General features: G+C 46.4%; 6 protein-coding genes across 9 annotated transcripts; 2 read left to right on the forward strand and 4 right to left on the reverse strand.

The window, feature by feature from the left end:
• Window positions 1-354: 354 nt before the first annotated feature.
• On the reverse strand, window positions 355-27,036 carry POLA2 (DNA polymerase alpha 2, accessory subunit). The gene is made up of 18 exons (XM_043927122.1): window positions 26,581-27,036; window positions 23,452-23,576; window positions 22,866-22,966; window positions 22,427-22,484; window positions 19,023-19,129; window positions 16,389-16,582; window positions 15,660-15,748; window positions 14,077-14,232; window positions 13,501-13,563; window positions 12,513-12,555; window positions 9,113-9,237; window positions 8,272-8,310; window positions 7,137-7,210; window positions 3,576-3,684; window positions 3,215-3,321; window positions 2,342-2,401; window positions 1,583-1,709; window positions 355-832 (listed from the first exon to the last, which is right to left on the reverse strand). The coding sequence occupies exons 1-18, from the start codon at window positions 26,657-26,659 to the stop codon at window positions 683-685; spliced, it is 1,806 nt and encodes a 601-aa protein (XP_043783057.1). The 5' UTR covers window positions 26,660-27,036; the 3' UTR covers window positions 355-682.
• A 20,539-nt stretch (window positions 27,037-47,575) lies between these two features.
• Window positions 47,576-47,927, forward strand: LOC122709728 (40S ribosomal protein S28-like). Its single transcript, XM_043927123.1, has one exon. It carries the CDS (start codon window positions 47,611-47,613, stop codon window positions 47,818-47,820), a length of 210 nt encoding a protein of 69 aa, XP_043783058.1. The 5' UTR covers window positions 47,576-47,610; the 3' UTR covers window positions 47,821-47,927.
• Window positions 47,928-52,254: 4,327 nt separating this feature from the next.
• LOC122704646 (solute carrier family 22 member 20-like) lies at window positions 52,255-72,297 on the reverse strand. The gene is made up of 10 exons (XM_043919511.1): window positions 71,923-72,297; window positions 71,739-71,842; window positions 70,057-70,211; window positions 66,813-66,981; window positions 65,254-65,377; window positions 64,159-64,274; window positions 59,679-59,893; window positions 57,509-57,617; window positions 57,102-57,305; window positions 52,255-52,907 (listed from the first exon to the last, which is right to left on the reverse strand). The coding sequence occupies exons 1-10, from the start codon at window positions 72,295-72,297 to the stop codon at window positions 52,811-52,813; spliced, it is 1,668 nt and encodes a 555-aa protein (XP_043775446.1). The 3' UTR covers window positions 52,255-52,810.
• Window positions 72,298-73,754: 1,457 nt separating this feature from the next.
• Window positions 73,755-102,351, reverse strand: CAPN1 (calpain 1). 4 transcript variants are annotated; one of them, XM_043927124.1, is made up of 22 exons: window positions 102,198-102,351; window positions 100,648-100,915; window positions 100,424-100,493; window positions 100,047-100,165; window positions 98,305-98,438; window positions 98,049-98,217; window positions 97,150-97,233; window positions 96,716-96,801; window positions 96,277-96,351; window positions 95,986-96,146; window positions 82,414-82,595; window positions 81,551-81,562; window positions 78,624-78,835; window positions 78,483-78,522; window positions 77,860-77,925; window positions 77,723-77,780; window positions 76,690-76,754; window positions 76,226-76,294; window positions 75,915-75,993; window positions 75,217-75,333; window positions 74,901-74,959; window positions 73,755-74,509 (listed from the first exon to the last, which is right to left on the reverse strand). In XM_043927124.1, the coding sequence occupies exons 2-22, from the start codon at window positions 100,912-100,914 to the stop codon at window positions 74,483-74,485; spliced, it is 2,151 nt and encodes a 716-aa protein (XP_043783059.1). In that variant the 5' UTR covers window position 100,915; window positions 102,198-102,351; the 3' UTR covers window positions 73,755-74,482. The 4 variants fall into 4 exon arrangements, with proteins under 4 accessions (XP_043783059.1, XP_043783062.1, XP_043783061.1 ...); XM_043927127.1 differs by lacking the exon at window positions 102,198-102,351 and adding an exon at window positions 101,823-101,973; XM_043927126.1 differs by lacking the exon at window positions 102,198-102,351 and adding an exon at window positions 101,630-101,792.
• Window positions 102,352-114,531: 12,180 nt separating this feature from the next.
• On the reverse strand, window positions 114,532-116,443 carry SPDYC (speedy/RINGO cell cycle regulator family member C). Its single transcript, XM_043919512.1, has 6 exons — window positions 116,294-116,443; window positions 115,958-116,016; window positions 115,614-115,699; window positions 115,336-115,507; window positions 114,921-115,242; window positions 114,532-114,731 (listed from the first exon to the last, which is right to left on the reverse strand). Exons 1-6 carry the CDS (start codon window positions 116,433-116,435, stop codon window positions 114,697-114,699), a joined length of 816 nt encoding a protein of 271 aa, XP_043775447.1. The 5' UTR covers window positions 116,436-116,443; the 3' UTR covers window positions 114,532-114,696.
• Window positions 116,444-130,317: 13,874 nt separating this feature from the next.
• LOC122704667 (60S ribosomal protein L7a-like) lies at window positions 130,318-131,205 on the forward strand. Its single transcript, XM_043919521.1, has one exon. It carries the CDS (start codon window positions 130,340-130,342, stop codon window positions 131,138-131,140), a length of 801 nt encoding a protein of 266 aa, XP_043775456.1. The 5' UTR covers window positions 130,318-130,339; the 3' UTR covers window positions 131,141-131,205.
• Window positions 131,206-142,169: the final 10,964 nt, after the last annotated feature.

The raw sequence follows: 142,169 nt of genomic DNA on the forward strand, positions 1-142,169 counted from the left end.
GCCTGGCCTTGTCTGAGCATTCTGGGCTGGAGGCGAGACCCGGGCGGCGGTGCAACTCGGCCGAGCCAGCGCAAGGGGATCTGGCTCTGGCGCAGCTCTGGGAGGCCCCCCTCCAGATGCAGGGGTCGGGCCGGGACTGAGAGGACCGCGCCTGGCGGGCCCGGCATGCAGCCAGCTGCACGCTCCTCAGCTGAGCCCAGCGCCTCCTCAGCACAGAGGCCACGGGGGCCTCAGAGGGTCAGAGCTGGGGCTGGGTGGAAACCCAGCGTGACAGATGCTCTGCTTCTCTGGACAGAGGTCAAGGAGGCAACATTCTTTGTTCACTACCAGGAAAAAGAAGGAGCGGAAGACAGATTCAACGCAGAAGTTACAGAATTTATTTTATTTCTCCCAAAGTTGTTTTTCTGTCTGACTCATATAAGAAATCGTAAAGCCTTGACCTTCCTGAGCATGCTGCACCCACGGCCAGTTCTCTCTGGACTCCGAGTGTCCAGGAAGAAACAACTGCTTTCTTCCAGAGAAGCTGGACTCAGGGCTGGGGACCAGCTGCTCGAGGCCTTCCCGCAGGGCACCCTGCCCTCAGCTTGCTCCCCCGCTTCCACGGGTGGGATCTCATCAGAGGGCTGCTCCCAGTCCCGACGTCTGTGAGGCCCGCGCGACAGGGGTGACGAAGGACAACAGCTCAGATCCTGACCACCTGGGCAGCAGCACACGGGCTCCGCCTCCCCTCGCCGCCGGCGGTCTGCCTCCTGAGATAGAGACGGCCGAAGGTGCCCCCCACCTGCCCTTTGGTGAGGCGCCCCGGGTTCACACAGATGCAGCCGAGGATGTCCTGGGGGGGAGGAAAGAGTGACTATGGGTCTGGAAAGGCTGAAACCTTCCAGGTTGAAGGCTGAAAGGCTGAAATCCGTGGGCACGGATGTGAAGAAGCTGGACTCATCTCAGGGTTCAGCCCCAGAGGATGTTATAGAAACTGGAAACAAAGGCAAATGAAAACCATCTTCGGTCCAATATGTTAATTTATTACTAGAAAACTCTGAGTCTCTCTTGTGTCTCCAAAACAAAATAAAGAAGGTGAGTCAGCCAATTCCCAAACGTGGAAACACACTTGCTCTATTTGTTTCACAGTGTGAAAGAAGGTTTACCTCTGGAGGTTGCACTGGCTCTGGTTTGGCAAGAGGAGGTTGACGGGGTAGATTCCCTGCGAGGGCCCGAATCTGAACGTGCCCAAGAGCTGCTGGGAGCTCATCTCAGAGTTTGGGGAGGGGACAGGCAAGCCCAGGTCACCTGAGGTGGCCATGGGTGAGAACTGTGGTTCGAGGGCCTTCCTAGCTGCCTCTTGGGCTCCCAGGCTGGGCTGCCTGAGTACCATGCTGGGGGTAGGATGGGGTGGTGATGGTAGGCAGCAAGGGCACATCACTTACTTAAGCATTATACTAACAGATTTGTTTTCTACTCCTGCCCCCTCCCCCAAAAGAACGAGGCCACTGTCCCCACCAGCAGACCTGAGAAGAGTAAGTGCCGGGGGTCCAGAAAGGAGCTGGTTCTGGCGTTTCTGGGGAACAGCGGAATTCAAACCCACCTTCACAAAGTATCTCAGCTCTGATGGGGCTATGAAGACGTCAGGGGTGACGGGCAGCTGAGCATAGAGGCGGAAGTTCTCATAGTCGATGGCCACGTCCTCCTGGGGTGGGTACAGCGGGTAGTAACTGCAGAGAAGAGAGAGAGTCAGCAGCAGCGGCCTCGGGAGCCCTCCCGACGGACTCCTCCGCCGCTGCTGGTTTCTATGCTGTCACACACTGCCTCTCCCTTCCCTCTGTGTTTGGGGGACAGAACAGGCCTGTCATGCCAGGAGGGAGCTCCCTGGTAGTGGCCTGGGGAAGGCTGTTGTTCAGTCACTAAGTCGTGTCTGACTCTGTGACCCCACAGACTGCAGCAGGCCAGGCTTCCCTGTCCTTAACCATCTCCAGGAGTTTGGTCAAACTCATGTCAACTGAGTTGGTGACGCCATCCAACCCTCTTATTCTCTATTGCCCCTTCTCCTTCTGCCCTCAATCTTTCCCAGCATCAGGGTCTTTTTCAGTGTGTTGTCTCTTTGCATCAGGTGGCCAAAGGATTGGAGCTTCAGCTTCAGCATTAGTCTTTCCAATTAATATTCAAGGTTGATTTCCTCTAGGATTGACTAGTTTGATCTCCTTGCCGTCCATGAGGTTGCAAAGAGTTGGACATGACTGAGCAACTTTCACTTCCACTGGGGAAGGTTCTCGAAGTCAAATCTGTCCGAGCTCTGTGACTCCAAAGCACTCCCAGCACAGGCAGACGCCCCACAGGGCGGGCTCACCTCCGCTGGGTCAGGATGTGCTTAAGGATTCGGCTGAACCGGTCTGAAGTTCCAGAAGAACTGCAGAAGGAAGAAAAGCAAGAAATGGAATGTGGAAACTTGTTTCTCGGCGCCTGTTTCTCTTCGGGGAGGATTTCTTAAACTAGAGAGAAGCGATGTGGCCAAGGTGTGTGACAGGAAGTTGCCTCTGGGGAAGTTTAAAGACGTGTCTGTAATCAGCTCGGTCTGCTGAGCAGGACACTGGGTTGAGAAGGGGAGAAGCAGGAACCCTTGTGATCAGGGCCCAGGAGGGCCGTCATCAGCTCCACACCATGTGAGAGCACGTGGGGTCTGCTCCTCGAGGGGCCAGCTGTAGCCAGGTGACCCTTGCACCTCCAACCAGAGCCAACCTGCACACACCCATCTCGCCTAACACACGAATGGCTCCATGCTCCTTCCCGTGATGGGAGAACTGAACCACCGAGCCTCGGGGACCCGGTAGCGTCTGATCCCCTGCAGAGTAGCATCCTGTTCTGCGAGGGGGAATACCCTCCAGAGTAAATACAGTCACCCCACGTGCAGGGACAGCTTGTTTAGGTCACACATATGGCAAAGGAAGCAAAGTAGATGAATGTCTATGACTAGAAATTAAGGGCAAAGACAGGATGGAAGGGGCCCTGCAGGGCCTCAAACACTGTTGACAGTGGTAACAGACACATGTGCGTCCTGCCACCCCCTTTGGGTGCAGAGAAACTCAGTGGCCAAAGGGTTTGGCAGAAAGTGCTGCTCTAGGGACTGCCCGTTCAAGACTCTGCCCAGCAGGCCTTTGGCCAAGGACAGGACCAGGGTCCAGAAGGCCGGAAACTGCCCGTGGGACTGGAACCCCCTTCTCACCTACTGATCTCCTCGGCCCCCATGTGGAACAGCAGGTCGGTGGACGTCAAGCCAAAGATCACTCCGTTTATGGAGAGGGTGCAGGGCTCGGACACGAGCTGCACTCGCTGGAACGAGAAGGGTGGGGCAGGCGTTAGCACGCTGAAGTTAGAAACTTCTCCTCTGGCAAAGTAGGGGGTCCACAACGGCTGGGGAGACCACTGAAAGTTCAACACACAGTACATAACACATGTGCTTGTGATAAAGAGAAGCTGAGAATCAGGCCCTTCATCTCCCCACCCTGCACTTCCAGATGGAGCTGGGTGGTCGCCGCCGACACGTTGCATTTGGCTGCCTGCTGTTAAGGAGGGGACGTGTGTACCTTTTTGTCCTCTCGAAGCAGGTCGGAGTAGCTGAAGGGAGGCTGTGGGTACACGGGCTCGTGGTGCACGTCTCTCAGTGACGGGACGAAGATGAGGTGGGAGCCGGAGCTGGTTTGCAAAAAAAAAAAAAACATGTCAGAAGAGGAAGGAAAATGAACACAGCTCGTAGCCGGGTGACAGATTCCAAGTGTCAGGGCCTCAGACAAGAGCCGGCTTCCGAGGGGAATGCTCAGAACGGAGCTCTTCCACGAGGAGGGGGTGCTGTTCCCCACGGGACACTGGGTGTGAGAGATGTCTGTTCTATCACACGACCACCTCGAGGGCTGAGGACATGCTTGCTCCCGGCTCCGTGTCATGTTCTACTGAGAGAGGAAGAGGATGACCAGCAGAAAAAGGGAAGATGAGACAGAGCTCTAGAAAATCAGGAAAGACAAGGATGTGACTAGAAATCCTCAGAGCCTAGACGGCGCAGTAGTAAAGAATCTGCCTGTGATGCAGGAGACATGGGTTCGATCCCTGGGTTGGGAAGATCTCTTGGAGAAGGGAATGGCAACCCACTCCAGTATTCTTGTCTGGAGAATTCCATGGACAGAGGAGCCTGAGGGGCTGAAGTCCATGGGTTTGCCGAGTCGGACACGGCTGAGAGACGATACACCTTCACTTTCCTCAGAGCCAGAGCTGAAGCCGAAGTTCTGACTCTTCACACTGGGTGAACAGATGTGGCTTTTAGGTGTCCTGTTGCCTCCCTAACTGGGGGCTCTTCCCTTGGGAGGGACCAGGCAGGCAGAGTGGATCCGGGAGGGGGAGACACGGTGGGTTCTCCCAGAGCCCACGCCCCTCCCCTGCTCCAGCCCCTCCACCTCACACAGGGAATCAGTGCTGGTTTTTATTCCTCAGCCGACTGTCTGACAAACGTGAAAGAAATCTCTGACAGCAACGGTAAAAGCAGAGATGACAGATCTTTCCTCTGGTGGAGGGTTATAACACAGAAGTGAGGAAAAACCCTGTAACTCTAGGGGCCATCGCTTTATCCTCTCTAGCCACACAAGAGAAGAAAAGGGAAAAAAGCCATCTCCTTGATTCCCTCACTGTCCTTGGCAGAGGGGCCTATGGTGGAAGGTGTTATTTTGGAGGCATGTCTAACATCCACTGGGCTTCTCTGGTGCTCAGTGGTAGAAGAATCCACTTGCCAAGCAGGAGATTCGGGTCCGATCCCTGTGCATGCTCAGTCGTGTCTGACTCTTTGTGCCCCCATGGACTGTAGCCCGCCAGTTTCCTCTGTCTATGGGATTTCCCAGGCAAGAATACTAGAGCGGGTTGCCATTTCCTATTCCAGGGGATCTTCCCCACCCAGGGACTGAACCTGTTTCTCTTGCGTCTCCAGTATTCTTGCCTGGGGAATCCCATGGACAGAGGAGCCCGGCAGGCTACAGTCCATGGGATCACAAGAGTCGTTAACAACTTAGCCACTAAACAACAAACAACATCCACCACGAGCTCTCACTTCTAGCGCCCTCTCTTGCTTAAGACGAGATGGCTTCCCAAAGGTGGGTACAGGCAGGTACCCACCTGTGCAGGTATAGGGACATGGCTGCCTCTCAGGCGGGATAAAGGTGCTGGTGATGTTCATACACATGCCACTTGTTTATCGTGCCTGCTCAAAGCGTGAGCCGACACTTCTGCAGTGGAAAATCTGAACCTTGAGACCAAAGGTACTCTGCAAATTAGTTACTGTTCCTTTGCCACTGAAAAGTTCCCTGTGATTATCCAAGACTACCAATTTGGGCGCTGAAGCCTGGCAAATGGGCCTGGGGGTGGCCTGGAGGGGAGTGTGTGTTCCAGACCCCCGGGGCTCCGTCTGTGATGGTGCAGCCGGCCGCGGCTAAGACGTGGCCTTGCTCTGTTTCCTCGCGGGAGCTGGCAGAGCAACAGTTAAGGAGGAAACGGGCCTCCTGCTCTGGGTTATAGACGGGTTGTAGGGGGAGGGATCCGAGAGAAAATTTCAACTATGCTGAGCATTGCACAACTTCACACATCATGGTGGGCTGGGCCTCGCAGCCGCTCCCTCAAGCTCCGGGGCTCTGCTGGGCTCCCGGGAGGGAGGTGGCGCTTCCTCATGGGTTCTGGTTTTCACTGATAAATGGGCTCAATGCTCTGCGCTGCTGACCTCTCAGAGTAAAAATAAATCCCCCCCAAAGAGGGCCATTTTTATACTGTTTGGGGAGGGTGGGCAGCCCCTCTCCCCGAGGCGCACTCTGGCTGCAGATGAAAGTGCCTGGTGGTGCTGGGAGCTCACCCCCAGGGCAACAATGCCCGGTCTGTTCTTTGTTTGTGGTATTGCTGTCAATACCACATGGGGTGAGGAACCAAAAACAGAACCCCATCTCAAATGGAAAGCACCCGGCTGGCGTGCGGGGCGGTCCCCGCCGATCCTGGAGGGGACCCGCGGGCTGACAAAACAGACGCCAGGCTGCCCCTGGTTTTCAGGGATTTATCTCCCGAGGAGCCTCCAGGTCTGACAAACTCATTCAGGGTCCCAACAACCCTGGGGGAGCAGAGGGAAGACACCTGTCGCATCACTTGGAGTGGGGTAGGGAGAAAGGAGCGGCAGGCCCAGCTGCAGGCTGTCACACCGCACGATCCGAGCCCCCCAACTCTGGCGTCAGTAGGGGTTTTCCCCCAGTCCGAGAGGCCTACCCTGCTGGGACGAGAAGGTAGAATGACAGCTAATCGTTGCTGGGATCAGTTCTCACCGCCAAGGGCGGAAAACATACATCTTGTTTCAAAAACCACCCTTGTTCCAGACGTATTTTACACTTAGCCTCAGGAATGTTTGTTTTCGATGAGCTCAGCTCCTGGCAGGCAGATCCCCGGAGGAGGAGATCCACCACCAAGAGCAGCTTCTCTCGAACCCGGGCACTGGAGGGAAGCGACAGGAAATGGGGGTGTCGGCTTCCAGAAAAACTTTCTACTTCTGGCTCAGGCTCTTCCTGGAATAGCGGCTTTTCTCTCAAATTAGAACTGCCCAGCCCTCATCACCGCTGTGACCTTTCCCAGTCCCATCCCTCCAGTCCGTGGCAAGGATTCAAAATCCCCACCCACGTGCGAGCCGTCGCGGGGTGCCCGTGAAACCAGGGAAGCACTGACTCGGGGAAGGACTTGGCCTCCCCCCCAACTCTCACTCACAGGAGATGTCAGGCACCCGGCACTCTGCGCTGTAAGCCATCAAACACTCCCCAGCCCCACCCTGGGAAGATTCCCAGGGAACAGGAATTTCTACAAAAGGGAGTGAGAAAAGGAAGGAAGTACAGAAAGCCAGGGAAGAGTGAAAGTTTGGGCAGCCTTGTCCTTTCAAGTGCGTTTATCTTTGTGTTTTACAAAGAGGCCTCTTCACTCAGGGTCGGCGCGCCTGAAGGTCAAGGGTTCTAGCTGACCTCTGCAGTTCAAAAGGATATAAGGGTGGGAACTACCACGACTTTTGAACGGTTTCAGTTTCTTAACGGGGAACCCTGGAGAAACTCAGGAAATGTAAGGTTCTGCCCAGTATTTTGAATGCTGACCTTCGTGTTCCTTCAATAATTGTTCGGAGACATTGCTTGAAAACATCTTCAAATGAGCTCGTCAGCAGACAGCTCTGCAAGAAAAGAAAGGAGATTTACAGGGTGAATGTTTGGTGTCTGTTCACTTGTTTATGATGCTGGTTAGATGACCCTGGGGGCAGATGCTGGGTGAAGAGCTGAAGGAGATGCAAAGATACCCAAGACAAGGCAAGGGTCTCTGTCCTTTTGAGAGCTGAGTCTAGTTGGGAGCAGGCAAGGAGGTCGGGGAAGAATCAGTCCTGAAAATGAGCCGAGGAGAGAAGTAGGAAGAAAAGAGCTTTGAAGACTTTGCTGTGGCTGGTAAACCTCCTGAGAGGGCTTCCCTGCTGGCTCAGCGGTAAATAATTCATCTGCCAGTGCAGGAGACACGGGTTAACTCCCAGGTCTGGGAAGATCCCACATGCCGAGGAGCAGCTGAGCCCGTGTGCCACAACTACTGAGCCTGTGCTTCTAGAGTCTAGGAGCTGCAACGACCGAGCCCATGTGCTGCAACCACTGAAGCCTGCAGGCCCAGGGCCCATGCTCCACAACGAGAGAAGCCACAGCAATGAGACGCCTGCACACGGAAACTGAAGAGTAGCCCCTGCGTGCCCCAACTAGAGAAAAGCTCGCACTGCAACAAAGACCCAGCAGTTGAAAATTAAAAAAACAAAACAAAGAAACCCCTCCTGAGACAAAAGGAGGCGCTGTCTCCAGAAGGGCCATTTGTGTTTTAAGTTCAAAGGACAGTGACACTCAGGGTCCCGAGCTGTCGCAGCCGGGAAGGGGCTTTCACAGGCACAGCTCCGGGACCATGGGCACCTCCCCCACCCTCCTGCCCCAGAGCCACACGTCACACCAGGGGGACCAGGACTCAGACATTTGGATCCCCTCACCCACCCGCCCCAGCTTCCAGATGGCTCTGTATTCTGGTGAAATGAAGCCCTCCCATTCCGTACCTTTATTAAACTTGCCCTGCAATAATGTTTTTCTGATCAGCCACAGGGATTCATTTAGGCTGTTATAGAAGCAGGATAAACTCCAAGAGATGAAAGTAACAGGCCTTGACTGAATGTGAGTACTCAGTCTCTCCCTGACTCCAGTCCCAGCCACTTACCTCAACCTGTTCATGCTTAGCATCCAGGAAAGGTCCAAACTGCAGATCAGCCCGAAGCGGAGAAATGAAGGTACCAAAAGAACACATCAGAATTGCACGTGCCTCTGAGCACCCTCACATACCCGATCCTAGCAGTTCTCTGCCCAGGGTCCATCTCTCCCTCCAAGGCTGCCTGTACAGCTGGGGACAGTTAGCAGGTGGGTGGGGGTGGGATGGTGCCCAGCCAATATCACAGGCAGAAGGACACAACCTCCTGGATGGAAAGGCCTACTGGGCCTGTCACTAGCTGCTTTGCCTCCTATAATACTGGGCTTTTGTTCCCCCTCCAACCCAGCAAGGGCAATCTACCTCTATGAAACAGTACTCTGAGCTCTCAAGAGATGAGTTCACAAATGGGAGTAATTAGACAAGAGGTGAAATACTGAAAAATCAATGCAGGTGGCAAAACACCTTGGGTTTTTTGATTAAGACCATGCACACAAAGGGACCTCCCTGGTGGGCCAGTGGCTAAGACTGCTCCCAATGCAGGGGGCCCGAGTTCTATCCCTGTCAGGGAACCAGGTCTCACACGCCACAGCTAAAGATCTTGCATGCTGCAACAAAGATCAAAGACCCCATGCACCACAACTAAGACCCGATGCAGCCAAATAAATAAATATTAAAACAAACAAAAACCACACACACCTCACCAAAGATGGAGACCAAGAACTCAAAAATACTTTTAAGAAGGAGGAGAGTTTGATTAGAACCTCATCAGACCTTTTTCCAAGATTACCCCCCACCCCCACCCCATTCTCCCTTTGGTGCCTCCCTAGGTGAAGTGTCCCTGGAGGGGCCCTACCAGGATGCAGACGTCCGGTCGGTCACGGTTGATGATGGTGATCAGGTCGAGCAGGGGGTCAAAGGTGATGCTGTCAGATGTGGTGTACGGCCCACAGGCCACCAGGACCATGAACTGCTCAGAATCTAAGCCAGAAAGGATTGTTAAGGTGTTGATGAGAAGCTGCTGGGATGGTGGGAGAAAGGACAATGAGGGCAAGATGCCTTGGGACTCAGTTAAGAGTCTCACATGTGCAACCCTGGGAATCGAAAGACCTGGCCTCAAAGAGCCCTCCATGAGCTGCACAGACAGGCAAGTGTGCAAGCAACCAGAACTCCAGAGACATTTACCAGCAGTGCGTGGACGATGGGAGGAAAGTGGAAGTCACGAGAGAATTGATCAAAGTGGCATTTGCTTACATGGTTTTCCTCTTAACTTTTTTTTTCGGTGGTAAAATACAAAACTCAACTTTTTTTTTTCGGCGGGGGGGTGGGGTGGGGTGGGGCGGGCTGGGCAGTGCTGTGTGGTTTTAGGGATCTTAGTTTCCTGACCAGGGATTGAACCTGTGCCCTCAGCAGTGAAAACTCGGAGTCTAACCATTGGACCACCAGGGAAATTCCTCCTGATCATAACCATGTTTAAATCAACATTTCAGTGGTATTAGATAAATCCATAATGTTGTGCAGTTGTCATCACCTTCCATCTCCACAACTCTTTCCATCTCATAAAACTGAAACTCCGTACCCGTTAAACACTAACTCCCTGCTCCCCCTCCCGCAGTCCCTGGCAACCACCTCTATGATTCTGATGCCTCTAGGAACCTCATCTAAGGAGAATCATATGGTATTTGTCTTTTTGTGACTTTGCTTACACTTGAGGGTAGAGTTTTTCAGGAGCCAGGGCAAGGCGGGGTCCCCGACAGCACTGAGGTTTGAGAGCTCGGTGGGAGGGATCATCAGTGGTGAGAGCAGCTGGAGAATCTGGTAGATCTAGGGGTCCAGGAAGACAGGCTGGGGGCAAGGCTTGGGACGGGAGACTCTCGTGTTATGGGGTGCAAGGCCTTGTATCGGGGTGCTGTTTTCCTCAAAGCATCTGCTTCCCTTTTGGAGAATCAGCCTTGGCGTCCATAAGGTCCCCTCCCCCTCTACCCTATGGAGATGTAAATTAGGTGCACCCTCCTCCCCAGCCAAAGAGCAGGCACGGACCAGCTTAAGCCTTTCACTCCTCTGGATTCCAGAATCTCAAGGTGAACTATCCAAGGACAGAAAAAAGACTGGCGCTGACCCATCCAGCTGAGGTGCCTGGTCAATACAGCCCAGGACTCTTTGCTACCTGGACACCTGGCGTTACTGAGCCGTGATACGGGCTATAAGCCTTTTCCAGCCACTTGTCCAGTCTGTGTGCTACCTGAATTTCCCAACAAATTTCTCTTAAGTTAAGTTAGTTGGAACCAGGTTCTGTAGCTTACAACAACAAATGCAATGATCCTTGACTTCTTAACAGGCAGCTTTATTAGCTTCCTATGGTTTCGATAACAAACTATCACAAACTTGGTGGCTTAAAACAATACGCACTTATTATCTTACAGTCCAAGAGGTCGGAGGTCCTAAAATCAAGGTGTGGGCAGGGCAGCATTCCTTCTGGAGGCTCTAGGAAGAATCATTTCGCGGCCCCTTCCAGCTTCCAGAGGCCGCCGGCATCCTTGGCCCAGGGCCCCTCCTCCACCTTCAAAGCCAGAACCTGACAAGTCTGATCTCTGCGACCCGCCCCCTCCTGCCCTTCCTTATAAGGACCCTTGTGATTACACCGAGCCCACCTAGACAATCCCCATCTCCAGAGCCTTAACTTAGTCACACCTGCAAAGCCCCTTTTGCCATATAAAGTAATATGTTCAGGAATATATTCCAGGAATGAGGGCCACTGTTCGTCGAGCGTGGCAGTAACTGAACTGAGATAGAGAATTCAAGGAGAGTAATACCGGTGCTGTGAAGAGGGGAGGGGACAAAGCTACATTCAGTTCCCAGGAGCCCAGGAGACGCCGGCCCCAGGTAAACGGTGAGTGCCCGGGGGCCAGGTCCATGTTGTGTTCTGTGTCTCCACACCCAGGTGTTGAGCCCAACACCTTGCTCACAAACTGTCTATTAACAACTTTTTCAGGGACTTCCAGCAGTTAAGATTCTGCACTCCCAGTGCAGGAAGTCCCGGTTCGATCCCTGATCAGGGAACTAGAGTCTGCATGCCACAATGCAGACCCAATGGGGCCAAATAAATAAAAATAACTATTAACAAAATAAAACCAACTTATTCAATTGCTTCCAAAGATTCCCCTGGCACAGCTCCGGCTCCGGGGAGTTCAGCCCTGTCTGTTCCCTTTGTTACCTGAACTTGATTCAATACCAGCACTCTAGCTTCCATAAACACTTACTTCCTGAGAGAATGTGCAATGTCATAAACTCCTAAATTTTGCTCCCAATTCCAGGCTGCCTCTAAGAATGACCTCACACAATATTAACGTGGAGGGGATGTTGACAATACAGCTAGCATCAGCTATCTCCCTGCTAATCCTCAACAGTCTACTGCTCTGCTTACAAAAATGCTTGGAATTGTTCTGAAGCCAAGTTTACTGAAATGTTCATCTTTTCTCATCTCGGTTAGCTACCAAGTAACTCTAGGCTTCCTGAGAAATGTGTCTAATTTTTTAAATACAGGTTTTTTTTGGGAATAACTTAAGAATCGTAGAAATGTCCCAAACAGAGTCCAGAGTTCCGGTGTGTACACCTTTCACCCAGCAATCGCTAATGCTAACATCTTACATAACTAGGGTACATTCATCAAAATGAAGGAATTAATACTGGTATGTTACTGTTAGCTCATGACTTTATTTAAATGTCACTGGTTTTTCCACTAATGTCCCCTTTCCTTGTCCAGGATATCACATGGCATTTAAAGGAATTTTTTTTTTAAATTGGTGCTCTTTACCCTTTTCTTTTTTTTCCTTTTCTTCCTCCTTCCCTTTCTTTTTTTGGCCACACGGCATGCAAGATCTTTCCCAACCAGGAATGGAACCTGTGCCCCTGCACTGGGAGCTTGGGGTCCTAACCACTGGATGGCCAGGGAATTCCACTGTTTTTTTTTCTTTTTCAAAGCAACCTTCAAACACCTGTTAAACATTAGTCTTGAAATGACAGCTCTTGTGGAATCAGAGCACAGGAAGTAAGGCTGACCAAGCCACATATGCTCAGACCCCTCGCCACCACAAAGGGCCGGTGAACCCATGAATCTGTGGTCGCCCCTGGAGCTCCAGAAAGGTGCTCTCACAGCTTCTGAAGCTTTCCCAGGGCCAGAGGAACTGTGTTCCAGACCCTGGCCCACTCCTCTCCACCCGTACTGTTGGCAAAATACCCTTGGAAGACTAGCTCACCTCCATCCTCTTCATCGGGCTGATGGAACGGAAGTGGCACACCCTTCAAACAGGAGAGAAAACTGTGGTGAGGTCTTGCCCCAGGCACCGCCTCTGGTCAGGAATGGGGTGGGCACTAAATGGGGGCATGTTTGTGGGTGTCTTGCTCCTTGGAGCTAAAAGCCCACAGTTGATGAAAGTGAAAGTTGCTCAGTCGTGTCTGACTCTTTGAGACCCCATGGACTACAAAGTCTACGGAATTCTCCAGGCCTGAATACTGGAGTGGGTAGCCTTTCCCTTCTCTAGGGGATCTTCCCAACCCAGGGATCGAACCCAGGTATCCAGCACTGCAGGTGGATTCTTTATCAGCTGAGCCACCAGTCAAGTCCAAGAATACTGGAATGGGTAGCCTATCCCTTCTCCAGCGGATCTTCCCGACCCAGGCATTGAACCAGGGTCTCCTGCATTGCAAGTGGACTCTTTACCAGCTGAGCTACCAGGTAAGACTACAGCGTTGATGACCCTTCCCTTTTTCTTTACTGCTCAGAGTGGGCAAGACACCTGGTAGCATGAGGTCATGACTAAACTCAAAAAAACATCCAGGAAAGAGCAGGAGCAAAACAGGCGACTGTAGGATCGGTGTTCTGCCTGGGAGGACGGTGCTGCTACTTCTTCCGCGTCCCCTGAAGCCTGCAGAGGATTACTGTAGGAGCAGGGGCTGCTAAGCTACGGGCGAATCCGGCTACCGCCTATTGCTGTGAGTAAACTTTCACTGGCACTCAGCCACGCTCTTTGGATAATGGGCTGACCACGGCTGCTTTTGTGCTATGATCGCAGAGTCGACATTGTATGAAGACCAGGTCTGTGGAGTCTGAAATATGTATTTAGGGGAGGAGTTTGCTAAGCCCTGACCTAGAGGTAGGTTGTAGTCTACTGAGAATTGAGAAGCGAATCAACAGGCCCTTACAGAGGACGACTTTCAGGATGGACAGAAGCCCACACACTGTACCTCGTAGAGTCTGGTGGCAACAAGTTTTCTACCCGTGGTGTTGATTCCTTCCATGACCACCACCTGAAAGGCAGGCAGCAGACAGACTTGATCAACAGGAGGTCTGGAGTAAGTTACTGTGATAGAGTTACAAGTACTGCCCAGCTACTCTCATCCTGTAATTGTAAACTTGGGGGTGTTTTTCTAGAAAACAAAGGAAGGGGGTTATATTAGTGTAATAATAATTATGCTTTACACGGTAATCTCCTTTTTACAACATTCCTATAAGGTGAGAATTATCATTCCCATTTCACAGATCAGGACACTCTGGGTTTGGGAGGTTAAGTAACATCGCCATACTCATCCGCCCTGCAGGGTGGAGCTGGGGTTGAAACCTAGCCGCAGATCCCAGAGCCAAGGTCGGAGCACACAGGGGATCGGAACCCTCATACTGGCATCTGCTCTGGTGCCTGAGCTCCAGTTACACCTCTTGGCATCGGAGGTCAAAAGCGCGGGGCAGTTGGCCACAGCCCACTACACACACCAGGAGCAGATAGCATAGCCGCACCCAGAGGCAAGTCACACCCCTGATCTCACCTGTCCAGGAAATAGAGAATATTCTTTGAGCTCAGATAGATCCACTGGAATCTGAGCGCCTGAGGAATGTTCCAGATCTCCCTCCAGAATCACCGACTTGTGGTTCAGCTTCCCGTTGCTGTCACAGCCGATCTGGCCCAGCAGGGTGACAGGCTCCTACCGAGATACACAGGAGAACAACAGCCTTTGGGACACAGGAGCTTAAAATTTGGTTCGCGCGATGGAGAGCAAAACAGACCTCCAACAACAGCACACGTGTCTTTGGTGGGGCATCACTTTGAGCCCGAGGTGACCACTCGGCTCCCAGGGGTGAAAGGACCCTTAAAGGGCATCTAGCCGGCCCACCATCTAATGTCTCAGCCCCTCTAAGTGGCTGTCTGAGCCACAGCATCTCCAGTGAAGGGGAACTTGCCTCCAAGCCCACCCCTTCGCCACCAGTCCACTTACCAGATCTCTCTCTCTCTTTTTTTAAGTTCTACCAGTTTATTGCTACCAACCCATCCATCTCCCTCCACCTTCCTCATGCATGCGCGCTCAGTCATGTAAACCCATGGACTGCAGCCCGCCAGGCTCCTCCATCCATGGGCTTTTCCAGGCAAGAATACTGGAGTAGGTTGCCATTTCCTTCTTCACACATCTCCTGAATAACTGTTAACGACAGCTCTGGTTTACTGGGCTCACTAAACACCAGGCACTGTTCTAAAGGCTTATGTGTATCAACTCACTTAATTCTCACAAAAACTGTGAAGTGGATATTATTATTGCATCCATGTTAGAGATGAGAAAAACCAGCAGCAGAAAGGTTAGATAATTTAACCACGGTCAAACAGTGGGCAAAGTGTGGGTTTGAAGGCCAGATGTTTGGCTCCAGGGCCATATCCTTTAACCACTCACCATACTGCCTTGTAACAGGAAGTTCTTCATTAAACTGAGCTGAAATTCCTCTCTCGGTGGCTTCCTCTATCCTGTTCTCACTCCCGGGGGCAAACCGAGGAAGTCTAATCTTTCCCCATGAGATCGTACAACCCAGTCTCCCCTCCACTACTTCCTCCCAGCTCCCCCGAATCTTCCTTATATGACATGGCTTTGCATATCTTCCCCAGCCGGCCATTCTCCTCTGAATGCAAATATGTGACAGAGGCACCACAAAGAAACTCTGAGAACACATCTCCCCTTAAAGTACGTTCTAGAGAGAAAGCACTATACACATGCCAGATTAAACTATTGACGTGGACACTATTCACAGCACTTGATCCCTGATGACGGAGACCAAAGAAGGGGAGAGACCATGAGTCACCGTTTCCGGAAATCTTCACCTTGCTGTTGTTCTCATATCCTGACACTTGAATGCTTAAGGCCCTCAATCTTGTTTACATGCAAGACTCTAACCCAAGTGCAAAGAAAACGACTTAATCTGGTCACAAAGCCAGAAAGCACTTATAACCCATTTTACCAAGTTCATCCAAGATGGATGTTCTAACTAGAAGATAGACAGTTAGTGAAAGGGAAGCAGGAGGCTGACTTTTCATCATTGATTTAAAAAAACATTATCAATCAGGAAAGACTATTAGAACAACTCTTACCTGTGCTGGGACTAGAATGGGAGCAAAAGCCTCAATCTTGTAATGTTCCTTGAGTTCACTGCCAAGTTCTTCTATCTTACAGGTCAGAACTGAAAACCCAGAGGGGAAAAGCATGTTTAAGACATTTTACTTGCCAAGCAGAGAAAACACAACACCTTGTAAAACATTAGTCAGTCATTTTATAGAAGCAGGCAGGGTGCCAAGGACACCGGCCAGTTGGTAACTTTCTCAAGCTCGAGCCAATTGCCCAATATTTGGTTGCTGAACCCGGCCTTCCATTTGGCCATGGCAGGGGAAGGGAAGGGGTCACGGATGAGGTCACAGTCCCAAAGTTGGCCTGGCTCCCTCCCCAGCCTCCCCCTTACTCAGGTGGTCAGGGGGGTTTCAGGGAAGCCAAGAACAACCTGAAGAGCCTTCTAGTCTTTCCAAGGAAGAAGCCATAAATGTCTCTGTTTCCTTTAACACTGTAATTGGCTTCCTTTATACAGTTCAAGTGGTTGTTACTGGGAAATGGTTATGTGCTTTTTCTTAGCAAAGTGATTGTGATTTGGGAGAATTATTGAGAGTGGTCATCTCATATCCGTTTCCTAATATGGGTGCCCAGACAACATCTATCAATCAAAGGCAACCTTGAACTTGTTCTACCAGCCTAGCTGACGCTTTGTTACTGATTCAAATCCTTCCAGGTGGTTTTATACCCTCCAGAATGTCAAAGGGAAAAACAAATACCTTCTCGAATGTCTGGGAGCTTCTGAAACATGCATTTGTAGCTCCCGGTGAGCGGCTCTGGATGTCCCAAGACCTTCAGGCTGAGGTGACTAGTTCCGCCTCTCCCGGACCAAGACACCCCCTGCGCCGAGCCAAAGGAGGTGACCACTTCTCCCCGGTTACTTCTCGAGCTGTATTTCTGAGGGGGAGTAGCACTGATTGGAAGCAAAAGACATCAACATTACCGCGTTCATATCTAAAAAGAGAGAGGAGTCTAAGATGAGGTTACCTCTTGAAAATTTGGGATTGAAGACATGCCAGCCTGGCCTCACATTTTATAAATCTAATCAGCTTAATGGGGTTGGACATTCTGGACCTTTAAGGAATTTCAGGAATGAGGGGGGGTTGAGGAATACCAAACGTGTTTAGAAAAGCTTAGACACAGAGACGCAGTTTAAAAGGTCTTCTCCTGGATTAAAACTAACAAAGTGAAACAAAATCCAAACTCTGAATTGATTAAAGAGCCAGTTTCGAGTATCGTTTTCTTTCTTATGAATTTTTAGCATTTGTTAGAATATCATCAGAGCCTGGAACTGTGGATAAGCCAAAAGTTGCTCTGTGTACACATAACACCTCATGATATAGTTCAAGGTAGAAACAGTAACAAAATGAAGTTAAATGAAAGGGAATCAGCTTTCCCCAGTGTTTCTGGAGGTGGACAGGTAATGAATTCTGTCAGCTAGTGAACAAACACTCCCATTCTCCAAGTCTCAACCAGCAAGTTCTCATATTTCTCCTCACTCACTGATAAATTCCACCTCCAGGGACACACGAGTGTGGCTGATCTGCTTAGAGGACAGCGAGGTCTTCTAAGCCTTTGGTTGTGAACACAGTGCACCGAGAGGCTTGGTTACCACAGGCTTCATTTAACGCCTTGAAACCCTGCAGGAACCAGCTCTCCGTGGGCAGTTAGAGTGGGTGCTGCCAGAGAGGCTACAAAAAACGAGCTTGATTAATTACCTCTGTCTCCAGTGCTGCCTCCACCTGAATAATTTAGAAGTTACTTTCATAAATTACGAACCCAGTTTCTGATGTCAGCTTTACTAGCGTGCATTAAAGAATGACTAGGCAGCGCATCTCGACTCGCCAAGCTCCTCCCTGCGAAGCTGTGAGGCGCACATTACAGCCGGCCCTTTAACCCAGGGAGATGCTCACACGGGGTCCGTTGCAAACAGATCTACAAGTTTCAAAGTCTTGTTTGTTGAGAGACTAGAACTGCTGCCATGGTGCTGGCACCTACGAGAACCGCTCTGTAACCAGCCATCTCTGTGCATCCAAAGATGCCCTTCTAAATCTAGAAAGTTCTATTCGGAAGCCAGGGTGAAAACTCCTGAAAGCAGGAGTGGGCCACACTAAAGTCAAATCCGCCCTTGGGATCCAACTACCTTTCAGGGGACTTCCCTGGTGGTCCAGGGCCTAAGACTGTGCTCCCAACGCGGGGGGCCCAGAGTTCAACCTCTGGTTGGGGAACTAGATCCTGTAGGCTGCAACCAAGAGCCCACATGCCACAACTAAAGATTCCACGTGCCACAACTAAGACTAGGCAGAGCCAAATAAATTTTTTTAAAAATTAAGTAAAAAAGGAAAAAAAGAAAAAAAATTAAGTAAAAAAGGAAGAATCTAACCCCCTCTGATCTTGAACAATGTTATTGCTCCCTTTCTTTTTTCTCTTTTGTGTTTTCTGGCCCTGCCAAGTGGCTTGTGGGATCTTAGTTCCCTGACAGGGATCAAACCTGGGACTACGGCAGTGAAAGTGCCAAGTTCTAACCACTGGACTCCCAGTGATGTCCCTATCACTTCCTTTCTGATGTGACAGAAAGCCTTAGGCTGGCAAGTCTTAAGTTCTGCTTGGTCTAGAAGTGACTCCCGGCAGCCAGTGTCGCCCTAACTGGTGAACATCACTGTTCCTTTGCCCCATCTCGATGCAGCAGCACCTAAAGCCCTTTCTTCTCCTCAGCAGAGCTCTCACTACAGAATTCTCTCACGGAACACATGTCATTTATGGATTTCCAAAAGTCACACGTGATCCCTGTGGATTTATGTGCAGAAGTGGCAGCAGGGATAAAATACCAATGAAGTTGGGGTAGGTTCAGGGACAAGAAAACTCTCAGCAACTAGTTGTAACCTGAGTGAGGAACAAAGAACAGGTTACGCAACACTATGAACAAAGATATGGGCTTTTCTTTTTTAAAAATAAATACCTAAAAAAAAGAAGAAAGAAAGAAACCCAACAACACATGAACTAACAGAAGCAGGTGGAAACCTATTTGCCTCCTACTGGCAAGAGACTCGCAGGCCTCCCAGACTTCTGAATAGACAAGTTGTTTTCAGTAGGAGATATCAGTTCCTGATCTAGGAAATGAGCCCCAGAAAAGAGGGTGGAAAGTGAGTTTCCTTAACTACTGTTAAACAGTAATTTTCCACACAGGATGAGGGTGGGGAAGGTAGGGAGCAGTCGGCCTTGCAGCCAGTTGATTGCAGAGGGAAACGTCCACCCCTATTCCTTAAGTCAGGTTGTAGTGTTGGCCTCCACCAGGTAACCAGAGAGGGGAGGGCAGGCCTGCTGCCTGGCAGCTGAGTCAGCAGGATCCATACCTTGGAGAGAAACTCGACGGTGAGAGGAGCTGATGGGGGCTCCGAGCAGACACACTCCTTTTTGTGAGGGGGGTTTCCGGGGTGGTGACAGTTCGCTTCTGAGAACCCTAGAAGCAAAACAGGAGAAGGGCCCAGTCACTCTAGACCCAGGGGTTGCTAGTGAAGTGTGCGGATCCTTAGGCAGAAAGGGAGGATGTGCCTGAATGAAGGGCACAGACCGCATAGAGCTGGTTTTCTTCTGAAGGCCCCATCTTTCAAGCAGAATCTCAGACTTCAGCAATTGTAATACAGTCCTCATCAGTACACTGTCTCCATTTTGGAGGCAACTGTGAAAAAAATGCCAACGACATCCCCCAAAAGGACTGCCAAGTAGGCGATCTGTCCTGTCAAATTGCTCGTGTGTTCACTTTCCTTCTCTACCTCTCTGCTTTACCGCAGCTGGGAGTTTGGCTACACACACAGTTTTAACCTGCACGGACACATTTTCCTGTCAGGGGATGGGACCATGTTACTATTTATTCTGGCAAAGTCTACCACACATTTTCAGAATTAAAGAAGGGAGTGACTCCAGGCAGATAACACGGGTGAGCTCATACTTGGAGAGTATTTAGCACACGCCTCGCTGATGGTCAGTTTTGTTTTCTGGGTGGTTTTGCTCATCAACAAGAATCCAAAGAGATGCCTGGAGTGGAGGGTGAAGCCGGCAAATCCCGAGATCCCTTGCTCCCCAGAGTCTGGGACAACAGACTATGGCTGAGCAAAGACAAAATCCTCGGCTGGAGGGAAACCAGGTAGCCAGCTAGTTGGCTGGCGTTCCCCTGCCCTTGGGCTCCTCCTGGCTGCGGGTTTAGGTTATGCCACCAAAGCTGCCTACAGGGGTGATTACGGACAGGCAAGGAGAGAGAAAGCAGGATTCGAAAGCACCCTTAAGTGGCTGGAATGGAAACTAAATTTTAAAAGGACCCTTCCTTATGTACGACACTTATACAATAGTCATTTAAAAATACTTTCTAGTATTTCAATATTTTTCCAATTGAAAAAATTCTAATAGTTATAATCTTAGTTTGAATATGATCCTTCATTGAAGTATTGTAAATACTGAGTTTTTTGCTCTATATTAATTCTGAGCATTTCTCCCACATTGTCAGTCTTCATCCTTTCTGGTAGCTGTGTTGATGGAATTGATATATAATAGTTTACGTAACTACTTCTCTATTGTTGGGTGTATCTGTTTCTGGAGAAAGCAAATACTGAGGTGCTCACTATCACACACGTAGCTTTTCCTGGAATTTGGATGATTTCTTATGAGAGATTCTTAGTAGGAGAGATTACTGGGCCAAACGATGGCAAAAATTTTATGATTTTAATAGGTTTTTCTCCAACTATTTTTCCCGAAGACCCTTCTAATATATAGGGGGCTACAGAACTCCAGGTTCATCTCCCAGGATGAAGCAAAGAGCTCAGCCCTTAGCCACGTGGTGAAACCTGATTGTGTCAGTAAACCAGCTTGAGACGTTCCTGGGGTGTGCTCACTCGAAGCAAGTTCAGGAGACTCACTGCTAACACTACGGGCCGGTTTATCCACCCATAATGAGAAATACAGTCTCATACCCTGGGGGGAACACATCCTCACAGCACACAGGAACCCAAATTATAGCCAGATTATTCACTTATTAGAAACGTGATGCCAGCAGCATGGGAACTTCAAATCCCCAGACTGACACATCTCTCCCTGTCAGGCAGGACATGTGGAGAGCCGGACTACAACCAGAAGGTTTATGGTGAGCATAGGGGCAAAAGAGTAGCTGGTGGGACTTCCCTGGTGGTCCAGTGGCTAAGACTCTGCACTCCCAATGGAGGGGAGCCTGGGTTCAATCCCTGGTCAGGGAACTAGATCCTACATGCTGCAACTAAGAACTGGCAGTCAAAGAAATAAATAAATATTTAAAAATAAAAAAAGAGTAGTTGTCATTGTACAAGTTAAATGTTTAATGGTGACAAGCTAAGACCACTGACATACTCACCTCTGCAACATGGGCTCTCCTGCCCCTGGCACCGGTCTGGGTGGGAAAGGCCAGCCCTGGGCTCTGACCCTGTCATCGTGCTGCGCTGATGCCCGAGTTCCCACGTGCTGGGCACTGTCTAAGCCTTTTTCCTGTTTCTACCCCAGATCCAGTCTGCCTCTCCTCTGAGCTTCAGATGCATATTTCAAATTGTTCATTCATTTCAGCTCATCTCTTAGCTATGATTTCATGGCCAAGCTTTGATCTGTGACTGAGCCTCCTGAGTACTTTTGTAGCAGGAATGGGGTGTCCTCAATATGGTATTTCAGCCATCAGAAAGGTGTGTACTTCAACAGTAAATTAAGTAAATTTGCATCTGATTTATGCGTCAGTCTACTGAGACCTGAGTTACCACGAGTCAGTCCTCTCAAATATGAACTCTGATGCTGCGAACATTTTAGCTTTCTTATTCTCCACAGGCACATTTAAATGACTCACCTTTCCTTCCTTCTTTTTTTTGGGTGGGGGGCCATGCAGCGTGGCTTGTGGGATCTTAGTTGCCAGATCAGAGACCGAACCCAGGGCCCTGGCAGTGAGAGCACCGAGTTCTTGCCAGGGAATTCCCTAATCATCTTTTTTCTTACAGAATAATTTACTTTGACAGATTAAGGCTTGCTCCTTGTTTGAGGATTGCCACAAATTCATTTTCTATAAAGACTAACTATGATTACCGAATACATTGCTTTGGGTTTGGCACTTTACATGTTCATTTAGTTTTCAAGCCCTTCAAGATATCATTCAAGATAATATCACGGGGTATTATCTGCTGGCTATTGGCTTCTTGAGGGCAGAGCACAACCTTGCCTGTTTCATTCACCAGTTCATCCAGTGTCTGGCACACAGTAGTTGCTTAGTAAGTGAATGAATGAACCCTGACTATGTAGGAGAGGAAATGGCAGCTCAGAGAGATAAAAGCAACTCACTCAAGGTCACTTAGCTCTTTGACTCAGGCTTTGAGGACAGTGCCTTTCCACTGCCCTACTCCACCTCTTACCCTTGGGTTCAACACCTAAACTGGATAAGCAATAGTTATAGTGCCTCTACTTGATACAAAACTAGACACCCATTAAAAAAGAGCAATTATGGAGAAATTAAATTGATAAAAATTTTATGATATGCTAACTGGAGAAAGCAGGATACCTGTGTGTCCACAAGGACTGCCATCATGTAAAATCATCTACGCACATGATCGGAAAGGAAGATGCATATGTGGAAATAGAGTAGGAACTGTATGAGTGGCTAATTTTCTCCTTCAGAACTTCAGATGCCGTGCTGTTATTTTTAGAATAAAGAAAAAAAATGCTACGTGTAGAATGCAATTTCCAAACAGGGTGCACGCACCTTAGACGGTGTGGTGTAAGAGTTCAAGAGGGTCTCCTCTTCCTCTTCCTCTTCAATTCTAAAAACCATGGTTAAGAGAAACAATAAACTTCCACCCAAAATCTAAGGCAAGGATTGATCAAATAAGAAATCTGAATACTAGGTATATTACTTGTTTTTTTTTTTAATTTGAGTTTGTTCTCATGTTTTTTGTGGTTTTCAAAAAAATTATTTATTTTTTAAAAATTTCTTTTTAGGCCATGTCATGTGGCATGCCAGATTTTAGTTTCCTGACCAGAGATGGAATCCATGTCCCCTGCATTGGGAACTTGGGAGTCTTAACCACTGGACCACCAGGGAAATCCCTTATTACTTGTTCTTAACTTACACATGCACCTACAGACAAATGATAAAATACAATATGTAGTTTGATACAAGGGCCTGGAGCAGAAAAGGATACAGCTCTTGTATGGAAACAATGTCTCTGGCTCCTGCGTGGCCGCCGTGCACTTTGTCCTTGGAGGCACCATGCCGGGTTTTGGATAATCTTTTGCTCAGAAACTGAGGAAGAAAAGATAATGAATATATTATTCCATAGTCAAGTTATAGAGGACGCGTTTCCCACAGTCATGAAATAATAATGTGCATTTGAAATATAATCGAAGGTATAAAATTCCTCAAAGGAAGAATAAAGATGTACATGACAGACTAAAGACTTAACCTGTCACTGTTTCTCTCCAACACATAACAATTCTAATATTAACACCAATTATTTGCTGAAGAACTACCACCTGCTGAGCATAGTTTTAGGAGGGATTCACAACCATTCTCAATTCATTCAATAACCATAAAAAATACGGATCATGGGAACCACTGACTGAAGAGGAAACTGAGGTTAGGAGTCATTAAGGAGCTGGTCCAAGCTCATGCTGGGATTGGAATCCAGGTCTGATTCTAAGGTACACACTCCTCAATACAGTGCTCCGCCTTCCGACAGAGCAGACACGGAAATTCACATTATTAGTTTGCCTACAGTTTCTTCTTACCTCGTGCTCAAAAGAGTTCAGGGTCTCCAAGGAAAGGCAGTCTTTACGTGTGCTGGTGCAGAAGGCTATAAGCTCGCTGGCCATTCCTTCTTCATTCTGTCCATACAGAATGCACAGTTCTACCACTGTAGGGGGAAATTGGACACATAAGAAGTGAGTTCATTTCTTGTGGCTTTCACCTTGAAAAGTGAAAATAATCCTTTATTTATTCAATAGTCATTTATTCAGCACCTACTAAGGACATGCACTGTTCTAGACACAAGAATATATTAATAGCAGCGAATAAGAAAGAGACAAACTCTTGTTCTCATGCAGCTCACTATGGAGGGGAGACAGAAAACAACCAAATAGGTAAAAAAGGTATGTTAGCTGGTTAAATGTGTTTTGTGGAAAAAATAAAGCCTGGAGAGAGATCAGGGGGCTGGAGGGAAGGGCTGGAAATTTTAAACACAGTGATTAGGGAAGGCTTCATTGGGGGCATGACATTTGACCTGGAAGAAGTAAAGCAGTGTGGCAGGCAGTGTTGAGGGGGAAGGGCTTTTAGGCAAGGATCCTGAGGGAGAAGCAAGAGCAGCAAGACCTCCACGGCTGGAATGCAGAGAGGAAGGAGGAGACAGAGACAAGCTGAAAGGGTAAAGGGGGTGCCTGTAATTATTCTGAGAAAGTTGAGAAATCACTAGATGGTTTGAACAGAACAGTAACACAACCTGACTTCCACTGAACAGGGTCCCCCTGACTGCTGCGTTAACAGACTGAAGGGGATGAGGGCAGAATCGGGGGGACCAGTGAAGAGAACCATGGCCAAATCCATGGTGAGACATGACGGTTGCCTGGGTCGAGGCGGTGTCAGTAGAGGAGGGGAGAAGTGGCTGGACTCTAGGCTGGAAATATCCGGAAAGTAGAGCCACTGGGATTTGTTGACCGGATGTGGGGTGTGAAGAGAGAAAGCCATGGGGGATGATGCTGTGAGTTTAGCCTGAGCATCTAGAAGGGGGCACTTACTATTAACTGAGGTGGGGAGGTAGCAGGAAGGACTCTGAGGAGAGGGAGCAGGAGCTTAGCTTCAGACACCTGAGGCTGAGATGCCAATCAGACTTTCAGCTGGAGATGTGTGGGAGGTAGACTGGCCCGCAGATCAGGCAAAAGGCCTGGGCTGAGTTATAAATTTGGGGACCACCAGCAAACACATGAGACCAGGTGAGATCACCAAAGAGCTGCGTGTATCTTGGGGCTCAGGATACAGAGGAATCTGCAGAGGCTGAAAGGTGGTGACACGCACATTAGAACACCCAGGAGGAGTGTCCAAGCAGCTAAGAGGAAAATGCATTTTAGGAGAGGACCCTTAGAAGAGGACCTGATGAATGGCATCAAATGCTGCTGCTCATTCAGAGGGGGACTAAAAAATGCATCTGTGGCTTTGGCCAGGTGAAGGTCATTGGTGACCTTGAGAGGAGGAGTTTCAGTGAAGTCGTGGGGATGAAAAAGCTGACTGAAATGGGCTTAACGAGGAAAAATCTGAAGAAGAGGCCATCTTTCTGAGAAGATTTGTTGTAACTGGGAGAAGATAACTGGAGCGGGACGGGGCAACAATGGAGTGTTTAAAGGTTGGGATAAGAGTCACATTCCTAGACTACTAGGAAAAAATATCTTATGGAGAGAAAATAGAAAATAAGAAAGGGAAGAATTACTGGAGTGATGTCCTTAAGGAGGACAGAAGGAATGGGATTCAGGACTCAAGTGGAACGTGTAGCTTTTGCTGGAAATATGGAGAATTTATTCACTGTAATGGGAGGAGGCAAGGAATATAGCATAGACACAGGTCCTTCTATTTTTCTCAGCGAAACAGAAAGTAAGTTCATCAGCTGAGAGTGAGCGTGGGACAGAAGATTGTCAAAGGAGGAGCAGGTGACGAATGTCTCCCACAGGAGACTCAGAGTGATCAGGGAAATATGGTATGATATGTCAGGCAATATTAAGGTCCAGATGAGGTTAGCAATTATGAAGTACAAGTCTAGAATTCCAACATCACTGCCAACGTAGTTCTATGTGAAATGGAACCAGCAGGCATCTTGGATTGAAGCCTTTAAAAACTTAGTTCACAAAACTGATTTCTCCTTGTTTTGACTCTAGGCTCACCAAATAAATTTCTGACTATGATTGGTTTTCTCATTCAGGTCTCCTGTTAGGAAGAGAATGCCCTGGAGATAAAAATTTAGAGTATTCCAGTCTCTCATAAATTAATGTTTGCATTCTGGTTTTATATACTAAAAAAGAAGTTCACTGTGCTGATGAAGGGTAAAGGTAGATGCCTGATCACCCTGATTCTAAAACCAGGAACTCCATACCTCCTAACAGTTTGCTTCCTGACACTGCCCTAGAGCCTCACCAATACAACGAAGCACTGGACACAGGCGCAGGAGATCTGGTCCACAGACCAGCTCAGGCAATTAACTCTCCTTATCTGTTTCTCCATGGCTCAGTGGTAAAGAATCTGCCTGCAATGCAGCAGACATGGGTTCGACCCCTGGGTCGGGAAGATCCCCTGGAAAAGTAAATGGCAACCCACTCCAGTATCTTGCCTGGAAAATCTCATGGACACAGGAGCCTAGCAGGCTACAGTCCTGAAAAGGGTCGTAAAGGAGTTGGACACGCTTAGCCTCTAAACAACAATAGGTTTCTCCACCTGTAAGCTTTGTCAGCAACAGATGACAAGCTCCTTAAAGTTCCTTGCAAAGCTAAAATTCAATTTTAGGAACCCACGTCAGGGACTCATATTTGCACAGACCAACAGTTTTGATGAGAAGTGATGGATCAGCAGAAGTTTAGGTGTAGGCTGGAAAGGGAGGAGCCAGGAAGAAAAAGCTACATTTCAAAATCCCAACATCTCTTGCTTTGCTGTTGAGCTTTAAATTCTGTGCAACTGCGCTGACTGAAAACCATTTTTCACATTCTTTTTCAGTTGGGATCCAAGCAGTACCCTGTGAGCATTTCAAAGTCTCAAACTCAGTTTCACTCATCTCACAAACACTGACAAGCCCCATCTAGGGAGGTGAACCACGGAATCGAGCAGGGGGCGGGGCGGGGGGGGTTGACCTGGGCTGGGGTCCAGCGAGGGGGCAAGGAACTCACATTTCTCAATCACAGCCTCCTCGCATTCTAGGCCGAAGATCTGCAACTCCTCCACCAAGAGCTGGGCGGACACAGCCATGATGACCCAGGAGGGGGATCGGGGCCGGGCCCACCCCAGCTCCGACTTGACGCCAAGAAACCCACAAGCGTGGAGATCGATGAGCAGAACGAGGTTCCTCTGATCCTTTCACCCTCCGAGGGCCTGAGGCGGAGAGTGACCAAATGGACCAAGATCAGGCGGTCAGAAGGCCCCAGTTGTCAGTCACGTAGAAACACTTTTTCTTTCTCTCTTTTTTTGGAAGCTCTCAAACGCCTAGAGGAAGAAAACAGAAATCTTGAGAAGTTCGTTATCCTGGGGAGAACATCCTGCTTCCTAAAAGCTACCGCAGAGCTTCTCACTGATGGAAGCAAAATAGATTAGCCCGGAAAAACCCGCCAAATGCTTTGTACGGCGCACGCATGCGCGAGACCCGGGTTCAACCCCACCCCTTCCCCCTGCTTCCGGCTGTCAGGTCCCTGACTATGCGCGCGCACGCGCGGCCGAGGGAGCTTGAGCACAAACGCCTGAGCGCCGGCTCGCGCGCTGGTGCCTCGCTGCCTGCCGCCTCTACCGGCGGCTGCGCAGTTAGCCCTGGTGCTATGCCAAGTCTTCAGTCGTGTCTGACTCTTTGCGATCCCATGGACCATAGCCCGACAGACTCCTCTGTTCGTGGGCTTCTCCCGGCAGAATACTGGAGTGGGTTGCCATTTCCTACTCTAGGGGATCTTCCCAACCCAGGGATCCAACCTGAATCTCTCACATGTCCTGAATTGGCAGGCGGGTTCTTTACCACTAGCACCACCTGGGAAGAGATTCCTTCAGTTCAGTTCAGTCGCTCAGTCGTGTCCGACTCTGCAACCCCAGGGACTGCAGCACACCAGGCTTCCCTGTCCATCACCAGCTCCCGGAGCTTGCTCAAACTCATGTCCATCGAGTCGGTGATGCCATCCAACCATCTCATCCTCTGTCGTTCCCTTCTGCTCCTGCCTTCAATCTTTCCCAGCATCAGGGTCTTTTCCAAGGAGTCAGTTCTTTGCATCAGGTGGCCAAAGTATTGGAGCTTCAGCATCAGTCCTTCCATTGAATATTCAGGACTGATTTCCTTTAGGATGGACTGGTTTGATCTCCTTGCAGTCCAAGGGACTTCAAAGAGTCTTCTCCAACACCACAGTTCAAAAGCATCAATTCTTTGGCACTCAACTTTCTTTATGGTCCAGTTCTCACAACCATACATGACTACTGGAAAAACCATAGCTTTGACTAGATGAACCTTTGTTGGCAAAGTAATGTCTCTGCTTTTTAAAATGCTGTCTAGGTTGATCATAGCTTTTCTTCCAAGGAGCAAGCGTCTTTCAATTTCATGGCTTCAGTCACCATCTGCAGTGATTTTGGAGCCCAAGAAAATAAACTGTACTGTTTCCATTGTTTCCCCATCTATTTGCCATGAAGTGATGGGACTGGATGCCATGATCTCAGTTTTTTTAATGTTGAGTTTTAAGCCAGCTTTTTCACTCTCCTCTTTCACTTTCATCAAGAGGCTCTTTAGTTCCGCTTCGCTTTCTGCCATAATGGTGGTGTCATCTATGTATCTGAGGTTATTGATATTTCTCCTGGCAATCTTGATTCCAGCTTGTGCTTCATCCAGCCCCGCATTTTCGCATGATGTACTCTGCATGTAAGTTAAATAAGCAGGGTGACTTGCCTGGCATGAAAGCTAGCCTTCTGCGTGCAAAAGCTGTAACTGTGCTGTGGTTAGTCGCTCAATTGTATCTGACTCTTAGCCCGCCAGGCTCCTCTGTCCATGGGATTCTCCAGGCAAGAATACAGGAGTGGGTTGCCATGCCCTCCTCCAGGGGATCTTCCCAACCCAGGGATCGCATCCAGGTCTTCCACATTGCAGGAGGATTGTTTACCATCTGAGCCACCAGGGAAGCCCATGAATACTGGAGTGGGTAACCTATCCCTTCTCCAGGGGATCTTCCCTATCCAGGAATCAAACTGGGGTTTCCTGCATTGCAGGCAAATTCTTTACCAGCTGAGCTACCAGGGAAGCCCAAAGCTGTAACTGCCAGCACCAAAATCCCGGTTTTGTACCTTGCTTTCCGGGCACCGCCTGCTCCATGTTACTCATTGAGGTGTGTTTGTCACTCTTTCTTCTTGTTCTTTGGTGCGCAGGTGCTTCCAGTACATGCCATTAAGTGTCCCATTCTGTGCCCAACGCGGGAGAAGAAGGTCTGTGGTCCCACTCAGTCTCCTGGGTCATCTCTGCCCTCAGTATGATTTCTTTAGGGAATCTGGTTGCCATGGTTATTGTCATGATTACTACCATGGCCCCAGTCACAATAATAGATCTGTTCTCTGGATCTGGAGCATTTCAGTGGAGAAGAAATGGAAAGGAGACAAGTGATTTAGTTTTGGAGACAACCCAATTGGAATTTTCAGGTATAGGTTCCCAGTGAGTTACTGGAAGCTTGGGAGTGAAGATGAGTCAGTAAGTGGGAGAGAGTTCAAAGGTAGGATGAGAAGAGGGTCTTCCCCCCAAATATCTCCTAATTCATTGAGCCAAAAATCTCCATTGGCTCAGCCTTAGACATTATACTTCAGTAATGGGATGGTAGGTAGGTGGAGTCTCTAGAAAAACTTGTTGTTATATATCTGGAGCCTTAAAAATATTCATCCTTCTTGACTCAGCATTTCTTATCCTAAGAAAACCAGCCAAAGTTCAAAGTTTTATACACAAAGATGCTCTTCATTTTTTGTTGTTGTTGTTTGTGAAGAAGGAAATGCAATTAAAAAATGGAAACTGAGTATCCAGAGGTAAGAAAGTATAGAGTATCACTAGAGCAGTGATTCTCAAGACTGTACTAGAGAGACTTTCCAAGTGGTGCAGTGGTGAAGACACTGCACTTCCACTGCAGGGGCATGGGGTCTGGGTTTGATCTCTGCCTGGGCAACAAACATCAGTATGCCTTGAAGCACAGCCAAAAAATAGAAGCAAAACAGCAGCAACAGACCATTAAAAAGAGACTGCACTATAGGGGTCAAACACTTTTAGGGGGCACCTGAGGACATGCGGGAGGAAGGGCCAGGCAGAGCCCATGTCTTGGCTGCAGTCCGGCCCTGTGAAACAGGGTGTACTCTGCATATTAACTGCAGCTGAGAGAGTGTTGGAGAAGGAAAACTACCTTACATCCCCCTAAGACTTCTTACTGGTGGGTGCCAAGGACGAGGGTGGGATCAGTCCACCTGGGGACAAGCAGTAATAATTTATCACCGATTTAGTGGCATAAAACAGCATTCATCTTTTAACCCACAGATCGGTAGGTCAGAAGTCTGGGCACAACATGTCTGGGTTCTCAGTAAGGTAGAAATTAAAGTGTTGGCTAAGTTGCATTCCTTTCTAGAAGTTTCTGCCACCAGCTAGGGACAGTACTTTTAGTGGGCTCATGTTATTAGGTTAGGACCACCTAGATAATGTCACTTCCTTAAGATCAACTGATTTGGGGACATAATTACATCTGCAAATCCCCTGATAGCAGTGTGAGGAGGGTACTGCTTCAACAGGAAAAGACATTGACCCAATCAGTTCAGTTCAGTTGCTCAGTCATGTCCGACTCTTTGCGACCCCATGGACTGCAGCACGCCGTGCCTCCCTGTCCATCACCAACTCCCGGAGTTTACCCAAACTCATGTCCATTGAGTTGGTGATGCCATCCAACCATCTCATCCTCTGTCATTCCCTTCTTCTCTTGCCTTCAATCTTTCTCAGCATCAGAGTCTTTTCAGATGAGTCAGTTCTTCACATCAGGTGGCCAAAATGTTGGAGTTTCAGCTTCAACATCAATCCTTCCAATGAACACTCAGGACTGATCTCCTTTAGGATGGACTGGTTGGATCTCCTTGCAGTCCAAGGGACTCTCAAGAATCTTCTCCAACACCACAGTTCAAAAGCGTCAGTTCTTTGGCACTCAGCTTTCTTTATAGTTCAAGTCTCACATCCATACATGACTACTGGAAAAACCATTGCCTTGACTAAATGGACCTTTGTTGGCAAAGTAATGTCTCTGTTTTTTAATATTGACCCAGTAGAGCATAACAAAGAAAAAAAGCAGAAGAAGTTGTTAGAAAATGACATGATCTATTTTGAAATATATAAAGCCTTCAATATTGGATATGGTTTCATTACATGGTAATTACCAAAATAGTGTCATATAATGGTGAGAGAGTTAAAACATTGTTTGTTCTGGGTGTTAAAAAGGCTAAGAATGACTTTGACCCTTCCTCTCTCTCCCTTTCTGAATTATCATGTTTAATTGCTCAGTCGTGCCCAGCTTTGCGACCCAATGGACTGTAGCCTGACAGGCTCCTCTGTCCATGGGATTCTCCTGGCAAGAATACTGGGGTGAGTAGCCATTCCCTTCTCCAGGGGATCTTCCTGACCCAGAGATCGAACCAGTGTCTCCTGCATTACAGGCCGATTCTTTACCATCTGAGCCACCAGGGAAGTCCCCCAGTTTTTTTTTATTAGCTATTATTACCTAGAGATAAGTGATGAGTGTTGATAGTCAAAGGACTGGTTCTGGTCTCTTCTAGAAAGTTTTCAAGAGCATGTCAAGACTTTCTCTTTAGAATGTGGAATTATTCATCATATATTGTATTCAGATGAAAGGGAAAAAATCTCATTCTACATCCTGTAACAAATGCTTAGTGACCGTTTAGATTGTTTTTTCCTGCAGGTTTACATCCGTTGCCCTTTGCCTTTCCTTACCAAGCAGCAGGAGCTTTTGGTACATCAAAGACAGGGGTCAAAAACTATGGCCCTTAGGCCAGATTTGACCAGTTATCTTTTTTATGAGGCTTGCAAGTCAAGAATGGTTTTTATATTTAAAATTATTTGTTTATTTATTTAATTAATTTATTTTTTTTTGACCATGGTGCATGACTTGTCAGAAAAGGCAATGGTGACCCACTCCAGTACTCTTGCCCGGAAAATTCCATGGATGGAGGAGCCTGGTAGGCTGAAGTCCATGGGGTTGCACAGAGTTGCTCACGACTGAAGCAACTTAGCAGCAGCAGCATGACTTGTAGGATCTTAGTTCCCTGACCAGAGATAGAATCTGGGTTCACAGCAATGAAAGTGTGGAGTCCTAACCACTGGACTGTCAGGGAATTCCCAGTTTTTGCATTTTTAAAGGGATATTCCTTTACTTTGCATTATTACCAACAGTGATTATCAATTTTACTATGATGTTATAATTTAAAAAATAATTTTATTTATTAGTTTTTTTGGCTGCCCTGGGTCTTTGTTGCTGGGCACAGGCTTTCTCTAGTTGAGGCGCATGGGGGCCAGTCTTCGCTGTGGTGAGCAGACTTCTCTTTGCAGTGGCTTCTCATTGTGGAGCACAGTCTCTAGAGTGTGTGGGCTTCAGTACTTGTGGTGTGTGGGCTTAGTTGCTCTGAGGTGTGTTGAATCTTCTGGGACCAGGGGTCAAAACTGTGTCCTAGCATTGGCAGGTGGATTCCTAACCATTAGACCACCAAAGAAGTCCCTCAGTTTTTACATTTTTAAATGGTTGAAAAAAAATGATTTGTGGAAATTATATGAAATGCAAACTTCAGTATCCATATAGCTTTTTTAGAACACAGCCGTGCTTATTTGTTTATGAATGGTTTATGGTTGCATTTGTGCTACAGAGAAAAACTTGAAGGGTTATGATTGAGGCCCTGAAGCCTCAAATATTTACTGTTTGGCTTTGTACAGAAAATGTTTGCAGATGCTTGCCATAGACAGTAATCACTGTCCATCAAATGTGTTGCACGTATATTTTTCCCAGGTTTTTTTTTTTTAGCAAAGGTATTTTTATCTTATTTTCTTCCAGGTGTATTGAGATATAATTGACATACAGCACTGTATAAGTTTAAGGTGTATGGCATAATGATTTGACTGACTTACATCGTGAAATGATGACCACAATAAGCTTAGTGAACAAGTATCATTTCCTAGAGATACAACATTAAAGAAATAGGACAAAAAATTTTTTCCTCGTGATGAGAACTCCAAGGGTTTACTCTTTAACAACTTGCATATATAGTGTACAGCAGTGTTAGTTATATTTATCATGTTGTACATCACACCCCTAGAGAAATCGTTAGGTCGTATTTTGGGGTGGTCCAAGAGGCTCTAGTTCTTTATGTCTCAGTGCAGAAAGAACTCAGAGGCGAAGTGATAGATAAGAAGTGATTTACTAAAATAGAACCCTTGTTCTTACAAGGCTTACAAGTGAGGGGGCAAGAGGGTGCCACACCCCAAGAATTTATTGGGCTACAGTTTTATAATCACAGGAAAAGTGGGGAGGGGAAAAGACCACTTTCTTCCTCATTCTTTTTTTTTTTTTTTAAACTATTTATTTAATTTTTGGCTGCGATGGGTCTCTGTTGCTGCGCCTAGGCTTTCTCTCGTCGTGGGGATTGGGGGCTACCCTTTGCCGTGTTGCTCCGGCTTCTCATTGCGGCGGCTTCTCTTGCTGCGGAGCACCGACTCGAGAGTGCTGGCTCAGTAGTTGTGGCGCGGGGGCTTAGTTGTCCTGCAGCATGCAGAGTCTTCCCAGACCAAGGATTGAACCTGTGTCCCCTGCGCTGGCAGGCGAATTCTTTACCACTGAACCAACAGGGAAGCCCCAATCTGTCTTTTAAGGTTTTTAGGTTCTCTGCTTTACTTAACAAGACCTTCCCAACCTAAGCTTATTCAGCTGTCCTTCTAATATTTCTTTTGTTAACTGCTTTACATTTTACTTTATATACTGATCTGAATCTTTAAAAATTATTTATTTATTTTGGCTATGCCAGGTCTTAGTTGTGGCATGCGAGATCTAGTTCCCTGACAAAGGAGTGAGCCCAGGCCCCCTGCATTGAATCACAGTGGACATCCATCCCTTCTTCCTGTGTCTGATGGCAGTGGCTTCAGGATGGCTCATTTAGTTTGATGTTTCCTACTTGTTTGTGTTATGAATTCATAATCAGAGTCCAGTATTTTTCTTCTAGTTCTGTTTTACTCAAAGTTTTTTAGAAATGGCTGCTGAATTGTGCCCAATTCCACATGAGAATGATTTCCTCTTTTAGTTTGTGAGTGTAATAAAATGTCACTTTTATAATGATGAAATAAAGATTCACTCTAATTTAACAGATTGTGTATTAAAAACATTTACGTACCAGAGAATACTATCAAGAAAGTGAAAAGATAATCCATAGAATAGGGGAAAATGTTTACAAATTATGCATCTGATAAAGTTCTAGTTTCCAGAATATGTAAAGAACTCTTACAACTAAGCAACAAAAAGACTCAATTTAGAAATGGGCAGAGGCCTTGATTATACTTTTCCCTAAAGAAGATATACAAATAACCAATAAGACATGAAACTATGCTTAACCTCATTAGTCATTAGAGAAATGCAAATCATATTACTTCACACCCACTAGAATGGTTATAACAAAAAAGGATGAACAATAGCAAATGTTGAATTTGTGAAGAAGCTGAAACCTTCATACATGCTGATGGGAATGCAAAATTTAGAGCAAACAGCCTGATCGTTCCTCAAATAATTAAACGTAGAGTCACCATGTTGTGGTGCTAAGTTGCTTCAGCTGTGTTTGACTCTTTGTGACTCTTTGGACTGTAGCCCACCAGGCTCCTCTGTCCATGGGGATTCGCCAGGCAACAATACTAGAGTGGGTCGCCATCCCCTTCTCCAAGGGATTTTCCTGACCCAGGGATCGAACCTGTGGCTCTTATGGCTGCTGCACTGGCAGGCATGTTCTTTACCACTAATGCCACCTGGGAAGGCCCTGGGAATTACCATATGATCCAGCAATTCCATGCCTAGGTATATACCCAAAAGAATTGAAGGTATATGCTTATACAAATACTTCTGCAAGAATATTCATAATGGCACTATTTATAATACCCAAAGAATGGAAACAACCCAAATGTCCATCGACAGATGAGTGGATAATAAAATATGACATATCCATACAATGGGATATTAGTCAGTGAATAAAAGGGGATAAAGTTACTAATTCATGCTACAACATGGATGAATCTTGAAAGCATTTTGTTAAGTGAGAGAAGACAGAAATAAAAGAAACAAAAAAACAAAAAAGAAACAAAAAATATATATGAGATGTTCAGAGTAGATACATCTATAGAGACAAAGAATAGATTTGTGGTTTCAGGGGCTAGGGAGGGAGAATGGGGAGTGACTGCTAATTGGTAAAGGCTTTCTTTTTTGGGGTGATGAAAATGTACTAGCATTTGACAGTGGTGATGGTTACACAACAGTGTGGATATACAGCATTGTGAATGTACTGCTGCTGCCGCTGCTAAGTCGCTTCAGTCATGTCCAACTCTGTGTGACCCCACAGACGGCAGCCTGCCAGGCTCCTCTGTCCCTGGGATTCTCCAGGCAAGAATACTGGAGTGGGTTGCCATTTCCTTCTCCAACGCATGCATGCATGCTAAGTCGCTTCAGTCGTATCTGACTGTGTGACCCTATGGACAGCAGCCCATCATGTTCCTCTGTCCACGGGATTCTCTAGGCAAGAATACTTGAGTGGTTTGCCATTTCCTTCTCTGAACATCAAATTGTATACTTTGAAAGGGTGAAGTATCTCAATAAAGCTTTTAAAAATGGTCATGTGGCTGTGTTTTGTAATAGTATAGACCAATGTAAATGCTCATTATGTGGTTTCTCACATTAAAGAAAAATGATTTCTGTTGAAACCGTCAGGTGGTGTTTTGGGGGGCTCTGAAGAGCTCTGGTCCTTTATGTCCCAGCTCGAAGGAATTCAGCAAGAAACAAAGTGATAGATAAGTGATTTATTAGAATAGGACGTTGTGAGACTTACAAGCAGGCAGGCTAGAAGATGCTGCCTGAGAACTTAGTGGGTTACATTTTTACAATCAAAGGAAGAAATCATCAGCTTCTCCTCCAAGTTGGGCAGGGAATTTTCTTGTCCCTACATGGTCAAGCTAGGTCTACAAATTGCTGTTATTTTTTATGTGTGCAGAGAGCGTGTCCTAACTTGCTGAGTTCACTGGGCAGGATATGGGTCTCATGCTGCCCATTGTCGTTTTTTTGGTTGCGCTGGGTCTTTTTTCTCTACTTATGCTGAGCAGGGGCTACTCTCTAGCTGCGGTGCATGGGCTTCTTGTGGCCGCGGCTTCTCTCTTTGTGGAGCACAGGCTCTAGGGCGTATGGGCTTCGGTACTTCCAGCTCCTGGGCTCCAGAGCCTGGGCTCAGTCGTTGTAACCCAAGGGCCTAGTTGCTCCACAACATGTGGAATCTTCCTGGATCAGGGATCGAACCCATGTCTCTTGCATTGGCAGGTAGATTCTTAACCACTGAACCACCAGGGAAGCCCCCACCATTGTTTCATTGTTTGGGGGCATGTTTCATGCTTCTGTTGCTAAGCAAACCTGCTTTCTTGAGTAAATATTAACAGGGGTCTCCCATTTTTTTTCTACTTACAATTACCTAGTGGGATTAAGTATTTAAGCACCTATTTTGTCCCTTTACTCTGTCCCTATCACTGTTAGGCTGTGAAAAACCCTTAATATCATGAAAGGCTGGGGCAGAGAGGGTTTATCATCATCATCATTATTATTTTGAATGACTTGTCATCTCAAAGGAACAGTTTGGTCAGGGAATAAAATACATGCGATATCCCATGCTGTGAAATGCTGTCCTCCCCATATAAAGTCTGCCTGTGGGTGGAAAGCCCAGGCTATCTATGGCGGAGGCAGGAGCAGCTCCTGGTCCAAGTGGCCATTCAGGGAACAACCACTCTCTGGGGAGGTTCCCAGACCAGCCTGTGTTTTCTAACAGAGACCTTGGCCACCAGATATTGTGAACCTGCTCTCAGATAGCTCTTTGACCTTCGCTTTGTCGTGCAAGGATGATGCAATCCCTGAGTCATTGGTATTGTTACCTCTATTTCCCACATGCAAATAAGGAAATTCAGAGAGGGAAGTGAAAGGCCTGGAGAGAGTTCTCTCTGGGCAGAGGCAGATCCAGTCCAGCCCAGATCTCAACCTCAAGTTCATGCTTCAAATGCAGCCCTTAACAAACAAAACTCCCCAAGATGAAAAAAAAAAAGAAAAGAAAAACAGGGAATCCCATCTCAATATAGGAATACAATACTTTCATAGTGCTTTCCAGCTTATAATGCTTTTACTATACTTTGTCATTTGATTTTTGGCACATTGGTTGTTAACCCTATTTTACTGATAGGGATTCTATAAACTTGGAGAGTTTAGATAATTTGCTGGGTGGGTCACATTGCTGGTAAGGAACAAGCTAAACTGTGGACCAGTTCTTTCATACTGCAGCTGTGAGTAAGTGTAGAGAAACTAGTGTGGGGAACTCCCAGGGAACAATGAGGTGAGATTTAAAACCAGCTCCTGTCAGAGATCCTGGACTTTGATTGCAAATCGGGACCTCCTGTACCTCACATTTGTTAGAAATGATTTAAGGAGTTAAGGTCAGGGCCAATGGCACACTGCTGTTGGCTCATGCCGTGGCTAGGTCATAAGTATTCTGTACCGCAGAAGGAGCTGACGCAGTGGAAATCAGATGGAAAATGATGCTGAGAGTTTATGCTTGCAAACTTCTTAAAGGGTGGCTTTTGAGCCAAAGAGCAGCGGTATATATAAACATAGCATATAATATATTATTGCCGTTCAATCGCTTGGTCATGTCCGACTCTTCCCAACCCCATGGATTGCAGCATGCCAGGCTTCCCTGTCCTTCACTATCTCCTGGAGTTTGCTCAAACTCATGAAACATGTTTAATAGTATATAATTATATACACCCCCTCTTGAGAGTCCCTTGGACTGCAAGGGGATACAACCAGTCCATCCTAAAGGAGATCAGTCCTGGGTGTTATTGGAAGGACTGATGCTGAAGCTGAAACTCCAGTGCTTTGGCCACCTCATGTGAAGAGTTGACTCATTGGAAAAGACCCTAACGCTGGGAGGGATTGGGGGCAGGAGGAGAAGGGGACGACAGAGGATGAGATGGCTGGATGGCATCACCGACTCGATGGACATGAGTTTGAGTAAACTCCAGCTGGAGATGGACAGGGAGGCCTGGCATGCTGCGATTCATGGGGTCACAAAGAGTCGGACACGACTGAGTGACTGAACTGAACTGAACTGATACACACCCCCAAGGATTCCCAACAGAAATATAAAGGGCTTGAGGGAAATGTAGAGATAGGACAGAACTGTCATGAAATAATACAGTTTGTAATAATAAGAAATAAATCTTGAGACTACAGCATAATCCCCATATTAGGCAATGCTATATCCTAAAGCAAGTGAGAAAGGACTTATTTCACACTTCTAATTTTTAGTATTTCATTTATTTTTATTGTGGTAAAAACATAAACCTAAAATTTACCATCTTAACCACTTTTATTGGTATACTTCATTAATATTATCTTCTATTTCTGACACTAGTATTGCCTGGAGGTATGGCCCTGCAGTGTAGACATGTTGCCACCAGGAGGCGGCAGTGAGGCACAGTCCCAGGGATTGAACTGCAAGACTGTTCTCTCTGTCCTTCCCAGACTCCCCAGGCTGTTGCTATGGGAAACTAAAAAATTCTGAATAGAAGGAGGCAAGATTTTAAAAAAGAAAGCTATGAACCTTGAGCTAATTAACCACAGTTTATTGAGTTACTATCAAGTCTGAGGTGCAGAGATGGGGGTGGGGGGAGGGATTGTTACAAAGACGGTCCATACTGGGTGGGCTGAAGGCTGGGGTCATAATAACCGCAGTGGGTATCTACTTTGCACTCACTCTGCTGGGTGCCTGTCCTGAGTTTCCCTTACTCCTAAGGCAACCTTTTGTGGTGTTACTGCAACCAGCCTCTACTCCCCCCGCCCCCCCCCCCCGTGTGTGTGTGTGTGTGTGTGTGTGTGTTAGTTGCTCAAATGTGTCTGACTCTTTGTGAGTCCATGGACTGTAGCCAGGCTCCTCTGTCTATGGGCTTCTCCAGGCAAGAATACTGGAGTGGGTTGACATTCCCTTCTCCAGGGGATCTTCCCGACCCAGGGATCGAACCCTGATCTCCTGCATTGCAGGCAGGTTCTTTAGGGTCTGAGCCACCAGCGAAGCCTACCCAGTCAGTTAGTCGCTTCTTTGTTTTGGCCTCTGTGATCTGTGAAATTCAAATGTAGTCACGTCAGCCCTCCCCCTTGGGTAGAGCCCTTTCAGTGGATTCCTCTTATCTCTGGACCCCCACCCCCAGGCCCGGCCTTTGTTCTCCTTTCTCAGGCCACACTGGTCCATCCTCCGCAGAGCTTTTGTTCCCGCTCTGCTCTGCACCTGGGATGTTTTTGCGTCCCCTCTTCACGGATTGACTCCAACTCCTCTTTCTCAAGGCCTCTTCCTTGACCTCCAGAATCTCTCCTTCATGACCCTTATCACAGCTTTATTTTCACATTTGTCATTTATTTGTCTTGGATTCATATCTCTCCAGCTCATTCTCCCGCAAGCTCCCTAAGGCAGATCACATGTCTGCGCTGACATCTCGGTGCTGACCCTTGGCAGGTAGATGCTCTCGGGAGGTGCTTACTGACTAAACAAAGGAAAGAAGCTGGCGGTTGGAGGGCCTTGCTTAGGCTCCTGCAGCCGTGGAGGTGCCAGCCGAGATTGGGAGCAGGTTTCCGCTCTGTCCACTCAAGTTGAGCCCTTTGTGACCGCGGGCTGATGAGCTGACCTCTGCACTTCAGTTTCCTCATTTGTCAAATGGGTATAAAACCAGGTGGAAGGACTGTGGGACTCCAGGATGGCTATGAAACAAAATGAGTTGACACATGTGGAGGAAGGATAGAGGCATTGGAGTGCTGGCTAGAGACCAATGAAAGAATGTAAAATATCTTGTTAATACTGTTTTATATTGATTGCAGGTTGAAATGGTAATATTTTGAATATATTGAGTCAAGTAAAATGTCATATTTTATTATAATGTATATTATAAATTAATTTCTTTTTACTTTTTTGGCCGTGCTGGGTCTTTGTTGCTGCGTGTGGGCTTTCTCTAGTTGCGGTGAGTGGGGGCTACTCTCCAGTTGCGGCTCACATGCTTCTCCTTGCAGTGGCTTGGCCTCAGCAGCCGTGGCACACAGGCTTAGCTGCTCCTCTGCATGTGGAATCTCCCAGGACCAGGAATTGAATCTGTGTCCCCTGCATTGCAAGATGGATTCTTAACCACTGGACCACCAGGGAAGTCCCTGTTTTTACTTTTTTAAATGTGGCCACTAGAAAATTTTAAATTGCACATGTGACCTGCATTATATTTCTACCATCCTGTCTCACCAGGATGGCTGGATTGGTCCCCACACCACTCTGGCTCCCTTCCAATCTATTTTCTATTAATACTTCATAGCCAGAGCAATCTTTTCAAAAAGCAATGTAATCCTGTCACACCTGTCACCTCTTGAGTCTTGCCCCGTCTTACGTAAGACCAATCCTTCATTTCCCTTTGTTTATAGGATGAAGAACCACATCCTGTTGAAGCCTTAAGCCTCTGCCCAGACTGGCCCCAGTTACCCCCCTCCAGGCGGCATGTGAACTCTTAATTGGGGCGTGTGGGATCAAGTTCTCTGACCAGGGATTGAACCCAGGCCCCCTGCATTGAGAGCTGCAGGGCCTTAGCCACTGGACCACCAGTGAAGTCCCAGCAGCCTCCTCTTTAAAAAACAAAAAAAGAACGTTCCCACTGGTGCAGTGGATTGGAGCTTGCCTGCCAATACAAAGGACATAGGTTCCATCCCTGACCCACGAAAATTTCACGTAATACCAAGCAACTAAGCCTATGTACTGAAACTGCAGAACCCACACTCTAGCGCTCGAGAGCCATAACTACCGAGCCCGCGTGCTGCAACTACTGAAGCCTGGGTGTCGACAGCCTGTGCCCCGAAACAGGAGAAGCCACCGCAATGAAGCCTGCTCGCCGCAACTACAGAAAGCCCGTGCACAGTATCAAAAACCCAGTGCAACAAAAAATAAAGAAATTAATACAATAAAATAAAAATTTAACAAGAAAGTAGCTATTGCTGTGAGGTTTTTTCAAAATTATTTTATTTTTATTTATTTATTTTTGGCTCTGCTGGGTCTTTGTTACTGTACGGCTTTTCTCTAAGTTGCAGGGAGCGGGGGATACTCTCCACTTGCAGTGTGAGAGTTTCTCATTACGGTGGCTTCTCTTGTTGCTGAGCGCGGGCTCTCGGGTGCTCAGGCTTTGGTGGTTGTGGCACGTGTGCTCAACTAGAGCTCAGGCTCAATAGTTGTGATGTATGGGCTTTGTTGCCCCACAGCGTGTGGGATCTTCCCGGATCAGGGATCCAACCCGTGTCTCCTGCATTCACAGGCGGATTCTTTACCACTCAGCCACCAGGGAAGCCCTGCTGTGAGGTTTTGAGAATTATCAGTAAATTGTACACGACAGGAATTAGGCCAGGAAAACTGCCCTCCTTCTACGGTAGAACAGCTTAATGTTTACTGAGTAAGCAGAACCTCTGAGTGCAGTTGTGCAGGCTGTTCACTGAGCAAGGAGGCCTGGCCAGATGGGTGGGAGCAGGCTGTTGAAATCAAGCTCATGTTTTGCTAGCCAAGCTGCGGATCTCCCTGGGGGTGGAGTGGGCACCACCCACTCACCAAGTTGGGTGCTGAACATGCTGCATCTGCCTGGAGAGGGTATCTTTTCTAAATTCACTCATGGGTGGTGTATGGGCTAGGTGGCCCTGCATTTATGGTCAGCCCAATAGTATGTTTTAATTGAATCAAGCATTCTATTGTAAGAAATTATGAAGAAAAGACAACCTGTTTATTTGGGGTGCCTGCTGCGTGCTAAGTCGCTTCAGCTGGGTCTGACTCTTTGCGACCCTATGGACTGTAGCCTCCCAGCCTCCTCTGTCCCAGGAGTGCTATGTCTAAATGGGAGAACATGGCAATGACATCAGTCTTTCTTCCCCTCACTTTCCCAGCTGTGCCCTCACGCTACAGGATACTTGGCATCTAGACCTTCTTCTTTAGCACATGATGTGAACTAGAACCAGGTTGGACTGAGCTGGACCCAGTTTGGGCTGTTTACCTTGTCCTTAAAGGTGACACTGTGGGAGATGAGTTGTGCTCCCAAGGATCACGCCAGGGTACAAGACAAGCTCTGCTTCTCCCTTTAGCAAACACTCCCAGTGGCTCCTTGCCACTGCGGTCACCCGGCCTCCCCCACCCCCATTTATCAAAGAAGGGCTGTTCTGGGACTTCCCTGGTGGTCCAGTGGTTAACACCCCACGCTTCCACTGCAGGGAACATGGATTTGATCCGTGGTGGGAAAACTAAGAACCCACATGCCATTAGTGAAAGTGAAAGTCACTCAATCGTGTCCGACTCTTTGCCACCCCATGGACTATACAGTCCATGGAATTCTCTACACCAGAATACTGGAGTGGGTAGCCTTTCCCTCCTCCAGGGGATCTTCCCAACCCAGGGATCAAACTCAGGTCTCCCGCATTGCAGGCGGGTTCTTTACCAGCTGAGCCACAAGGGATTGGGCATGGCCAAAAAAAAAAGCTGTTCCTCCCTGACCCCTCTCCCCCAGGGCTGGGGAGGGGTGGAGACAGCAGCCGGAGAGGGGTGCCATTTCCCTTCTGAGTGTTTCACCCTGAGGTCCAGTCAGACTGCAGCCGCTGTCCCAACCGCTCCAGGTTCTTGGGCTGGAGGAAAGGGCAAGTTTAATGAGTCCAGATGTCTTTCTGACTGGTTGTGGGCACAGTGCAAGTGTTCAGGAAGACAAGGAGGTGTGTGTGAGCTAGGCCTGGAAGATGGAGCTATCAAGAAGGCAAGGTTTTTTTTTTTTAATTAGCTAATTTTATTATTATTATTATTAATGAAGAAAGCAAAATAAATACCTGGAATACATGAGGTAGCCAGCAAATGGCCACAAAGCTGAAGTGCATTTTAAGCTCCATTTATACAGAATTAAAGCTACAGTTGTTACACATTCTCCTACTTTAGTAAATAGCAGATTTTCAATTCGTGTTAGTAGGTACAATGAGCTTCTTCCTCAAGATGATCAGGCTGATTCTGATATTCTGTTCTGTTCTTTCTCTTTTTTTGTAGGCATAAAAAAGCTTTATCTTTTTTTTTTAAATGAAGTATAGTTGATTTATTTTCTGTTTCTTTATCTTGTTTTCTTTTAACTAACATATTTTCATAGTTTATTATTTTTTCTTTCCTAATCAGGCCAAAAAACAAATCTAGAACATTATGAGTCTTTTTCAGATACAAGAAGACATTTAGTTATTTCTTATTCTTTGTGTAATATATGGGGCTTCCCAAGAGGCGCAGTGGTAAAGAATCCACCTGCTAATGTAGTATATTCAAGAGACGTGGGTTTGATCCCTGGGTCGGGAAGATTCCATGGAGTAAGGAAAGACAATTTACTCCAGTATTCTTGCCTGGAAAATTCCATGGACAGAGGAGCCTGGCGGGCAGCAGTCCATGGGGTCTCAAACAGACCCGACTGAGAGCAGTCTCACACACACACATACACCCCTACGTGTAATATTTAAGTAACCTTTTATGTTCTAAAGTCACATTGCTGTTTTTTAAACCTTCAAACTGTATTGCATGTAGCGTGGCTTTCTGATAAATAACAATGTCTTGTTTGGCATGTTGAATGAACTGATGTTTTATTTTTGGCCGAGCTGGTCCACAGTTTTCTAGTTGTGGCCAATGGGCTTAGTTGCCCCACAGCAGGTGGGATCTTAGCTCCCTGGCCAGGGGTCAAAACTGCATGCCCTGCATTGCAAGGTGAATTCTTAACCACTGGACCACCAGGGAAGTCCCTTGAATGAAAAAGTATCATTATAAGTTTGTTGGTTGAATTTACTTTCAAATACTTAGCTTTTACCTGTTAACATGAAATCAGGCAAAAGTTTGGGAAGAGAATAAACTGTGAGCATCATGGTAAAACAAATTTACAATATGGAAATCCTTGCTATGTGTCATCAGAATTTCTCTGAATAGTTATGTTTCTGCAGCAAGCAAGCATTTACCCCTCGAGTGTCTGGACCCCAGGGGCCCCTGGGGTGGCTCTGTGGCTCGCTGACCCCCCACTTGGTGTTCCATGGCTGCTGCCCAGCTCTTCACTCCCCCCATCTCCTTGCCAGGCTCCCCACTTGCTCATAGATTAACGCCTTCCATGGAAAAGCTCAGGCAAGACCAGCTATGTAATTTGTGAAACCTAGTGCAAAGTGAGAATGCGGGGCTCCTTGTTCAGAAATGACTGAGCATTTCAAGATAGTTGAAGCCAAGCTTTATACCCAAACGTGGGACCCTTCTGAGTGTGGAGCTCCGAGCAACTGCAAGGTTGCACACCCATTAAGTCGGCCGTGTTCACAGTCCTCGCTAATGCCAGAGCCTTCCTTTACTTGAAGCCAGCACTGGACTAGGCCCCCGTGGGCTGGCTGCCCTTCTCCTGACTTGGGTTCTTCAGCTGCTTCCCCTCTGCCTGATGGGTCTATTTTATAATCTTAATTAAGTCCTTCTGAGAACTGAAGCTGCTCTGTGAGAGCGGAGGGGTGTCCTGGGAGCAGACATGGCCGGGGAACCAGGAGACCTGGCTGGCTTCTCTCTCCAGAAAGGGCTGAGTTGGGGCTAGGCTTATATGACAGCTGACCTTGGGTTGCCCTTGGGTGAGTGCTTGCTAAAGAGAAACGTGGTCTTGGCACCTGGGAGCTGGTGAAAAGCTGCCTGAAAGAGATAACAATGGTAGCATTATTTAAGTTTGGGTGTTTTTTTGGTGTTTTGCACAGTCATCCTCTCTTGCACAGAACTACTCTGGAAACTTGTTTAGAAATAGTCGGAAATCACCCAGGAAAGTCATGTGTATCCATCACCTTATCATTAAAGGTAATCAGGACTCATTAAAAGAGCTGCCTTCTTGTAAATGAAGGAGCCTCTATGCCCAGCACCCCTTCAATATCCCAACAGTGATGATCCTGAGACAGCTGGAGAGGAAGTATCTAGAGCAGGGCCATGGTGGAAAGTTTCTAGATCTGTGCCTCCTGGTACAGTAGCCACTAGCCACATGTGGCCACTGAACACTTGGAATGTGGCTAGTGAAACCCAGGAAATACATTTAAATTTTATTTAATTTTAATCAATTTCAATCTCAGTAGCCACAGGGACCCAATAGCAACTGCATTGGACAATGCAGACTAAATCTGGAGTCTGGATTCAGAACAATGTAACCCCAAACAACTTTAAAATATTTGCAAAGACCCAAATAATGTCAAAAAGTGGTTCTATTAAATGTTTTAGGCAGACAAAGCACAGAACGGGGAACCAGATAGAAGAGCCTTGTATTGACAAGGAGACAGACATGGAACATTGACTAAGATGTAAGCATTGTAGAATTTGTGAGCTGATGAGATCTAAAGCTTTTTAAAGTCCTTTTCCAATTGTGCTGGTAGACCCTGTTGTAGAAACAACCATGCAACATGAGGATGATGGTAATGTTTTGTCAATGTCATCCACCAAGAGTCAGCAAAGACAGTGGTCCTTCCAGTGGAGTAAGTACCTCCAAAGTCTTCTCCCCCATAAAAACATGTGAACACTGGCAAAAGATGTTGAAATCAACTTTTTCAGAACTCTGAAAATTAATTAGTCAAAGGCTTGCAACAGATGCTCAACAGATCAGTCATTAACAAAATGCAAATCAAAACTGCACTAAGATACCACTTGACATCTACTAGGATAACTGTAATAAAACATGGAAAAGAAGTACTGGCTAGGGTGTGAAGAAACTGGAATGCTCTGCTTTATGGGGCAAATGGAAAATGGCACAGCCACTGTGCAGGTCCTCAAGAAATTACCTGATTACCCACAAATTCCTCTCCTGGGTATTTAACCAAAAGAATTGAACATAGGTATTCAAACAAATACTTGTATATGAATATCTGAAGCCACAGTATTCACAGTATTGCCAAAGTGGAAACAACTCAAATGACCATTAGTTGAATGGCGAAACAAAGTGTGGTTTATCCATGCAATGGTATGTTATTTGATCATAAAAAGGAATGATGCATGGATACACACTACTATAGGGATAACCCTTGGAAGCATTACACTAAGTGAAAGAAATCAGACACAATGACAGGTTTTATATGATTCCCTTGTCCGTCTCTCTCTCGAAAGGTAAGTACCACTCATGGTTCTTTATGATTGGTACTTAAGACAAATCTATAGAGATAGAAAAGTAGATCAGTACCTAGAGGGGTGAGATGGGAGGGAGGTGGGAGTCATGTTCCAGTGGGAAGGGACAGGGGTAAACCTGTGGCTGATTCATGTTGGTGTTTGGAAGAAATCAACACAATACTGTAAAGCAATTATCCTTCAATTAAAAATAAATAAATTTCATAAAAGGAAAGCAGATTAGTGATCGCCAGATGTTAGGGGAAGGCAGTCATGGGGCTTGCCCTCACAGAGTTCACAGTCTAGCAGAAAAGGCAGACACTAAACAAGAAGGACAAATGAGATGATAAAATGTGCAAGGGGCTATGGTTCTCTTTTAAGAGCATGTGATCCAGTCTGGAGGGGATCCTGGCAAAGGGTGGGGGTGCTTCCTGAGGGAATGATATCCACCCGGGACCTGCCGCGTGAGAAGGCATTAGCCAGGGTAGAGGCGGGGGAGAGAGGAGGGCCAGCCATCAGTTCATCCCCTTCTCTTGCTGCCTTTTCTTCCAACCCTGACACATCTGACCCTCCGCACTGCTGCCAGAGAGGTTTTCCTAAAATTCACATTTGTGCTCGTCACTTACTTGAAACCCTTGACTGAAAAAACCATAAAGAACTATGAACAATACTTACCTTTGGGGAGAGAGACAGACAGAGGAAATTTTTTTTTTTTTTTCGTTTTGTGCTTTTCTGTGTTTATATTTTCTACATGTACAACTTCTGCTTTTAAAATGTCAACAGAGGTCATTTCCTTGATATTTTCCCTTGATACTGCCTTAGGAGATTATATTTTTCTTCACACTCTTCTCTGCTGCCATTTGGAGAGAAAGCCAGTTGTTTAGCAAATGCGACCTTCCCTCACCTCTCCCATTTTTTTTCAATCCCAGCTGATGCTCCAGTATTTCAGTCAGGACCTATGAACGAGAAATGACAGAAGCATGACTCAAAATAATTTATGCTCTTGACTTTGCTTTGTTCTGGTTGGTTTCATTCTCACCCTGACTTTTTTTGTGTGCAGTTGACATGGGCTGGGGAGCACTGCCCTACCTATTCTGTGTCTATTTTCTATTTGACTGTCCAGTTGGGTAGGCAATGCTTATTTCTCTCATTTCATAGAGAAGAAAACCAAGACGAGAGAGGCTGGGCAGCTCCCCCAACGTTTCACAGTTAGTAAGGGAGCTGGAACCAGGCAGATTCCCTCCAGAGCCTGCCACCCGGGACATGGATCTCTTGCTGAAGACCCCCTGGGTCAGGATCCAGAGGATATCTTCCTCCAAACCTTAGTTAGGATTTCATAAAGTGAATCTTATTAGCCCTCCTTGGGTCACATGGCCTCCCTGCACCAAACCTTGGCGCTAAGGAAATGGCATGTTCCGATTGGTCAGGCTGGCCACCGAGCCAGCCTCTTTTGAACCGCAAGGACTGGTTTTTCCCACCTGAAAGTGGGGGGCTTTGTTACCTTTGCTCTGAGCTCATCTAGCCACAGGATTCCACCTTGCATCTTCCAATATGCCTCATACTATCTTTACTTCTTTGTCTCTGCTTATGTCCTTCTTCCTGGGACTCTTCCCCACTCCCTTCCACCCCCACCCCCCACCCCCGCCACTCCCCACCAGGCCAATGCCAACTTCTCCATCAAGATTCAGGTCTCTCTCTCTCCGCCCGACCGCCGCCGCGCCGCCATCATGGACACGAGCCGTGTGCAGCCCATCAAGCTTGCCAGGGTCACCAAGGTGTTGGGCAGGACCAGTTCGCAGGGACAGTGCACGCAGGTGCGCGTAGAATTCATGGACGACACGAGCCGCTCCATCATCCGAAACGTGAAAGGCCCCGTGCGCGAGGGCGACGTGCTCACCCTGTTGGAGTCAGAGCGAGAGGCTCGGAGGCTGCGCTGAACTTGTGACTGGGTGCTGGATGTCTGGGTTGACGCCGTGGCCCACCAGGATTATCTGCTGTTAATAAAGCGTTTATATCGTATGTAAAAAAAAAAAAAAAAAAAAGATTCAGGTCTCTCATTCATTTCCCGCAGGAAATAGTCTATAACTCAGCAGGCTGTCAGACCCACAGTTCTCCCATGGCTCTGAGCGGGCTATACCCCATTCTGGTTGAAGCTTTCTGATCCTTGTGTTCAGGATGCACCAGAACCAAGCAAAGCAAGTCAGATGCCACCCAAAGATTTGAAAATGTAAGTGAGGAATCAGAGACAGGAGATGCTCAGAGCTGCACCATCACCCCCAGGGCCCTGGTTGTCTCCTAAGGCTGGGGCACTCTTGTTGAGCAGCCCTGGGGCTGTTTGGATCCTTTCACTTTTTCTTCCAGTCTGTCAATTCACCCAACAGATGTCCAGAAAAACCTCCCCTGGGATTCGGTTTAGCCAGAGTCAGTTTCTGTTGCTAAAGACTAGAAGAATCTTAGTAGACAAGTGCCTCTAGCCCTGGTCATACCTGTGCACACCTGTCATACATCAGCAGAGCTGAGTTATTTGCTCACTAAACCAGTTTCCCTTTATACAGAGTATTGTCCCCATCTTACAGATGAAGGAAGCTAAGCTTTAAGATGTTAAATGCCTTGCTCAAATTTACACACTTAGTAACTGATAGCACTGGGACAGATAGGTACTTGAAATAATGGGAAATGAATGGTTTTATGGAAATGCAGTTGTTCCATTGCTCGATTGTGTCTGAATCTTTGAGACCCATGGATCGCAGTACACCAGGCCTCCCTGTCCATCACCATCTCCCGAAGTTTGCCCAAGTTCATGGCCATTGCATTGGTGATGCCATCCAGCCAGCATTCTCTGATGCCCTCTTCTCCTTCTGTCCTCAATCTTTCCCAGCATCAGGGACTTTTCCAGAGAGTCAGCTGTTCACATCAGATGACCAAAATAATGGAAATGCAGACCTGGGTTCAAATTACAGTTCTGCCACCAGTCAGTCAGTCAGTCAGTCAAGTTACTGACTCCTTCACTTTTAGCCAGGAGAGGTATTAATTGAACATTTGATAGTTGCCAGGTAAGGTTATTTGTATGTATCATGTCATTTAATCCTTAAGACAGCTCTGTTGGGTAGGCCTTATTTCCCCTCAATTTACACTTGAGGAAACTGAGAATCAGAGTAGTCAAGTGACTTGCCCAAGATCACAAGAAAAAAAAAATTCTGAAAGAATTTACCTCTAACTGTGAAGAGAGCGTGGGGACCGACAGAGTACAGGGAGGAAAATTTCACGTTTTTTCCAGACACTTTCCTCTCAAGTTTGAATTTTTACAACATGTGAATTGCTCCCCAGGTGGCACTAGCAGTAAGGAACCTGATTGCCAAGGCAGGAGACTTGAGAAATGTGGATTTGATTCCTGGGTCGGGAAGATCCCCTGGAGGAGGGCTCAGCAACCCACTCCAGTATTCTTGCCTGGAGAATCCCAAGGACAGAGGAGCCTGGTGGGCTAGAGTCCATGGGGTTGTAAACAGTCAGACATGACTGAAGCGACTTAGTTCATACACATAGATAAAAAGATAAAAATGTCTGAATAATATTATTATCACTGTATGAAGGCTTTAAGTTGGTAGGTGAAGTCTGGGGAGGAAATACCTTGCCAAAACCATAGTCAGAGTGTTGGAGGAGAGTGTGGCAGCCAACCTCCAAAACCTCCTCCCAAAAATCTTCACCTCCTGATATCCAAGGCCACAGGTAGATTCATTTGGCATGAGTCACGGCTTACTTGAGTGATTAGCAGAATGTAGCAGAAGGGTGTGCTTTCTGAGGCTAAGGTGACAAAGGGCATTCATTCTGGATTCTACCTTGAGCTCTGGATCACTTCTTATGGAGGAAGCCAGTCGCCATATTATGGGAATACTTCAACAGTCCAGTGGAGGCCTTCAGGGAGAGGAACTGAAGCCTCCCGCCAACAGCCCGCTCCAACTTGCCAGCTATGTGGGGGAATGACCTTGGAAATGGATCCTCCAATGCCAGTTACATTGTCACCCTGCTTATTTAACGTACATGCAGAGTACATCATGAGAAACTCTGGGCTGGAAGAAGCACAGGCTGGAATCAAGATTGCCGGGAGAAATATCAATAACTTCAGATATGCAGGTAACACCACCCTTATGGCAGAAAATGAAGAGGAACTAAAAAGCCTCCTGATGAAAGTGAAAGAGGAGAGTGAAAAAGTTGGTGTAAAGCTCAACATTCAGAAAACTAAGATCATGGCATCTGGTCCCATCACTTCATGGCAAATAGATGGGGAAACAGTGGAAACAGTGTCAGACTTTATTTTTTTGGGCTCCAAAAATCACTGCGGATGGTGATTGCAGCCATGAAATTGAAAGACGCTTACTCCTTGGAAGGAAACTTATGATCAACCTAGATAGCATATTAAAAAGCAGAGACATTACTTTGCCAACAAAGGTCCATCTAGTCAAGGCTATGGTTTTTCCAGTGGTCATGTATGGATGTGAGAGTTGGACTGTGAAGAAAGCTGAGCGCTGAAAAATTGATGCTTTTGAACTGTCGTGTTGGAGAAGACTCTTGAGAGTCCCTTGGACTGCAAGGAGATACAACCAGTCCATCCTAAAGGAGATCAGTCCTGGGTGTTCATTGGAAGGGCTGATACTGAAGCTGAAACTCCAATACTTTGGCCACCTCATGCGAAGAGTTGACTCATTGGAAAAGACCCTGATGCTGGGAGGGATTAGGGGCAGGAGGAGAAGGGGACGACAGAGGATGAGATGGTTGGATGGCATCACTGACTCAATGGACATGAGTTTGAGTAAACTCCGGGAGTTGGAGATGGACAGGGAGGCCTGGCGTGCTGCAATTCATGGGGTCGCAAAGTGTCAGACACTACTGAGCAACTGAACTGAACTAAACCTCATGAAATTCCTGAGTTAGAGCCACCCAGCTGAATCCTTCTTGAATTCCTGACCCACAGAAACCATCAGGAATAATAAACATTTATCATTTGTTTAAGCCACCAGGTTTTGCGATGATTTGCAAAGCAGCAACAGATGACTGATTATGAGGGTGAGTGGAGTGGGGTGGAGATCATGGTTGATTGTTTCACTCTGTTTTTCAAACTTGCCATAGTGTCATATTTCTAAGGAGAGAGTAAGGGACAAGGTAGGTGATGAAATAGTTAATCCCACTAGGGGATTGTAATTAGAAAAAAAAAAAAAACATGGGAGGCCCCTCTAAGTTAATGATTACACAAGAAAGCAAGTTTGCTTAACCACAAAACCAAGCAGGCTTGCTTAGCAACAAAATGATGTAGCAGAAACAAGAGATATACTCCAAAACACTAAAACAATGGAAGCATGAGACCCGTCCTGCCCAGTGAACTCAGTAAGTTAATGATCCCCAGGACAGACTCTCTGTACACATAAAGAATGATAATTTACAGAAAAGTACTCACTGTACAGAGACCTGAAATAATTTCTACAGTCCTGACTTGACCATGTAGAAACAACAACAAAAAACTCTCCTGCTCAACCTGGAGGAGAAGCTGATGTTGGAAGCATGACGTCTACTCAAGAAAGACAAAGATGGTCTTCTCCCCCTCCCCACTCTTCTTTTGATTATAAAACTGTAGCCCTCTAAGTTCTCAGGGCGGCACCCTCTCCCCCGCCTGCTCGTAAACCTCAAAATCATCCTGTTCTAAGAAATCACTTCTAATCTATCACTTTGCCTCTCAGTGAATTCTTTCTGTGCTGAGACATAAAGGACCAGAGCTCTTCAGAGCCCCCCAGAATGCCACCTATAGTTTGCTATAACTGAAGTTTGCTATAACTTCAAAAAACAGTATGCAAAAACCATTTAAAAGAAGAGAGAGAAACAGGTTATTTCTATACCTCTATATTTGTTCCAATATTCCATGGAAATACCCCTTGAAAACATTACAATGTCTTAGTATTTACTTTTTTTTTTTAACTAAGATAATAAAAATAATGCAAAAAAAAAAACAAAACAAAAAACAAAACAAACAAAAAAAATAATGCAATGTATCAGGAAAGGCATTTGAATTTGTGTTGTACTTGTTTCTGCTAAGTCACTTCAGTCATGTCCAACTCTTTCTGACGCTATGGACTGCAGCCTGCCAGGCTCCTCTGTCCATGTGATTCTCCAGGCTAGAACACTGGAGTGGGCTGACATTGCCGTCTCCAACTTGTCTCTAATCTTTCAAAATATATTTAATATTGGATCTGAGCTCCGAGGGGTGCTGTGTCATACCAGGGACCCGATCTTCTGCCTGACTCCTGGGGAACCAAACCACATCCCATTTCTGCAAAGTGGAGTTGCTAGGAATGCCAGTGATGGGTGGAGGTCTCTATCCATTGCCCGAGTCTGGCTGCATCATTTACTCATCAATTGTGTGTTGAGACTGTACTGTCTCCTAGGCCCATTGCTAGGGAGACATTTGCCAGGGGAAGATACAAGTCACACACCGGGGAAGCACTTTAATCATATAAGGCAGGAAAGAGTTAATGCCAAATGAGTCCTGAAGTTCCTGGAACCCAGCAGGCAGGGGCTGCTCCAGGGACAACCGGGGGGCAGAAATATCACCTTAACCCTACAAAGACATGGCATTTCCACGTGGGACAAGGATGAACAGAGAGGTTTTGAAGGGGCAGATTCAGGGACTGGAAAGGAAGACCGTGCCTTCTTTGATTCCTGGGCACCGTTTCTCTTTTCTCCACATTCACAAAGCCACCGGGCTGCTGCTGACCGGTTTTCTCCGGCAGCCCCAGCCTTGCAGTCAGGGCAGCTCTCTCTCATGGGTCTGCAGAGTCGCCTTTGTCCTCAGCCAGTCTTGCCCCCATCAGCGCCCGGAGAAACGGGAGGAAACTGGACACTGGCTGGGGCGCTGCCAGCAAGTGCCAGGCTGCTGGCAGCTTAGATGGTTTCCTTGAGGGGTGAGGCTCCCAGCTGCTGAAGAGAAACTTCTTCACCCTTCTCTTCTGCATCCTTCCTGGACAGGCGTTCTGTGACTCTGTTGAAACGAAAAGACAAAGGACATAAAAAGGAGGTGATGAGGGGCAGGCGTTGTGAGCGTTGTGGTCAAGGGTATATTTGTTCCATGTACAGGAGGTGTTATCTCCGCTGTCCCAAAGTCCCCAAAGAAGGTGGCCTGTCCTCTCATCCCTGTGAGGAACCTCAGCGGGTGCCCTCCCACTGTCCTGTCCACTCCCTCGCCCTCTCCTGAGGTCCACAGCTGCCAGGGGCTGGCCTGGCTGGTATCAGCCAGACTTGGAAAGGATGCAAAGTCAAAGAGTCTTGGGATGAGGCCCTGAGGCCAGACGCACACCCCAGGTCACACAGCTGGTGAACAGGGTGCCAGGCTCAGCCCACTTTCTGCTGCTGGGCTGGGCTTGCCTGTGGACCAGGGGCTCCAGTGAGACCCCGGAACTGGGCCCTGGTCCAGGTAGAGGTCAGTCACTCAGGAGGCAGGGAGGGAGGAATCAGGGGAGGATGAGGGGAGGGAGGTCACTGCAATAGCCTCCCAGTAGCCCGAGGGCTGCCCCCAGGGCTGCCTGTCCCTGACCACATCCAGCTCTGCTGTTTCCTATTTGACCCTCTAGTCTTTGATATGATTGTGTTCTGACCTTCTTGTGTTTATTGCATCCTCCTCTGGCACAGACTAAGAACTGTTTGTTTTTCTACTTAGTTTTTCTTATCTTCTTGTCTTAATCACTCACATAGCTTGCCAGATTCTCCTGTCCAGTTTTAGCTAGTTCCATTTTTAGAACTTCTTCCACGTTCAAAACATTTCATCAGTGTTTTATTTTTAATCCTTACCTATTCTATTTCTGATCTTTTAGTTCAATGGTGTAAGTCTTTGTGTGTGTGTGTGATCATGTCCTAACATAATCACAAAGGAACATTTTTCTTCTTGTTTTACTGTTCTGCATCTCTCTTTTCTGCCCTTTAAGCCTCATTTTTCTGACTTCTGTCCCTTAGGGTCATTGAGGGACAGAAGCTTGTTGGTTTTGTCTGCTAAGTGCCTGTGGTGGGGACTGAGCGGTGGTTCTCTCCAGTTCTGTCTAACAGCATCCTCTTCCCTTTCAAAGATGATTCCTAAAAACCCAGAGGCAGACATCCACCACATTCAACTGCTGCAATGGGTAGGCTTGCTCAGTGTTATTTTTTAAACTCATAAAATGAGCAAAGACGACCAGAGGCAGCCTCTTCATGTAATCCATAGTCTTTTTTTTTTTGGCTGTGCCTGGCAGCTTGCAGAATCTTAGTTCCCTGACCAGGGGTTGAACCCAGAGCACAACAGTGAAAGCATGGAGTACTAACCACTGGACCACCTGGGAATTATGCACGGTCTTCTTTTTTTAAGTATCTGCAATATAGTATAAAATATATATATATAAGTATCTGAAATATAATATATATATACACACACACACCGTGATTAGGACTCCATGCTCTCAAGGTAAGCATTAAAACCACGCTTGGGTCAGCCATTCAGCTGGTGTTCACCATGGGTGGGAGGGCAGCAGGAGGTCCTAGCTGACCAAGAGCCTGGCCCTTGGCCTTGGTGGAAACCAGACCTCTGCTGAAAGGCTGAACCTTTCTCTCCACCCCTCACCTCTCCATGCCCCTCACCAGTGGGAAGAGCTCCATGGAAGGTCACTGGTTGGACCTTTGGCACTTTCTCAGGCCAGGCTACCTCTCTTCCAGTTTTCCTGACACCTCACAAGCTTAGGGGAGCTTCAGCTTACTTCTAGGCCCCAAGAGGGACTGCCCTGTGTCTGGGAAATGGCCTAACTGAATTCTTACAATTTTTTTCATCGTGTGACTCATCTTTTTGATTACCAAAGAAAACCTGCTCAATGCAGATAATTTGGAGAAAAAAATTCTACATAGAAAGCAGCCAGGAAAAAAATAAAATATCACTTTTACTTTGAGACAACCACTGTCACCATTTTAATATACTTTTCTTTTCTCTTTCTAGTCTCTATTTCTTGACATAACTAGGAAAATACCCTAATTATAACACAGTTTAACAGCATATTGTAAACATTCCCCATGCCATTAAAAACTCCTCATCAACATAACATTTAACTAATGCACAGTGTATCATAGTTTATTTAAATTGCTGGATATTTGGAGAGTTGACATTTTTTTCTGATACATTAAGCATGATGATGACTATCCTTGTAAATAAACTTTGTCCACATTTCAGTTAATTTTTTTAGGGCAGAGTCTTGGAAATGTCATTGCTGCCTAGAAGCTTGTGAAAAATTTTCCAACTCATGGTAGTAATGCCAAAGAACCTTCCAGAAAGGTTGCAGGAGTTTCCTCCTTGCTACCTGTACATCTCCTGCATTGAAAATATTTCCTTAGTGGATTTTTAAAACAGGACATCATATGGTTTTAATTGCATTTCTCTGATTATGACTGAGGTGGATATTTTTTCTCTGTTTACTTCCTACTGGCATTTCCTTCTTTGTGAATGTTCTATTCTTACATAAAAGGGCCTTTTTTTTTTTTTTTTGAACAGGATTAGTCAACTGCTCCTTTGCTATGTTGCTCCAACAAACTAGGGCATAGACCCAGCTGGGGCTGAGCCCTGGACCACACCAGGCATTCAGATACTCTCAGAAACAGTATCTGGTCTCGTGATGAATGAAGGATCTTGAGGATGAGCAACTTGAACCTTAGAAACAGGCATTTTCTTTTCATCTTAATCTTTAACATCCTAGGCCTGTGGCAGACATTCGTAAGTATCTGATGAGATTAGAAACAGAAAAATGAGAGGGGCTGAGAAGTTCTGAATTCTTATCATCTAAATGTCTGAAACTCCAGGGAAGGACACTTCTCTCCAGTTTCTCTTCCAAGTACCTGGGGCTCTCAGGCAACATCTCAGAGCACGTGCGAACAGACTCCGGACTGGGTCATTAACAAATACTTACCAGCCCCTGGGATCCCTGGACCTACATCTGTTCTGTGGGATGAGTAGGGGCTAAGAACAAAAGGAAGAGCATTCCACCTAGGGACCCCTGGTGGTGGGCAGGGGTCAACCATGGGAGGGTGGGCTGGAACCAGGTCCTGAGAGTTTTGTAAGGTTTCAATTTTTATCCTCAATGCAAAAAAAGAGCCAAGGAAGGGTTCTGAGGAGAGAAATGCTGTGATTCTACTTACAGGATAAATCCTTCACACCAGCACCTGTGTAGAGAGGAAAGAGGAGAGGGGCAGGGGAGGATCTGAAGTTTTTGTGATTGTCCAGACAAAAGATGATGGTGGCCAGGAAAGTGGAGAGAGATGGACAGATTCAAAATACATTTTGGAGGTAGAATGGACAGGACTTGCCACGGTCTACATCCTTCATTTATGTGAGTCCAGACTTTGTCCACAGCTCAGGGTAGAGATGGGATGTTTCTGGTTTTGGTGATGGATCCCGCGAGGCTTGTAGGATCTTAGTTCCCCAACCAGGGATTGAACCTGTGCTCCCTGCAGTGGAAGTGCTGAGTTCTAACCACTGGACCTCCTGAAAATTCCATGGGGGGTTATTTTAAAGGGATGCAAACACAGTTCACACACACAGGCCTCTGGGCCCATTTGGTTCAGCTGTGGCGTCAAGCTGGACCCAGAAAGGTCTCCTGGCACCCTAAAACTAAGGCTCATCACGGAGCCCTTGTTGGTGAGAAATGCCTCAAGAAGCCACAGGAGTCCCCTCCGGCTCTTATTCTAGAAACACTGTCAAGGACACCCCTGTCAACTCACACAGTGACCTCTCTGAGAAGATGTGTTAGAGACACGTCTTCCCCTGCTAGCTGTTGATAAAAACTTCCTTTTCTCTAAGGAACTGGTGTTCCTCGTCCTCTCTGGAAAGAGTCATCAATGAGGGTTTCCGTTTCTGCTGCCAGGAAGCTTAGAGCCAAAATGGACAGCCGCTGGACAACCACATGGGCCGGTCTCTGCTTCAAACTGGGGCACCTCTTCCTCCGGCTAAACATCACCCCACTGCCCTGCCACATTCGCTTCAATTCCTCCTATTTTTCCTGATTTATAGGTTTTTCTTATTTCCGTTTGACCGTTCGCTGTGGAAAGATGGAGGCGGGCAGGACGCTCCTCTCCAGGGCTCCGTTGTCTCCACCAGACCACGTGTCAGCGGCACGTGGAGGACCCGCATTGTCTCCCCCGCCCACCCCGACTGTGCCCAGAGGCCCCTCACCTCCTCTCCATCGCCTCGATGGTCTCCACCAGGGGCACGTCGCGGGTCTCAGCCAGGAAGCAGACGGCCAGCCCGGCCAGGATCGAGGGGGCCCCGAAGCCCACGGGCGGCAGGACGGCGCTGAACTCCCCGAGCATGGTGAGTAGCGGCGCCGCCAGGCCGCCGAGCCGGGCGTTGACCGAGGCGAAGCCCATCCCCATCTGCCTGTCGGAGCAGTGGGGCCGGGTTAGCGGCTGTGGCCTGGACGCCCGGAGGGCCGGGCGCGCCGGGTCCTGGGTGTTGGGGGCAGAGCAGGACGGAGATCGGGTCCTGCTTCAGCAAACCCAGCAGGCACCAGCCTGGAGTGAGACCCTCCCAGTTCGGGGCCAGCACCCTTGCGTACCCCCTCACCTGCCCCAGGCCCCCACCTGATCTCCGTAGGGTACAGCTCTCCCGTGAACAGGTACACGCAGATGAAGGAGCTGGCCAGGCAGCCTTTGCCCAGCGCCGCCTGGGCCGTGCGCAGGCTCTGCATATCTGGGGGGCAGGGGGACGGAGTTGCAGGGGGAGCCCAGAGCCCAAAAGGGGAGCAGGGAGGCACAGCAGGGTGGGGCTGGAGGGGAGGGACTCCTGGGGAGGAGGGGGGATGAGGCTCAGAGCCTGCAGAGGGAGAAAGGAGGCAGAGACCCGGGGCAGAGGCTGGGGGCGCACAACATGGAGGGGAGGATGGGGGCTTTCTACCTCCTGGGACCCAGAAGTCTGCACACTGCCCTTCTCTGCCCTCTGCCTCCTTCCTGCCTTCTGTCACCAGCCCTTCTGGGGAGGCAGGACAAGCTGCAGACTTAGGCCTGGGTTCCAACCCCAGCTCTGACTCAGCTGGGTGACCTGGCCACTGGGTCTCAACCTCTCTGAGCCTCCCTGGCCTCATCTGGAAAATGAGGAAAATACCTGCACCTGCTTCACGGGCTTGTCAGAAGGTTGACATGACGTGGTGAGCGCAAGTGCTCAGTGTCATTGAAAGTTTGCTGCTGCCATCATTATTCATCATGCAGCTGGTTATAAACAGCAAAATTCCAGTGACAAGCCCAACATCAGGGTGATGGTCAAAGAAATTATGACATGTCCTCTGGATTTGGGGGCAACTCCCTCTGCACACTGGAATCAGGAGAGGAGATTTTATAAAACACCCACACCTGGGCCTGGCTCCATCTCCATTGCATCAAAGCCTCTTGGGCCTGGTTCAAGTTTGGGTATTTTTAAAAGACCCCCCCAGGGGAGTCTGATGTGCAGCTAGAGTTGAAAAACACCAATCAGGTTAAATACTAAATAGTATATAAAAAATTAGGGTCACGAAACATTTGCATGAATGTGGAAAAGCAGATTTGTGTTACAATAGTGAAAAGAGATATGTTTTATATAGATAACTATGTACAGTATATACATATATAATCCTATTTATAGTATTATGTATATATTTATCTCAATTATGTCAAGTACAAAATCTATGAATAGGAAAAAAGATTGGAAGAAAATAAGTCAAAATTTCAATAGTAATAATCTATCTATTCTACCATTCCCTGGTGGCTCAAACAATAAACAATTTGCCTGCAATTCAGGAGACCTCGGTTCAGTCCCTGAACTGGAGAATGGCAACCCACTCCAGTATTCTTGCCTGGAGAATCCCATGGACAGAGGAGCCTGGTGGACTACAGTCCATGGGGTCACAAAGAGTCAGATATGACTGAGAGACTAACCCATACACCCATCTATTCTTCAGGGGAGAAACGAAGCACAGAGAAGTCAAACAACCTGCCCAAGGCTGTGGTGGCAGAACTGGGGTCACAGCTGGGACCTTGGCTTTGCTCAGGTCTCTGATACGCAAGCCTGGCTTCTTGCTGTGATCACTGGACTAAATACTGAGGTTTGGGTCCCTTTCTTTGAGACTGGTTACCTTGGCCTGGAGCCCATGGGCTTTGGGAGTTTTCAAAGGTCTCCAGACTGGAGATGATTGCAGCCAGCTTTGTAAACCACTGTTTCAGGGCCAGTCGGCAGAAGTTCAGACCCTCAGATACTGCCTAGCCAGGCTCCAGGTGGACATGCCAGCCAGCCCTCTGCCTCTCCAGCTATTCTCAGTGAAGCGAAAAGTGACAGTGTCAGTCGCTCAGTTGTGTCCAACTCTTTGCGACTCCATGGACTATAGCCATGAGGCTCCTCTCTCCATGGAATTCTCCAGGCAAGAATACTGGAGTGGGTAGCCATTCCACTCTCCAGCGGATCTTCCCAAGCCAGGGACTGAACCCAGGTCTCCTGCGTTGCGGGCAGATTCTTTACCATCTGAGTCACCAGGGAAGCCCTGGTGTTCTTATCCATCATTCTAATCTCTCTGGCAAGACGGTAAATGTTCTGAGGGCGAAGACTCAGGTCCTTTGTAGATTCTCCACTGCGGTACTATCACTAGGTCCTAGTGCTTATTAAAAACTCCAGTCGTCTATAGTCACTTTCTTTCCAGATCCAGAGGCATATCCCTCAGCCTTGTTCCTGCACAGTGTCTGTTGCCCCTCAAACCCTCAACCCCAAAGGCAGAAGCGGGCAGCTCACCTTCCGGCACAAACATGTTCGAGATCACCATGAGCCCGGCCAGGATGAGGAAGGAGGCCACTGTGGCCCGGCGGCCCACGTAAATCATGGTGGTGGTGGCCACCAGCATGGCCGGGATGTCTATGATGCCGAATAGCACCTGCACCAGGTACACGCTGAGCCCAAACTTCTGCAGGTCCATGGCCAGGCCGTAGTAAGCCAGGGAGTTGGAGAACCTGGGGGAGGAGGCAGAACGGTCCTGCTTCACCCCAGAGCTCACTGTCCTGGATCTGAGGAGGGCACCCAAGGATGAACAACACAGGACTCCTCTCTCAGGGAGTGAAAATCCCCCGGCTTGACAGGACACTCCCTCCTGGTCTCCTAAGCCTCTGATTTTGGCCTTGGAGCCCACGCCCCTCCATCCACATCCCTTTCCAGCCACCCTGAGTCCAGCCAGCACCATTTCTGCTCCTCTGTCTCCAGGCTTCAGCAGCTGATCTGGACAGGACATCAAGAATTAAAGGGAGGTTCAAGAAAAAGCTGGTGACCATTTTGTATGGCTTGTATGAAAACTTCTGTAAATCTTATGTTTTAGTAAAATATTTCTATTATTCTTAAAAAAAAAAAAAAAAAGAATTGGAAGGAGGGACATCCCTGGTGGTCCAGTGATTAGGACTCAGCTCTTTCACTGCCGTGCCCCGGTAGGGCCCTGGTAGGCCAATCCCTGGCCAGGGAGCTAAGATCTCGGGGTTCACAGCCAAACTGACTGCACTGGCCTGGAGTTCCAACACTTGGGGTCTCCACAGAAACTTACAAGGTCCCTGAGACAATGTCTCAAAGAGTTACTTGTACATCCATGTTCATAGCAGCATCATTCACAACAGCCAAAAGGTGGAAGCAAGCCAGGTGTCCATCAACAACAAGTGGTCTACACACGCAATGACTCAGCCTGAAAAAGGCAGAAATCCTGACCATGCTACAACACCAATGGACCTTGAGGACATTATACTAAGCGAGATAAGCCACTCACAAAAAGATAAATATCGTATGATTCCACTTACGGGAGGCCCCTAGAGTAGTCAAGTTCACAGACATGGAGGGTAGAATGCAGGTTGCCAGAGGCTGGGGGTAGCAGGAATGGAGGAGATATTGTTTAATAAGTACAGAGTTTCAGCGTTGAAAGATGAAAAGAGTTCTGCTGATGGTGGTACAATAATGTTGTAGGTACTCAACACTTCTGAACCACACAGTTAGAAATGGTTAGGATGCTGAGACTTCCCTGGTGGTCCAGTGGTATAGATTCTGCACTTCCACTGCAGGCAGCCCAGATTTGATCCTTGGAAACTAAGATCCCACATGCCATGTGACATGGCCCCCAAAAATGATTAAGATACTAAAGTTTATGTTATGTGTATTTTATGACACTTTCTGGAAGTGAAACGAAATGTCCCTGAGGAAGGGGCTTGAGATGGGCCCTCACGACCCACCCGTCTTATTTCTCTGTTGGACATGCTGGCACAGACCCAGGAGTGTAGGGAGAGGGGAAGTGGGAAAACAGAAAGTGGCAGTGGGCTCTCTCCTACCAGGGCCCAGCATCAGCCCCCAAACCACTTACTGAGAAACTCCTGCCATCCCTCCCAGTTATCGCCAGCCGTGTGAGTCAGTGAAGATGGAGAAAAGGAGAAGAGACTTCAGGAAAAGGTTGACAGTCATTCTTGTGGGCACTATTGACAATAGCCAAAACATGGAAGCAACCTAAATGTCCATGGACAGATGAATGGATAAAGAAGTGGTAGGACATCCCTGGTGGTGCAGGGGTTAGGAATCCACCTGCCAATGCAGGGGACATGGGTTCCATCCCTGGTCCAGGAAGATTCCACATGCCGTGGAGCAACTAAACCTGTGTGCCACATACTAAAGCCCACATGTCCTAGAGCCTGTGCTCCACAACAAGAAAAGTCACTGTAGTGAGAAGCTGTGCACTGCAACTAGAGAGTAGCCCCAGCTCTCTGAAACTGGGGAAAGCCACTGCGGCCATGAAGACTCAGTGCAGCCAAGAACAAAATAATAGAATGAATAAATAAAATTTTTAAAATAAAATAAAGGAGATGTGGTATATTTATACAGTGGAATATTACTCAGCCATAAAAAAGAATTAAATAATGCCATTTGCAGTAACATGGAAGGACCTAGAGTTTATCACATCAAGTGAAGTAAGACAGACAAGATAAATATCGTTTGATATCACTTATATGTGGAATCTAACAAATGATGCAAATTAGTTTATATACAAAGCAGAAAGACCCACAGACATAGAAAACAAACTCACAGTTTTTATAGGGAGAAGTGGAGGAATTTGAGATTAACATACATATCTACTATATACAAAATAGATAACCAACAAAGACCAACTGTACAGCACAGGGAACTATACTCAATATTTTTAAATAAACTATAAGGGGAAAGAATCTGAAAAAAAAAAAAAAAAGATAATGTATAACTGAATCATTTTACTGTATATCTGAAACTAACACAGCATTGTAAATCAGGTATATACTTCAATTTTAAAAAAGAGAGAGGGGACTTCCCTGGTGGTCCAGTGGCTAAGACTCTGAGCTCCCAGTGCAGGAGGCCCAGGTTTGACCCCTGGTCAGGGAGCTAGATCCCACATGCTACAACTGAGACCCAGAGCAGCCAAATAAATAAATAAATAAAATTTAAAAAAAAAAAAAAAGAGAGAGAGAGAGGAAAAAATGACAGATTTTTCTGGGTGAGCCTGACCTGGTCATAGAAATCCTTTAATTCTGGATATAGAGGTCAAAGGTGGGGAAGCCAGAGACTCAAAACGTGAGAAGGATTTGCTGTGATGAAAATTCTCCATTGAGATGGAGGTGGCCATACGGCAAGGAATATAAACGGCTTCAGTGACGTGAGAGTGGCCCTTGGCTAACAGCCTGTGGAGAAATGAACTTATCAGTCCCACAACAACAACAAAGAACTGAATGCAGCCAACAGTTTGAATGAATCTGAAAGTGAATTCTTCCCATGCAGCCTGCCCACCATCTTCATTTTAGCCTTGTCAGAAAATCCTGAAGAGAGAACTCTACCATATTATGCCTGGACTTCTGACCTACACAGCTGTAAGCTCATAAATGGGTATTGTGTGGAATCTAAAATATGACACAAAGGAACTTATCTATGAAATAGAAACAGACTCACAGACGTAGAGAACAGACTTGTGGTTGCCATGGGGAAGAGAAGAGGGGAAGGCTGGATTGGGAGTTTGGGATTAGCAGATCCAAACTATTACACATAGGATGGATAAACAACAAAGTCCTACCGTATAGCACAGGGAGCTATATTCAGTACCTTGTGATAAACCATAAGGGAAAAGAATATGAAAAAGAATGCATATATATGTAATATAACTGTCACTTTGCTATACAGTAGAAATGAACACGACCTTGTAAATCACTGTAAACCAACTATAGTTCAGCAAAGTAAACTTTAAACAAATGGTGTTGTTTTGAGGGCAGTTCAAGAGAGAGAGGATGTATGTATACCCGTGGCTGATTCATGTTGATGTTTGACAGAAAACAACAAAATTCTGTAAGGCAATTATCCTTCAATTAAAAAATAAATAAATTTAAAAAGAGGGGAAATTGTTGCCTAAAAGACATTGTTAGTTTATTGAACCTGGGTATTTCTTAAGACTTCAAATGTACTTCTGTATCATTAATATTTCATTAAAGAAACTCAATTAATGAAAAAAATGGTATTGTTTTCAGCTGTTAAGTTATGGTCATTTGTTACGTAGCAAGATGAAACTAATACAGTCTATGAAAACTAAAGTGACTGTTGAGAAGGTTGAAGGACACCCAGTCAAAAACTAACTGGTTTCCATTCATATCCTTTGCTCAATAACGCGTTTGCTCAACTGGGGATTAGAAAGTGGGGAATATAAGGAGTGGCCTGTGAAGACGTGAGCTCCCTAGCTGAAAGTATTCCCAGAACCTGGGTCCTGAGGAGCTCTCTGGCTGCCCAGGCCCAGAACGGCCTCACAGGCAACACTTTTGGGGCAGAAGCCCTCTGAATGCTCAGTGCGGGGGATAACCCGGCATTTGCAGGGCACAGGGACACAAGTGTTTTTCCAGAGTGAGGAGCTTCCCAGAATCCCCTGGAGGCATATCAGGATGCAACTAGGTATATTCAAGTTGCCTGGCTGATTTCAGTCAGTGCCCCCAGCTGGGTGAGACCCATCCCCAGATGTGGGTTCCCTAGGTCAGCAGGGATATCTTATGCACGATCAGGTCTAAGCAACCAGCAGGGTCCATCCCAGAGGACCCTGGATGCTCAGAAGACACAGGAGAAAGCGTGGGGAACAGGACTGACTTCACAAGACCCTTCTGCGCATTGCATTGAGTATTTAAGAGTTTGTCAGTGGGAACACTGGTTTGTCCTGGCCTTGGGTCAAAGTCCTGGATAGGAGTGCAATACCTACCAGACCACCATGAGACAGCACGTGACTTTACGGATGGCTGGGGTTCGGAAGAGGTCCAAGACTGAGTTGGAGGGGCGACCAGTTGAAAACTCACTCTGGATGTAGGAGCTCACCACCTGGGCAAGGAAAGTCTGATCAGGGGAAGGGCGGGATCTGCGATCCTATTCCCAGGGGAGGGCCAAGGTCGAGAGCCCTGGCAGGATGGTTGACCCTTGTCTCCTCCCCAGGCTGGTTCCAGGGCTTTGAGGTGAAACAGAGGCTCCAACCCAAGTCCCAAGTCCCAAGACTCCTGGGCTGCCCACTGATTAGGCTGAAATAACCAGGGGCACCCTCAGGCCCCACTCCTGGCATCAGCTCTGAGAGAGTCTCAGCCAGTGGTTAAGAAGTCGAGTTCCCAGGGGTTCTGCCACCTCCTGCTGTGTTTTCTTAAGCGGATTGCCTAAGTTATTCTTTCCCTGTCTGTTCCCTCTGGATCCAAAGGGTTGGGTGACTTGGTAATCCAAACATCAGATTCCTCATCTTTAAAAGTGAGGCATTAGGAAATCCCCTGGTGGTTTGGTGATTAGGACTTGGCGCTTTCACTGCCGTGGCCCCAGTTCAATCTCTGCTTGGGGAACTGAGATCCCGCAAGCTGCGCAGAGCAGCCAACAACAAAAAAAGTGAGGCATTAAATGAGATTGTGTACTTAAAGCCCTTAGCACTGTACTGAGCAACTGGCTCAATAAATGTATTTATTTACAATAAATGGTAGCTATCTTATCATAAATGGTATGCATAGTAAATGGTACTTTTATTATTGATCATTTGAAATTTCATCTTAAGATTTTTATTTTATTTTATTGAATTTTTGGCTAAATGTGAATGGGTTATTTCCCCATCGCACGGATGGATAGACTGATGAACAAAGATGTGAAATGATGTACATCCCCAGATCACAGCGCCATTCAGTGGTTAAACATCTTTGCCCCACTGGAGCTCTTCCCCCTGTGTTCACCTGGATGATGAGTCCTGGCAAGTCACCAAATCCTAGCACATCTTGAGGCTGCCAGCAAGACTGAAACCAGTGCTCCCCTAACTTGCACCAGACCTGCCTACCTCCTTGGTCAGCCTTTCCCCTTCCTCCTTTCTCCCGTTCATCGCAGCCACCTTCCGCAGGTTCTTCAGAGCTACCTGGGACTTGCCATGAAGGAGGAGCCATCGAGACGACTCTGGCAGCCACCTGGAACCAAGAGAAGGATGGAGAATGAGTGGCACTGAAATGGCCGCTGTGATGGTCTGTGATGGCCACTGGGGCACTGGATGGATTGAGTGGTACTCATGCCGTTCCTCAAACCAGAGTACACCCTCTTTCACCTTGCAGACCCCAGAAAAAAGGAAAAACCCTTGCTGTCAGCAGAATCGGGAAGACTGGGGGACATGTGGCCTCCCTTTTTTGCAGCATATCTTTCAGAGAATTTTTGCAGTGTACTTAGAGACGACATGGACCTTCAGGTATCCACAGATCTGGTTTTGAACCTGGTTCTGACCCCAGTAGGTGGCTTTTTTGCTTGTTTTGTTTTGGTTGTTTGTTGTAGTTAATTTTCTTTTTTTCTTAAAATTTTTACTGGAGTATAGTTGATTTATAATGTTGTGCTACTCTCTGTTACAACAGCAAAGTGAATCGGTCATACGTATCCCTAAATTCCCTCTTTTCTAGATTCTCTTCCTATATAGGTCATTACAGAGTACTGAGTAGAATTCTCTATGCTATACAGTAGGTCCTTATTGGTTATCTATTTTATATATGGAAAAAAAGTCAAAGTGTGTTGCTCAGTCATGTCTGACTCTTTGCAACCCCATGGACTGTAGACTCCTCTGTCTATGGATTTCTCCAGGCAAGAATACTGGAGTGGGTAGCCATTCCCTTCTCCAGGGACTCTTCCCGACCCAGGGACTGAACCTGGGTCTCCTGCACTGCATGCATATTCCTTACCAGCTGAACCACCAGGAAGCCCTAATTTATATATAATAGTGTATATATCAGAGAAGGCAATGGCAACCCACTCCAATACTCTTGCCTGGAAAATCCCGTGGATGGAGGAGCCTGGTAGGCTGCAGTCCATGGGGTCACTAAGAGTCGGACACGACTGAGTGACTTCACTTTCACTTTTCACTTTCATGCACTGGAGAAGGAAATGGCAACCCACTCCAGTGTTCTTGCCTGGAGAATCCCAGGGACAGGGGAGCCTGGTGGGCTGCCGTCTATGGGGTCGCACAGAGTCGGATACGACTGAAGTGACTTAGCAGCAGCAGCAGCAGGGTGTATATGTCAATCCCAGTCTCTCCCAGTATGTGGCTTTGAAGAAGTCATGGATCCACCTGGGCTGCCTCAGCACTCCTCCTATAAAATGCCCTGGGGTGGTTGTGAGGCGCAAAGGAGTTGATGAAGGCAAAGCTCTTGGTGTGTTCTGGAGCCTGACAGTAATATAAGGGGTTCTATCCTGAACCTGCCCACAGCCATGCATAATCCTCGTGAGCCCATGTCCTCACTCCTTTATGTCCCTACCACGTCCCCCAGATTCCAGTCGCTGCCCACCCCAAGGCTCCCCCAGGGACAGGTGAGGGCCCAGCTATACAGGTGCATTCTGCCCCAGCCCTTTCTGCTCAGGACGTACCAAGAGTAGAAGAAAAAGACGAGGAAGGGGACAGAGACCGCAAACTGCAGCCACCGCCAAGGGCGGATCAGGTACGCCACGCCCGCCAGGATGAGCTGACCCGAGGTGAACGAGTACCCCAGCAAGATCCCCGCCACGGTCCGGCCCCGGGTGGGCATCCACTCCACGACTGCAGAGAAAACCACGCCAGGCTCAGTGGGGCTCGCTGCTCACGTGGGTGTTTAATTCAAGCCTCCCCGCTCCTTTAGGATGACTCTGTGGCCACTGGAAATCATTCCAGAGAGGCGGTGAGCCTGGGCAAAGGTGCCCCAACCTCAGTCCTTACCCTTAGACAAGTGCCAGGTGAACTAAAGAACTCCATGTAGGGCTTCCCTGGTGGTCCAGGGTTAAGAATCCACCTTGCAAGGCAGGGGATGCCGGTTCGATTCCTGGTCCAGGAAGATTCCACACGCCATGGGGCAACTAAGCCTGTGCACCACAACTAGTGAAGCCTGAGCCTAGAGCCTGTGCTCCACAATGAGAGAAGCCACTGCAGTGAGAAGTCTGCACACTGCAGCTAGAGAATAACCCCGCTCTCCAAAGCTAGAGAAAGTCCCTTCACAGCAAGGAAGGCCCAGCACAGCCAAAAATAAATAAATACATACTAAAAAGGAACTAAATGTAACAATAAAACCACAACAATATTAGAAGAAACCATGCTAGATGTCTTTTCGATCTTAGAGTCTGGAAAGGCTTTTCCAAGAATGTCACAAAACCCAGAAACAAAAAAAGGGAAGACCAACAAAGAGCTTCATAAAAATAAGAAGTATCTGCTGAAAAAAAATACCCATCGTAAGCAGAATCATAATTTCAGCAAAAAAGATAGGGAAAAAAAGTACCATTTCAAATAACAAAGGGTGAATTTCCCTAACCTGGGAAGACTTCTTACAGATCAATAGGAAAACAACTAACCAAAAGGAAATTAACTAACCAAAAGGAAAAATGGGCAAAGGATGTTGAAAAGGAAATATAATGACTCTTAATTACATGTATGTGTCTGTGTTGGTTGCTCAGTCATGTCCAACTCTTTGTGACCTCACGGACTATAGCCTGCCAGGCTCCTCTGTCCATGGAATTCTCCAGGAAAGAATACTGGAGTGGGTTGCCATTCCCTTCTCCGGGGGATCTTCCTGGCCCAGGGATTGAACGAACCTGGGTCTCTTGCACTGTAGGCAGATTCTTTATCATCTGAGCCACCAGAGAAGCGTCTCTTAAATACATGATTTTTTGCAAATAGCAAAACTTGGAAACAATTTAAATTGTCCTTCTGTGGGGGCCTGGTGAAATAGAGCATGCACACTCTCACAAAACAACCAGAATAAACGGAAGAGGATGCTGCTTTCAGTCAGCAGCCAGCTCGTGTGTTCAGTCCATTGGCAAATCCTGTGGCTTCTCCCTGCGGAACCAAACCAGACCCTGAGCCTTCCTGCCTCCCCCTGTGCTACCGCCTCGCCCACTCCAGCCTCGCCTCTTGCCAGGTGACGGATAAGCCTCAGACTGGCCTTCCTGCTCCTGTCCTCGAGCCGCATGGCAGCCTGAGGGGTCCTGGCCGATGCCCAGTGGGACCAAGTCAGGCCTGTCCTCAGCTCAGGACCCTCCCGAGGCTGCCCCCTCACCCAGAGTCAAAGCCAACGTCCTCCAAGGCCCCCAGGTCTAAGGACCTGCCGCTGTCACCCCAGCCCTGCTCACCCGCCTCAGCTCTGTCCAGCCACAAGGACCTCCTCCTTGCTCTTGAGTCCACTAGACACACTCTTGCCTCAGGGCCTTTGTCTGGAACGTTCTCCCCCGGTGGCCACAGGTCCCCTTCCCTCACCTCCCTCAAGCTTTGGTCAAAGTGACCCCTTCTCAGCGAGGCCTGCCCTGAGCCAATAAAACTGCAGGCTCTCTCCGCCTCAGGCCGCCACCGCCTGGCCCCCTCGCCTGGCCGCTCTCATCCCCCTTCTGTTTTCCTCTGTAGCACTTATCACCTTCTAACACACTATGCAGTTTGCTTATTTGTGTTGTTTATCTGTCTTCCTGCAGGAGAACATGGGCTCTATAGAGCAGGATCTACTTGTTCGCCATCTCCCACACCTAGAAGTGTGTGTGTGTGTGTGTAGGGATGTGTGTATATGGTGCATGTCTTGTGGTTAGGAGTGTGTATGGTGTGTGTGTAATGGTTAGGAGCGTGTGTGCGTGTCTGTATGTAGGAGTATGTGTTTATAGGTGTGTGTGTTATGGTTAGGAGTCCATGTGTATGTGTAGAGGTGTGTGTATATTGTTGTGTAGGGGTGTGTGTTGTGGTTAGAAGTGTGCATCTGTGTAAGTCAGGGTGTGTGTATATGGTCTGTGTGTGTGTGTGTGTGTGTAGGCGTGTATATCATGCAAGTGATTCTAGCAGGAGATGGATTTTGGACGACTGTTTCTGCCTTTAGATTCCACGAGCCATGGCTGGACGCCCACCCTGAAGGATGAGGCGGGTGGGCTGGGGTTTGCTGAGATCCAACCATGAGCTCAGCACCCTTCAATGTCCGGATGTGGGGAGTAGAGGTGGTCAGAGTGTGACCTGGAGCAGCCTGGTTCTCCAGCCCCAAGATTCCCCACTACCCTGGGATAGAAGACCCCAGCAAACCAAGTAATTAGAGGCAGGGGGTGGGCGTGCATCCAGGGTGGGCTTCCTCTGCCCACACAGCTCTCTGCCAGAGCCTCCGGGAGCTGCCTGGAACCAGCCTGGAGTGGCAACTGACCCTGTCACTGTGGGGTGGGGACATTCTAACCTGGCAGCCAGGAGGCCAGGCCGCCAGTGCCCTCAAGGGGAAGCCTCACCTCTTTTGGATCCACATACTTTCGGGGTGCCTGCCGCCCACCCCGGGGACCCCTGTGTCTCACCTCGTTTCCATGTCCCCACACTAAGCCCCACAGGAGCCTGGCACACAGTAGGTCCTTTGTAAGTGGTTATTGCTGACTAATTCACACAAGAAGTGAACCCAGCCCTCTCAGCTCGCAGACAGGCAAATCGCAGCCCAGGGTCCCTGGCTTGTTGCTGGCAGGGCCACCACTGAGAGCCCAGGTCTCCTGAGAACCCCTGTGGGAGGCTGTGAGTTGAGGTCACTGGATGAGAATCCCACCATAAGGAAATGGGAACGATGCCCACCAATGGGGCTGCCACCGCCCTCCTGCCCCTGCAAGCCCCCTCCCCTCCAGGGCCCTCCATGGCTGGACTCACCCAGAGAAAGCGAGTTTAGGATGATGCCGGAGAAGGTCATGCCCATCAGGAACCGGCAGAAGCAGTAGGCGCCGAAGGAGCCGAAGTACGCCGTGGCCGCCCCCGAAACTGCCAGCTGCAGGTATGACCAGACCAGGGGGGCCTTGCGGCCCAGCCTGAGCCCAGCCATGGGCACAGGGTTAGGGTTCCGAGGTGACAGCAGCTTCCCCCATGACTGTCATGGAGGGAGGATGAGAGGAAGCTACTTACCCCCACCCCCTTCACCCCCCAATTTGAAAGCCACGCATCCTAACAGAAGCGCACTCACTGGGGCCCAGGCACCGGCAAAGGCCAGGGAGGGAGAACACTGTGTGGAAGGAGAGCGGGGATGAAGAGACACCTTCCCGCCTTTGTTCTTTCACTCAAGGAGAATTCTAGCTCCCGACCAAGCCCCCACTCTCCCAGGATTTGGGGGAAGGCAGAGATTCTGCAGAGGCCCAGAAGCTGGTGCAGAGGGTTATGAGAGGGTCCCCTGAGTGACTTTCTGTTCGGGGGTAGCCCTCGAACCAGAACTCATGGGGGTGTGAGCCCTTGAGGGGGCCCAGGCTGATGGGAACAGGACCCCAGGTCTTCACTGGAATTGGTCATTTTGGGGGGACCAGGGTGAGGTAGGGCTTGTTATAGTGTAAAGGAGTCCAAGGCTAGGGAAACAGGGCCTTGGCATTGCCCCATTTGTAAGTGAGGGTCCAGGGCCGAAGCCCCAGCTTGTCTAGGTGGGCAGCACTTCTTGCTCGTACACCGCATGTTACACTCATTCATTCCATCATTCATTCACTGATTCTGTTGCACAGATGTCCATTGGTGACCTCTAAGCGGTAGGTCTGAGCCGGGGGCTGGTGACAAAGAAGACACTATGCATAAGACACAGCAGTCCAGGGGACCCCAGAACCTGAAGATTGAGAGGAGGGGCTGTGGGGAGGGGAGAGGAGAGGGGGAGAGAGAGAGAAGGGGAGGCGAAGCAGGGAGGGAAGGGAAAGAGGACAGAGGCGGGAAGGAGCCAACTCCATCAGAGCCGTGGCGTGCGCTGCATTTCGGGGCGTCTCTGTATCCTCAGGGGCGCTTATGGTCAGCAGTAGCTCACCCACACAGTGGGGTGCAGCCTGGATGTAGGCAACACACAGTGTCTGAAGCAACACGCAGAGGCCACGAGTGAAGTAAAATAAAATCTTGATAGAGAACCGTGTGTGGGCTGTGCCCACGTTTGTATAGACAAGGGGGATGGAGCACATGCATGTGCTCTCTCGGACTGGTGTTGTTCAATCGCTCAGTTGTGCCTGACTCTGTGACTCCACGGACTGCAGCTTGCCCAGCCTCGGATCATACAAAATCGTAAAACATCTCTGTGAGACACACAGAAACCAGGCTGCCCTAGAGGAATTACTGGAGTGCAGGGCAGAGGGGAGAACGCTGGCCTGCATACCCACTTGTACCTTCTGGAATTTTGAACCATGTGATTGTATTCTATGTATTATAATAAATTATATAATACAATGTATAATACATATATCTACTTTAAAATACGCATTTTACATACATATTAAATACATTAAAATACATATTATTTTAAAATTTAGTTTAAAATAAACTTTAATAAAGAAAAGTTAATGGAGAGACTGGGGAGACCTTTGCCCCCGAAGGCTCACCTGTCTGCAAGGCTGCCAAACACAGCGGCGCCTGCCAGCACCCCGGCCATGTAGACGGACTGAGCCAGGTCACGGAGGGTGCGGGCCTCGCACACCAGGTCCCACTGCGGGGGAGGGAGGGAAGCTCCAGCCTCGGCCTGGGGTGCAGCTCCCACCAACCCCGCAGCCCCTGGCCCCACCTGACCTCCGTCACGATGGTGGACGGGAAGACACTGCGGTTGTAGACCCAGCCGTCCTTGCAGCCCTCTGTGGCTGCCCCGTGGACAGAGGCGTTGGGGCTCAGGAGGGCCCACTGAGGCTGTGTGAAGCGCCGGCATGGCTCGGGGACCCCGAGCGGGTCCAGGGGTACCGTGGCTCTCAGCCAGGCCTCCGAGCCGTAGACGGCGGCCGCAGTGCGGTTGGCGGGGCTTTGGCAGTGGTGGGGGGGCACGGCGGCCGTGAAGTTCTGCAGGAAGTTGTGACAGGCCAGCAGGCTGCAGGGCAGCAGCAGCAGGGCCGTGGAGACCAGCTGGAAGCGACCCACGCCACCCAGGGCGTCCAGCAGGTCTGTGAAGGCCATGGCCCCGGGCCTGACCTGAGGCCCAGGTGTGGGGCCTTAAGTAAAGGGGCTGGGACGGGGCCCTGGGAGGTGGAGGAACAGGCCAGGTTTAGGACCGCAGATGCCCCGTGTCCGGAACTCACAGGGGTCTGGTTACACCTCACAGGAGGCCTGGGGCGTCCCCACGTCTGCAGGCTTCTCTCCTGCCAGGCCCTTTCTCCTAATCTCTCACCTCCTGGGTTAGAAAAGCGAGGGGTCCCAGGGGGCCGCCTCACAGCCCCCTGCCCACGGCCCTCACTGGGGGGACAGGGACAGTAAATGCAGCACCACCGTCACCCTCCCCTTCTCTCTGGAGGCCGCAGTGAGGCATCTTCAGGAGCCTAATTCCAGCCTCAGCACACGGGACCCAGGCCTGCCACTGCTGTCCCCTGAGGCCAGAGCCTTAAAAGCTTGGAGATCATGTAAGGGGGTGCCAGCGATTACTGCTGCTTGCCTCTCACCCATTTTCCTGGAAGTCGGGGGCTGCACAGGAGATACTCAGAAAAAAGTCCTTTAAAAATGCCCAAACTTTTGGAAAAAAAAAAAAGCCCAAACTGGGCAACCAAGAGGAAGGCCTGCTCTCCCTGTCTCCACCCCAGGCACCCTCAGGCTGGGTGGAGGGTGGGTGAGGTGGGCAGGGCCTCCAGGCTTGGGCACCCACGGTGGGTGTCCCAGCCCCTCATCAAAGAAAACCCACTACAGAGAACCAAGAGGGTGGGGCCCTCCACCTGCCCCCTCTCACAAACCAGCCCCAGCGCCCAGGAAATGACGGGCCACTCCCCTTACTGATGAGACCCAGTGGACGGCCCATGGACTCCCAAAGGCAAAATGCAGATTCCAGGCCCCGCCTGCCACTCGGGGCTCCGCCTGGGTCTCCCGGGGCCAAGGGCAGTCCCCACTCTCTACTGGCCCCGTCAGTCTCTGCCCTGCAGGTGCTGCCCTAGTTTGCAGCTCCCCCCAGCCCCTCCTCTACGCCCAACTCAACCTACTCTTATCTCTGGTAAGAAGAACTGGGATCCCAGAAGGACCGGAACGGCTTATACAAGCCGCAGGTGTCTGGGTCACAGGCGCAACTCCCCTCCCCCAGCCTCAAGAAGGCTTTCAGGAGGCTCTGTGCTCTGGGGAGCTTCCTGGGGGTCAGGCTGGTGTTAAGCAGGGGTTTGGGTCTCAGCCAGAGCCTCATGTTCCCTGCAGAACGTGCAGGGAAGGAAGGGGTCAGGGCTTAGAGGAGGGGGGCATGGAGGACCAGCAGGGCCACGTGGGACCTCAGCAGTGTGGCCCCACCCCCGCCCCCACCCCCCAGACGCCCAGGACTCTAGCAGAGGTGCCAGCCACTGGGGCGATGGGGAAGGAGACAGAGGGCAGGGCAGGGCGGGTGCAGGACCAGGTGCCCTCATGCGCCAGCAGGTTTAGGCAGAAACACACTCCAGAGACAAAAGCGGGGTCTTTGCCTTTATTGTTCGGGGTTTCTCCGCATGTAAACATGAGATCCCTCCCACCCCATCCCCAGGTGCCTCTGGTACCCTCGTCACTGAGTCCCCACAGAGTCCCCTTTAAAATCACCAATATAAAAAAGGAGAGCGGGAGGGAGGAAGGGAAGGTCTGACCACCCCCCAGGCTAGGCTGCTTCTTGCCAGCTGGCAGGGACAGGCTGGGGGGTGTTGTGGGGCAGAGGGGAGCGTTGGCTTCCGCACAGGCACGAACAGGTGTTCCCAGTCCTGGGGAGGGGGCCCCAGCTGGGAGGGGGCTCCACAGGTCTAGACGGCAGACTGTTGCAGAGCTAGTGGTTATAAAGTGTGCAGGTGGGGGAGGGGGCAGATGGGGGGCCTGTGGGGGGAGGAGAGAGGACACAACAGGATGTGGGAGGCCTGGGGCCCCCAGCTCCCCGGGGAGCCCCATCCTGAGGCAGGAACTAGCGAAAGCTGCCTCCCTGGTCTGGCGGCCAGAGGAGCTGGGGGAGTCCATGTGCGCCCGGTGGAGGCAGGGAGGGCCCCACGGCTCTGCCCAGAGCAAATGAACTGCGGCGGCTGAGAGGTGAGGGGACAGGAGGTTGAGGCCACCTCCTGCTCCAAGGAAGGCACTTGCAGCTGGTGTGGCGTCACAGGAAGGCATGGCTTGGCGGACGAGGAGGACAGAGGAGCGTAGCAAGGGGGCCCGAGCCCCCGCCTCATGCAAACATGGTCAGCTGTAACCACTGCCAGGCAGAGAGGGCATAGAGAGAGGTCAGCCAGGGCAGAAGCCCCAGGTCCAGCCTCCCAGCTCCATGGCTCAGGGGCTGCCGTCTCCTCCCCCCGTCAAGGGCAGGAGGGAGAGGGACCCTCCTGGGGAGGGGGCCACTCTTACCTCCTCCACCCCTGGGGGCCCAGGCTGCTGGCTCCAGTGCAGGCCTCCAGGGGCCTGGGCCTCCCTGCCCCCACCCTCAGAAACCAGAGATCCTTGCTGTGTCCTTGCAGGATACAGGTGGCCAGCCTCAGGGCTGACTCTGAGGCTGCAGGCTGCAGCCCCCCGCCACGGGGTAGGGGGTGGGTGAGGAAAACCCACTGCCCCTGAGCGCCTTCCCCCACCCAACCAGAGAAGAGCCCCACCTTAAACAAGTCAAAGGTCACCACTCCATCCAGATCGGTGTCCAGAGTTTTGAAAAACCCTGTGTGTTCAAGAAATGATGAGGTGGGAGGAGGACTCAGTGCAAGGGCTGGCCCCACCTCCCGCCTCACCCTCCACCTCCCCATGGCATCCCAAACTCTTGTACCCTCACAGCCAGGGAGCATCTCCCCCTGCTGCCCAAGAGCTCCCTCCAGAGTTCCCTTCCTACTCCTCATCTCCTGGCCATCAGCCTGTGTGGACCCCCAGCTCCACTCCCCGAGACCCCCATGGGAAGGGGGCGCCCACGGGGACACTCACGGAACATGGTCTCCAGCCGCACCAGGCAGCACACGAAGTTGTCGAAGTCCACGGCCAGGTCGGGCTCCGAGTAGCGGGTGATGATGAGCTCGTAGAGCTTCTTGTTGAGCTTGAAGCCTGGCCCAGGAGAGCAGGTGAAGCACCGGGAGGTGCAGGAAGGGGGACGGAAGGCTGGGCGGGGTGAACCCTGGGTGGGGGGTCCTGGGCAAGTGCTGGCCCAGAGAAAGCTTGAGGACCCAGAATGCCCCACCCAGGAGCTGGCCATCAGGGCCCACAGGTCCAGTTTCATCTGCTCGGAAAGCCCTGGCCTCATCCTGAACTGGGACTGTGAGGGTGAGCCCTGCACGGCTCCCACTGGAGCCCCTGGAGGCCAGCTCTACTTCTCCCTGGCTGTGTGGCTCCAGGCCAGTCACTTCCCCTCTCTGAGCAGGCACTTTTCTCTGTGCTCAGTGAGATGATAAAAGACCCTATCCTTAGCAGGCTGCAGTGAGGACAAAAAGAAATGCTGATAATAGTCACCAGAAGAAAAAGGCAGTTAGATGGCTGTTATCACTTCACCACCATTACCATCAACACCCCTGCCCTGCCCCCTCTCCCCTGCCCCCATGGGTGGGCCACTGCCCTGGGAGCTGTCAGGGAAGCGACCCGGGGCCATCTCCCTGGGGGCTCCACAGGTCCTTTCCGCCCTCAGGCCTCACCTGCAAACTCAATGGCCATCCGCATCTCATAGGCACTCATGCTGCCAGACTTGTCCAGGTCAAACTTCCGGAAGATGGACTGGGGTGGGGGGCAGAGGGTGAGGGCTCGGTAAGCATCCAGCCCTTCCCATCCGCCCAGCATGGAGGGTGGGGGGAGAGGTGGTGAGCCGCTGGGACATGTGGGCTCAGAAACGCAGAAGCCAGGGTGAGGGCTTGGGAACCACACAGCCGGTCGGGGAACTGGAGGCCCGCCGCCCGCTGTGATTGAGGCCGAAGAAGAGGGGAGGGTGCTGCCGGCAGGAACTACCCACCAGGTAATTCCGGATCCGGTTCCACAGGATGTTGAACTCCACCAGGCCCAATTTGCCATTGCCGTCGCGCTGGGTGGCCGTTAAGAAGAAAACTCCACAGCTTAAACCAGACACCAGGAGAGCGGGTGCTGAGCACCGAGGGGAGGGGAGACTGGCCGTGGAGAGAAACCCGAGGCAGGGGAGCGGAGAAGCCGCAGGAGCCGCCCAAGGCCAGGCCTGAATCGGGGTGGGCTGGGAGGGGCGTTCACTGAGCGCCAGCCTTGGGGTCACCTGTGGACGAGGCTCTCCCCCGTCACTTGACACGGCCCTGTGCCTCAGTTTTCCCCCCAGTCAAGGGGAGGACGCCAGGAAGAAGGAACTGGCCCATTCACACCTGTCCTTTTCCCCGCGCTGCTCCTGGGACGGGTCACCCACAGCCCTCCCCAGGCCGACGTCCCAACCCCGGGCCCTGCTCAGCAGGATACATCCATGAGGTTGACCATGCTGCGGCAGGACTCCAGGCTGAAGCCCGTGGTCCGCAGGTCTTTGTCTGCAAGAAAGACCAGTCTCAGCACCTCACCCCGGCCAGGGCCCCAGCCTGCCCCGAGCTGGGAGGACTGGGTGGGACAGAGGGGCGGGGAGGCACCATTCCTGTCCCCTGGAATCTGAACTCTAGCTGAGGAGGTGTGTAGGATTGTTTTTATCATCAGAAAAAGGAGTTTAAAGTATTCTAGGAGTCAAGCCGTTGACCCAACAGCCACATCAACACCACGATTAGATGTGAGTAAAAAGGGACAGTGCTAGACAGAAGTGAAGGAAATGGAGTAGAAAGATGTAGCAAAGGTGGTCCCAGCAGGGCTAGGGGTTGCTGCAGGTCCCGAAGGGTGAGAAGAGCAGGAGAGAGGGGTTCTGGGCTGAGGGAAAAGCATGGACAGAGGTTGGAGGTCAGAGATCAGAGGCGGGGGCAAAGGGAAGGCTGAAAGGCAGCTGCCTTCAGCTGTACACCTTGGGGAGTGAAGCCAGTCACCTGTCACCTGCCTTTTGGGAGGAAGGGGGCTGGCGCACCGGCCCTAAGGTGCCATCAGCCAGCTAAGCTGCTGCTTTTTTGAAATATCCATCTATTTATTTATCTGGCTGCATTGGGTCTTAGTTGCGGCATGCAGGATCTTCCTTGCGGCACATGGACTCTCCAGTTGTGGCACAAGGGCTTTGCTGCCCCTGGGCCAGGGATCAAAGGTGGATTCTTAACCACTGGCCCACTCCCCAGCTAAGCTCCTAATCACACCAGGGCCTGGAGCTCAGGCACAGAGAATGGGATCCGGCAAGAGGAGCTTAGGAGGAAAAAGGGGGGTGAGCAGTGTTCTGAAAAGCAGTGGAGGGTGCCAGACCTCAAAGATCGAGGGGTTGGGTTCAGCCCAGGGTGGGAGGAGAAGGCTAGATCCTGGAGTCTGGAGGAATGGGGGATGAGGGGGTGGAGGCAGGACACGGGGTGGAGAGCAGTCGCCCAGGGACACTCACGTTTGCTGATGATCCTGTTGAGGATGGTCCGCAGCTCCTTGACGCTGATCTCCATGTCCTGGGGGGAGAAGGAGGATGGCATCTGCCCTGGGGAAACCCTTGGTGCCCCAGAACACCCGCCACCAGGCCCGGCCTACCTCCCCTGCCAGTTGTCTGAAGAGGGACTTGAAGTTCTCATCAATCTCCTCTTCTGAGAGCACTTGCTGGAGGGAGAAGACGGGGAGAGCAGGTCAGGGGCGCCCCAGCCTGGCCTCTGCATGGCCAGCAGCTGCAGGCGGGGCTGGGAGCACTCATCAGCTAGGTGTCACTTCATTCAGAGCTTCACTCTCCTCATCTGTAAAATGGGAATCCAGCCTCTACTCTATCCCTGCCCAGAACTCCTGTGGTCTAAATGTGGAGGCGGAAGTTCAGTCCAATGATGAGGGGCGAGGCTGGATCCCTGCTGCATGACCAAGTTCCCTAACCTCTCTGAACCTGAGTTTCCCTCTGAGAGGAGAGACGGTGACAGCACCCTGACACGGTTGTTATGGAGGAAACCGGGTGACCCGGGTAAACAGCTCAGCACAGACCCCGTAGAGAGCAAGAACCCAAGGGCCCTGCACCATTACTATCACCAAGTCCTTTGCAAACTGTAAAGTGCTTGGCAAGTGAGGGATGTGTATGGCTCTTGCCAGGAGGGGCTCTGCCCTGCCGGCTGGAGACCAAGACACAGGCCACCCGGGTCCCCATCGTGCACCCAGGGCGGGGGCAGGGCACATACCTCGTCGGGGAGATTGGCCTGGACCTGGTCGTCCAGCTCTCTGCAGAGGGTGGGGAGAGAGAGGGGCCCGTCAGCGGGGGTTGGGGTAGCGAGGGCGTAGCGGGAGGAAAAGGGGAGACGGGGGAGGGGCTTTCTACTCACTGGGTCCCCGCGCACTTCTCTGAGAAGAAACGCAGCACAAAGTCGCCCTCCTTGTTGGGCTCGAAGGTGGAGGGCACCACCACGTACTCCCCTGGCGGCAGGCGGAAGCGGGTGCTGACCTCCCGCAGGTTGATGAACTGCTCGGACCGGGCCCGGGATGCATTGGCCAGGAAGAAGTCTCGCTTCAGGTGCACGGCCGGCTGGCCCACCAGCTGGTGGGCGGAAGGAAGAAGTGGGGGCTGCAGCTCAGCCCACCCTTAGGAGTTGCCCCCAGACCCAGACCCCAGACCTCAAGCTCCAGGTTCTGGCCAAGAGGCCGGAGAGCAGGGTCACGGCTCAGTCACCCACATTCGGCCACATTGCTTGTTTCCTCATCTGTAAAATGGGTGTAAGAGCTCTGCCTACTGCACAAGGGTGAGGGGAGGAGACACCATGGAAGTGAATGCAGACAGTAAGGGAAACCACTAGACCATTCAGGTATGACCTAAATCAAATCCCTTATGATTATACAGTGGAAGTGACAAATAGATTCAGGGGATTAGATCTGATGGACAGACTGCCTGAAGAACTATGGACAGAGGTTCATGACATTGTACAGGAGGCAATGATCAAAACCATCCCCAAGAAAAAGAAATGCAAAAAGGCAAAGTGGTTGTCTGGGGAGGCCTTACAAATAGCTAAGAAAAGAAGAGAAATGAAAGGCAAGGGAAAAAAAGGAAAGATAAACCTATTTGAATGCAGAGTTCCAAAGAATAGAAAGAAGAGATAAGAAAGCCTTCCTCAGTGATCAGTGCAAAGAAATAGAGGAAAACAACAGAATGGGAAAGACTAGAGATCTCTTTATGGTATGGACCTAACAGAAGTAGAAGATATTAAGAAATGGCAAGAATACACAGAAGAACTGTACAAAAAAGATCTTAATGACCCAGATAGCCATGATGGTGTGATCACTCACCTAGAGTCAGACATCCTGGAATGGGAAGTCAAGTGGGCCTTAGGAAGCATTACTATGAACAAAGCTAGTAGAGGTGATGGAATTCTAGCTGAGCTATTTCAGATCCTAAAAGATAATGCTGTGGAAGTGCTACACTCAATATGCCAGCAAATTTGGAAAACTCAGCAGTGGCCACAGGAATGGAAAAGGTCACTTTTCATTCCAATCCCAAAGTAAGGCAATGCCAAAGAATGCTCAAACTACCGCACAATTGTACGCATCTCACATGCTAGCAAAGTAATGCTTAAAATTCTCCAAGCTAGGTTTCAACAGTACATGAACCAAGAACTTCCAGATGTTCAAGCTGGATTTAGAAAAGGCAGAGGAACCAGAGACCAAATTGCCAACATCCGTTGGATCATAGAAAAAGCAAGAGAATTCCAGAAAAACATCTGCCTTATTGACTATGCCAAAGCCTTTGACTGTGTGGATCACAACAAACTGAAAAATTCTTCAAGAGATGGGAATACCAGACCACCTTACCAACCTCCTGAGAAATCTGTATGCAGGTCAAGAAGCAACAGTTAGAACTGGACCTGGAACAATGGACTGGTTCAAAATTGGGAAAGGAGTATGTCAAGGCTGTATATTGTCACCCTGTTTAATCAACTTATATGCAGAGTACATCATGAGAAATGTTGGGCTGGATGAAGCACAAGCTGAAATCAAGACTGCAGGGAGAAATATCAACAACCTCAGATATGCAGATGACAACACCCTAATAGCAGAAAGCAAAGATGAACTAAAGAGCCTCTTGATGAGAGTGACAAAGCTGCCTTAAAACTCAACTTTCAAAACACTAAGATCATGGCATCCGGTCCTATCACTTTATGGTAAGTAGATGGGGAAACAATGGAAACAGTGACAGACTGTTTTCTTGGGCTCCAAAATCACTGCAGATGGTGACTGCAGCCATGAAATTAAAAGACACTTGCTCCTTGGAAGAAAAGCTATGATAAACCTAGACAGCTTATTAAAAAAGCAGAGACATTACTTTGCCAACAAAGGTCCATCTAGTCAAAGCTATGGTTTTTCCAGTAGTCATGCACTGATATAATAATTGGACCATAAAGAAAACTGAGTGCTGAAGACTTGATGTTTTTGAATTGTGGTGTTGGAGAAGACTCTTGAGAGTCCCTTGGACTGTAAGGAGATCCAACCAGTCCATCCTAAAGGAGATCAGTCCTGAATATTCATTGGAAGAACTGGTGCTGAAGCTGAAGCTCCAATACTTTGGCCACCTGATGGGAAGAACTGACTCATTAGAAAAGATTGAAGGTGGGAGGAGAAGGGGACAACAGAGGATGATGGTTGGATGGCATCACTGACTTGATGGACATGAATCTGAGTAAGATCCGGGAGGAGGTGATGGACAGGGAGGCCTGATATGCTACAGTCCATGGGGTCACAAAGAGTCGGACACAACTGAGCGACTGAACTGACTGATGACACCATGAAATAACTTTCTTATCATCCTTACCAGGAGCTTCCCATATAAGACGCTGCAGGGCCCTCTACACAAGGCACCTCACTTATGCTCATGGGAGCCCATGAGGCTTAGAGCTTAAGCAACTTGTTCAAGGGCACAGAACACTCAGCCCACCCACTATCCCGTTCCCAACCAGCATCCCAGATGTCCTCAGTGTAAAGAGTCAGACAGGAAGAGCCTCATGGGTGCGGTTCAGGCAGGGCTCTGAGGGTCAAGGTTCAAATCCAGCCTCTTTACTTGTTACCTGCTCTGACACACAGGACAGTGTTTGCTCTGCCCACTGAATAGCGGGCAAGGGGTTGGGGGCACTGTGTGAGCCCCCAAAGGAGGTGACGTCTTAGCTCTCTACGTGTGGGTGTGCCGCTGTCCTGCTCCCTCTGGGCACCATCAGGCCACGTGTGTTCAACGGTGTGTAAATCCAGGTGAGTCAGGTGCCACACCTACCTCTGGAGGGACCTGCCGGAGAAATGAGGGGAGTTAGAGATACACGCTTGGCCCAGGGGCAGGGGGTGTGATGTGAGCCACGCAGGGGCCCCGAGTTCTTTGGATGAAAAGGACAGGATGGGGAGACCAGGTGGGTTAGGGATGGGCCTGGGGCTACTGTTGCCTCAGATCTGTTTTCACGCCAGAGGGCCCTCTTGGTCCCTGGAATGCCCTGCACCTCGGCTCTGAACCGGAGTCTCCAGGATTGCCCCCGGGTGGCCAACAGAGAAGTCCTCCAGCCCAGGGACATCAGACACCCACACCAATCTGCTGCTGGGGGCTGCGGGCCTGGGCAGAGGCTGTGACTGTCCTTTACCCTCACCAGGGAGATCCAGAAGTGTCTGTCTGCCACGAATACAGAGTATGTAGCAGGGCCCTCCATGGCCAGCATCTGCTTACATACTTCCCAGATGGGGAGCTCACTGCTTCTCCAGGAGAGACCACTTGCCCACTCCTTTCTGAAATGGAGCCAGGCGGTCTGTCTCCCAGGCATTAGCTAAGCCAGAGCTCTGCCCAAGAGCAGCCTGCTGGCCTCCGAGGACAGGGAGAAGAATCTCAGGATCTCCCCTTCTCCTGGCTAAACATTTTCCTCACCCACTATCCGCCTCCCGGGAAGAATTTTAGGCCCTGGCTGCCCTAGTCCTGGCGGAGGGCCTCAGCAGGTGCTTCCCCAAGGTCAGGTCTAGGACTGTGCACCTCAGGGGTGTGACCGGCCCCAGTTGTCCCAGGATTGGCAGGTGTCACCAAGTCCTCCGGAGCCCCCTGGCGCCCCTTGGCGGAGCTCGCAGGGAGGCCGCTTTCTCTGTCGCGTTCCGCCCATTTACCTCGTAGACGGCGAAGCCTATGGTCTCCATGTCACGGCCGAACCGGCGCTCCCGACGGCGGTGCTTCTGCATGAGGGCGAGCAGGAAGCTGCAGCCTGACTCGCGACCCCCGTAGTCGTCGTGGTCCGGGTCATCCGTCTCCTCCAGCCGGATCTTGAATTGGGGGTTCACCCAGAAAGTGGCTGCAGGAGGTAGAGAGGCGGGGATCAGAGGAGAGGCGGAGGAGAGCAGCCCTCCATCAAGCCTTCCCTCCTCCATGTGTTCATTCAGCAAATATCGCTGTGTCCACCGTGTGCCAGGTGACATGTGTGTGGTGGGGACACACAAAGTCCCTGCCCTCAGGAGCTCGCGTTCCAGAAGGAGAGGCAACGCGCGTGCAAGTCGGGTTAGTCAGTGGGACAGTTACAAAGAAAGCAAGCTGGAGTTGGGCAGGGGAGGAATCTTCCAGGTGAACTGTGAGCTGAGACCTGAAGGGGAAGGCCTGGGAAGCAGGACAAGGCAGAGAGAGAAAAAAGACCCACAGCGGGGGCTCCAGTGAGCAAAGGGGATCTGGGACGGTGACAGGTCAGTGGTAAGAAGTGTGGATTGAATCAAAGAGCAAAAAGACCCCCTGACAGGTCTGTACTGCGAGGGGTGTGACTGGATTAGGGTTTTAGAAGGTGGCTGCTGTGTGGACAGTGACTTGGAACAGGGGCAGAGAAAGAGGGTCTGAGGGGAGGCCACAGGGCTGAGGGAGACTTGCATTTCTGGCCGTTCAGTAATTCAGCTGCCTGAACAACCCCCCTGACTAGAACAACAAAGTGCGGGACAGAAAATACAAAACCTCCTTTTAAAGGTACCAGTAAGTCCAGCATTCCCTCCCCCCATACCAAATGAACATTAATCAAAAAGATAGATAATAAAAAAAAAAAAGATAATAAGCGAGGGTGTAGAGAAATCAGAACCTCACATACAGCTGGTAGGAACATAAAATGGTACAACTACTTTGCATAATAATCTGGAAGTTACTCAAATGGTTAGACATAGAATTACCACATGACCCTGTGATCCCACTCCTAGGTATATGTATGTATGTATGTATATGTATACCTACATACATATATGTATATATCTCCAAGACTAATGACAACATGTGGTGTTGGTGGTTTAGTCGCTAAGTCATGTCTGACTCTTGCGACCCCATGGACTGTAGCCCTCCAAGCTCCCCTATCCATGGGATTCTCCAGGCAAGAGTACTGGAGTGGGTTCCCACTTCCTTCTCCAGGGGATCTTCCCGACCCAGGAATCAAACCCAGGTCTCCTACACTGCAGGCAGATTCTTTACCGACTGAGCTATGAGGGAAACCCCTCTACAAAAGCTATGAGGGAAGCCCCTCTACAAAAAGTTCTATAAAATGGGAGGTGCTTTTTGTCTCAGCCAGAAAGTCTTTCCTCAGACCACCTTTTCTAAAGTAGTTTCCACTGTCATCCTAGCAACCTCCAGTTTCTTAGCATCTGCATGTGTGCTAAGTCTCTTCAGTCACCTCCAACTCTTTGCCACCCCATGAACTGTAGCCCACCAGGTTCCTCCGTTCATGGGGTTCTCCAGGCAAGAATACTGGAGTGGGTTGCCATTTCCTTCTCCAAATGACAACATACGTCCACACAAAAAACTTGTATGTGACTGTTCAAAGTAGCATTATTTATAACTGACAAATGATAGAAACAACCCAATTTGAACAAAATGTGATATAACACAATAATGGAATATTATTCAAAAAAGGAATGGAGTACTGACACATGCTATATAACAAGGATGAACACTGAAGACATTATGGTAAGTGAAAGAAGCCAGTCACAAAGGATCACATGTTGTATGATTCCATTTATATGAAATTATTTTCTGGAACAAGCAAATCCATATGAGACAGAAAGTAGATTAGTGGTAGGATAGAAATAAGGGGGAGAAGTGACCTGGGAGTAACAGCCAGGGGTGTGTAGGGTTTCTTTGTGGGGGTAATGAAAATGTTCTACAATTGATGTGATAATGGGTACACAACTCTATGAATACAGTGAAGGCCACACTGGATTTTACACTGTAAAATGGGTGAAATATATGTGAATTTTATCTCAATAAAGCTATTTTTAAAAAATGGAAAGTGGGAGCCATGAAAGGTAAATAATGCCAAAGGACTTCTATGGACTCATAGAGACCTGGAGTCCTGCCTGGGCACAAGGGCAGGAGAAAAGTCCAACAAGAGATCCCAGTAATAAAACTGGAAGCTCTGTGAGGAATGCCAGCAGTGGAAGTGTGAGAAAATAAAACCACTGGGAGGAAGGAAAGCATTCTCTGAGAATTTACAACCATAAGCAGCCTTCTCATGAGCTTGCAGTTTTAATTCATCCTGCCTGTGAGGTAAAAAAAAAAACTTAAGGAGAGAATTTATCTTTAAGAGTCATGGCTTTGGAGTATCCCAGGTGACTGGCAGAAACACTCAAGGAACTTAACTTCATCCAAGAACTCAAAGAACTCCCACAGATATACTTCTAGGTCAAATAAGCCAAAAACCTCACAAGGCTGAGAACAAGCAGCCTTGTGAGTGGACAAGTGGACAAACCTCATGATGGCTGAGACTGACCAGCCATGATGGATGAAAAACAACTTGCCAACACTTCAGATACTGAAATTATCGGACATGGACTATGGAAGACTGAGCTTACTATGTTTGAAGAAATGAATGAGAAGCTGGAATATATGAGCAAGAATGAACAGATTAGAAAAAAGCCATTAACACTTCCAGAAATAAATTTTTCAAGTGAAATTAAGTATTTGGTGGAAAGATTAACCAACTGCAAAAAAGAAAAGTCAAGTGAATTGAGAATAGATCTAAAGAAACTACCCAGAATGCAATCTAGGGAGATTCAAAGAAGGACCATTTAAGAGATGTTAAGAGATCTAGAGGATTGACTGAGGAGGTCTTGCTTACATTTGATTGGCATTCTCACAGTAGAAAATAAAGAGACTAGGAAAATGGTATTCTAAAAGAGCATGAAAAATAAATAAATAAATAAAAGAGCACAGGTAAGCATTTTCTAGAATTGCTGAAAGACATCAATCTTCATAGACAGGGAGCTCAACAAATCCAAAACAGAATCCTCAACTCAACACATCATTGTCTAACTGTAGAATATCAAAGAAAAATAATCTTAAAAGAGGAAAGACAAACATTTCGGAAGACATGGTAGATGGACAGATTCCAGACTCACACAGCAACAGTGGCAGCACAGTCAAGAGTAAGAGCATCTCCAGGGAGGTGAAAGTCATGTCGATTCAAGATTCAACATCCAGAGAATCGTCAAGAATGAGCACATCATAAAGGCATTTTACACAAGTTCTGAGAAAATTTATTACCAAAGACCCTCACTAAAAGAAATTCAGAAGGATATATTACAGACAGACAGAAAAAGATCTCAGGTGAAAGGTCTGAGTATGGTGAGCAAGAATACTAATATTATGTGGGTACTCAAACAAACATGGATTATACCAAATAACGGGGATGATGATGGTGCTTACTTTAGGACAGGCAGGAAATAGCTAAGGATTATAATACTAGCTAAAGATAGCATATTGAACAAAGAGAAGATGTGATCCAGCTCAAACATTTTCAGGTCTTTATACTGTTCAGGTAGAGGGTAAAGACACTGATCAACTAACTTTGGAACTTATTAAGCAAGCTCTTATATCTTCCAAACTCAAAAAGGGAAAAACTAGCAGACAGAAAAGAACTCACTCTAAAAGAAAGTACAGCAGGAGGGATGAACAGAAAATGCATAGTAAGTCTGCTGAAATAAATACAAATATATCAGTAACACTATGAATGTAAATGGGTTAAATTTTCCAATCGAAGGACAATGTTTTCCAAATCTGACTATTAAAAAATAGTCATATGCTATTTATAAGAGATAACTAAAACACTGAGCTATAGAAAGATCAGACATCAAAGAGTATAACAAGACATACCACAAAAACAGTAATCAACAGAAAACTGGAATAGCATAGTCACACAGACTGAAACGGACTTCAAAGTAAAAAGAATTATTAAGATGAAGGTGGGCACTAGAAAACAAAAAAAGTAAAAAAAGTAAAAAAAAAAAAAAAAAAGTTTAATTCACCAGGAACTTAAAACAATTTTAAACTTGATACACCTAAAATCATAGCTCAATATATGTAAAGAAAAATAATTGACAGAAATAAAGGGAGAAATTGGCAAAGCCAACAGGATGGTGTGAGATTTTTATTATCCCTCTTCCAGTAATTGATAGATTAAGCAGACAAAATAATCAGTAAGTTTGATACAATGAACAATTGTAGAAGATTCCCTCTAACGTTCAGAGAATAGTCAAGAGAATAGACCTGTCAAGAGAATAGACTCCAGATTGGGTTAAATCCCATCTCAGCCACTTATTAGTGACGTTGGTAAACTACTTAATTTCTCTGTGCCTCACTTTCTCCATCTGTAAAACAGTGATAATATACTACATCCCTCATAGGGTCAGTGTGAAAGTTAAGTAGATTATATTTTAAATATTTACAGATGTGCTCAGCATACAGTACACAACATGAAAGTGTTAGCCAGTCTTTTTAAGAATATGTGAATATCAATTTGTATGGAAATACAAAAAACCTCGAATAGCCAAAGTAATCTTGAGAAAGAAGAATGGAACTGGAGGAATCAACCTGCCTGACTTCAGGCTCTACTACAAAGCCACAATCATCAAGACAGTATGGTACTGGCACAAAGACAGAAATATAGATCAATGGAACAGAATAGAAAGCCCAGAGATAAATCCACGAACCTATGGACACCTTATTTTTCACAAAGGAGGCAAAGATATACAATGGAAAAAAGACAACCTCTTTAACAAGTGGTGCTGGGAAAACTGGTCAACCACTTGTAAAAGAATGAAACTAGAACACTTTCTAACACCATACACAAAAATAAACTCAACATGGATTAAAGATCTAAATATAAGACCAGAAACTATAAAACTCCTAGAGGAGAACATAGGCAAAACACTCTCCGACATAAATCACAGCAAGATCCTCTATGACCCACCTCCCAGAATATTGGAAATAAAAGCAAAAATAAACAAATGGGACCTAATTAAACTTAAAAGCTTTTGCACAACAAAGGAAACTTTAAGTAAGGTGAAAAGACAGCCCTCAGACTGGGAGAAAATAATAGCAAATGAAGAAACAGACAAAGGATTAATCTCAAAAATATACAAGCAACTCCTGCAGCTCAATTCCAGAAAAATAAATGACCCAATCAAAAAATGGGCCAAAGAACTAAACAGACATTTCTCCAAAGAAGACATACAGATGGCTAACAAACACATGAAAAGATGCTCAACATCACTCATTATCAGAGAAATGCAAATCAAAACCACAATGAGGTACCATTACACGCCAGTCAGGATGGCTGCTATCCAAAAGTCTACAAGCAATAAATGCTGGAGAGGGTGTGGAGAAAAGGGAACCCTCTTACACTGTTGGTGGGAATGCAAACTAGTACAGCCACTATGGAAAACAGTGTGGAGATTTCTTAAAAAACTGGAAATAGAACTGCCATATGACCCAGCAATCCCACTTCTGGGCATACACACTGAGGAAACCAGATCTGAAAGAGACACGTGCACCCCAATGTTTATCGCAGCACTGTTTATAATAGCCAGGACATGGAAGCAACCTAGATGCCCATCAGCAGATGAATGGAGAAGGAAGCTGTGGTACATATACGCCATGGAATATTACTCAGCCGTTAAAAAGAATTCATTTGAATCAGTTCTAACGAGATGGATGAAACTGGAGCCCATTATACAGAGTGAAGTAAGCCAGAAAGATAAAGAACATTACAGCATACTAACACATATATATGGAATTTAGAAAGATGGTAACGATAACCCTATATGCAAAACAGAAAAAGAGACACAGAAGTACAGAACAGACTTTTGAACTCTGTGGGAGAAGGTGAGGGTGGGATGTTTTGAAAGAACAGCATGTATATTATCTATGGTGAAACATATCACCAGCCCAGGTGGGATGCATGAGACAAGTGCTCGGGCCTGGTGCACTGGGAAGACCCAGAGGAATCGGGTGGAGAGGGAGGTGGGAGAGGGGATCGGGATGGGGAATACGTGTAAATCTATGGCTGATTCATATCAATGTATGACAAAACCCACTGAAATGTTGTGAAGTAATTAGCCTCCAACTAATAAAAAATAAATAAATAAATAAAAATAAAGTAAAGACCAAAAAAAAAAAGAATACGTGAATATTCATGCTGGGCCATTGTACCAGCTTCTGTTTATTTCAAAGTTATGATCTTATATATATATAGATCATATTTTCTGACTGCAAGGAAATTAAATTAAAAATCAACAATAAAATAGGGAACTCCCTGGCAATCCAGTGGTTAGGATGCCACATTTCCACTGCACAGGGCCGGCCAACTGTTGGCTTCATTGATTTTTCTCTATTATTTCTCTATTTCATTTATTTGGCTCTTCTGCTTGCTTTGGGTTTAGTTTGCCCATTTGCTAGTTCCTTAAGGTAGAAAATTAGGTTATTGTTTTGAGTTCTTTTTTAATATAGGTACACAGTGTTTTAACTCCTATCGTTTGTGATTTCTCATTTACATTACTATTTCTTTGGGATAAACTCATTCTATGGGGCAGCATTACCTTGACACCAAAGCCAGATGAAAACATCATAAGAAAAGAAAATTACAGACCAATATCACTCATGAATAACAATATAAAAATCCTCAACAAATACTAGCAAACCAAATCCAACAGTTTATTAAAAAGATTACATGCTATGAAATAAGATTTATCCCAAGAATGCAAGAACAGTTCAATATAAGAAAATCAACCAGTGTAATACATTACATTAATAGGACAGAGGGGAAAAAAAATACACGACCATCTCAATTGAGACAGAAAAGGCACTTTAGAAAACCCAACACAAATTCATGACAAAAACATACATAAATTTAGGAGTAAAAGAGAAATTCCTCAATAAGAAAAAGGGCATTTAAGAACATTTAAGTAATATATTCAGTGGTGAAAAAAAATGAAAGCTTCCTCTCCAAGATCAGGAACAAGATGCCTCTTACACCACTATTATTCAACATTGTACTGCAAGTCCTAGCTAGATCAATTAGTCAAGAAAAAGAAAAAGGAACCAAATTAAAAATGAAGAAAAATACTATCTCTACTTGCAAATGACATGATCTTATATGGAAAAACCTGAAAAATTAGAATATTAGAATGAATAACAAATTCAGTGAAGCTGCAGATTACATCAGGACACAAAAAACAGTTGTGTTTCTATACACCAACAATGAAAAGAAATCCAAAGAGGAAATTAAGAAAACAATATCTTTATAACAGCATCCAAAACTATAAAATACCTAGGAATAAATTTTACCAAGGAGTTGAAAGACTTATACACTTAAAATCACAAAACTTTACTGAAACAAATTAAAAAAGACATAGAAAAGTCAAAAGATATGTTCATGGATTGGAAGACCTAATATTATTAAGATGTGAATAATACTCAAAGTAATCTGCAGATTCAATGCAATCCTTATCAAAATTCCCACAGAAGTGAAAAGCAGATCCTCAAATTTATATGGAATTTTAAGGGTCCCAGAAGCTAAAATAATTTTGAAAAAGAGCAAAGTTGGAAGACTCATACCCCCTGATTTCAAAACTCACTACAAAGCTAAAATAATCAAAATAGTGTGATATTGGAATAAGAATAAACAGACACATAGACTAAAAGGATAGAACTGAGAGACCAAAAGTAAATCCATACATAAATGGCCAAATGATTTTTGACCACTGGGTGCCAAGATCATTCAATGCATAAAGAATAGTCTTTTCAACAGATCCTAGGACAGCTGGATTTCCATAATCAGAAGAACTAAATTGGGCACCTATCCCACACCATAAACAAAAACTAACTCAAAATAGATCAACAACCTAAATATAAGAGCTAAAATCACAATGCTCTTAGAAGAAAATGCAAAGATAAATGACCTTGGATTTGGCAATGGATTCTTAGCTATGACACCAAAAGCACGAGCAATAAAAGAAAAAATAGAAGATTGGACATCATCAAAATTAAAAACTTTGGTGCTTCAAAAACACTATTAAGAAAATGAAAAGACACCCAACAGAATGGGAGAAAATACATACAAACCATCTACCTCATAAGGCTCACATCCAGAATATATAAATATATATATGAAGAATACATGAGAAGACAAACACCCAATCTAAAAATGGGCAAATGATTTGAATAGACATCCCAGAAAAGATACACAAATGGCCAATAAATACATGAAAATATACTAAACATTATTAGTCACTATGGAAATGCAAATTAAAACTGCAATGTGATACTACTTTAAACCAGCCAGGATGGCTATCATAAAAAAGGTGGACAATAAGTGTTAACAGGATGTGGGGAAAAAAAAAAAGGATGTGGAGAAATTGGAACCCTCATGCACTGATAGGAGGAATGTAAAACAGTGCTGCCACTTTGGAAAACAGATCACAGTTTCTCAATAAGGTAAACATGGAGTTACCATACAACCTAAAAATTTCACTCCTACTTGTAGACCTAAGAGAACATATGCGTATACAAACACATGTACATAAGTATTCAAAGCAGCTTACTCACAACAGCCCCAAACTGAAAATAATTCATCAATTGAGGAATGAATAAGCAAAATGTGGTATATCCATGTCATGGAATATTATTCAACCTTACAAATGAAATGAAGTATTGATCATGCTGCAACATGGATGATCTTTGAAAACACAATGCTAAGGGGAAAAAGCTAGGCACAAAAAGCCACATATTGCATGATTCCATTTTTATGAAATGTCCAGAACAACAAATCTACAAAGACAAAATTAAATTAGTGGTTACCAGGGATTGGTGAATGAGACAGTTAGGGAGTTACTACTAATGGATATAAGATTTCTTTTGCAGGTAGTGAAAATGTTCTGGAGTTAGGTAATAGTGATTATTATACAGCATTGTGAATATATTAAAAACCACTGAATTGTACCCATTAAAACTGTAAATTTTATGGAATGCAAATTATATTACAATTCTTAAAAATATTACATACCAAAACTGTATAACTCAAAGGTACACACAGAAAAAAATTAATGAAGTAAGCATCTAATTTAGTAAGTCATAAAATTACAATTGCATCAAAAAGAATAAAATACCTAGGAATAAATCTGACTAAGAAGGTTAAAGACCTGTTCTCGGAAAACTGCAAGACACTGATGAAAGAAATTGGAGAGGACACAAACAAATGAAAAGCCATACCATGCTCATGGACTGGAAGAATTAATGCTGTTAAAATGGCCATACTACCAAGACAATCTACAGATTCACTGCAACCCCTATTACAATACTAATGGTATTTTTCACCAGATTAGAACAAATAATTCTAAGATTTGTATGGAAACACAAAGATCCTGAATAGCCAAAACAATATTGAGAAAGAAGAACAAAACTGAGGTAGCACACTCTCTTACTTCAAGCTATACTACAAAGCTACCGTAATAAAAACAGTATGCACAGGTTGCTTTGTGTCCCACTTTGGACACCATGTATTGTCAACTAAAAAAATATAGAAAACTGCTAATAAGAATAAAGGATTTATTTGGGTTCTTTAAAAAACAACAACAACAACAATATGGTACTGGTATAAAAACAGACACACAGATAATGGAATAGAACAGAAAGCCCAGAAATGAACCCACACTTATATGGGCAATTAATCTATGACAACGAAGTCAAGAATACACAATGAGGAAAAGACAGCCTCTTAAATCAATGATGTTAGGAAATCTGAAGAACTACATGCAAAAAAAACAAAACTCAACTATTTTCTCACACCATATACAAAAATAAACTCAAAATGGAATAAAGATTTAAATGTAAGACCTGAAACTATAAAACTTCTAGAAGAAGCCATAGGCAATACACTCTTTGACATCAGTCTTAGTAATATTATTTTGGATCTGTCTCCTCAGGCAAGGGAAACAAAAGCAAAAATAAACAAATGGGACTACATCAAACTGAAAAGTTTCTGCACAGCAAAGGAAACCACCAACAAAATGAAAAGACTGCCTACTGAACGGGAGAAAGAAACTCATAGGAGATCACATTTGTGGTAATCAGTGTTGAGGGGTAGAGGCAGAGAGAATTAGATGAAGGTAGTCAAAAGATACACATTTCCAGTTATAAAATGAATAAATACTAGGGATACAATGTATAACATGATAAATATAGCACTGCTGTATGTTAGATATGAAAGTTGCTAAGAAAGTACATTCTAAGAGCCTAAGAGTTCTCATCATAAGGAAAAAATACATTTTTTTTCTATTTCTTTAATATTGTATCTATATGATATGATGGATATTCACTAAACTTATTGTGGCCATCATTTTATGATGTATGTAAATCAAATCATTATGCTGTACATCTTATACAATGCTGAATGTCAATATATCACAATAAAACTGGAAGGAAAAAATGTCATAAAATAAATTCTAAAAATAAATCCAAAGAAAGCAGATGAATGAAATAACAAGCAAGAAAGATTCATAATATGGAAAAAAAATACTAGTAAGAATAAAGTAAAAAATCATTTTATTTTAAAGACTTATATTGACAACCCCCTCACAGGATCAATAAAGACAAAAGAGACAATGAATAAAAGAGATGTTATCATTACAGATGAGGTAAAGTATATTAAGGATAACTTCATGTTAATAATTGAGAAAACAAGATGCAAAGGATAAACTCCTAGAAAATAAAACCCTTCAAAATAGTTTCAAGAGAAAGCAGAAGATCTGAAAAATTCAATGACCATAAAAGATACTCAATATGAAAAGTTAATCTTCACATAAATAAAAGAGCAGGCCTGGTAGTTTTCTAGACAAGTTCCACTAAACATTCAAGCAAGAAATCATCCTCACCTTATGCAAACTCTTCCAGAAAAACAGGAAAAGAGAACATTTCCCAGTTCACTTTGCCAGCCAAATATAGCACCCATATCAAAACTAGATAAAGTAAGTATGAGAAAAGGAAACTATTGGCAAACCTCACTCATGAATGTGGATGCGAAATTATTGTATAAAAAATTTATATCATTACTCTGTTGTTTTATCTCAGGAATGCAAGGTTAATTTAATATGAGAAAAGTGATCAATGTAACTTATTGTTTTAATGGGTAATTTAAAACAGCTAATTCTAATAATAAAGTTATTTCATAACATTAAGTTTCATTACTCTCATAAAAGGTGCATACACACACACACACAAAACCTAGAGTAGAAAAGTTTTTAGTGATGAAATCTATAGTCAACATTTAATAGTAAAAGCTTTTCCTTTGAAAGAAGGGTAAGACCAGAACATAGTCAGTGCTAGTGGGCAAGCAGCAAGCCTGGCCAGCACATTAAACAAGAATGAATATGTAACAAAAGTTATAAGCATTGAAAAGAAACAAATTTATCATTATTGGCAGATGCTATACTGTCAGTTAGAAAACCAAAACAAGTACAGAAAAATGAGTAAAATTCATTACAGTTTAACAAGCTTGCCAGATGTAGAATAAACTTAGAAGGTCAGCTGCATGCTACAGTATCAGCAATGACCTGGCAGATGTCATTTAAAAAGAGATACCATTTACAACAGCAAGAAGATGACAGAGTACCTAGGAACAAATCTCAACAGGTGTATAAGCCCTTTACAATGAAAATTATAAAATTTTATTGAAAGACACTAAAGACCAAAATAAAGAGACATAGCACATTCTTGGATAAGAAGAATCAAAATTGGAAAGATGTCAATTCTCCCCAAATTGGTCTATATAGTCTATACAATTCCAAATTAAAATCTCAAAAGGGCTTTTTGTAGGACTTGGTAAACTGATCCTAAAATTCACACAGATGAAACAAAATCAAAAAAAGAAAACCAGAAAGAAAGAGCAAGAGGAGCTAAGAGACTCTTTAAGAAGGAATTCATCCTGTCCAAATGCAGGATTTATAAAGCTTAGTTCCACAACCAGGATTCAAACATGCACCCCCTACACTGGAAGCACAGTCTTAACCACTGGACCACAGCAAAGTCCCCAGGACTTATAAATCTATAGCTACTAAACCAATGCACAAGGAGCAAAGGGGTAGGCCGAGGGACAGAAAGGCAACTCAGAAACAGACCCACGTATGTGGGAACTGTACGGCAGGGCTGGACCTGCAGGGAAGGGACAGACTTCCCAGTAAACGGTGCAGGGAACAGTGGTCATCTGTGTGGGGAAGAACTGAAGTTAGATTCCTGCGGGGGAGAAGAGTGCTTGAACACAGAGGGCTGGGAGCCAGGCTGAGAGCTGCTGGAGGAGGCAGGACGTCAGAACAAAGCAGAGGTGGTGGATCTGACAAAACCAAAGGGACAAGAAGCAGCTGCAGCAGCGTGGTGGGGACGCACGGTGGACTGGAGCGGGTTAAGCACTGAACTGGAATGAGGAAGGAGATGGCGAGGGAGGCCATCTTGAGAAACTTCACTTTGAAGGGGAGCAGCGAAATGAGCGGGGAAGTGGGTTCCAGAGACAGGCAACTGTTTGGAGGCAGGCAATTTTCCCTCATGACCCAGAGCGTGAAGCGACGGATGAAGGAGCCTGAGGGAGAACGGGGTCTAGCGCACAGGTCAGGGGCGGGGGTGCCCCTGAGCGGGCACAGTTCTGCCACTATCGCAGGCAGGAAGGCAGCAAAGACAGGCACAGGTCCAGACAGGCTGGGGAACTTGGAGGTGGGACCATGAGGGGGTGTCCTGTGAAATCGGACAACAGTGACAGTGAGGAGGCAGGTCTGAGGAGAGACTGGGAACATACCAACCAACAGTGGAATTGCTGGGCTCATACAAAGTGCATATCTGAGGTCTGAGGCTGTGAATTTACAGGGAAAGTACTGCCCTAAGTGTGTGATTTCTCTCTAGGCCCGGTTAGCGGTTCTGGAGCCGGTGGAGAGGGTTCAATTAGGATTACGGTTGTGCCAGGTAAGAGCAACAGAGGGAACTAGGAGCCAAGAAACTCGAGTGTTTGCAGGGACAGCATTAAAATGCTGACTCCAACCTGGCAAGGATGAGGATGCTAACCTATTAAGAAGAGAAGGCAGGGTAACCGAGGAAGGATACCCATGGTCCCCAGGGAAAGGTACCAGAAGGACCAAGGAGGGAGACGGTGGGCCAGGAGGAAGGTCCGGAATGAGGAGAGACAGGAGGTAGCCAGACAGCAAGGAAGTCTCCTCTGTCAGCACCCCGAGCTCAGGCTCCAGCAAGGCAGTCAAAGGTGGCTCTTGGGAATTTACACATTTTCATCCTCAAAGCAAATTTGCAAAACCAGCACAACTACCCCTATCTTACAGGTGAGGAAACAGGCTCAGAGAGATGACATGTCTTGTCCAGGGCAGCAAGGCCCAGGACCCCGCCCCCCAGGTCACCTGGGTAGTTGCGGCAGCCCCCCGCGGTGCTCCCCCGCCGCCAGGTGCCCTCGTACAAGGTGGTGTTCCAGTTGCGGAACCTCTGGCTCTTGAGCGCGTCGGGCGTCAGGTTGCAGATCTCCAGGCGGGTGAATTCACGCATGAAGTCTCGGAATGACATCCTGGGGGGTCGAGTTGAGAGTGAACCACGGTGCCCAGTCGGAGCATCAACAGACAGGGCACAGCTGGGTTTTGGGGGGGGGGGGGTTGGGAGCTGGGGTGCCCACTCAGACTGAGGAGGGGGCTGCTCACCAGAACTCCCCATCCTCCATCTTGATCCGGAGCTGCTCCCGCACGTAAGGGTCCACGCCATTCCACTCCGAGGAGCTGCGGGAAAAGGGCACTGCCAGGGGCTGGCGGCCACTGACCTGCCCAGGCTCTGTCCCTGGGGGCCTGTCCTTCCCTGGCCTGGGTCAGGAGGCCTCCACAAGGTCAAGTCCAGAGACCCCAGTCCCAGAGGTGATCTTATGAGGGCCAGGTCAGACACCTCGAGGATGCTCGTAGGCGGGCACAGCCGCCGGCACGCACAGCTTGAGCTTTGCCAGGGCAGCCCCCAGACCCAGTCACATGCAGATGGGCCCCTCTGTCCAAACCTGAGTCCACTGTGGGCTGGCAGAGACCCCAGCAGAAATGCCAGTGTCACTGAACAGTCTTCCCAGGCCTCCCCGGCCAGCGTCCGTAGCCCCCTCACCCGTCACTCCAGGCTCCCGTCCACTCCACCTCGCCCCAGGGGTTCCGCATCCGGATCAGGTTCACCATCTGGCCCTGGTAGTTCACCTGTTCCCCAGAACTCCCGTCAGCGCCTGCTTCTGGCACATACTTTAACACCCCTTCCCGCCACCTCATCCTCACAGAGCCCAGCTCAGCACCCAGCACCCACCGTCAGAAGCGCAGCTGAGAAGCCTGTCTGGGCATAAACTGCTGAGGGAGGCAGCTCTACACACAAAGTACAGTAAATCAGGGTGGGACAAGATAACCATCTCTGGGTGAGAGTCCCTGGGAGATAGGGAAGGTGCTGCTGGAGGTCACGGGGAGAGTCGGCCTCTCCCACAGCCTTGGTCACAGGCCAGAGAGGCAAGGAGGCTGGAACCACCCTTCGGGGAAGACCTCCATCTGGGGCAGTACCTGCTTGGCCCCAGTCACAGAGTAGGCGTGGCCCTTCACCAGCTTCTTGAAGGTGACAGCCTCCATGTCCAGAATGCTGGAGATCTGCAGAAAGACACATGGGCTGCAGCCACTGTCCCCACCCCCATTCAGGAGATGAGCCCTGAGTCTTGGCTTTCCCTTGCATACACCCAAGTTACTGGGAGCGATAGGCAGGACCCCTGACCCCATCTCAGTCCCTGGAAGGGGGGCTGCTGGCTACTCCACCAATGTTACTGCTGGTGAGGGGGCCTGTGCACCCCACTGACACTGCTTTTGGCCAGAGCTGGCCAGACCCTGGGCAAACATGCGTGAACACAAACATACAGCCATGCAAAGCCTCTCCCCTCACCCAGGAGCCATGAGGTCCTCAGGGGATGTCATGTGGAGGGACACAGGGAGGCAGAGAAGAGGGGTGAGCAGAGACTGGAGTTGGGTAGGACTGGGGAAGAGTGCGGTGGCAGGGTTAGGGTGGAGTGATGGTGGGGGTGGAGGCCGAGATCAAGGATGAGGGGGGTCTGAAGATGAGTCGGGGAACATAAGAGCAACTGAAGGAACAAATGGGGAGCATGGGGCCCACGGGAGCTGGGACTCAGGAAGAGCTAAGGTCAGGCTATGAACTGGACAGTGAATGGGCATGGCCTCAGATGACAGGAAAGAGGAAGTCGAAAAACATGCTGAGGTCTGAGGTTTTGGGGACCAGGAGGAAGCCAGGCATGGAGGTGGAGGACAGGACTGAGTTGATAAGCGAGGCTGGGTGAGGATCCGGGGATGGTGTGAGGTGAAGGACAGGGTCTGGAGCCAAGCCCGCAGAAAGTCTGAGGCTGGGCTGAGTAGAGAGAAGGAACCACTAGGAGACTCAGGATGGGGGAGGCACTCACATCGATGGAGCAGCCCAGCAGGGAGCCACGCTCCAGGGCCTTGAGGATGATGTTGTAGAGGTCGCTGGGTGCCTTCCGCAGCTCATACCACTCGGTGACTCCGCCGGTGAAGTCCTCAAAGCCCTCAGAGGTACTGCCTCCTGAGAGGGCCTCGTAGCTGCCATTCACCCTGGGGGTGGCACAGGTCAGCACTCTGCACCGAGCAGGACCCCCAACCCTGGGGGTGGCCCGGAGCTGTCCCTGGGCCCCCACTCACTTGGCGTAGGCCTTCTCCAGCAGGGCGCTCCAGAATTCATTGCCTTGGGCAGAGTGCACGAACACCAGCTTCCCATCCTTCGTGGGCAGCAGGTCATCCACCACCACGTCCACCCACTCACCAAACTGCCACAGCTGGGGGAGGAGGGGCATAGTGAATCCCTGCTTTGAGATCCCTCAAGCCTGAGGTCAGGCCTCAGCAGCTCTGCCACTCACTAGGTATCTGATTCTAGGCCATGCATCCTAGACACAGGATCTGAGCAAATCATCCTCTCCCAGCCTGTTTCCCTCCCCCACAAAAGGGAGCAGTAATGCCTTCCTAATGGGAAAACTAAACAAGATTAGGCAGGTAAGCTTGTAAGGCAGCATTGTTGATATTTTTGCCTCTTCAGGTACAAAGACATTGCAAAACCCTTGGACCTTGGCTCTGCTGGGACCTACCATGACCCCAGACTTTCCCCCTCCCCACCATTCTAGGCCAGGGTGTGTGTGTGTGTGTGTGTGTGTGTGTGTGTGTGTGTGTGTGTGTGTGTGTGTGTGTGTGTGTGTGTGTGTGTGTGTGTGTGTGTGTGTGTGTGTGTAGCGAGTGGGGATACCTAGGTAAATTAGATGCAGAATGAAAATGCGGGTGTGTGTGTGTAGGGGGGTGGGGATACCTAGGTAAATTAGGTGTGAAATGAAAATGCGGGATCCAGATCCTTCAACCACAAGATGGACTGGATTCCCACAATCGCGGGCTTACTTCAAAGATGCCTTGAAAGGCAAGTTTCCCAGTGGGGGAAGGAGTTCCCCCGATCCCAGGCCAGAAGTGACTGTGCTACAGCACTGGGGGCCGTGAGTATGCAAAACAATGGGGCGAAAGGGAGGAGGTGCACCCACAGCGCTGGGTGTGGAGAAGTGAACGGGCCAATCAGAGGCCGCGGAGGATCGGATTGGCGGAGTGAGAGGAGGGGGTGGGGAAAGGGCGGCGAGGCCACGCCCCTGCAGACCCGCGCAGGTAGGTGCCGCATTGTGGGTCCCGCAAGTCAAGCCATAAGCGCCAAGGCGGGTGAGGATTAGGGCAAGGTGCTCCCTGACTAGTCGGAAGGAAAGGACACCAGCACCAGGGGGTCTCATCCAGGGTTGCTGGGCGTATCTCTTCCCGAAAATGAGCCTGCTGAGAATTCATCAGTGTGATTTGAAAAGTGGGCCCTGTGCGCCAAGAGCATCAGGAAAAGCTGGTTTAAATAAACTTTATCCCGAGTCTTTCTTTTCCGCAGGGCTGGAGACTGCCAGAGTACAGGAGGAGTTGGGGGTGAGGGGGTCGGGGGAAGACTGAGGCCAAGGGTGTAGATGGCCACAGGTGATAGCCGATTTTCCCCAGCGGAACACTATTTCTCAGACGGGGAAACTGAGACCCTGAGGAGGAAAAGGGTTTGTCCCACAGGACATAACCCAGAGAATTTTCTCCTCTTCTAAGCACTTTTTTTCCCTCCAGTGTGCACAACCAGCCAGGAAAACTGCCACCCAAAATACCTGCCCAACCGTTTCACACATGACAGATTCTCACACATGACAGACCTGAGATGGAATCAAGAGGTCAAATACTTTTGGGGTGGGGGTGGGGGCTGGTCTGACAAGGTGTGGCCCTGAGCCACCCTAACTTCAGGGTTCCCCCTGCCCATCTCCATTGCCTGCTACCCCTCTCTCCCTCACCACGCCCCCCCCCCCACCCTTTTCCAAGGTGCATGTGGGGCTCCTCACCTGGAAATGGAAGATGCCAGCGTAGCCATCCTGGAAGCTTTGGCCATGTGGAACTACTCGGTGCAGGAGGGTGTCATTGAGGGTAAGGGAGGCGATGGCAGCCAGGAGCCAACAGTCCCCTGGGATGGGAAGGATCCACGTCAGGTCTACTCTACCCGTCTTCACCCAGTGAGTGCCATCCTGGGGAGAACCTGGGACTCCCGGGGCAGGGTGCCCCTCAACTTACAGAAAAGACCCAGGAATCTGGGCAAACCAGCCCCAGCACTGAGAGCCAGAGCCTGCTCGGGCTTGCAGGAGGGAGAGGCTGAGGCAGAGCAGGAAGGAACGGGCACAGGGAACTACCACGGAAAAAACACTTGGAATCCCCCAGGGCCTACCCAGCGCGCCCTGGCAGATGTCCGTGCGGGTGGCTCCATCCACGATGAACTGGGGGTTTGAGAACAGCTCCTGCAAGAGACCCAGAGTCCTGTCTCTGGGCCAGCCCCTCCTAGAAACTGGAACCCAGCCATCCCAGACCCCACTCTAGGGACCTGGCGTCCTATTCCCACTCCTCACCCAGGAAGGGGGTAAACTGAATCCCACCCAGGGTGGCCCCTCTCACCGTGGGACGCTTCCACTTGATGCCATAGGTTTTGGAGGAGTTGGGGCCCAGCTCCTTGAAACCCAGGCTCTGGGGCACTGGGGGGAAAGCCTCGTCACGGAAGAGGGCCCCGCTTTGCAGGCAGTGAACCCGCAGCTGCTCGTAATCCTGGCCCAGGTACTTGATGGCATTTTCATGGCGGCCCAGGCCCAGCCCCTTGGCCCGCTGCTTCTGCACTTGTGCAGACACCCCGGTGCAGTACACCGGAGTGATGAACTCCTCGGCCATCCTGTGGGACAGAGGGGCCCGGCTCAGAACCCAGGCCTTCCCAGGGCTAGAGCTGGGGCTCCTATCTGCTAACACTGCTCTCTGGCCCGCTGCCATCCTTTCTCCCCAAGCCTGTGGTTTCCCCGCCTCCTCACTAAATTAGGGTTGGCAACCATACCTCTCTGCTCCCAGAATCCACGAGAGGGGGCTTCCCATCCCCCAGGTGCGCTGGCTACCATCTCCCTACCCCCACCCAATGCTACCACCTCTCCGTTCCCAGACTCCCATTGTCCCGGGTCTGCAGGCCTGCGGTCAGCCAGTCAGGTGGGGAAGGGCGGGGCCCGAGATAATAGCACAAGGAACGAGGAAGGTGGGAGACCCCGAGGCAAGTCCTCTTTGAATGCCCCTCTCCCCAGACTAGCCAATCGCCTAGGCACTGGCCCCTTTCCCAGGCTTGGGGGCTGAGAAGTCCAGGCAGTCCGGGGTCCCCCTCCCCAGGCTGCTGAGACGGGTTGAAGGATCAGGGCTGCTCGGCCTCAGTCCTTTCCCCTCCCGCCCGCCCCCAGTCCAGCCTCTGGAGACAGTGAGGAACGCAGCCTGGGGCGGGCTCCGGAGTCTTGCGGTTCCCGAGCTCCCGCCCCGTCGCAGGCACTCAGGGAGCCCGGGGGGAAGGCAGCCCCGCAGCCAGGATCCAGGCCAAGCTGGGGGAACACCGGGCCGGCCTCACCCTCCTTACCTGGGGGAGGAGTGTTGGGGGGTCGCTGCGGTACCTGCGCGGGCTTCCCGGGTGGCAGCTGAGGACAGGGCCCAACCAGGAAGAGCGCTCCTCCCCGCCCTCCTCCGCCCCTCCCTTCTCCTCCTCCTCCTCGGGCTTCCACCCGGCTTCCTCTCCGCCCTCTCTTCTCTCCCCGACGATCTCTCTAACTCACGGTATATCCCCGGCCCTCCTCCGCAGACGCGGGGCCAACTCCGCGAGAGGACAAATTAGTCAAAGACAGAGTCGTCCCCGGGGAGCGGCCAGCGCCTGTCGGGTTGGGGAGGGCTGGGGCCCGGCCGCCAGGGCAGCGCGGGGGAGCGGAGGGGGAGGACGCGACAGGGGGTATTTTTAACCAGGGGCAGCAGCTCGAGTTGCAAGACCGGGCGGCCCCACCCCACGCGGCGGCTCCGGAGGGCATTCCCGGGAGTCCAGCCCTGAGGCGCCACCTCCCGCAGCCCGGGGTCCGTCCCCCTCCCCTCCATGGAGCCGCAGCTGTCCCCCCACATGGCCCCCGCCCCGCGCGCCCCTAGTGTGCGGCCGAGATTACCTCGGGCTGCGGCAGCTGCTCGGAGGAGGGGCCGGGCCGGCGGCGGGCAGACCCCTGCCGGACGCTCTGCAAACGGCAGCCCCACCCCGCCGGGTCCTCGCTGCAGCCGGGCTCCCGGGCTGGGCCGGTTCCCCGCCCCCACCCCGCCCCCGCCCCCGCCCCCGCGCCCCGGGGCGCAGGCTCGCAGCGTCGCCACCCCGTTTTAGCGGCTCGCGGCATCCAGGCGGGGCTCGGGGAATCGGTGTCCCGGACCCGGGCTGGCTGCGTGACCTTGGATGAGTCCCTGCCCCTCTCGGCCTTAGTTTCCCCATTCGCGCCGCGAACGGGATGAAATGAGGAACTGCGGGATCCCATCTTGCGCTATGAGGTTTCTTGTACCCGGAAATTGCGAGAGGCCAGCATCCTTGCCCTCTCCTCCTGGCCCTCCCTCGCCCACCCACCTGGGAACGCCCGTGTACCGCTTTACCCAGGAGAGGGCGGCAGAGGCTGCGAGGCGGACAGCAGGCCCACCCTGGACCCGGAGAGACCCTGCCACCTGAGATGCAGAAGTAGGAGGGACGGAGACCGCAGCGGATCCTCGGCTCAGGGCTTTTGATTGACCTTGGGGGCCCCAGCCAGGAAGGTCGCGGCCCTGACATGCTGTTTTCTTATTGTTCAGTCCCTAAGTCGTGTCCGACTCTTTGTGACCCCGTGGACTGTAGCCCGCCAGGCTCCTCTGTCCATGGGATTTCCCAGACAAGAGTACTGGAGTGGGTTGCCATTTCCTTCTCCAAGGGATCTTCCTGACCCAGGAATCGAACCCCGCGTCTCCTGCGTTGGCAGGCGTTGGCAGGCATTGGCAGGTGTTTTCTTTACCACTGAGCCACCAGGGAAGCCCCTTATGTGATGTACACACAAGCCTTTTGTTGGGGAAACAGTGCATATAGCCTTCCTTGCTTTTGAGGGCCCATGACCCCAAGAAGGTTAAGGGCCTCTGATCTAATCTGACTCTTATCTCACTCCTAGTGAACAGATGAGGAAAACTGAGGCCTAAGAGTGCGGGTTGCTGATCTCCTTCAACTGGTGAGTCAGGCCTGGAACCAGCTTCTGAGCTCTTTGCTCATCACCATTGGGCATTTATGTGTCCAATCTTGACCAAACCCTGCTGACAGGTCTTTGCATAGCAGACCCATGACTAAGGCAGATGAGGCCGGCTAGAGGAGGCTGCTCTCCTGGTTCAGCTTTGGGGTTTAAGAAAGGTGAATCCGGGGTACTCTTTCTACCCTCTTCTGATGTCTATGTCAGAAGCTTTCTCTATCTCCTTTATACTTTAATAAAACTTTATTACACACACACACACAAAAACTGGGATTTTTGTCTTTTCCTGACATTAAAAGAGCTGCATCTAAAGTTTTTCCATTAAATGTAACTTTGACTCAAATCTTTGTCAAACTGAGGAATTTTTCAAAGAGTTTTAAATTACACATCCCCAGCTGGTGCTAGTGGTAAAGAACCCAGCTGCCAAAGCCAGAGACATAAGAGACCAGAGTTCAATGCTGGATCAGGAAGATCCCCTGGAGAAGGAAATGGCAACCCACTCCAGTATTCTTGCCTGGAGAATCCCATGGACAGGAGAACCTGGCAGGGTCCAGTCCATAGCATTGCAAAGAGTCAGACATGACTGAAGTGACTTAGCATGCAGCACATTGAATTTTAGGTTTGTCATAACTTTTCTTCAAGGAGCAAGGGTCTTTTAGTTTCAGGTCCATAGTCACCATCTTGCAGTGATTTTGGAGCCCAAAAAATAAAATCTGTCCCTCTTTCCAATTTCTCCCCATCTATTTGTCTTGAAGTGATGGGACCAGATGCCATGATCTCAGTTTTTTGAATGCTGAGTTTTTGTTTTGTTTTATTTATTTTTAAATTGAAGAATAATTGCTTTACAGAATTTTGTTGGTTTCTGCCAAACATCAACATGAATCAGCCATGGTAAACAAGTGTTGAGTTTTAAGCTAGTTTTTTCATTCTCCTCTTTATCAAGAGGCTCTTTAGTTCCTCTTCACTTTCTGCCATTAAATTGGTATCATCTACATATTTGAAGTTGTTGATATCTCTCCCAGCAATCTTGAATCCAGCTTGCGAGTCATTCAGCCCAGTATTTCGCATGATGTACTCTGCATATAAGTTAAATAAGCAGGGTGACAATATACAGCCTTGATGTGCTTCTTTAAAAGCAGAGACATCACTTGGCTCACAAAGATCCATATAGTCAAAGCTATGGTTTGTCCAGTAGACATGTACAGATGTGAGAGTTGGACCACAAAGAAGGCAGAGTGCCAAAGAATTGACGCTTTTGAACTGTGATACTGGAAAACACTCTTGAGAGTCCCTTGGACAGCAAAGAGATCAAATTTTTTGTCATCATTTCCTGAGTTTTAATGGTTATTATTTTGTATCGGTAGCCAACTTTGAAATTTATATTTTTCAGAAATCCATCAATTTTATTTATGTTTTAAAATTTCATATTTTTAATTGTTAAGATCTCTCTTATTTCTATTTATATTTTTTATTATGAATGGTATTTATTTCCATCTTTTCTTGATTGGCATTACCAGAGATATATTTATCTTACTGATCTTTTCAAAACTTTTAATTTTGTGAAGTTCTCACCCTCCCTCTCTCTATCCCCTCTCACTCTCCTTAATTTTTTTTTTCTCTCTCACACATGATTAGATTAAGATAAAAATTACAGGAAAACCAAGAATGCCAGTGGCTTACACAAGATAAAAAAGAAAAAAAAAAAAAAAGAAAGGTGAATCCTACTGGAAAAGTAGGGTTAACTAGGCAGTGAGGTGCTGGAAAGAGTGTTCCAAACTGAAAGAACTGTGCGTGTGCAAAGGTCCAGGGGCTGGGGGGACACAGGTCAATCAGGGGACTGCAACTGTTTCTTGTGACTGGAACGCAGGGAACAGGGGCCTGGGAGACGCTCTGGAGAGGTAGCCAAGGCCACCGTTCCCCTCAAAGCACTCTGGTTCAAGCTTTGTTCCCCAGAGTCCCCAGATTACTTTCACTAAACTGTCACTCCAGCTGACTGTGTTTGACTGTTCACCAAATGGGCACTGACCACCTCGTGTATGTGCAAGGCACTGTGGTCACCTGGACATCAGATGCTGAAGACCCAAGGCCTTGGCTCCCTCTGAAGGAGGCAGACATTGACTCAGCTCTTACACCCGTGATTAACTGGGAAGAAGAATGATGTGAAGGAAGCCTGTAGCTGAAGCCCTTGCTAATCCAGGGTATTAGAGTAAAGATAAATCAGACAAAGGAGTTATGGCAGGGACGGGAGAGATGCCAGGTAGGGGAAATAGTTGCCTTGGCGTATGGAGGAACTAAAATATTCTGAGTGTTGCTTGAGCTAAGAGAGAAAGGGAGAGGAGAGTTGTGGCAGGGCTGGGTGAAAACTATTTATTAATAGGATACACCATATCAAAATTTAACTCAAATTGGATTATACACCTAAATATAAACCCTAGAACTATAAAACCTCTAGAAGAGGGACTTCTCTGGTGGTCTGTGGCTAAGACTCCCTGCTCCCAGTGCAGGGAGCCTGGGTTCAATCCCTGGTCAGGGAACTAGATCCCACATGCCACAGCTAAAATATCCCCTATGCCACAACTAAGATGCAGTGCAGCCAAATAAAAAAATAATAAAATAAAATAAAATAACAACAACCTCTGAAGAAAGCGTTGTTGTTCAGTCACTAAGTCGTGTCTGACTCTTTGTGACCCCATGGACTGCAGCATGCCAGGCCTCCCTGTCCTTCACTATCTCTCAGAGTTTGCTCAAACTCATGTCCATCAAGTCAGTGATACCGTCCAACCATTTCATCCTCTGTCTTCCCCTTCTCCTCCTGCCTTCAATCTTTCCCAGCATCAGGGTCTTTTTCAATGAGTTGGCTCTTCGCAGTAGGTGGCCAAAGTATTGGAGCTTCAGCTTCAGCATCAGTTCTTCCAAAGAATATTCAGGACTGATTTCCTTTTTGATGGACTGGTTTGATCTTCTTGCAGTCCAAGGGACTCTCAGGAGTCTCCTCCAGCACCACAGTTCGAAAGCATCAATTCTTTGCCTCTCAGCTTTCTTTATTGTCCAACTCTCACATCCATACATGACTACTGGAAAAACTATAGTTTTGACTATGTGGATCTTTGTCAGTAAAGTAATATCTCTGCTTTTTAATATGCTGTCTAGCTTTGTCATAACTTTTCTTCCAAGGAGCAAGTGTCTTTTAATTTCGTGGCTACAGTCATTGTCCACAGTGATTTTGGAGACCAAGAAAATAAAGTCTGTCTTAGGTTTGGTATCACATTGCTTTATATTGTAGTGTACTAACACATGACATACTTAGGATTTTTATAGTTCCTTTGACATCAATTAAAAGAAAATTGTATTGCTTCTGCCTTTTATTCTTACGGCATTAGATATACAAGTGTTTTTCTTTGTTAATGTTAATATGAACTGTCTTCTGGAACCCCTAATATTCAAGCTGAAGAACTCCTCCTGTAATTCCTGTGAGGCAATTGGCTACTAATACATTTTTTCAGTTGTTATTGATCTGAGAGGATCTTTGTTTTGACTCTTATCTTTCAGAAGGTAGTTTTGGTCAAGATGGAATTCTGGTTGATAGTTTTTTTTCTTAGCACGCCTTGAATGCTTCCCTCTGCCTTTTGGCCTCACTGGTTTTTTGCTGAGATATCACCTAATTTCACTGGGGTAATTTTACTGGTCATTTTTCAAATGCCCTTTATTCCCACTATATGGTTCCAACTCCTATTTCTATGTATGTCTCATGTTTCTGTTATAAACTAGATATTTTAAGCAATATAATGTAAGTACTCTGGGTACTGGACACATTTCTTCTGGACTTTGTTATAATGAGTGCCAGCATTATCATTTTTTTGTTTGTTTTTTGGTGGGGAATCTGAGTAATTATCCAGCCTTATTTTAATGAAGCTTGATCCCCACGTTTTGAGAAGCCAGAGCTAGTGTATTGAATTAAGGCTATGCAGGTTGTGATCTGCTTCCCTGGTGGCTCAGCTGGTATGGAAACCACCTGCAATGTAGGAGACCTGGGTTCGATCCCTGGTGGAGAAAATCCCCTGGAGAAGGGAAGGGCTACTCACTCCAGTATTCTGGCCTGGAGAATTCCATGGACTGTATAGTCCATGGGGTTACAAAGACTTGGATGCATCTGAGCAACTTTCACTTTCATTGGGTTTGGTAAAGATTTCTTAAGTATGACACAAAAGTCCAGACAATAAAAGAAAAAAAAATTGAAATTTATTGAAATAAAACACGTTGTTCCTTCTCAAACGGCACTATTATGAAAATGAAGAAAAACCACAGACTAGGAGGAAATAATTGCCAAAAAATATATCTGATGAAGGACTTGTATTTAGAATATATAAAGAATGCTTACAATTAAAAAAAATAATTCAGTAAAATTGGGTGAAAGATTTGAATAGACATTTCCCAAGAAGACATGTGATGGCAAATAAACACAGGAAAAAATGTTTATTCATTGGAGAAATGCAAATTAAAACAACTAGAAGGACCAACATTACAAACCCAGAATGGCTAAAATTAAAAAGACTAACCATGTCAAGTGCTGGCAAGGATGTGGAAGAGATAGAATTCTCATACGATGCTGGTAGAATACCACCACTTTGTTAAACAGTTTGGCAGTTTCTTTAAAAGTTAAACATATGTTCAGCAATAAATGGAAATAAACTATCAAGCTACAGAAAGATGCCAGAACCTTAAATGCATATTGCTAAGTAAAAGAAACCAGTATGAGAAAACTATATACTGTATGATTCCAACTATATGACATCTGGAACTGGTATAACTAGAGATGGTAAAGAGATCCATGATAGCCAAGCTTTCAGGGAAGGTGGGGGAAGGGAGTACAGGGCATTTTTAGGGCACTGAAACTATTCTGCGTGATACTGTAATGGTAGATACATGACATTACATTAAACCCATATAATGTACAACACTAACAGTGAACCCTGGGGACTTCCCTGGTGGTCCAGTGGCTAAGACTCTGAGATCCCAATGCAAGGTCCCCATGTTCGATCCCTGGTCAGGAAACTAGATCCCACATGCTGCAACTAAGAGTTCAAATGTAACTAAAGATTCCACAGGCTGCAACAAAGAGGGAAGATCTTGCATGCAACTAAGACCTGGTCCAGCCAAGTAAAATAAACACAGTTTTTTAAACAAACTGTGAACCCTAATGTAAACTATAGACTTTAATAACAATGTATCAATATTGTTTCATCAATTGTAACAAATAGATCACACTAATACAAAATGTCAATAGAGAAACTGTGTGCAGATAGGAAAGGGGGTACTGGAATTATCTATACTTTCTGAGAAATTTTTGTGTAAACTTAAAACTACTCTAAAAAAAAATTAGTCTATCTTAAAAAAAAGAACAGTGAAGTTAAATATGGGCTTCCCAGGTGGTGCTAGTGGTAGAGAACCCACCTGCCAGTGCAGGAGACATAAGAGACCTGGGTTTGGTCCCTGAGGTGGGAAGATCCCCTGGAGAAGGGCATGGCAACCCACTCCAGTATTCTTGCCTGAGAAACCCCATGAACAAGAGGAGCCTACTGGGCTACGGTCCATAGGTTTGCAAAGAGTTGGACACAACTGAAGCAACTTAGAGCGTGCGTGTTAAATATACACCTATCATATGACCCAGCCATTTCTGCTCCTAGGCATTTACCCAAGGGAAATAAAAGCATGTGTCCATGCAAAGACTTGTGTATGAATATTCATAGCAACTTTAATTGTAACAGCCCAAAATAAACATAACCAAATGTTCATCAACAAATTGTGACTGGATAAGCAAATTGTGGTGCCTATATATATACCACAGAATACTACTCAGTCATAAAAAGGAATAATGGCTTAATCTCAGAATAATTATACTGAGTTTAATTTCCAATAATTATACTGATTTAATTGTACTTAATTATATATTATTAATTATATATATTATATTAATATATAATTATATATTATTAATATTAATATAAAATATATAATTATTTATTAATTATATTAATTATTAATATAACCACTATTTATATTATATTTTATATTTATAATTATATATTTTATATATTATATTTATAATTATATCATACATTATATATAATATATTTTATTATTTATAATTTATTTATTATTTATTTATTATTATTTTATTATTTATAATTTATTTATAATTTATTTATTATTTATTAATATATAATATCATACATTATATATAATATATACTTATATATTATTAATTATTAATTATTATTAATTATATTAATTATTACTATAATTAATGTTTATATTATATTTTATATTTATAATTATGTATGTTTTATATTTATAATTATATTGTATATTATATAATATACTTATATAATATAGAATATATTAATTATTATTAATTAATATTAATATTATATATTATTATATATTATATAATTATATATTATATATACTTACCTATTTAGTTTTCCGCCTGAGATTTAAAATGTCCTGTTGAGCCTCACTTAAATATTTAATTATATTTAATTTCAAATAATTAATGTCTTGTAAGAAACAAGACAGAAAGTGAAGTGAAAATGAAAGTTGCTCAGTCCTGTCCGACTCTTTGTGACCCCTTGGACTATACAGTCTGTAGAATTCTCCAGGCCAGAATAATGGAGTGAGTAGCCTTTCCCTTCTCCACCGGCTCTTTCCAACCCAGGGATCAAACGCAGGTCTCCCACATGGCAGGCGGGTTATTTATCAACTGAGCTATCAGGGCCTGCTATATAATTTCATTTCTATGAAAATTCTAGGAAAATGATAGCAATTTAGTGATAGAAAGCAGATCAGTGATTGCTGGGGGGAATGGGGGGCTGGAAGGTGGGAAAGGGTGGGAGGAAAGGATTACAAAGGGCCTTGAGGAAACTTTTGGGGGTAATGGATATGTCCCTTATTTGACTGTGGTACTGGTTTTGTGGTGGTATATATTGTCAAAACAAAAATGAACCTTGAATTATACATAGTTTATTGTATGTCAACTACACCTCAATAAAGCTGCTAAAAACACCTATAGAACTTAGCCACTGATGCGATATGGCTCTGGAGAGACAGGGAGGAAAAAGACAACTCTAGACCATCTGAGTAGATTCTTGGTGTAGGGGACTCGTACCTGGAGGGGATTCTGGAGGATCAGGTTAGGGAGGTACCTGTGGGACCCTAAAGGAAATCAGTCCTGAATATTCACTGGAAGGACTGATGCTGAAGCTGAAACTCCAATACTTTGGCCACCTGATGGGAAGAACTGACTCACTGGAAAAGACCCTCATGCTGGGAAAGATTGAAGGCAGGAGGAGAAGGGGATGACAGAGGCTGAGACGGTTGGATGGCATCACTGACTCAATGCACATGAGTTTGAGCAAGCTACGGGAGTTGGTGATGGACAGGGAGGCCTGGTGTGCTGCAGTCCATGGGGTTGCAAAGAGTTGGACACAACTGAGTGACTGAACTGAGAAAGCTGTGGGACCCGCCCTTATCCAAGGGGAGATGCTTGGGGGTGGGAATAGCCCTCAGAATAGAGGAACAAATTCGGGAGTCGTTGGCCATCATGCCACCTGAAAGAAGTAGAGGCAGGGGACAGACATGTCATTCTGGACACAAAGATGTATCATAAAGATGTCTGTTCTTAAAGTAATCTATAGATTGGCCAAATTAAAAATTCTAGGGACTCTCATGGTAGTCCAGTGGTTAAGACTCCAAGCTCCCAATACAGAGGACATGGGTTCGATCCCTGATTGGGGAACTAAGATCCTCTATGCCACATGGCTCAGCCAAAAAAAATTTAAAATTCTAACAGTTTAAAAAAAAACAAACTCTAAGAGATTATTTGGGGAAAAGAACTAGAAAAACTGATTTAAAGTTCCTGTGGAAAACTGAACAAGCAAGAATAGCCAAGAGACTTCTGAAAACAAGTTAGGAGTCTAACCCTGTGAAAGTGAAGTGTTAGTCACTCAGTCAAGTCTGACTTTTTGTGACTCCAGGGACTGTAGCCAGGCTTCTCTGTCCATGGAATTCCCCCAGGCAGGAATACTGGAGTGGGTTGCCACTCCCTTCTCCAGGGGATCTTCCTGACCCAGGGGTCAAACCCAGGTCTCCTGTATTGCAGGCAGATTCTTTACCATCTGAGCCATCAGGAGGTCCGTTAGGGAGTCTAACCCTATCAGATATTAAATCCAATCTATAATGATTAAATAATTATTATATAATAATTAATGAAGAGGAGTACTGATACATATAGGTCACTGAAAGATAGAAGAATCTAGATAGAGGTCCAAATGCATATAGGAATTTAGTATATAAGAGCAGCATCTCAAATTTGTTGAGAAAAGATGAGTTTTTCATTAAAAAGCATTAGGAAAATGGGAGGGAATTTTGTATATAATCAATTCCAGATGAACTTAAGATTTAAATGTAAAAAATGAAAACAAAAAATACAGCCAGCAGCTAAGGGAAATGTTCTTTTAATCATCTCAGTGTGGAAAAATTCTTTTTAACTGTGACACAAAACCCAGAAGCCACAAAAATGTATTTTACCACACACAAAGTTAAAATGATAAACTGAAGAAACACAATTTACATCCTGAGAGGCTAGTGTTCCTTACATTTAAGTCAAGTACCAAAAACCAGTGGAGAAATGCGCAAAGATAACAACCGTTCACAAAAAAGACGCATAGCTCTTACGTGTATGAAACAATGCTTGAGCTCACTTGAAAGAAAAAGAAATAGAAACTAAGCCTTCACCAAGACACGATTTTCTCCTTGGCAGTTTGGCAAACATAAAATAACCTTGTTCCTCATTGATTGGTGAGTGCTGTGGAAAACAGCCTTCACACAGCTGGAGGCTGGGGAGGTGTTTCAGGCATAGCCCCAACAGATGGACACGTGGCAAAGTTCAAGATGACAATTTTGGAGGCTTTCCCTGGTGGTCCAGTGGTTAAGAATCTGCCTGCCAATGCAGGGAATGTGGATTTGATACCTGATCAGGGAACTAAGATCCCACATGCTTCAGGGCAGCTAAGCCCTGAAGTGGTGCATTGAAACTACTGAAGTCTCTCACTCTAGAGCCCACATGCCGCAATCAGAGAAGGCTGCATGCCACAGTGAAAACCCAGTGCCACCAAAAAATAAATCAAATGGTCCTTTAAAAAATGACAGTTTTGACTTGACCTTTGGCTGAACAATTCTTCTAGGAATTCACTCCGTTTCCTATTTGAATAATGCTGTTCTTACGAAGTCTTCAGTCAGTTCAGTTCAGTCACTCAGTTCAGTTCAGTTCAGTTCAGTCGCTCAGTCGTGTCCGACTCTTTGCAACCCCATGAATCGCAGCACGCCAGGCCTCCCTGTCCATCACCAACTCCCGGAGTCCACCCAAACCCATGCCCATCGAGTCGGTGATGCCATCCAACCATCTTATCCTCTGTCATCCCCTTCTCCTTCTGCCCCCAATCCTTCCCAGCATCAGGGTCTTTTCCAATGAGTCAACTCTTCGCATGAGGTGGCCAAAGTACTGGAGTTTCAGCTTCAGCATCAGTCCTTCCAATGAACACCCAGGACTGATCTCCTTTAGGATGGACTGGTTGGATCTCCTTGCAGTCCAAGGGACTCTCAAGAGTCTTATCCAACACCATAGTTCAAAAGCATCAATTTTTCAGCACTCACTTTCTTCACAGTTCAGCTCTCACATCCATACATTACCACTGGAAAAACCATAGCCTTGACCAGACAGACCCAAATCTCCAGTGCCTCACCCTTCCTGGAAGAGCTGGAGAAGCTGAAAGTTCCCACCCTCTAGATCAGTTTTTTTGGCAACAGCCACCATCCTGAATAACCTCATTAGCATAAACTCTGGTGTGATCTATAGGAGGTCATTATGAATAACAAAAGACATTCCTATAACTCTGGAAATTCTAAGGCTATTAGGCGCTCTGTTCCAGGAACCAGGGACAAAGACCAAATTTGTATATTTTTATTATACATTTGGCTACATATATTTAGATTCTTTCTCTGGATGGACATAAATGATCACTTCCATTGTTTCCAGAAAGGAGAACCAGGTGGCTGGTAGTCAGGGGCAGGAGGTGACTCTTGGTTCAAAATTCAAAACATACATGTGAATATATTATCTATTTGAAAAACTCTTAAAAATACTTTACAGTCCTTGTCTTGGCTTCTAATGTCTGCAGCCTCCAGGCTTCACCCCCATGCTTCTTGGGAGCCACTCAGAGAGGACGGAGGGGAATTACGTTTAGATTCCTCTGCCACCTGACCCCTTAGACATCTCTGTCTTCTTTCTGTTCCAGATACACTCCCCTTTAACCTTTCTCTACTGATAACATCCACATCTGAGCTCCTTTCTTGAGATCTAGTTCTAAACCCTTCTAGTATTATCTCATCCAAATCTCAAACAGTATCCTCCTTAGTGTAATACTCATTTTACAGATAAGGCAGTAGAGGAGATTAAATCTATTGTGCTAAAGTCATACAGAAGCGTGGAGTTTGAACTTAAGCTGTCTGGCACCAAAGACCAAGTCTTAATCACTACTCTAGATGGTCTTTCCAAAAATCCTGTTCCTCACCACACCACCCGAGCATGGGCAAACTTGATATAGTTCATCACACTATATGGGCTTCTCTGGTGGCTCAGTCGGGAAACAGTCCCTGCAATGCAGGAGACCTGGATTCAATCCCTGTGTTGGGAAGATCCCCTGGAGAAGGATATGGCCACCCACTCCAGTATTCTTGCCTGGGAAATCTCATGGACAGAGGAGCCTGGTGGGCTACAGTTCATGGGGTCACAAGAGGCAACTGCAGCCCAGAGCAAGGACCAAGGCTCATTCTGAAAAAGACCTCACCCTGTAGGCATTTCTAGACTGACTATAGAGCCATTTTCCTTTGGAGCGCTTTTTGGTCCAGTAGGTCCCAGGCCCTCTAAAGACTGCATATAGCTCATCTCATTCAGTTCTGTGGGCTCTATGTGGGTCTCAGCATCCACTAAGATGTTAAAGAGGAGAAACAGTGGGATGACTGGTCGCCAGTGGGAAGGGAGGGCTATTACAGGGCCTGTGCTCAGGGGTCGCAACCACTGGTACCTAAATCTGGCAGACCCCCCTCTCCCCAAAACTCCCTCCCTACCCCCACCCTGGGTGAAGGACCCAGACCAGGGCCTAAGCACAGCCGGTGTCCTGTGGGCATGAATTTATTAGAGGAGTCAGGTCAGAGTGGGTACAAGTTGCAGGTTGGGAGGAAGGGGCAGGAGGCATGGGCAGCCCTGCCAGCCTGAGACCAAGAAGACAGGAGGCTGTAGGGGCCACAGTCAGTAGAGCACTGGGCCAGCAGGCAAGCAGACGGACTGTTCTTCACCCTGCGAGTGTCAGCGCCGAGGGCACAGCAGCAGCTTAGAGAAGACTGGGGGAGGAAGGACAGAGAGCTGCTCAGAGGAAGCTGCCAAGCTCACACAGCGCGGGGGTGCAGAGCCGGACACATGCCCAAGCCTGCTGGACCCCAGCCGCCATGCCCCTCCTTCCCATTCTGCTGGGCTCCACACCTGCCTCCCAGCTCCTCCCGGCTGCCCTCCAGCTTCTGTCCCCTACTCACTGTGGAGGGTGTAGGTGCCTGGCTCCAGCGGCAGCTGGGTGGGCAGGACAATGAGGAAGCCCCTACTCCAGGGCCAAGCTTGGGATGAAGGGCGCTGCCACTCAGCATTGTAGGAAAGGCACTTGGATAAGACAGGCAAGCGGGGGCGGGGGCAGCAGAGCCTGTGATGAGGGGGCAAGGCACAAAGAGAACAGTGGGGTGGCGAGAGGCCGGGGCCCCCGGGGAGGGGGATCTGGGCCTTTGGAAAGCTCCTCTGAGCCCTGCCATGGTGGGGGTGTCGCTCCCGAGTCCAGGCCCAGTGCGTCGGCTCCTTGGCCATGACCTGCATGAGAAGAGTGGATGGTAAGTGGGAGGTGGGAGGTCCAGCCTCTTTCCCCCACCCTGGGATGCTGGTGGGGCGGGGGGAGGGCCTCACCTCCTCGCAGCTCTGGCGTCTCACAACAGCCCTGAAGCCCATCCGTGCCCACAGCTTGTCCCTCTGATGCAGGAAGTCTGACACTTGATGACGCCAATCTTGGCCCAGGGCCCACAGAAAAATCACGCTTTTGGGGTCCTCCAGGTCTTCCTCCATGTCATTTGCAAGGTACCTGGCCACAGAGGTGGGGAACAGGGGGAACAGAGGCTGTAAGCATCCGCCCTGCCCCCACCCTTTGACTGCAAGTGGGCATCCCCCCAGGCACCCGGGCCACTCACAGTGCCAGGAACAGATTGCTGTGGGTGTACTCGCTGAGCTGCAGGTTGGCACGCCGGAAGTAGACCAGCACCATGGACAGGAGGTACTGCAGACACAGATGGGGAGAGTTAGAGTGGGGCACTGCGGGCAGGGGAGGGGGCAGTGCCAGGCCCATCAAGCAGGTTCTGGGTGGCGAGGAGGCCTAGAAAATCCAGGGTAAAATGGTGCAGGGGGACCTGCAAAGACACGGGCTTAAAATGAAGGTGCTCCCTGCACCAGACCAGGGGACCCAATGCATAAGCTGCACTCAGGCCCCACTAATTCAACCTTCCCTGAGTGAGCCTGGACTCTCCCCCCCACTCACCTTGTCTGAAATCTGGAAACAGGGATCTTTGGAGAGGAAATCCTGGAGGGAACTGTGCTCTGGGGGAGAGAGAGGAGAAACGGTAGACTGGGGTTACCACCCTCACCCCACGAGATGAGAGCAGCATTCTAAGTTCCAAAGCCCCCACTGAACCCACTTTCTGACATTTCTGACATGAACACCGCCCTGCCCCCACCCACCCCCACCAACCTGCCAAACCGGAGTCACCTGAGAAGGGCCAGGACCGAGACATGGGCAGGCTGAGATCCCACCTCTCACATCAGTTCACACATGGTCCTCGCAGTTCTCCCTGTGCCAGCCCCCAAGTGGACTCACCCAGAAGGTGGAGGAAGGCCTGGAGCTCCTGGTGTCTGCGGAGGTGGGAAGACTCATCACCCTCACCTTGACGGCTCCAGCCCCTCAGCTTCACCTGGGTGCCAGCTCCAGGGACTGTGGCCGGGTCTTGGGCATCGCTCATCTCTTGGGGGGTTGGGGGTGGGTGGGGTGGGGTGGGACAGGGTGGCCTGTAAAGAAAGCATCCCCAGGACTTAGCATCTACCCCATTAGCCCCGCACAGGTCAAGAGGATCAGTATGGCTGGCCTGACAGACGACCTCCAGAAGGTGGAAGGATGGGCATGGAGAAACGGGGGTGGGAGTGGTGGTGAGGAGACAAGAAAAGCAGCAGAATTCCTGGGGGCTGCAGCACCCTCACCCCTCCTCCTGGCACCCCAGACCAGGCCAGAGAGTAACAACAGCAGCAAGGAGCGCCTCTGAGGGTTTCCTAAGTGCCTGGAGCTGTGTTAAACGCTTTAACTTATTTCGTCCTGGTAAGTAGACCCATTTTGCAAACACGGAAACTGAAGCATGGAGGTTTCACAGCCACTTCAAGGTGGATCCTGTCTGACCCCAAAGCCAGAGACAACCACCCCCTCACCCTTCATCAAGCAGCCCTGAAAAAAACCAGCAGACCATTACTTCACAGAGGAAAAACTGAAGCCCAGAGACAGGAACGTTATTAGACAAAAATACTGGGGTTTAGGGGGAGTTTTGAGGTGGAGCCACCGCAAATATTTGGAGCTACAAAGAGACTCCAACTACAGGGCTCGGAGGAGGGACCCATCCAAAACGGCTTGGTCAACCTAGGGGCCTCCATCTAGGTTCCCACAGGTAAGCCCAGCCTCCTCCTTCTGGAAGACTTACCTGAGCTCAGGAGTTAACCTACAGCGTAACTCCAAGCCCAGTGAGTGCGTTTATATAGCCCCAGAGCTGCCCCGCCCTAGAGGCCCTCCACCAATCAGGCCCCTTTCTGGGAAAAGGTGTGGCTTCTCGTCATCACCACTCACCTCTACTTGGAGTTAACCCAGTCAGTCTCCACCACGCACCTCCCAGCTGAGGCTCTCCTGGGTAAAGGCTTCTCTCAAGTTTCATCACCTACAAGAGGGGTGAGGGCAGCCAGCGGGACCCCAGGGCCAGAAAGACAGCAGGAGCCCCTCTCCGCTCTTTACAAATGCAGTGCCAAGGTGCAGGACCTAGAATGCTACCAACCTGGGTTACGGCGCATGGCTGATGAGTAAATTATAAATATTCAGTGATTGTGCCTTGCTGGGGAAGGGTCGCTGCTTGTGTCTGTGTTTATTACAGATACAGGAATCCCCAAACCTGGGAACCAGAGAGGAGATTGTCTTGGAGTGAGAATTCCCTGGGGCCACATCCCCATTCCAAGGTCCTTTAGGGATATGAGAGCCCCGCCAGTGGCTCCAAAGTGCAGAAGGAAGGCTTTGCCCAGGAGCACCTAGTTCAACCCCTCCACCCCGCGTCCCCCCCGCGCCCCATCAAGCAGACCTTAAGCCTTTCCATCTTCACTGACTCAGTTACTCTTTACTCTTTAGTTTTATAGGACAGTCAGCACCTACATGTGACAGATGACTTCTCCCCCCTTTTTTTCCCGTAATAAAATACACATAACTCAACTTCAACAATATGCACTGCCTTAACACCCTTTAAGTTCACATTTTTAAGTACTCACGAAACAATAGCTCCCCATTTCAAAACTTCCAACTGAGGACTTGGGGGATAAGAAGGAAGAGGATATTAAGCTCGAGGTCATTGAACAGGAAAGCAGTGAGATTCACTTTAGAGTGAAAATGATGACATATCTCAAGAAGCTCAAAGAATCATAATGGGTTCCCAGGAATTCAGTCAGGTTTCTCTTTGAACATCAGAGAATTGCTGATGATCACACTCCAAAAGAACTGGGAGGGGCTTCCCTGGTGGCTCAGTGGTGAAGAATCCACCTGCCAATGCAGGGGACACGGGTTTGATCCCTGATCTGGGCAGATCCCACCTGCTGCAGAGCAACAAAGCCCAGGCACCACGACAATTGAGCTCTAGAGCCCTCGAGCCACAACTAGTGAGCCCACGTGCTGCAACTGCTGAAGCCTGTTCACTCTACAGCCCGGGCTCTGTTCCTAACATGAAAAGCCACCGCAGTGAGGAGCCCTCGAACCGCAACTTGAGAGTAACCCTCGCTCTCTGCGACTAGAGGAGAGCCCTCGCAGCAGCGAAGACCCAGCACATCCAAAAAGAAAATAATTTTTTTTAAAAAAGAACTGGGAATGGAAGAAGAAGATGTGATCTTTTAAAAATAGTCCTTTTAGTAAAATACAAACTTGTATATTAACTAATATATGTGGAATCTAGAAAAATGCTATAGATGATCTTATTTGCACAACAGAAATAGAGACACAGATGTAGAGAACGAATGTATGGACATCAAGAAGGGGAGTGAGGGACGGGGTGAATTAGAAGATGGGAATGATGTATAAACACCATTGACACTATGTATAAAAGAGATAACTAATTAGAACTTACTGTGTAGCTCAGGGAGCTCTTTTCAGTGCTCTGTGAGGACCTAAATGGGAAAGAAATCCAAAAAAGAGGGGATGTATGTATACATGGGCTTCCCAGGTGGCTCAGTGGTAAAGAATCTGCCTGCCAATGCAGGAGATGTAGGAGACGCAGGTTCGATCCCTGGGTCATGAAGATCCCCTGGAGGAGGAAATAGCAACTCACTCCAGTATTCTTGCCTAGAAAATTCCATGGACAGAGGAACCTGGTGGGCTACAGTCCATGGAGTCGAAAAGAGACACGACTGAGCTACTGAGCACGTGTGCATATATATATGTATAGCTGATTCACTTTGCTGTAGAATAGAGGATGAGATGGTTAGTTAGCTTCATTGACTCAGTGGACATGAATCTGATCAAACACTGGGAGATAGTGAAGGACAGGGAAGCCTGGTGTGCTGCATGCAGTTCATGGGATCACAAAGAATCGGACATGACTTAGCGACTGAACAGTAACAGCAATAGAAACTAACACAACATTGTAAAGCAACTATGTTGTTGTTTAGTTGCTAAGTCATGTCTGGCTGTTTTGCAATCCCATGGACTGTAGCCTGCCCGGCTCCTCTGTCCATGGGATTTCCCAGGCAAGAACACTGGAGTGGATTGCCATTTCCTTCTCCAGAGGGTCTTCCCTACCCAGGGATCAAACACAAGTCTTCTTCATTGGCAGGCAGATTCTTGACCACTGAGCCACCAAGGAAGCCAGAGCAACTATACTTCAATAACAATTTTTAAAAGCAAGTAAAACACACACTTTTAAACTATAGCACGTATTTGATCATTATCTGCAGTCATCTCGCTTCCTTATTTACTTACCTCTCATGCGTTTTCCCCACAAGGTCAATGCCTTCAGAACAGGCACCTTGTTAGCCTTATCAGCCCCCAGACCCTCTGTGCTGACTCAGAGCCTGCTGTTGCTCACATTTGGATGAATGAATGACTTACAAGGCCCTTGTGAATCTCTCCAAGAGCACCCCAACCCTACCCTCCATCACCATCCTCCAGCTACAGCAGCTTCTTTCAGTTCTCCTGTCAACTCTTTCCTCCCCCACTCTACACCCTGTTGCCCCAGGACCCTCATACATGTTGCCCCCTCCTAAAAGGACAAGTGTCCTTCCTTCTGGGAGAACGCTGCTTCCTACTCCATGTATGCTTACCCATGCGGTTTGCTTCAGTCAGTGGAATTTGAGCAGAGATCATTTATGCCACATCTCAGTAGAAGTGTTAAGAGCTCTAAGGTGGTTCTGCCTTTCCTCTTTTCCATCTGCCCTGGGTCAAGTGTACCTCCAGGTAGTGGTAGCCTCTCTAGCCTGGGGTCTAGAATAAAGACAACATGGGGACTTCCCTGGTGGTCCAGTGGTTAAGATTTGGTGCTTCCACTGTAGGGGTCTCAGGTTCAATCCCTGGTCAGGAAACTCAGACCCCACATGCTGTGTGGCATGCCAAAAAACAAACACACACACACATTCAAGCTAAACAGTAAAGGACATATAATATGATTAGGAAATAAACTTTTTGAAAATGCTAAAGGAAATTCTCTAGGCAGGAAACACAAGAGAAGAAAAAGACCTACAGAAAATAAACCCAAAACAGTTAAGAAAATGGTAATAGGATCATGCATATCAATAATTACTTTAAATGTAAATGGATTAAATGCACCAACCAAAAGACAGACTGGCTGGGTGGTTGAAAATGTGCATGTATACACTTCCACTTACCACAGTACTCTGCTTGACCCCCCCCCAAATTGTATGTAATATTTTATATTGTTAGGTTAGTCATGTTCCCAATATGGCTTGAAACTGTAACTATCTTTTATTTTTTGTCTGGCTACCGATTGTGAAAACATATAAACACTTTTTACCATTATGATTATGTAACCATTACTCACTTAATACCATTATATCATGATTGGTCAACAGAAAAATAATAGAATTCTATATCACCAAAACTACTATTTAGTAGAAAAATCTGTAATCACTTTTTAAAAATCCAGATGCATACAAGAATTATCTTGGAAGTTTTTGAAAAATACAAATGCTCAGGTATTGCTTTTTTCCTCCAAAGCTCGAGGCATGTTTCTAATGAGCAACCAAGTTTAAAAACAACTGGACTATGTGAGGATCTTTTACTTTTAACTACTTCGTTTCACTTTTTCTATTTTATATTCAGTGCTGCCATTTCATTTAGTTTATGTTTTCCAATTTCTCCATCTCTTTTTTGTTTATGTTCTTTCTCAAGCTTTTATCAAATGTGGTAGAAAAGCTTTTGTATACATTATAAATTTTTTTTAAAATTAGAAATCTAGAAATTAATTTTTAATTAAAAAATTTTAATTAGACAAAAATTCATGTTTTCTAAAATATATGTATTATACATACCTATTAAATGTTAAAAATTTATGACATTTTGATTCTACCTGTTTGACTTAGTATGAACAGAATGCTAGATTTCTAATTTAAAAAATAGATATGCAGCAAACAACAAAGGTTTACTGTACAGGAAACTATAGTCGATATCTTATTATAACCTGTAATGGAAAATAATCTGAAAAATAATATGTATACATATGTATAATTGAATCACCTTGCTGTGAACCTGAAACATTGTAAGTCAACTATCCTTCAGTAAAATATATATATTAGGGAAAAAATGAAAAAGAATATAAGTATAACTAAATCACTTTGCTGTACAGTGAAACATTGTGAATCAACTCTAATTCAATTTCTTTTTAAAAGGAGACTCCTTACTGAAACTCAAACTAAAAATCTTAATTTATCTAATTAAAAAAAACTTGTAATGCACAGTGGAACTGCATGTAACTTTGTTCTGTATTTTCCAAGTATCCTGTAAATGTGTTATCATACTTTCATAATTTAAAGAAAAAAGAAAGAGAAAAAACAAGACTTTTGTTAAACATTTCCTCTAATTCCTCATTAAAAAAAAAAGAAAAGAAAAAACTTCTGTATTGAAAGCTGCTGAGATTTTGGATATCATTGATATCAAATTATTATTGATATTGTTGGATTGGATTTCCATTTCCTGCCCTAACAAATTACCACAAACTCAGTGGCTTAAAATAATGTGAATCTATCATCTTCCAGTTCTGGAGGCCAGAAGTCCAAAATGGGTCTCAGTCTGCTAAAATCAAGGTGTGGGTGAGGTTTAATTCCTTCAGGTGGTCAGCCTCATTCCTTGGCATCTGGCTTCCAGCTTCCTTCCTCCTCTTCAAAGACAGTAGCATAGCTTCTACTAACTCTGATCCCTCTTCCACTTTTTTTTTTTTCTCTTCCACTATTAAGGACCCTTGTGATTATATTGGGTCCATGTGAATAATCCTGAATAATTTCCCCATCTCAAGATCCTTAATCACATTTGTGAAGTCCCTTTTGCCATGTCAGATAATATGTTCATGGGTTCCAAGAATTGGGTTGGGTACATATCTGGAAGGTCATTATTCTGCCTACCACATTTATCACAGCATAATTTCTACTGAGTTAATTAGTATACTGTTTATATGTTTATAAAATAATTGTGCTACAAGCTAGAAGCATACGTCTATTTATTGCATTTTGCTTTATTGTGCTTCATAGATATTGCATTTTTTACAAATTGGAGTTTTATGATAACCATCAAAAAGAATAATCAATAAATAATCTATAGTAGGAATAGAAAAGAGTTTGTTTGTTGGTTGGTTGGTTCTTTTGTTTTTTGGCTGCACTGCACAGCTTGTGGGACCTTAGTTGCAGGATTTTAATTGCCCCTGGCAGTGGAAGCGTGGAGTTGTAACCACTGGACCACCAGGGAATTCCCTAGAAAATAGTTTTATTTGAACTGAGCTGCAGACTGTGGCCTGGAAAAGAGCTTTCCAGATTACTCTGAGGAACTGCTCCAGAGGAGCAGGGTTTTCAGCAGTTTTATAACTCATCAGAACAAAGAACATTAAACAAATCAGAAATATATTCCTTCAAGGTTTTGAAAAATGGACCACAGAGAACGCAAATCAAAACTGTATTGAGACATCACCTCACACCAGTCAAAACAGCTATCATCAAAAAATCTGCAGACAACAAATGCTGGAGAGGGTGTGGAGAGAAGGAAGCCCTCCTACACTGTTGGTGGGAATGTAAATTGTTACAGCCATTATGGAGAACAATATGGAGATTTCTTAAAAAACTAAAACTAGAGGTATCAACGGCAACCCGCTCCAGTATTCTTGCCTGGAGAATCCCATGGGCAGAGAAGCCTGATGGGCTACAGTCCATGGGGTCACAAAGAGTCAGACACGACTGAGCGACTAACGCTAACAGAGCTACCATATGATCCAGCAATCCCACTCCTGGGATTGAGATCCTGGGATGAGAAAAATATGGTCCAAAAGGATATATGCACCCCAGTGTTCACTGCAGCACTGTTTACAATAGCCAAGACATGGAAGCAACCTAAATGCCCATCAGCAGAGGAATGGATAAAGATGTCATACACAGATACAACGGAAGGTTGAAAGTGAAAGCCGCTCAGTTGTGTCCGACTCTTTGTGATCCCATGGTCTATACAGCCCATGGAATTCTCCAGGCCAGGATACTGGAGTGGGTAGCCTTTCCCTTCTCCAGGGGATCTTCCCAGCCCAGGGATCAAACTCAGGTCTCTCGAATTGCAGCCAGATTCTTGGGAAGTAATGGAATGTTACTCAGACATTAAAAAGAATGAAATAATGCCTTTTGCATAAACATGGATGGACCCAAAGATTGTCATACTGAGTGAAGTAAGTCAGTGAAAGAAAAATACCATATGGCATCACTTATATGTAGCATCTAAAAAGAAATGAACTTATTTACAAAATGAAAATAGGCTCACAGACTTAGAGAACCAAATTATGGTTACCAGGGGGAAAGGGTCGGGGGGAGGAATAGTTAGAGAATTTGAGATTGATGTGTACACACTACTGTATTTAAAATAGATAACCAACAAGGACCTACTGTATAGCACAGTGAACTCTGCTCAATATTACGTAACAACTTATATGGGAAAAGAATTTGAAATAGATACATGCATATGCATAACTGAATAAGTTTGCTGTATATCTGAAACTATCACAACACTGTTAATCAACTATGCTCCAATATAAAACAGAAAGTTAAACAAACAAGAGAACAGGCCAGCAAGTACACAGCGAGTCAGTATGGCTTTGGCACCTGGGAAGTGGTCTTAAACAAAAGAGGACCAGCATTGGTGTCCCAGGAGGCATTTAATCTTTACTTTTAACATGGATATTCTTTACTTCTGGTCATCACGTCTTTTTATTTAATACTTAAAGCAGCTAACCCATGTATAAGCCAGGATGACTTTCCCACAGCTCAATATGTGAACATGTCTTTTATCACAACCATATGTGGAGCTAATCTGTTGGCATCATTTTTCCAACAGCACTTGCTCACTTTGTGTTTTCGTGTCACATTTTGGTAATTTTCCAAAATTTCTCACTTTTTTCCTTTTTATTATATTTATTATGGTGATGCTACTATTGCAAAAAGATCATGACCCTTCATTACTTTTATTTTTTTATTTTTGGCTGTGCTGGGTCTTCGCTGCTGTGTGGGCTTTCCCTAGTTGCAGAGCGTGGGAGCCACTTTTTGTTGTAGTGTGAGGGCTTCTTATCGTGGTGGCTTCTCTTGCTGTGGAGCACGGGCTCTAGGTGCAAGGGCTTCAGTAGCTATGGCGTGTGGACTCAGTAGTTTTGATTCCCAAGCTCTATAGCACAGGCTCAGTAGTTGTGGGCACAGGTTTAGTTGTTCCACAACATGTAGGATCTTCCTGGACCAGGGATTGAACCTGTGTCTCCTGCAGTGGCAGTTGGATTCTTTACTACTGAGCCATTAGGGAAGACCTGATCATGACTCTTCATGATCCATCATCATGAAGGCTCAGATGATGGTTACCACTCTTAAGCAACAAAATATTTTTAAATTATGTACATGGTTTTGTTTTGACATAATGCTATTGCACACTTAATAGACTATAATCAAGTGTAAACAACTTTTATATGCATTGGAAAACCAAAAACTTTATGACCTTGCTTTATTGCAATATTATTTTATTGTAGTAGTCTAAAAGTGAACGCTCAATAACTCTGAGATATACATGTATTTATAAAAGATACACAAAAAAAACATAAGATAGTTCTAAGAGATGCATGTAACACATTCAGAAGTAGAAGTGATACCACTAGGTGGCGTTTCAGAGGGCTCTGAGGAGTTCTGATCCTTAATGTCTCAGTGCAGAAAGAATTTAATGAGAGGCAGAGTGATAGATCAGAAGTGATTTATTACAGTAGGACGCTTGTGAGGCTTACAAGGGGGTAGGTGAGCATTGCACTGCCCTGAGTACTTCAGTTCAGTTCAGTTGCTCAGTCGTGTCCAGCTCTTTGCGACTGCAGCATGCCAGGCTTCTCTGTCCTTGACCAACTCCCAGAGTTTGCTCAAACTCATGTCCATTGAGTCGGTGATGCCATCCAACCATCTCATCCTCTGTAGTCCCCTTCTCCCCTGCCTTCAATCTTTCCCAGCATCGGGGTCTTTTCAAGTGAGTCAGTTCTTCCCATCAGGTATCTAAAGTATTGGAGCTTCAGGTTCAGCATCAATCCTTCCAATGAATATTCAGGACTGATTTCCTTTAGGATGGACTGGTTGAATCTCTTTGCAGTTCAAGGGACTCTCAAGAATCTTCTCCAACACCACAGTTCAAAAGCATCAATTCTTTGGCACTCAGCTTTCTTTATGATCCAACTCTCACATCCATACATGATGGCTGGAAAAACCATAGTTTTGACTAGATGAACCTTTGTTGGCAAAGTAATGTCTCTGTTTTTTAATATGGTCATAGCTATTCTTCCAAGGAGCAAGCGTCTTTTCATTTCATGGCCGCAGTCACCATCTGCAGTGATTTTGGAGCCCAAGAAAATAAAGTCTGTCACTGTTTCCATTGTTTCCCCATCTATTTGCCATGAAGTGATGAGACTGGATACCATGATCTTTGTTTTTTGAATGTTGAGTTTTAAGTCAGCTTTTTCACTCTCCTCTTTCACTTTCATCAAGAGGCTCTTTAGTTCTTTGCTTTCTGCCATAAGGGTGGTGTCATCTGCGTGTCTGAGGTTACTGGTATTTCTTCTGACAATCTTGATTCCAGTACTTAGTGGGTTACATTTTTATAATCGAAGGAAAAGTGGGGAGAGAACAAGATCATCTTCTTCCTCATTCTTGAATAGACATCATGCTTCCATTATCAGCTCCTCCTCCAGGTTGGGCAGGGGAGTTTCTTTTTGTCCTTACATGGTCAAGCCAGCACTGTCATGGTGCAATGGAAAAATTATTTTAGGTCTCAGCACAATAAGGGTCTTTCACTTTTAAGTGTATCCTTTCCACAAATTATCATGAGTGTAGAGAGCGTGTCCTAGGGATCATTAACTTATGAGCTCATTGGGTAGAATGTGAGTCTCATGACACCATTGTTCTATTGTTTTGAGGCATGTCTCATTCTTCTGTTGCATGTTTTTGTTCCTCAGCAAGCTTACTTGATTTTGTGGTTAAGCAAACATGCTTTCTTGAATGATCATTAACTCACCATGATCTCTCAAAGCCCCTTAAAGTTTCCTCTCTATTTACAATCCCCTAATGGGATTTCTGAGCTAACTATTTGATTATCCTACTTCATCTCTATCAGAAAGATGGAAAAAAATATTAGGCAAATGTTTACTAAAGTCTGGAATAACTATATTAGAAAAAAAATCAGAAAAAAATTTAAATTTCAGGTTAAAGAGGTTGCTTACTTAGTGATTTTTTAAATACACAGCAATTTTAAATTTATTCTTAAAAATAAGATCAACAGGCAATAAATGTACATATATATATATGGTTCTATTCTATATATTTGTTGTTCAGTCACCAAGTCATGTGCGACTCTTTGCAACCCCATGGACTGCAGCACACCAGGCTTCCCTGTCCATCACCAACTCCTGGAGCTTACTCAAACTCATGTTCATTGAGTCAGGGATGCCATCCAACCATCTCATCCTCTGTTGCCCTCTTCTCCTTCTGCCTTCAATCTTTCCCAGCAACAGGGTCTTTTCCAGTGAGTCAGCCCTTCCCATCAGGTGGCCAAAATTGGAGCTTCAGCTTCACTTCCAATGAATATTCAGGGTTGATTTCCTTTAGGATTGACTGGTTTGATCTCCGTGAAGTCCAAGGGAGTCTCAAGAGTCTTTTACAACACCACAGTTCAAAAGCATCAATTCTTCCGCGCTTGTGGTTCTATTCTATAGAATAGAATATATATATATAGGACCACAAGGAAAAGCAGATTACATCACAATTTTATTTGTAGACTCCATGACACATGCAGGCAAAAAAACTTAGCTAGGATATAAAAGATATGAAGAATATGGTTAACAAATTTGACCTAGTGAAGCATTGCACCTAAATGCAGAACAGCATATAAAGAACATTTGCCAATAAATCCATCAAATTCTAGACCATCAGGCAACTCAACTAGTTTCAAAAAAGTAAAATCATTCAGTTTGTATTCTTTTTACTGCAATATAATTAAGTTAAACAGTGCCAACAAACAGAAAAATGGGGAATCCCATGCATTTGAAATGAAGAAACATTTTATGAAATATCTGGATCACAGGAGAAAAAAAACCACAACTGAAATTAGAAAATAGAGTATAAATTTAGGTTGTTTTAGATTAAAATCATAATGAAATATATATCAAAGATGGAGGATCCAGCTAAAAATTCTTAGAGAAAAATTTATGACCTCGAGTGCGTATATTGGAAAATAAGAAAGGGTGCAAATAAATGAGGTAAACTCTGCCTTTAAAAGTTACAAGGTGGGACTTCCCAGGTGGTCCAGTGAGATTCCAATGCAGGGAATAGGTTTGATCCCTGGTCCGGGAACTAGATCCCACTTGCTGCAACTAAGAGTTTGCATGCCCCAACTAAAGATTCCAAAGGCTGCAGGGAAGATCAAAAGATCCCCCTGGCACAACTAAGACCCAGTGTAACCAAATAAATAAATACATGTTTATTAAAAAAAAAACCAAAAAAAACTTACAAAGAAAAAGCAGAGGGACTTCTGGGTAATTGAGGACCACAGTGGCTGCCTCTGTCCCCATCTCCCAGTGCTTCCTTCCAAAGCAAGTTGAAACAAGCATGGGAAATAAAACTCTGCAGTAGCCTCATCAGAACTTGAAAGCAGAGAATGTCCACACTTCACAATGAAAGTGAAAGTGTTAGTCGCTCAGTCCTGTTTGACTCTTTGCGACTCTATGGACTGTAGCCCTCCAGGCCCCTCTGTCCATGGGATTCTCCAGGCAAGAATGGAGTGGGTTGCCATGCCCTTCTCCAGGGGACTCTTCCTGACTGAGGGATTGAACCCGGGTCTCCTGCACTGCAAGCAGGTTCTTTACCATCCTAGTCACCAGGGAAGCTGCTCTTCAGAATAACTGTAAACAGAAAGAAAGCGCACCGCAGGGCCGTGCTGGTCTCCTGCGCTCCGGCCCCACGCCACCTTCTCAGGAGGCTTTGTGCCCAGAAAAACAGGGAAGAGAGAAAAGGACAGCGGCAACACGGCCAGCTTGTCAATCTAGAACCTTCATCAGGAAGACGATGTTTTTTCTGCAGGCTGTAAATAATAGGAAAATGTCCTGGGACATCAGAATGCAGACTACAGGGAAGGGACTTCAAGTATATGGAATTTGAAGGGTCAGTCTTTTAAATATATAGGTTCTGGGAAAGGGGAAAGAAAGGGGGGTGGCAAATGGTTGAAGAGTCTTTGGGCAATTGAGTGATGAAGGAGGGGAAAAGCAAAAATTTAGGATCTTACAAGAGAAAAGAGAAACAAAGATAAACAGAAAATCGGAGGACACAAACCTCTTCCCCCAACTAAACAAATTAAAATCCACTAAAGTGTCTGGACTTTGGTATATTGACATGAGAGTGTTTGATAGAGCTAGGAATCTTGTAAACACCCCAATAGCACAAAAAAATGAACAAGGAAAAGGTTAACAGATCCATTTGGAACTATTATTTAAAAACCAAAAAATTATCAGAACACAAAATCCAACACACATCAACAGAGGAAACTTACCCCTGAAAAAAACTCCCATAAATCCAAAGAAACAAAATATCCACAAAAAAAGTAATCATATTAATCACAAAAAATTTTTAGTAAGTTGAATAAAATGGAAATGTTATAAACAGTTGTCTCTGAATACAGTGTAACAAAATGAGAAGTCATTAACAAAGACAAAAACAAAATTAATTAGGTGAAAAACTGGAATACAAAATTCTAAAAAATAATAAGACTCTATGAGATACATTTAAAGCAATGATTAGAGAGAAATCCCTGGTGGTCCAGTGGATAGGACTTCGAGCTTCCACTTCAGGGAGCATGGGTTCGATCCCTGATCAGGGAACTATGATATCACACACCATGCAGAGCTGCCAAAAAAAAAAAAATTTAAAAAAAAGTACAGCAATGATTAGATGAACGTTCATAACACAGAACACTTTTATTATTTAAAGTAAAAGAAAGAGAAGAAATGAATTTAATTCCCAATTCTAAGAAAATTAGGGAAAAAACCAACAAGAAAGTAAACCAAAAGAAAGCACAAAGAGAGAAGAATAAAGAGAAAAACAGAGATTAGTGTAGTAGAGGACAGAAATTAGACTTGTGTTTTTGGAAAAACTAACAAACAGACAAACCACTTGTTAATTTGTTCAAGAAAAAGGGGGGAAAACATATATATAGCAAATAAGTGACAAGAGGAAAACAACCATTGGAATAAGACAATTTTTAAATCTTAAGATTGATTTTCAAAAAAAAAAAAAAAGATTGATTTTCAGAATGGCAGAGTGAGGAGCACAGTTGAAATTCCCCCGGGTAAAACAACTATCTAACTAGAAAGAAATTTTTTACCTAATTATTTAGTCTGGAGATTATCCTAAAGGCATATCCAGCAAATTCAGAAGCATTCATTTAAGGGAATATTGCTCAAAACAGTGAGAGTCGCAACAAGGATACACTATTTAGCACAGGGAATTGCACCATTATCTTATAATAGCCTCTAATTTATAATCTGCAAAAATACTGTCTCTGTGCTGGACACCCGAAAATAACACAGTACTGTAAATCCACTATTGCTTAGTTGCTCAGTCATGTCTGACTCTTTGTGTCCCCTTGGAGGAGCCCCCCAGGCTCCTCTGCCCATGGAATTTTCCAGGCAAGAATACTGGAGTGGGGTGCCATTTCCTACTCCAGGGGATCTTCCCAACCCAGGGATCGAATCCACAGCTCTTGCATCTCCTGCACTGGCAGGCAGAATCTTTACCACTGCACCACCTGGGAAGTCCAAATCAACTATACTTCAACTTAAAAACAAAAGCAAAGCTTTTCTCTCTACGCCAGCCCTTCAAGATGCCGAAGGGAAAGAAGGCCAAGGGGAAGAAGGTAGCCCCGGCCCCGGCCGTGGTGAAGAAGCAGGAGGCCAAGAAGGTGGTCAACCCCCTGTTCGAGAAGAGGCCCAAGAATTTTGGCATTGGACAGGACATCCAACCCAAGAGGGACCTCACCCGCTTTGTCAAATGGCCCCGCTACATCCGGCTGCAGAGGCAAAGGGCTATTCTCTATAAGCGGCTGAAGGTGCCTCCTGCAATTAACCAATTCACCCAGGCCTTGGACCGACAAACAGCTACTCAACTGCTTAAGCTGGCCCACAAGTACAGACCAGAGACAAAGCAGGAGAAGAAGCAGAGGCTGCTGGCCCGTGCTGAGAAGAAAGCCGCCGGCAAAGGCGACGTCCCCACCAAGAGGCCACCTGAACTTAGAGCAGGGGTCAACACTGTCACCACCCTGGTGGAGAACAAGAAGGCTCAGCTGGTGGTGATCGCTCACGATGTGGATCCCATCGAGCTCGTGGTCTTCCTGCCTGTCCTGTGCCGCAAGATGGGGGTTCCCTACTGCATCATCAAGGGCAAGGCCCGGCTGGGGCGCCTGGTCCACAGGAAGACATGCACCACCGTAGCCTTCACACAAGTCAACTCAGAGGACAAGAGTGCTCTGGCTAAGCTGGTGGAAGCCATCAGAACCAATTACAACGACAGATACGATGAGATCCGTCGTCACTGGGGAGGCAATGTCCTGGGGCCGAAGTCAGTGGCTTGCATCGCCAAGCTGGAAAAGGCTAAGGCCAAAGAACTGGCCACCAAGCTGGGCTGAGTGTACACTATTGAGTTTTCTGTACTGTACATAAAAGTAATAAAAAGGCTGCTTCAGCTGGTATCCAAAAAAATAAATAAATAAATAAATAAAAACAAAAGCAAAAACATAAAAACAGTGAGAGTCTATGACTTTTGAGCTACCACCCACTGCTTTCTCCTTCCTCATCTTCTCCTTTCTGTCTTCCAGGAGTTTAACTCCATGCAGGGGCAGCCAAGAAAATAGGGGGTGCCCTCTCCCACTCTAGTCCCCATATCCCAGTGTAGAGCAAAGCTTTCACCTTGAGAAGGGCAGGCGGTCCACGTTTCTCATCCTCTCGTTGTTGAAGCTCTGTTCCAGGCAGGTGCGGCAAAAGAGACCTGGGCATCTCTTCCCCCACACAACCCACACTTGCAGGCAAGAAGCTCTACAATCTGGGCATGACAGGCCTAAAATACTGGATCCTCATGGCTCTCCTAAAACAGAGAGTCCACACCAGAAGGGAAAAGTCAAGAAGACCAGGAGCTGCTGTCTCCCACTCCCACCAGCTTCTAGAGCAGGGGTGTCACTCATGGGTGATGGGCTGCTTTCCCTACTGCTAGTTTCTAAAGTGTGGGGCAGAGGTTCTGCCCAGGTGGAAAGGCAGGCCATAAAGAACTCCACAGCTTTGCCTGAGGAACTTAGCTTATCTGGAACAATGCCTATTAGCATTATCAAACAAAGAGAGATCTTTGATATTTTCGTGGAGAGCAATTAAGAAGGTACTCCTTGATACTAGTAGCAATAGGTAAAATGGCAACTGGACATTTATAAGACAATCAGGGAAAGAGGCAGCCAGGAAGGGCCCTCCTTGGGTCTCAGTCTACCCTGGGGCTTGGGAAGGCTGTGCACAAATACCAGGCTTCACCCACTCAAGAGCCCAAAATAGATCCACAAAAATATAGTGGGTCTTTCTTTGACACAGGAGCAAAGGCAATACTGTGGAGAAAGCATAATCTTTACAACAGATGATATTGGAACAACTGGACATCCACATGGAAAAAAAAATCTAGATATAGACCTTATACCCTTTACAACAACTAACTGAAAATGGATCATAGACCTAAATGTAAAATAGAAAACTATAAACCTCCTAGAAGTTAACATTGGAGAAAATCTTGGGTTTGGCCATGACTTTTCCCCCCAGTTTTACTGAGATATAAATGATATATAACGTTGTATTAGTTTAAGGTGTTAGGCCATGATTTTTCAAATACCACACCAAAGGTATGATTTGTGAAAAAGCAATTGATAAAGGAATTCATTAAAATGAAAAACTTTTGCTCTGCAAAAGACAATGTCAAGAGAATTCGCCTGGGAGACAACCTTTGCAAAAGAGACATATCTGTTAAAGGACTGTTATTCAAAATATACAAAGAACTCTTAAAACTCCAAAATAGGAGAGAATTCCCTGGCAGTCCAGTGGTCAGGACTCTGCGCTTTCACTGCTGAGGGCCTGGGTTCCATCCCTGGTAGGAGAACCAAGATCTTGCAAGTCACACACCTTGGCCAAAAAAAGACAAAAACAAAAACATAATGATGAGAAAACAAAATCCAATTTAAAAATGGGCCAAAACCCTTAACAGACATCTCACAAAAGAAAATATACAGATGGCAAATATTCATGTAAAAAGATGTTTCATATCATATGTTATTAGAGAAATGCAAATTAAAGCAACAATGAGATACCCTACGTCCTTATTAGAATGGCCAAAATCCACAACACTAAATGCTTGTGAGGAGATGAAGCAGTAGGATTTCTTAGTCATTGCTGGTAGGAATGAAAAACAGTACAGGCACTTTGGAAGGAGTTTGATAATTTCTTACAAAACTAAATATATTCTTACATACAATCCAGCAACTGTTCTCCTTGGTATTTACCAAGGGAGTTGAAAACTTACGTCCACCCAAAAACCTGCGCACAAATGTTTCTATCAGTTTCATTCATAATTGACAAAAACAAAAGCAACTAAGATATCCTTTAATAGGTGAATGGATAAACAAAGTTGTGGTATATCCATAAAATAGAATATTATTCAGTGATAAAAAGAAATGAACAAATGATAAAAAGAAGGCTGAACACTGAAGAATTGATGCTTTTGAACTGTGGTGTTGGAGAAGACTCTTGAGAGTCCTGGACTGCAAGGAGATCCAACCAGTCAATCCTAAAGGAAATCAGTCCTGAATATTCATGGGAAGGACTGATGCTGAAGCTGAAGCTCCAATCCTTTGACCACCTGATGCAAAGAACCAACTCATTAGAAAAGACCCTGAGACTGGGAAAGATTGAAGACAGGAGGAGAAGGGGATAACAGAGGATGGCATCTGTTGTATGGCATCACTGACTCAATGAACATGAACTTAAACAAGCTCTGGGAGATGGTGAAGGACAGGGAAGCCTGGCGTGCTGCAGTCCACGGGGTCGCAAAGAGTCAGACACGACTGAACGACTGAAAAACAACAAAAAGAAATGAGCTATTGTGATGGCTGATTTTTAAAATTGAACTCTGGTTGATTTACAATATTGTGTTAGTTTCAGGAATACAGCAAAGTCAAGATTCAGAAATTTATGTGGATATGCAAGAGACGCAAAATAATCAAAACAATCTTGAGAGAAAAATAATAGTACACTTAAAACAAACACAACATTATAAATCAGCTCTACTCCAATAAAAATTAAAAACAGAAAAAAAAACAGAGAGAGAACAAAGCTGCATGATTCACTCTTCCTGGACTCAAAACTTAACACAAAGCTACAATAATGAGGACTGTGTGGTACTGCCATTGTATCCAAAAGTGGAGTCTAGCCGCTTGCCGTTCAAAAGCCAAAAAAGAGGCAAGGTTTGTGGAAAGGAAAGTTGACTTTATTTTGGATTCCAGCAACCGGGGTTGGGAAGGGCTACCACCTGTCCAAAGGTTGACTCTCCCCCACTAACAATATAGACAGACAGAGGGGGCTAGATGCAGAAACAGCAGACAACTCTGACAGTCATCTTGAAACTGATCATCAGTGGTATGACCAGCATCGTCTTGATTGTTTTAAGTACAGGTAATCTTTAGTTCCATGGTGGAGTTGTTCCCATTTCTTAGAGGCCAACTCTTGGAATTGGCAGATTATATCATGGCTACAATCCGGTCGTCATGTAATTAACTTCTTCCACCAGGTGAGGGTTTCAGTATCTAAAAGACAGCTCACAGGATACAGCTCCGAATATTACCTATAGTCCTTGAGAAGGAACTAAAGGTCCTTGACTAAGTTTAATGACTAAACAATTATTTAGTCTTGTTGGACTGTTTTCCTTTGTTTCTGATTTTCTCACTTCTCTGATTAAACTTATTCTTTGGCTAAGACAAAAGGTAGGCTGAGGACATGGGGGGCAAGGATCATAGGGTCCTGCTCCATTTCACCATTAAGACAGCAAATAGATCAATATAATATAACGTGCATCCAAAAATAAATACCGACATTTGTGGTCAACTGATTTTCTGTAACAGTGCCAAGATCTTTCAATAAGGGAAGAATAGTCTTTTCAGTAAATGGTTGCTGGGACAACTGGATAACCACATGCAAAGGAACGAAGTTGGACATCTGCTTCACACCACATGAATAATAAAATCAAAATCAATCATAGACCTAAAATCTAAGAACTAAAACCATAGTTCTTTCTTCCGAGAAGAAAACATGTGCACAAATCTTCATGAACTTGGGTTAGGGTTTCTTAGATACAACACCAAAAGCACAAAAGAAAAAATAAGCTACATAAAAATTAAAAACTTTGTGCTGTGAAGGATATCACCAAGAAAGTAAAAAAACAACCACAAAATGGGAGAAAATATTTGCAAACCAGGTATCTGATAAGGAACTTGCACCTGTAATATTTAAAGAACTCTGACAACTGTAGCCCTTATGCTTTAATTTTAATTATGTATTTATTTATTTATTGGCCCTGCTGCATCTTCATTGCTGTGCAGGCTTTCTCTAGCTGCAGAGAGCTGGGTCTACTCTAGTTGTGGTATGCAGGCTTCTTGTTGTGGTGGTTTCTCTTGTTGTCGAGCACAGGCTCTAGGGTGCTCAGCCTCAGTACTTTCCGCATGTGGTCTCAGTAGTTGCAGCTCCCCGGCTTGAGCACACAGACTCAATAGCTGTGGCTCATGGGCTTAGTTATCCTGCTGCACGTGGGATCTTCTGGGACCAGAGACTGAACCTGTGTCTCCTTCGTTAGCAGGCAGATTCTTTACCACTGAGCCTCCAGAGAAGTCCAATAGTCCTATTTTTCAAATGGGCAAAAGAATAGACATTTCTCCAAAGAAGATACACAAACAGCCAAAAGCACATGAAAAGATGCTCAGAATCACTAGTCATTAAGGAAGTGCAACAAGAAAAAAAAAACCACAACAGACACTATTTCACACCCACTAGGACGGCTAACAAAGACACAAAATGACGGGTGTTCACAAGGGTGTGAGGAAATTGGAGCCCTCATACATTGCTGGTGGGAATGTAAAATGGTGCAGCTGCTTCAGAAAATAGTTTGGTGGTTCTTCAAAAAGTTAATTATAGACTTACCGTATAATCCAGTCATTCCGCTCCTAGGTATATACCCAAGGGAACTGAAGATATGTGTTCACACAAAACCTTGTATATGTGATATTCACAGCAGCATAATTTCCAAGAGCCCAAAGGTGGAAAGAACCCAAATGATGAGTGGATTAAGTAAAATGTGATATGGTCATGCAAGGGAATATTATTCAGTCATAAAAAGAAATGAAGCACTGGGAATTCTTTGGAGGTCCAGTGGTTAGGACTGCATGCCTTCACTGTTGAGAGCTAGGGTTCAATCCCCGGTTGGGGAACCATGATCCTGCAAGCCTTGAGGTATGGTGGTCAAAAAAAGAAAAATGAAGTACTGATGCATGCTACAACATGGATGAGTTTGACAATATTATTTTAAATGAAAGAAGACAGTCACAAAAGGCACTATATTATATGATTTTATTTATGTGAATAGGCAAAACTATAGAGACTGAAAACAGATTAGAGGTTGCTTTGGGCTGGTGGAACAGCCAATGGGGAGTGAGTTTCTTTTTGGCATCATGAAAATGTCCTGAAATTGGATTGTGGTGACAGTTGCACAACTTTGAGTATACTAAGAACCATTTCTACACTTTGTAGGAGTAAATTATATGCCATATGAGTGCTACCTCAGTAAAGACTTTTTTATAAACTTATACAAAATAGTCAAATTTATAAAGACAAAGTAGAATGGTGGTTTCCAGGGGTTGAAGAGAGAGGGAAACGGGTACAGAGTTTGTTTGGCAAGAGGAAAAGTTTTATGGATGGATGGTGTTGCACAGTGTGAACCTACCTAACACACTGAATTATGTTATTGTTGTTAAGTCAGTAAGGCGTGTCCAGCTGTTTGTGACTGCATGGACTGCAGCACACCAGGTTCCTCTATCCTCTGCTATCTCCTGGAGTTTGCTCAAATTCAAGTCCATTGAGTTGGTGAAGCTCTCTAACCATCTCACCCTCTGCTGCCCGCTTCTCCTTTTGGCCCTGAATCATACCCTTTAAAAAATGGTTAAAATGGTAACTTTTATGTATATGTGCTCAGATGCTCAGTTCAGTTCAGTTAGGTCGCTCAGTCATGTCCAATTCTTTACGACCCCATGAACCACAGCACGCCAGGCCTCCCTGTCCATCACCAACTCCCAGAGTCCACCCAAACCCATGTCCATTGAGTCGGTGATGCCAACCAACCGTCTCATCCTCTGTCGTCTCCTTCTCCTGCTCTCAATCTTTCCCAGAATCAGGGTCTTTTCCAACGAGTCAGCTCTTCACATCAGGTGGCCATAGTATTGAAGTTTCAGCTTCAACAGTAGTTCTTCCAGTGAATAACCTGATTTCCTTTAGGATGGACTGGTTTGATCTCCTACAGTCCAAGGGACCCTCAAGAGTCTTCTCCAACACCACAGTTTAAAAGCATCAATTCTTCGGCGCTCAGCTTTCTTTATGGCCCAACTCTCACATCCATACATGACTACTGGAAAAACCACAGCCTTGACCAGATGGACCTTTGTTGGCAAAGCAATGTCTCTGCTTTTTAATATGCTATCTAGGTTGGTCATAACTTTCCTTCCAAGGAGTAAGTATCTTTTAATTTCATGGCTGCAGTCACCATCTGCAGCGATTTTTGGAGCCCAAAAAATAAAGTCTGCCACTGCTTCCACTGTTTCTTCACCTATTTGCCATGAAGTGATGGGACTGGATGCCATGATCTTTATTTTCTGAATGTTGAGCTTTAAGCCAACTTTTTCACTCTCCTCTTTCACTTTCATCAAGAGGCTCTTTAGTTCTTCTTCACTTTCTTCACCACCATAATGGTGGTGTCATCTGCATATCTGAAGTTATTGATATTTCTCCCGACAATCTTGATTCCAGCCTGTGCTTCTTCCAGCCCAGCATTTCTCATGATGTACTCTGCATATACGTTAAATAACCAGGGTGACTGTATACAGCCTTGACGTACTTCTTTTCCTATTTGGAACCAGTCTGTTGGTCCATGTCCAGTTCTAACTGTTGCTTTCTGACCTGCATACAGGTTTCTCAAGAGGCAGATCAGGTGGTCTGGTATTCCCATCTCTCAGAATTTTCCACAGTTTATTGTGATCCACACAGTCAAAGGCTTTGGCATAGTCAATAAAGCAGAAATAGATGTTTTCCTGGAACTCTCTTGCTTTTTCAGTGATCCAGCATATGTTGGCAATTTGATCTCTGGTTCCTCTGCCTTGTCTAAAACCAGCTTGAACATCTGGAAGTTCATGGTTCACGTACTATTGAAGCCTGGCTTGGAGAATTTTGAGCATTACTTTACTAGCATGTGAGATGAGTGCAATTGTGTGGTAGTTTGAGCATTCTTTGGCATTGCCTTTCTTAGGGACTGGAATGAAAACTGCCCTTTTCCAGTCCTGTGGCCACTGCTGAGTTTTCCAAATTCGATGGCATATTGAATGCAGCACTTTCACAGCATCATCTTTTAGGATTTGAAATAGCTCAACTGGAATTCCATCACCTCCACTAGCTTTGTTCATAGTGATGCTTCCTAAGGCCCACTTGACTTTGCATTCCAGGATGTCTGGCTCTAGGTGAGTGATCACATCATCATGATTATCTGGGTCGTGAAGATCTTTTTTGTACAGTTCTTCTCTGTATTCTTGCCACCTCTTCTTAATACCTTCTGCTTCTGTTAAGTCCATACCATTTCTGTCCTTTATTGAGCCCATCTTTGTATGAAATGTTCCCTTGGTATCTCTAATTTTCTTGAAGAGATCTCTAGTCTTTCTCATTCTGTTGTTTTCCTCTATTTCTTTGCACTGCTCACTGAGGAAGGCTTTCTTATCTCTCCTTGCTGTTCTTTGGAACTCGGCATTCAAATGGGTATATCTTTCCTTTTCTCTTTTGCTTTTTGCTTCTCTTCTTTTCACAGCTATTTGTAAGGCCTCCTCAGATAGCCATTTTGCTTTTTTGCCTTTCTTTTTCTTGGGGATGGTCTTGCATTCCTGTACAATGTCACAAACTTCCGTCCATAGTTCATCAGGCACTCTGTCTATCAGATCTAGTCCCTTAAATCTATTTCTCACTTCCACTGTGTAATTGTTAGGGATTTGATTTAGGTCATACCTGAAAGGTCTAGTGGTTTTCCCTAATTTCTTCAATTTAAGTCTGAATTTGGCAATAAGGAGTTCATGATCTCCATAGTTTGGCCCCAGGTAAATAGCAGGGAGGGAACACAGCTCCACCTATCAACAGAAAATTGGATTAAAGATTTACTGAGCATGGCCCCGCCCATCAGAAGGAGACCTAGTATCCCCCTCAGTCAGTCTATCCCATCAGGAAGCTTTCATAACCCACTTATCTTTTTCCATCAGAGGGCAGGCAGACTGAAAACCACAATCACAGAAAACTAACCAATCTAGTCACGTGGACCACAGCCCTGTCTAACTCAATGAAACTATGAGCCATGCCAGGTAGGGTCACCCAAGATGGACGGGTCATGGTGCAGAGTTCTGACAAAATGCGGTCCACTGGAGAAGGGAATGGCAAACCTCTTCAGTATTCCTGCCTTGAGAACCCCATGAACAGTATGCTCAGATGCTCAGTCATGTCCGATTCTTTGTGACCCTATGGACTGTAGCCCATCAGACTCCTCTGTCCATGGGATTTTCCAAGCAAGAATACTGGAGCGGGTTGACATTTCCTTCTCCAGGGGACTTTTATGCATATTTTACCATAATTTTTTAAATAAATAAACTTGTTAAAGAATTTTAAAATTATGAGGTCACTGTGCAGACTTTTATAAAAGTAGATTTGGAAAGCCTGGGATAAAGTAATAATGTCCTAGGGAAACAGAGATTAACAAAATTCATCTCATTAAAATGAAAAAAATCTTAGCTAGACCAATATCCATAGAAGAAATAAGGAAAGTTTTAAAGAACTACCTCACAAAGAAGCATTGGGCCCAGATGGTTTCATAGAAGTTTCTCACATCATTTAAAGAGCAGATAGTCCCAATGTTTTAGAAATCATTTCAGAACATTCTTTGTTTCTTTTCTCTTTTTTAAGTTTTAAAAAATTTATTGTATTGAAGTATGCTTGAGTTACAACTTATTTCTTTTATGAAGCAAGTAAAACATTGACATCTAAACCTAGAAGGCAGAATAATAAAAGATAACTATAGACTCAAATTACTCATGAATGTTGAAACACAAATACTAAGTAAAATATCACCAAACATAATCCAATGCTACAGTAAGAAAACGATGCACCATGACCAACTGGAATTTATTCCAGAAGCCCAAGATTGATTTAATGATAAGAAATCCATTAATATCACAGGCCACATTAATAGATTTAAGGGAAAAAATTATACGATTATCTGCATAGACGCTAGAAAAACCTACCAAATTCAACGCCCTTTCTTTTTAAAAACATTTTAAAAAATAGGAATTAATATCTATTTTATATATTAATATATAGTATATATGTATATATCTTAATATATATGTACTTATACAAATAGATATGTATATAATAACTAATGTATATATGTTACTTTATATAATTAATATATAATATAGAATGTTAATATTATATATAACATGTGACATATATTTCTTAGTCTTATATACATCTTAGTCCTAAAGCCAGTATCTTACTAAAAGCAGAAACACTAGAGAATATCAGAAAAGGAAAATAAGAAAATGTGGGACTTCCCTGGGGGTCCAGAGGTTGGGACTCTGCGTTTCCATTGCAGGGGCCACAGGTTCTATCCCTGGTTGAGAAACTAGAATTCCATATGCCATGGGGAAGGCAAAAAAAAAAAAAAAAAATTAGGTCTCTGATGGTATCAGTGAACTTAATAATCTGATGCATTCTCCACCTGCCTGAACTTCTTGTTGTATGAAATAATAAATGTCCTCTGTTTTAAAACCGTTGGAAGAAGAGCCTTTTACTAGCAGTTGAAATTATCCCATATAATACTTAATCCCATATAATATTAATTATCCCATATAATATTTGGTCACCAGCAATAGAAACATATTATCATATAATTATATAATACACATTATAGTCATATAAAGTATAATATATATAATGTGTAATATATATACATTATGTGTATATATTATGTATTATATATAATACACACATGTATATTATGTATATATATTATACATATATATGATACATTATGTCTATATATGTATGTTATGCATATATATAATATATATACATTATATATAATACATTATGTATATATTATATAATATATATTATACTTATATAACTATAATGTATATTATGTAATTATATGATAATGTGTTTCTATGTATATATACACATTATGTATATATAATGTATATAATATATAAAATAGAAAATAAAAGCTCCCCACACCTTCTCAATATATAAATAGAGAGAACTATTACAAATTGAAGGACAAATGATCAAACACATACTTTGAAAACTAGAAAAAAAATATGAAAAGTCACAAGAAAAAAAAGCATCAAAATCTTCTTCAAATATATTTTAAAAATTGTGGACTAACTGAAAATTAAATAAATGAAAATTAAATCAGCACTGAAATACCATTCCTATCCTGTCAGTTTGGCAAAATTAAATAATATGAGAACACATTCTGATGGTGAGACTGGAGAAATATAACTTATCATATGTTGCTAATGGAAATGCAAATTGGTACAATGGTTCTGCAGGGAAATTTGACAGTGTTTACCAAAGCTACATATGTACGTATCTTTTGACCCAGCACTGCCACTTTGAAAAATTCACCCTGAAAATACACCTCCAAGAATAGGAAAATATATATGCACAAAATTATTTATTGAAACATTGATCGCAATTGCAAATAATTGAAGCAATCTTTACATACTACACTATACATAGAAGATAGGAGAAAACATTTGGTACATCCAGACAATGGAGTATTATGCAACCGTAAAACAGGATGAGAAAGGTCTCTATGAATTGCTAGTAAGTAATTTCTAAAAGCATATAGAACGCTATCCTTTATGTAAAAAGAAAAAGATTATAAGAAAATACACATATATCTGTTCTTTTGTGAAAAAATAAATACAAGAAAGATAAACCAGAACTAATGATGATTGCTTGTTGCCCATGTGGAATAAGTGGGAATGGGGTAGAACTGGCATAAAAGGAATGAAAAAAGAGTGACAGTTCTCTGAGTGTAGTTTTTTTGCATAATTCTGACTCTTAGACCCATGTTAATGCTTCACCTACTTCGCAAAACATCAAATAAAATTAGCTAGAATGTTTGGGAGAACTCATAAAAGGAAACTAAACCATAAGAAATGAATCCAACTGTATTAAAATGAGTAACAACCATTCTGAAGGAAATGAGGAGGTAAAAATCTCACCTAAGTAACTTTGGAAAACAATATTTTGACTACCTCAGTTCAGTTGCTCAGTCAT

This window comes from Cervus elaphus, chromosome 2 (genome assembly GCF_910594005.1).
Source record: "Cervus elaphus chromosome 2, mCerEla1.1, whole genome shotgun sequence".
Taxonomy (NCBI): domain Eukaryota; kingdom Metazoa; phylum Chordata; class Mammalia; order Artiodactyla; family Cervidae; genus Cervus; species Cervus elaphus.

What these genes read in the sequence shown, in the direction of transcription:
- POLA2 (XM_043927122.1), bottom strand. Translation starts at nt 26,659, where the DNA reads ATGGCTGTGTCCGCCCAGCTCTTGGTGGAGGAGTTGCAGATCTTCGGC. An exon ending in CCATTCTAGTCCCAGCACAG is followed by an intron (nt 14,233 to 15,659) that starts GTAAGAGTTGTT and finishes GTATCTCGGTAG; the next exon opens with GAGCCTGTCACCCTGCTGGG. An exon ending in GACCGGACGTCTGCATCCTG is followed by an intron (nt 8,311 to 9,112) that starts GTAGGGCCCCTC and finishes GCTGATCTGCAG; the next exon opens with TTTGGACCTTTCCTGGATGC.
- LOC122709728 (XM_043927123.1), top strand. Translation starts at nt 47,611, where the DNA reads ATGGACACGAGCCGTGTGCAGCCCATCAAGCTTGCCAGGGTCACCAAG.
- LOC122704646 (XM_043919511.1), bottom strand. Translation starts at nt 72,297, where the DNA reads ATGGCCTTCACAGACCTGCTGGACGCCCTGGGTGGCGTGGGTCGCTTC. An exon ending in TGCTGTCTCATGGTGGTCTG is followed by an intron (nt 59,894 to 64,158) that starts GTAGGTATTGCA and finishes CTCCTCCCCCAG; the next exon opens with GTTCTCCAACTCCCTGGCTT. An exon ending in GAACATGTTTGTGCCGGAAG is followed by an intron (nt 57,618 to 59,678) that starts GTGAGCTGCCCG and finishes CCTGCCCCCCAG; the next exon opens with ATATGCAGAGCCTGCGCACG.
- CAPN1 (XM_043927125.1), bottom strand. Translation starts at nt 101,109, where the DNA reads ATGGGAAGCCCCCTCTCGTGGATTCTGGGAGCAGAGAG. An exon ending in GAGAAGTGCGCGGGGACCCA is followed by an intron (nt 78,523 to 78,623) that starts GTGAGTAGAAAG and finishes CACCCTCTGCAG; the next exon opens with AGAGCTGGACGACCAGGTCC. An exon ending in GCATGGTCAACCTCATGGAT is followed by an intron (nt 76,295 to 76,689) that starts GTATCCTGCTGA and finishes ACGGCCACCCAG; the next exon opens with CGCGACGGCAATGGCAAATT.
- SPDYC (XM_043919512.1), bottom strand. Translation starts at nt 116,435, where the DNA reads ATGAGCGATGCCCAAGACCCGGCCACAGTCCCTGGAGCTGGCACCCAG. An exon ending in GTTTCCAGATTTCAGACAAG is followed by an intron (nt 115,700 to 115,957) that starts GTGAGTGGGGGG and finishes CTGTGTCTGCAG; the next exon opens with TACCTCCTGTCCATGGTGCT. An exon ending in GACGCCAGAGCTGCGAGGAG is followed by an intron (nt 115,243 to 115,335) that starts GTGAGGCCCTCC and finishes CTTCTCATGCAG; the next exon opens with GTCATGGCCAAGGAGCCGAC.
- LOC122704667 (XM_043919521.1), top strand. Translation starts at nt 130,340, where the DNA reads ATGCCGAAGGGAAAGAAGGCCAAGGGGAAGAAGGTAGCCCCGGCCCCG.